At 40.9% G+C, this 135,732-nt stretch overlaps 14 protein-coding genes, 1 long non-coding RNA gene, 1 other non-coding gene and 1 pseudogene across 30 annotated transcripts; 6 read left to right on the top strand and 11 right to left on the bottom strand.

Annotated features, from left to right (window-relative positions):
* Nucleotides 1-21,099: 21,099 nt before the first annotated feature.
* On the bottom strand, nt 21,100-22,035 carry LOC125312973 (uncharacterized protein At4g02000-like). Its single transcript, XM_048273082.1, has one exon. It carries the CDS (start codon nt 22,033-22,035, stop codon nt 21,100-21,102), a length of 936 nt encoding a protein of 311 aa, XP_048129039.1.
* Nucleotides 22,036-27,797: 5,762 nt separating this feature from the next.
* On the bottom strand, nt 27,798-33,042 carry LOC115751155 (3-oxoacyl-[acyl-carrier-protein] synthase 3 A, chloroplastic-like). Its single transcript, XM_048272427.1, has 8 exons — nt 32,180-33,042; nt 30,814-30,962; nt 30,285-30,421; nt 29,851-29,956; nt 29,621-29,739; nt 28,877-28,941; nt 28,567-28,789; nt 27,798-28,300 (listed from the first exon to the last, which is right to left on the bottom strand). The coding sequence occupies exons 1-8, from the start codon at nt 32,362-32,364 to the stop codon at nt 28,079-28,081; spliced, it is 1,206 nt and encodes a 401-aa protein (XP_048128384.1). The 5' UTR covers nt 32,365-33,042; the 3' UTR covers nt 27,798-28,078.
* A 10,017-nt stretch (nt 33,043-43,059) lies between these two features.
* Nucleotides 43,060-45,127, top strand: LOC115751150 (annotated as a pseudogene).
* A 3,279-nt stretch (nt 45,128-48,406) lies between these two features.
* Nucleotides 48,407-50,095, bottom strand: LOC115751178 (probable xyloglucan galactosyltransferase GT19). The gene has a single exon (XM_030688935.2). The coding sequence runs from the start codon at nt 49,886-49,888 to the stop codon at nt 48,569-48,571; it is 1,320 nt and encodes a 439-aa protein (XP_030544795.1). The 5' UTR covers nt 49,889-50,095; the 3' UTR covers nt 48,407-48,568.
* Nucleotides 50,096-50,683: 588 nt separating this feature from the next.
* Nucleotides 50,684-64,498, top strand: LOC115751104. Of its 2 annotated transcripts, XM_030688824.2 has the most exons (3): nt 61,600-62,035; nt 62,137-62,148; nt 63,950-64,498. In XM_030688824.2, the coding sequence occupies exons 1-3, from the start codon at nt 61,839-61,841 to the stop codon at nt 64,167-64,169; spliced, it is 429 nt and encodes a 142-aa protein (XP_030544684.1). In that variant the 5' UTR covers nt 61,600-61,838; the 3' UTR covers nt 64,170-64,498. The 2 variants fall into 2 exon arrangements, with proteins under 2 accessions (XP_030544683.1, XP_030544684.1); XM_030688823.2 differs by lacking the exon at nt 63,950-64,498 and adding an exon at nt 50,684-50,719 and having other exon boundaries at nt 61,829-62,256.
* LOC115751102 (50S ribosomal protein L27, chloroplastic) lies at nt 54,786-57,443 on the top strand. The gene is made up of 4 exons (XM_030688820.2): nt 54,786-54,828; nt 54,925-55,261; nt 56,969-57,070; nt 57,159-57,443. The coding sequence occupies exons 2-4, from the start codon at nt 54,962-54,964 to the stop codon at nt 57,336-57,338; spliced, it is 582 nt and encodes a 193-aa protein (XP_030544680.1). The 5' UTR covers nt 54,786-54,828; nt 54,925-54,961; the 3' UTR covers nt 57,339-57,443.
* Nucleotides 56,293-56,614, bottom strand: LOC115751106. Its single transcript, XR_004016576.1, has 2 exons — nt 56,498-56,614; nt 56,293-56,365 (listed from the first exon to the last, which is right to left on the bottom strand). It is a non-coding gene; the product is annotated as an uncharacterized LOC115751106 (long non-coding RNA).
* LOC115751101 (zinc finger protein 511) lies at nt 58,133-61,266 on the bottom strand. Its single transcript, XM_030688819.2, has 4 exons — nt 60,985-61,266; nt 59,957-60,021; nt 59,295-59,493; nt 58,133-58,730 (listed from the first exon to the last, which is right to left on the bottom strand). Exons 1-4 carry the CDS (start codon nt 61,108-61,110, stop codon nt 58,392-58,394), a joined length of 729 nt encoding a protein of 242 aa, XP_030544679.1. The 5' UTR covers nt 61,111-61,266; the 3' UTR covers nt 58,133-58,391.
* TRNAS-UGA lies at nt 61,315-61,396 on the top strand. Its single transcript has one exon. It is a non-coding gene; the product is annotated as a tRNA-Ser (tRNA).
* Nucleotides 62,659-63,018, bottom strand: LOC115751105. Its single transcript, XM_030688825.2, has one exon. It carries the CDS (start codon nt 62,925-62,927, stop codon nt 62,721-62,723), a length of 207 nt encoding a protein of 68 aa, XP_030544685.1. The 5' UTR covers nt 62,928-63,018; the 3' UTR covers nt 62,659-62,720.
* Nucleotides 64,499-65,079: 581 nt separating the features above from the next.
* LOC115751103 lies at nt 65,080-74,936 on the bottom strand. 3 transcript variants are annotated; one of them, XR_004016575.2, is made up of 2 exons: nt 65,209-66,001; nt 65,080-65,110 (listed from the first exon to the last, which is right to left on the bottom strand). XR_004016575.2 is itself a non-coding variant. In XM_048272172.1 (2 exons), exon 2 carries the CDS (start codon nt 65,541-65,543, stop codon nt 65,331-65,333), a length of 213 nt encoding a protein of 70 aa, XP_048128129.1. In that variant the 5' UTR covers nt 65,544-65,563; nt 74,903-74,936; the 3' UTR covers nt 65,080-65,330. The 3 variants fall into 3 exon arrangements, 2 of the variants coding, with proteins under 2 accessions (XP_048128129.1, XP_048128130.1); XM_048272172.1 differs by adding an exon at nt 74,903-74,936 and having other exon boundaries at nt 65,080-65,563; XM_048272173.1 differs by adding an exon at nt 74,899-74,921 and having other exon boundaries at nt 65,080-65,563.
* Nucleotides 66,547-67,671, bottom strand: LOC115751161. 3 transcript variants are annotated; one of them, XM_048272170.1, is made up of 2 exons: nt 67,040-67,671; nt 66,547-66,802 (listed from the first exon to the last, which is right to left on the bottom strand). In XM_048272170.1, exons 1-2 carry the CDS (start codon nt 67,428-67,430, stop codon nt 66,699-66,701), a joined length of 495 nt encoding a protein of 164 aa, XP_048128127.1. In that variant the 5' UTR covers nt 67,431-67,671; the 3' UTR covers nt 66,547-66,698. The 3 variants fall into 3 exon arrangements, with proteins under 3 accessions (XP_048128127.1, XP_048128126.1, XP_030544776.1); XM_048272169.1 differs by having other exon boundaries at nt 66,547-66,805; nt 67,043-67,671; XM_030688916.2 differs by having other exon boundaries at nt 66,547-66,804; nt 67,062-67,671.
* Nucleotides 74,937-79,425: 4,489 nt separating the features above from the next.
* Nucleotides 79,426-81,859, bottom strand: LOC115751151 (probable WRKY transcription factor 75). The gene is made up of 2 exons (XM_030688897.2): nt 81,392-81,859; nt 79,426-79,953 (listed from the first exon to the last, which is right to left on the bottom strand). The coding sequence occupies exons 1-2, from the start codon at nt 81,778-81,780 to the stop codon at nt 79,776-79,778; spliced, it is 567 nt and encodes a 188-aa protein (XP_030544757.1). The 5' UTR covers nt 81,781-81,859; the 3' UTR covers nt 79,426-79,775.
* A 13,726-nt stretch (nt 81,860-95,585) lies between these two features.
* LOC115729252 (3-oxoacyl-[acyl-carrier-protein] reductase FabG) lies at nt 95,586-97,921 on the bottom strand. The gene is made up of 4 exons (XM_030659757.2): nt 97,755-97,921; nt 97,283-97,482; nt 96,166-96,395; nt 95,586-96,061 (listed from the first exon to the last, which is right to left on the bottom strand). The coding sequence occupies exons 1-4, from the start codon at nt 97,844-97,846 to the stop codon at nt 95,783-95,785; spliced, it is 801 nt and encodes a 266-aa protein (XP_030515617.2). The 5' UTR covers nt 97,847-97,921; the 3' UTR covers nt 95,586-95,782.
* Nucleotides 97,922-99,846: 1,925 nt separating this feature from the next.
* LOC115729251 (ABC transporter I family member 11, chloroplastic) lies at nt 99,847-115,000 on the top strand. Of its 10 annotated transcripts, none has more exons than XR_007196860.1 (13): nt 103,856-103,999; nt 104,141-104,198; nt 105,520-105,599; nt 105,718-105,769; nt 105,848-105,981; nt 106,495-106,609; nt 106,766-106,852; nt 107,003-107,051; nt 107,780-107,864; nt 108,256-108,367; nt 110,901-110,943; nt 111,112-111,177; nt 114,505-115,000. XR_007196860.1 is itself a non-coding variant. In XM_030659463.2 (11 exons), exons 2-11 carry the CDS (start codon nt 103,908-103,910, stop codon nt 108,335-108,337), a joined length of 834 nt encoding a protein of 277 aa, XP_030515323.1. In that variant the 5' UTR covers nt 99,847-99,872; nt 103,891-103,907; the 3' UTR covers nt 108,338-108,639. The 10 variants fall into 10 exon arrangements, 2 of the variants coding, with proteins under 2 accessions (XP_030515323.1, XP_048128238.1); XR_007196861.1 differs by having other exon boundaries at nt 110,901-110,981; XR_007196859.1 differs by having other exon boundaries at nt 108,256-108,597.
* LOC115729031 (protein LAZY 1-like) lies at nt 110,204-113,149 on the bottom strand. The gene is made up of 5 exons (XM_048272280.1): nt 113,026-113,149; nt 112,881-112,947; nt 111,630-112,405; nt 110,878-111,151; nt 110,204-110,376 (listed from the first exon to the last, which is right to left on the bottom strand). The coding sequence occupies exons 1-5, from the start codon at nt 113,029-113,031 to the stop codon at nt 110,357-110,359; spliced, it is 1,143 nt and encodes a 380-aa protein (XP_048128237.1). The 5' UTR covers nt 113,032-113,149; the 3' UTR covers nt 110,204-110,356.
* Nucleotides 115,001-124,158: 9,158 nt separating the features above from the next.
* LOC115732461 (probable metal-nicotianamine transporter YSL6) lies at nt 124,159-129,003 on the top strand. Its single transcript, XM_048273081.1, has 8 exons — nt 124,159-124,207; nt 124,387-124,899; nt 125,517-125,689; nt 125,880-125,977; nt 126,233-126,370; nt 126,509-126,698; nt 126,912-127,044; nt 127,658-129,003. The coding sequence occupies exons 1-8, from the start codon at nt 124,159-124,161 to the stop codon at nt 128,590-128,592; spliced, it is 2,229 nt and encodes a 742-aa protein (XP_048129038.1). The 3' UTR covers nt 128,593-129,003.
* The last annotated feature ends 6,729 nt before the right edge of the window (nt 129,004-135,732 follow it).

Below are 135,732 nucleotides of genomic sequence, written 5' to 3'. Positions count from 1 at the left end.
CAGTGCCAAAACTTTCTAGAAGGTCCGAAGGAAGATGAGGCGTGTTTAGAGCCCCGCTCGTTGTCCTTGCTGCGGATAGTATTGTAGGCACTTTTCACGGAGAAAATTCCTGATTTCGTAGCGATCCAGACAAGTTTATCTTCGGAGGCTAGAGAGCTCAATGGAATTGCTAAGATCTCCTCAACTAGTTTATCATCAAAGAGCTCCCTTATAGTTTTCTCGTCCCAAAGGGGGGTCCTCTTGAGATATCGGTTCAGCCACTTGTGTAGGATCATTCCGATTAGCTGGTCCTCCAATAATTCCTTGTTTCAGCCATTTATCTTCCCCGATATTAATATTTGTTCCGGAGCCAACCGACCACCTCACATCCTCACCGATCGTATCTCTCGCTTGTTAGAATGCTCTGCCATCCCCAGGAGGGGCGAGACCCCTTTCGGCCCGCCCGAAATTCCTATTTGGAAAATAAAGACCTTTTAACACATTTCTCCACGAGAGATTCTGGTTAAGAGCTAGCCGCCACGCTTGCTTTCCCAACATAGCTCTATTACAAGATGCAAGGTCTCTAAAACCCATCCCTCCTTCATCTTTTCTTCTTTTTAAGACCTCCCAACTTTTCCAAGGAAGTCCCTTACGTGTATCGCAATTTTTCCACCAAAAATTAGCTATCCTTCTCTCAATAGCTCAGCAGATAGATAGTGGTACCTTAAAGATAGACATAGCATACTGGGGGAGGGCTTGGACTACCGATTTAATCAAGATTTCCTTTCCCGCCTTCGATATAAGATTTTCCTTCCACCCCTCTAGTTTCGAGTTAACTCTTGCTAGCAGCCAGGAGAACATATCCTTCTTCGACTTTCCCCATTCGGAAGGGATTCCCAAGTACTTACTGGTTTTTTCCATAACGGGGACCCTTAATGCCGCAGCCATATTCCTCTTTAAATCCGGGGGACAATCTGCACTAAATAAAACTCCCGATTTGTTCAAGTTTATAGCCTGTCCCGAGGCGTAGCAATATTGATTCAGTATCATCATCGGGTTTTGACATTCAATAAGTCTCCCATCTAGGAAAAAGATGGAGTCGTCCGCAAAAAGGAGGTGTGAGAGCTTTGGACAATACCTGTTAAGTTTTATCCCCGTAATGGTACTCTCATCTACCGCCTTTTTCATCAAAGCCGAAAGGGAGTTTGCCATGATAATGAAGAGATATGGAGAGATAGGATCCCCTTGCCGAATACCCCTCATTGGTTTAAAATAGGGAAGAGGTTCCCCATTGAGTTTAATACTCAACGTTGCTGAAGTAACACATGCCATCACTCTATCAACCCACCAATCACGTAACCCCATTTTCCTCATACAAGCTTCCAAGAAATCCCATTCGACCCTATCGTATGCTTTTTTCATGTCGAGCTTAAGGACAGCTTGGAATTTCTTCTTTCTTTTACGCACCCTTAGCCGATGAAGGACTTCTTGAACAACCAGTATATTATCCTGTATCCGTCTGTCTCCCACGAAGGCACTCTGTTCCTCTTCTATTATATCCTTCAGCCATGGTTTCAGTCTATTTGCAAGGACCTTCGATATAATTTTATAGGCGAAATTGCAGAGACTAATGGGTCGAAATTGATCCAATTTTTCCGGGCATTTGACTTTGGGGACGAGGGTGATATGAGTCTTATTTAGCTCAGGGTTCAAGATCCCGGTATTAAAAAAGCCCCGCACCTCCTCATATACTTCTGTTTTAATATCCTCCCGGTTCCGATGAAAAAAGAGCCCATTCAACCCATCGGGTCCAGGAGCTTTTAACGAACCCATCTGAAAAACAGCAGCCTGGATTTCCAAACGGGAAGATATTTGCGGATAAAGCTTCGTTCATCTCATTTGTAACCGGCGTAGGGCGTTGTTGTAATACAAGGTCGATGTTTCGAGGTCCTACCGAGGTATAAAGGCCCTCAAAAAACTTGGAAGTCATCTCCTTCAAGTTCCCGGGATCTCGAATCCAAATCTCATTATCGTCTTTCAACATAGATATTCTATTTCGTTGCCTCCTCTGTATTGTCGTAGCGTGGAAAAACTTCGTGTTTTTATCACCCCATCTAAGCCAAGTAATCCTTGACCTCAAACCCCAATACATTTCTTCTCTTCTCCATAAAGTCTCAATACCCTCTATGACTTCTTTTTGTTTACCTCTCCCTTGGATTCCATACTGAGTGTTAGTACTATGCTGAAGTTCTTCTAGCAGGCCATTAATAACTCTTTGGTTGTTTGAGAAAGTAGTTTTACTCCGTAAGGCTAAGGATTTAGTGATTGCTTTAATCCTCCCGACTAGGTCTGCCGCTTTCAGATTCGGAGAATTCCAGGTTTCTTTAATTGTCCTCCCACATTCTTCATGTTCCCGCCAAAATGCCTCAAATCCGAACAACTTCTTTCTCTTCACAGGATCTCTGGACAAGGATATCAATAATGGGCTGTGATCCGAACCAATTGCAGGCAAAGCAAACACTTCAGCTGCCGGGAACTCCACTCTCCACTCAATATTGCAAGTAGCTCGATCTAGTCTCTGTTGACACCCGATTTTGATCGGTTTTTCTTTTGAAAAAATCTTTAAAAAATCCATAAAAATTCATAAAATCGAAAAATCAATTTTGGAAGCCTTGGCCAAGCTTAAGGATCCATTTTTGAACAAAAAAAATATTTTTCGATATTTTTCACAATTTTTGATATTTTTGGTATATTAGAAAAATACCCAAAATTCACAAAAAATAGCATTTTCGGCCTAAAAAATATGGGAAAATATCCAATATTTTTCCTTTAATTCCCTCTTCATTTTGGCCATTTAAAAATTGAAAAATTCAACTTCGGGTCACATGAGTCTTTACAAATGTGGACCTAAATTAAGCAAAAAAAATCATTTGAGGTCTTTCTATTGTTTTTCTTACTTTGAGTCAGTTATGACATTTGATTCCTACACCTTTAATTGCATTTTAGTCCAATCAATTTCAATTTTTGAGCAGATTGCAAATTGTGCTTCTTTGCATTTTCGATTTAGTCCCCAATTTTTAATCATGGTCAAATTAAAAATTTTAAAAGAGAACCCATGCACATGTGAACCTTGACCCATAGGTTTTTCAACATTCTAAACACATTGGTGAGGTTAGATTGACAAAACCCGATCAATTAGGGCCCTAATTGAGCAGATTTTATGTTCGGGTCGAATTTGAAATTTGGGGCTTTTGCATGAAATTGTACCAATTTGTTTCGAAATTGACATTCATAAATGGTATCCATGTTGTAAGATTCAATTTTGACATTAATTTCATGTGAATTGATTAAATGGACAGTTAATTGGATAAAAAAAAATTGAAATCGGATCGGGTTGACTAGTCCGGTCAACCCATTGATTTTGTTGACCAAGAGCCACAGAACCCATTTTACAGCTCCTTCTTTGTACGCCCAGTGGTGGCAGAGGGGAGACCGAACAAAGGAGGAAGACCCATTTTGCATTCAAGAGAAGGCGTTGATGAGGGAGTGCTCGCACGGGAGGGGATTCGGTTAGGATCTCCAACAAAAAAAAATGAGAGAGGAGATCAGAGGGGGATTCGGGGGAGCAACAAAAGGCTCGCAACGGAATTAAGGAGGGGGGAGTGAACGAGAGAACAGGGAGAGATTGGAGGAGGGGCGCACGGTTTCGCGAGGCTTAATAGATCGAGAATAGAGAGTACGAATTCTTGAGAGAGAGAGAGAGATCCAGGAGGTCGAGCTCATCACCGACGCAATACCCCGTGCCGCCGTCATCGCCGGCAAAATCGAGTCGATCCGCAATATCCCCCGTACACCTGCTCTGTTCTTGCTCTTGGTTCACTATGCGTTATGAGCCGATTCAATCTTTGATCGAATCGGACCAAAACCAATAGTTCCCGATCATGAAAGTGATGCATATAGTATGATTTGATCGTCGGTTTTGCTGGATATCTCTCATTAATCTTCGACGAAATGATTTTAGCGAGTTTTCGAATCCGCACCGTACGTTTTCGATAAAAGGTTTTGGTCTTGGTTTCAACTCTCAAACTTCGATCGTGCGATGCCGAGTGTGCTATTCGTATTTTTATTACTTTAATCGCACCTATGACTGCATCTAAGCCTAGCTTTGCCAATTTTTGTGCATCGATCGCTGAGTTTTCCATGACCGAATCTCTCCCGAAATTTGCCGGACTCGCAAACTGGAACTCACCAATGGACGGTTTTTCAAACGCTCGGGATATACAGGTAAGTTCTTGAAACACCTGTTAATGTTCTTCCTATGCCTAAAGTAGAAAACGAATGGCCGAGAACTCGAGTTCTAGAGCTCGCCGGAATCTGCAAATCTGGCCTGAGCTGGTAAGGGCTTTTAGAGGCGACGGACGGGATTTTAAGGCACATATTTGGTTTTAGAGCGTCGTTTTGTATAGGGTAGGTCAATTTGGCGTCGCAATAAGCTTGTTTAGTCGCTGTTTTGGGTTTTCGGTGATGTTCGGCGGTCTCGCCGGAGTCGCGACACTGTTCATCGTCTTCTCCGGCGAGTTGTTGACTCGATCAATGATTGCTGACCAAGTCAACGGCGACGTGGCGGCCACGTGGCAGCCACGTCAGCAATTCGGTTATAACAGAAAATAAAAAATAACAAACTTGATCCGACGGTTAGCGTGGTGCCACGTGTCGTGATCCGGGGATTTTTGGAAAATAAAAAATGATTTTTCAAAATATTCTGATTTTTCAAAAATAAAAAAATATTTTGTGATCGCGCGGCCCAGGTTTGGCCGCGTGTCACAATTGTGATCGTTGGATCATTCTTAAAAAAAAAAATGAATAAAGGAAAAATCATTTTTGGAATAAAAAATACATTTGATCGGACGGTTGTGGACTAGCCACGTCATCCGATCCCGACCGTAGATATGATCTAACGATCAAACGACCGTGGATTAGCCGCGTGTCTTCATCCCGACCGTCGGTTTGCTATCGATCGGAGAGTTGTGATTTCGCCACGTGGCGAATCCTGAGCCGTAGATTTTAACCTCTGATCGGAGGGTCCAGGAGATCGCCACGTGGCACAATCTGAGACACACATTTCATTTTAGGCGGGAATTATTGAAAATTCGAATGAAAATCTTGGGAACGACGCCGTTTTGGAGGAAGCCGGTCCGGGCGTGGGTTCGGACCGGGCTGACCAGTCCGTGGACCGGGTTGACCCGGTCCAATTATTAATTAAAAAAATAAAAAAATAAAAAAATTTCGAAAAAATCATAGAAAAATCCAAAAAAATTAGGAAAAATCGTAGAAAATTCCTAAAAAATTCCAGAAATTCTCAAAAATTGAGGAATGGCCACAATCAACTGGCCAATCCTATTTTTTGAGATTTCTTTTCCCGATCTTTCCAAATGACATTTTTACCCTTTATGGGTAATTTGTTTCCAAAAAAATCTCGAAATTTGCAAAAATTGCCGAATTATGAGATGAGTCGGTTAGGTGGCTACTCATTCTGTTTGGGATTTTCATATTTCATTCCTTTGAGAAAATGACGATTTTACCCCTCAAGGGAAAATTGTCCCCAAAAATTTCATAAAAAAAAATTCAGAAAATTCCAAAAAATGTCGGAAATTAGGAAATTGGTTAGTTTAGGTGGCCAATCCTATTTTCAACATTTCTCACTCCGAATCTCTTCCGAAATGACGGTTTTACCCTTTTTGGCAAATCGTCCTCAAATTTTCTCAAAATTACGATTTTGCCCCCTCATGGGCGAATCACTTCCAAATCACTCTCGATCTCTTCTTATGCTTTGAATGTCTCTTTCCTAAGCTAATAGAGCTATACTAGGAATGACATGCCGATTTGATGTGATTTATCCGCACGTTATGGATTCCTTGATTTGCGCATTTACTTTAATTGATTGTGATTGCTAGGATAGTCACTCCCATCCGCATGAATTCTTAGATTAGGATCCATACCCCACTCGCCCGCATGAAATCCGAGGTTAGAAAATTCAGTAAAATTAGGTACCGAAAGGGCGTCAACTCTGATAGTTGGCGTAACTAAGTCCCCGATCCCACTTCTCTGGTTTTCGCAGAATCGAATAGAAACTCCCGACTATTCGATAGGGTTTCCAATCGTACCTTCCACGAAACGATTGGTGGCGACTCCGTTGGCATGCACACGTAACACATGTCACTAGACCGCACCGAAAGGTCGATCCGATTTTATCCTCCGTTGCGATTTGGGTAATGGGCCTTGGGAGGGGCCCGCGTCCGAAGGTCCACACGCAACCGGACCCGAAGGGCGACCCATTAGCCCACGATCTCCGCCCGTCGAGATCGAGGGTCGCGACAGACCGGCGACTCCGCTGGGGGGCGGTTACGAAGCCATTAGAGGACTTGAGCCGATTAAAAAGTTGATTGGTTTTCCTAACCCGATTTTATGCAGATGCGCTTGAAGGTGAGGTACGTACGCTAACACATGTGTTAGATGTTTTTGCAGATGGGAGAAATAAGGGGTGGAGTGATTGTTGACATTGTTTCTTGTAGGTTGGAGTAAGGAATGTATGTTTGTGGATGTGATTATAGAAGCGGTGTTTTGATATAAACTACTGTACATGAAAATGCATTTTGGCGATCACGACACATCTCACACACCGGCGGTCAAACCCCGACCGCAACCACCCATAGGTTACCTTAGATAGGGAAAGGGTACAAAAGGATCTTGTGTTCGATGGCACTTGAGACTTTTGTATTCGTTCCCACTCATGATCCCGATTGGCGATTTCTAACCCTCTCGGGTAGGTACCCTTGAGGGCGGGTCAGCCACATTTGGATCGTGGGAGCCGTTAGCCATAGGTTCCATACCCGATCTTCCGACTTTTAGAGTATACCCCTCACTTGTCTCATGCGCATGTCTGTGGATGGTTGGTATACCTAAAACCACAAAAAAAAATCGGCAAGTTCGGTTGGTAAGATCTTTCTATCCCTCAAACTTGTTACAATTTTTATCATGTTCAACTCATTGCACATTTTAAATGTGATCATTATATCTATTGCATTTGAATAGTTCTCGTGATTGGATTAAATGCCATTTAGAGGGTAGATAGAGATTTTCCCTCTCGGTATTCTAGATTTGAAGGCGAAAATAGCATCATTGTACAAGGAGGTCAAGAAGAGTCCCTATGGAGGCCGGTGAAGTTTCATCCGATAAAGATAGCAATTGGGAATAGCCGATCCGGAAGATGTCTCTTGAAGACCAGAATTGGGGGCATCTTTAAGTGTTTATGGTCACATTCCATTGATTTGTCTTTCATTCCTAGTTCACTTGTATATGATTTATTTTCCGAGATCCCTTCCATCTCATCATTTAGACTAATTGTATTAGGGATCTATTTTGATTGTACTCATTTGGTTGGAATCTTGCTGTATTTCTTTTGATTTATCATTGGAATGTGATAGTGGCATTTCTTTCAATCACTCGAACATTTCCAATCAATTATATAATTCCCTTTGGAGGAAATTGGAATTAGAATCCTTGTTTGACCTTTTGGCTATATAGGGGAGTCTAATCCTAATTTCGCCAGAAGGAACTATAAAATTGAATTGGTTCATGCATGTTGCATATCATTTTCATTATTTGTAATTCACGATAATTGACCAAGATTTTTCGTGTTTCCAAATTTAATGAAAGATAGATATTTAAATTACTCTCGTTCTTAGCAAACGGTTTTAATTTGGATATCATATCTTCAATTGAATTTAAAACACATTAAAATTGTGTTTTACACTTTTTGAACATTGCATTGATTTTTTCTTGGAATTGATCAAAAGCAATTATCGTGGATTACACTCTTTTCAATGGTATGCTTTCTTTGGAAAAATATTGATAAGAGTTTTTCACACAAGGTTAAAGCTCGTGTAAAGATTCTTATCCTTATTAATCACGAGCAAGCATAAAATTGAAAGGATTTACGCTTTCCTTTTTATTTTTCTCTTCTCATATCGCCTTTTTCATTTGAAACAGGTGATAAAAACTGGTAGTGGAAACATCCATTCGTGGATAGACATGGAGGATGATGACACCAATGCATGACCGACTAAACTGGAGAGTCAAGTAGCCCAGATTATTACCATGCTTTCGAAACTCTCAAAGGAAGATGATACTTTCACTCCATTGTCTACTATGGAGTGCCCCGTGATCACACCCACCGGATTGTTCGTTACTAATACTAATAAGGAGGAGGTGACCGAAGAAATCCTTTTGGTCCCGCGCTCCATTGTGAGAAAGGAATCTAGTCGCTTGATGAAGGGAGAAGACCCTACGTATTCGATCGTAGCTGGAATTCATCCAGATATTCCTCAAAAGGATAACACATTGTCTCCTCATTCTAAAGAGAAAACTCCTGAAGTTTTTCAAAGGCCAGAATTCACAAAGAAATATGATGGCATTGGATGTCCGCAAACTCATATCAATCACTTTTTAGGAGAGATGACTAATTATGTTCATGATGATTTACTCCTTATCTGGAATTTTCAGTATAGCTTGATTGGTCCCGCTTTATCTTGGTTTATGTCACTTGAAACCGGGAGTATCCAAGAATGGAAAGATCTTGCCGACCGGTTTCTGCAACAGTATAGATACAACATAAAGGCTAGGCCTACCAAAATGGATTTGAAGGATATAAACATGAGAAGAAATGAGACTTTTAGAGAATTCGCACCGAGGTGGAAAGCGAAAGCTACTCAAGTTCAACCCGCATTAAACGAGGATGAGTTGATAGAATACTTTCTGAAAGCTCTTCCATACAAGTTCTTTGATCGATTGTATACATCTGATCGTCAATCATTTTCACATCTAGTAGACGTTGGTGAAAAGGTGGAATGGGACATGCGGAATGACAAGTGCAGAAATAAGCAAGGTTATGGAGGATACTCTCAAGCAAATGAAGGATTACCTAACGAGATGAAGATCATATATCGAGGAAAGGCAACCATAACTCAAACTTCTGAACCAAACAAATCCTCTAAAAAGGTATCAAAATCTGTTGGGCATAAGAAAAAGCCACCCCCAAAGCAATTCACTCCACTTTCATGTTCACTCTCGGAGCTTTTACCCGTACTTCTTGAGAAACGAATGGTTGCCAAGGTGCCATCAAGGAATAATCCTCCTAAATTTGCTGGATATAATGAAGCCAAATCATGCACCTACCATATGGGAGAAAATGGACACAATGTCAATAATTGTCGAGCTCTCCAACACAAAGTTCAAGCCCTTATAGACGGTGAGATCTTGAAGTTTGATGAGATGAGGCCAAGTGTGCAGGAGAATTTCTTATTTGATTAGCAAAGACTAAACTTCATATGGATGACAAAGAGGAAGGGAGATTGTATTTCTTAGTTCGCATCAACAAATTACAAGGTCCGGATGTAAAGCCATCAAGTCTTGGAGGGATCGTGAAGGAGGTGACCAATTGATATGAGGAAGATATCGTATTGGAGCGCGAAGAAGCTGGGTCATCCGAAGTTGTCATAGACTTTTCAGAATAAAGCGGTTTATGCTAGTTGTTTGCTTTGTGATTATTTTCATTCAGTCTTTCAAATTCTTTCAGTAAGAAAGACTCTTTGACACCTTGGATCTTGAGCCGTTGGTCCAAGGTGATCTGTTTTGTAAAACGGCCTTATCATTTGAATTTTGATAAATGCATGTGCACATTTTATTAAGGACGTACGAGAATATTCCAAACCAGCCCGATGATGATAATTGTCTTCGATTTTCAAAGACTTGAGGCCTGGATTCCCGTACGCTTCCTAATTTCCAAACGAATTTAAGAGGAATAAGGATATCCGATGACATGAGGATTAGTTCCTACTTCTTGATTTACTTTTGGAAAATTACTTTTTATGTTTAGATTAGTGGAACGAGGATATCCGATGACATGAGGATTAGTTCCTACTTCTTGATTTGTTTTTAGAAAATTACTTTTCATGATCAGAGGAATGAAAATGTCCGGTGATAAGAGGATCGCTTTCCTTTTCCTTCATTTTTTCATTAAAAACATCTTTCAAAACGATTTTTCAAAATTGTATGCATAAACTTTGATGTTACTTACATGATGATTTGTGCAGGAGCTATAGAGGAACAGTTCTTCAAGATGGTAAACATGATCGTTCCAATAAAAGTACTCCCTATACGATTTAACTTGCCAACTTATTCCTTTTGACTAAGGTTGAAGATGGTCAATCGTTCGAGCTACTAGAAGAGATGCTTGAAGATCGACAAAGAAAATTCATTGAGGCAAATCATTCCTATTATACCAAAGGAGCATATGTGGAAAATGTGTGGGGCAAGTTGCCCAAGCGCGACTACGCTCCCAACCAAGAAAGGGAGCGAAACCGGATCATCTATTTTGGTAAAAAAGGACGTATCGTTCCGAAATAATTTTCAATCAGATGTGTAAATAATGTTTCCTATCTTTTTTCTCTCAGGCGATAAATAGGGGCAAGGCACCCAAGAAACGATGCATTCAAATGACAAAACAGGAGTACCCCTCTTCATGGCATCTCGACCATGCATTTAGGATAAAATGATTTTAAGAACATTTTCATGGCTCATTTGTGAACAAAATCCTCAAGGAAACCCGAAAGAGTTTTCTTTGTCAATTAGAAGCCTCTTTGAAAAGAGCATTTGAGAAGAAAGAATTCAAACTTTGTAGATTAGCGTGTTTGATAAAGAGATGCTTTTTATGAATAGAGGGAAGGTTACAAAGCTACACTTTCATTGTAAATACTAATCAGATCACTTGCATCATGCATACCATGCATGCGTCATTTTTATCCATATTCTTTTTTGAAAGATGTCAGCAAGTCAATGCAGAAGAATCCAAAAAGAAGGAAAATGCCTAGACTCAAAGGACAATTATGAAGGGTAAATTGTATCGATTCCTATGGTCCGCTTTATGTGCCATTTAAACATGAAGTTTCTTTTCTTTGACAGGGAAACGTCAAACACTCCAAGGGCAACTACGAATTTGAGAGTTACCAAGTTGCCATACGATAATTGCCAAAGTTGTCAAACTACCAAGATGAAAATAATCAGTGATTCAAATGGCCGAGATAGATGACCATAATCAATAAAGAAGATTCATTGGGAGCAAATTCTTCCCTTCCTATCAAGAGACCAAGCTCGGGGCAAAATTCTCATATGTCACCAAGGGAGTATATTGGAGCAAAGCTATCAAGTCCAAAAGGAGACAAACATCAAGATACGCCCTACCGGGGCAAAAAATGACCGAAAGGACAATTTCCTCAATCTCAGAAATGCAACACCTCAAAGGGGGTATCATGTTCCTAAAATAGTTCAAATGAAATCGGATATGCGCTGACATTTGTTCTTTCATGTGTAGGTACAAAGACATCCTTAAGTTGGATAGGAAATTGCGAAAGAATATGAAAAGGACTAGGCCATTTGGTCGAGACAGACATCGCCCAACCGGGGCAAATGGATCGTCAATGCACACGAAGGGAAAAAGTCACAAAGGAGATGACAAGCGACAAAACACCTGTAGAGGACAATTTTCTCAAACATTGAAGATACAATACCCCAAAGGGAGGTAAACAAGAAGAAAGAAATCAAAACTCCAAACAAGGGGTATTTCAAATTGGACAGAAAATGTGGAAAAGAATTAAACCCTTCACCTGGGGCAAGTGTTGCCTAGCTCAGGCAAGTGTCGACTAGCCGTAGCAAGTGAATCGTTTGAGCAATCGGATATGAAAGAGAGACATTTCGTTTCTATCAAGTCAATGGATGCGAGAGAAATACATATCCATCAAGCAAACCTGATATAAGTCTTCTCGTATGTAACACCTCTAAAAAGTAGAATGGCTGGATTCAACGTAGGTCGTACACATCAGAGCAAAATCTCAAAATTGTCAACATATTGACTCAAGTGAAGGGTAACTTCGTATCGTTCTAATTTGATCTTCGATTATCCTATTCCTAATGTGAGTTTGTCCTCATTGCAATAGGATATTATTGGCACTCAAGACAACTCAAAAGAAAGGAACTCGTTGACATGGGCTCAAGGCAAAAGAAATACTAGTTTCAAAAATCAAGCATTCAAGAAACGATCTTTGATTATAAGATTGAGTGGAGGAACTCCGAAGAATGGCATGGAACATGTTCAAAGGGATTCACAACCATCGAGCGAGATATAGAACATGCCAAAGGAGCTGCTAAGATGAAAAGCGACATGCGATTGCCTAACACAACCCGATGGGATCTTTTCCAAATTCATGAGAAAGATTCATTGCCAAACTAAGCGAGCAATCATCGCCATAGCGGTAAAATAGCGTAAAACCCGCCATCATGGTGGACGATTTCCACAACTCATGCGTTCTCCTTTAAATTGGAGCACATAATCAAGAGTAAGACCGTATCGTTCCAACTTGTTTGAATTTGGGAACACGAATTGACACTTAATGTTCGAACTTGACAGGGGACTCGCCATTACAAAGGGTCGATTTTCACAATCCATGCATTCTCCTTTAAATTGGAGCGCATAACCGAGGGTAAGTTGTATCGTTCCAATTTTTTCAAAAATTCGAAAACATACACTGACATGTTCCTTTTATATCCCTAGGGATGTTCAGCCACGACGGACAGGTAAGTATTCATTTCCCCAATCTCTTAGGGTTTAAAGCTTTCAGAATCTTTTCATCCTAGAATGTTAAGACTTCTAGGAATCTAGGATGTATTCAATTCTCATGTTTAGAAAAGGCGCAGAATTCTCACAATCACTTTGTTGGCATTCATGTTTAAAAATTGGAGGTTATTTGAACATGACTGGAACATGCATGGTGCATCACAAATCCCAATGGGATGTAAAATTTTGGAGAAAACAAAATGAACTTTTCCAACGAGAGTTGTTTAAACCATTCATTGGATGTTTTCTCATAAGACAAGAGGCAAACCTTATCCAAATACGTCCCATACACACTTGAGAGATGAGTAGAGTGGAAGGGATAGCGAAAACTTGACCTGGGGACGTAGGGGTTATTCGCAGGGATTACATGGATTGAGATGACGGAGGCATTCATTTCTCTATCATAAACACTACGGGTGACCATTGATAACTCATTTGAACGGTGGTTTCATTCTTTATCCCTGTCAAGAACCACCCCACATTGAGGTCAAATGGAGGTAAATCTGGCAAGATCGGGAGGAAAATGGTTAGAAATTTTCTTGCTTGGACTAACATCAATCTTTGTGTGTTGCTTATACGATAATTCAAGTGCTTTAGGACGACGAAAAGCGTTCATTTCTCTATCCTATACACTTTTGTCCTTTGCACAGCCCAATTGAGCTCGCATATTCATTTCATGAACCCCGTTGGTGATCATTGCATATTCCAATGTGGAAGCGACGTCACTCTAGGAACGGAAGAGTTCAAGAAATAGGATTTACGAGAAATTCCTAAATCAATATTGGAGCATGCTAGAACTCTCAATTGAATGTCTAGCATAATCATTGAAAATCCTATTCCCAAAAGAAAGGAAAAGGCAGGATTTTGACGAAACAAAAAAAAAAAAAAAAGAGAAAGAAAAAGCCGATCCCGGGCATCAAGAAAAAGCAAAGTGCCTGGTAAAAGCAAGGCCCATGCTCATTCAAATACTCATACACTTGTAAATCATGTGTTTGATCTTATAAGCATCAAGAGATTCCATAATCTCCAATGAGATCTGGTTGTAAAAGAAAATCCACAGGGGAGCTAAATCACTCCATAGTTATGTCATACTCAGATGACGAAAACACGTACAAAAGTTTGCACCATCCCGACGAGATTGAGGTGCTCTCTCAAGACAAATATGCACTTTGAGGACCGATGATATTCTCCGAAGAATCTTGGTATACCTCAAAGATTGAAGACGTTTTTCAAAGAATCATCCATAAGGGTCGGGATCGATGATAAATCTGCAATGATCACCGACGTCACACCCATTTATATACTCTGGGCCCAAAAATAAGCCTTTTTCGGTCCCCAATCCTTACCTACGTTACAACCCCGAAAAGTCTTTTCCGATTAAGGCACTTGGATTAACGTAGAAGCTTAGCTCGAAGAAGTACGAGCAAGATCATTTCTCTCTCATTTTGCGAGTTTCTTGACTTGTAAACCCGGAGCGGATGTTGAAGATTTTCGTTCAAATAGCCTTGACTCACTTATGAGTCCCACTTGGAAACCATTGTCCAAGCCCAACATTATGGTCCTTCGGAAGACCTCCCGATCGATCAAGATGTATGCGCTGCGAATGGTCCCGAATCCTAGGCATAGGTTCGATAGGAAATTTGAGTGCTTTCAAAATGAAAAACCATTATCTCAAATTGGTGAGAAGCTCTCTTTGATGAGAATACTCCAATGGGTATTTTAACCAAACTCTGTTGGTAGTTTTAGATCGTTGGATTCAAACTTTCCACACAAGGAATTTTTGATCACTTTAGCATGTTGCAAGATGTTTTGGATAACCTCCGACATCATAATGCATCCATTCAGACTTTTTCATGACTTCAGTCTAAGTCATAAAAATTTTTGTCGGTTCGATAACGTATACCCCATAAAAGATTGATAATCTTCTCTTGTGGAGAAAAATTTTCAGGTGTGAACTTCTGCAGGACTCATGGAAACCCCATATCCCAGAAGAATACCTCTCTTGGTAAGACAGAGTTTGCGGGTTTAAGCCTCTGCAGGATTCCCGGTATCCCTAGATCTCAGAACGCTACCTCTCGTGGACTCATGGTAACCCCAAATCCCGTAAGGACATCTCTCTTGATGAGAAAGAGTTCTCGTGTTTGAACTTCCGCGGACTCATGGTAACCCCGGATCCCGAAGGACATCTCTCTTGATGAGAAAGAGTTTTCATGTTTAAACTTCGGAGACTCATGGTAACCCCGCATCCCGTAAGGACGCCTCTCTTGATAAGAAAGAATTTTCAAGTTTAAATTTCTAGCGGACTCGGGTATCCCCTAAATCCCAGAATAGTCATCATTTAGGTAAACCTTTTAGTAGGTAAGCCTTTTCTAAAGTTTTTCGGCGAGTCCCGAAAGTGGGATAAGTCATCGTTTAGGTAAACCTTTTAGTAGGTGAGCCTTTTCTAAAGATTTTTGGCGAGTCCCGAAAGTGGGATAAGTCATCGTTTAGGTAAACCTTTTAGTAGGTAAGTCTTTTCTAAAGTTTTTCGGCGAGTCCCAAAAGTAGGATAAGCCATCGTTTAGGTAAACCTTTTAGTAGGTGAGCCTTTTCTAAAGATTTTTGGCGAGTCCCGAAAGTGGGATAAGTCATCGTTTAGGTAAACCTTTTAGTAGGTAAGCCTTTTCTAAAGTGTTTCGACGAGTCTCGAAAGTGGGATAAATCATCTTACGGGTAAAACCTTTTAGTAGGTGAGCCTTTTTCGGATCGATCCACCAGACGGATCGGATCCTCCGACGAATCCCACGGGCGGGATAGGTCGTCTTTAGAATCCCTTTAAGTAGGAATTCTTTTTCTGGGCTGATCCACCATACGGATCAAATCTCCCGACGAATCCTATAGGCGGGATAGGTCGTCTTTAGAATCCCTTTAAGTAGGAATTCTTTTTCTGGGTTGATCCACCATACGGATCAAATCATCGGACGAATCTCATAGGCGGGATAGGTCGTCTCTAGAATCCCTTTAAGTAGGAATTCTTTTTCTAGGCCGATCCACCATACGGATCAAATCTCTCGACGAATCCCACAGGCGGGATAGGTCGTCTTTAGAATCCCTTTGAATAGGAATTCTTTTTATGGGCTGATCCACCATACGGATCAAATCTTCTGATGAATCCCACAAAGGGGATATGTCGTCTCTAGAATCCCTTTAAGTGGGAATTCTTTTTCCGGGATGATCCACCATATGGATCAAATCTTCTGACAAATCCCACAGACGAGATAGGTCGTCTTTAGAATCCCTTTAAGTAGGAATTCTTTTTCCGGGCTGATCCACCATACGGATCAAATCCTCCGACGGATCCCACAGACGGGATAAGTCACCTTCACATTCCTCTAGTTAGGAATTCCATCATGGTTAGACCTACCATACGGGTCAGAGCTTAGCCTCCCTAGGACATTCCGATGATGAATCCCTAGGTATCTTCTAGAATCCATCCATTTTCGGCATCCCGAAGTGTCATACACATCATACATCGAGCAGGTAAGTATCGGGTGAAGCTCTTCCTCCGATCTCTCTCATATCCTTAATAGCCTGGAAACTATTTTTTGGACTTGCATTGAAACGTAGAGGTGTGGATCAAATGTCATGACTCTTTCTTTTTTTTTTTCCAATCAAGTCGATTAAATTTTAGTTGTCACATTGTCTTTGGAAGTAACCTCTAACGAGATAACTTCCAAAGAGGGCAAATTGCTGACACCGATTTTGATCGCTTTTTCTTTTGAAAAAATCTTTAAAAAATCCATAAAAATTCATAAAATCGAAAAATCAATTTTGGAAGCCTTGGCCAAGCTTAAGGATCCATTTTTGAACAAAAAAAATATTTTTCGATATTTTTCACAATTTTTGATATTTTTGGTATATTAGAAAAATACCCAAAATTCACAAAAAATAGCATTTTCGGCCTAAAAAATATGGGAAAATATCCAATATTTTTCCTTTAATTCCCTCTTCATTTTGGCCATTTAAAAATTGAAAAATTCAACTTCGGGTCACATGAGTCTTTACAAATGTGGACCTAAATTAAGCAAAAAAATCATTTGAGGTCTTTCTATTGTTTTTCTTACTTTGAGTCAGTTATGACATTTGATTCCTACACCTTTAATTGCATTTTAGTCCAATCAATTTCAATTTTTGAGCAGATTGCAAATTGTGCTTCTTTGCATTTTCGATTTAGTCCCCAATTTTTAATCATGGTCAAATTAAAAATTTTAAAAGAGAACCCATGCACATGTGAACCTTGACCCATAGGTTTTTCAACATTCTAAACACATTGGTGAGGTTAGATTGACAAAACCTGATCAATTAGGGCCCTAATTGAGCAGATTTTATGTTCGGGTCGAATTTGAAATTTGGGGCTTTTGCATGAAATTGTACCAATTTGTTTCGAAATTGACATTCATAAATGGTATCCATGTTGTAAGATTCAATTTTGACATTAATTTCATGTGAATTGATTAAATGGACAGTTAATTGGATAAAAAAAAAATTGAAATCGGATCGGGTTGACTAGTCCGGTCAACCCATTGATTTTGTTGACCAAGAGCCACAGAACCCATTTTACAGCTCCTTCTTTGTACGCCCAGTGGTGGCAGAGGGGAGACCGAACAAAGGAGGAAGACCCATTTTGCATTCAAGAGAAGGCGTTGATGAGGGAGTGCTCGCACAGGAGGGGATTCGGTTAGGATCTCCAACAAAAAAAAATGAGAGAGGAGATCAGAGGGGGATTCGGGGGAGCAACAAAAGGCTCGCAATAGAATTAAGGAGGGGGGAGTGAACGAGAGAACAGGGAGAGATTGGAGGAGGGGCGCACGGTTTCGCGAGGCTTAATAGATCGAGAATAGAGAGTACGAATTCTTGAGAGAGAGAGAGAGATCCAGGAGGTCGAGCTCATCACCGACGCAATACCCCGTGCCGCCGTCATCGCCGGCAAAATCAGGTCGATCCGCAATATCCCCCGTACACCTGCTCTGTTCTTGCTCTTGGTTCACTATGCGTTATGAGCCGATTCAATCTTTGATCGAATCAGACCAAAACCAATAGTTCCCGATCATGAAAGTGATGCATATAGTATGATTTGATCGTCGGTTTTGCTTGGATATCTCTCATTAATCTTCGACGAAATGATTTTAGCGAGTTTTCGAATCCGCACCGTACGTTTTCGATAAAAGGTTTTGGTCTTGGTTTCAACTCTCAAACTTCGATCGTGCGATGCCGAGTGTGCTATTCGTATTTTTATTACTTTAATCGCACCTATGACTGCATCTAAGCCTAGCTTTGCCAATTTTTGTGCATCGATCGCTGAGTTTTCCATGACCGAATCTCTCCCGAAATTTGCCGGACTCGCAAACCGGAACTCACCAATGGACGGTTTTTCAAACGCTCAGGATATACAGGTAAGTTCTTGAAACACCTGTTAATGTTCTTCCTATGCCTAAAGTAGAAAACGAATGGCCGAGAACTCGAGTTCTAGAGCTCGCCGAATCGCAAATCTGGTCGGAGCTGGTAAGGGCTTTTAGAGGCGACGGACGGGATTTTAAGGCACATATTTGGTTTTAGAGCGTCGTTTTGTATAGGGTAGGTCAATTTGGCGTCGCAATAAGCTTGTTTAGTCGCTGTTTTGGGTTTTCGGTGATGTTCCGGCGGTCTCGCCGGAGTCGCGACACTGTTCATCGTCTTCTCCGGCGAGTTGTTGACTCGATCAATGATTGCTGACCAAGTCAACGCCGACGTGGCGGCCACGTGGCAGCCACGTCGCAATTCGGTTATAACAGAAAATAAAAAATAACAAACTTGATCCGACGGTTAGCGTGGTGCCACGTGTCGTGATCCGGGATTTTTGGAAAATAAAAAATGATTTTTCAAAATATTCTGATTTTTCAAAAATAAAAAAATATTTTGTGATCGCGCGGCCCAGGTTTGGCCGCGTGTCACAATTGTGATCGTTGGATCATTCTTAAAAAAAAAAATGAATAAAGGAAAAATCATTTTTGGAATAAAAAATACATTTGATCGGACGGTTGTGGACTAGCCACGTCATCCGATCCTGACCGTAGATATGATCTAACGATCAAACGACCGTGGATTAGCCGCGTGTCTTCATCCTGACCGTCGGTTTGCTATCAGATCAGAGAGTTGTGATTTCGCCACGTGGCGAATCCTGAGCCGTAGATTTTAACCTCTGATCGGAGGGTCCAGAGATCGCCACGTGGCACAATCTGAGACACACATTTCATTTTAGGCGGGAATTATTGAAAATTCGAATGAAAATCTTGGGAACGACGCCGTTTTGGAGGAAGCCGGTCCGGGCGTGGGTTCGGACCGGGCTGACCAGTCCGTGGACCGGGTTGACCCGGTCCAATTATTAATTAAAAAAATAAAAAAATAAAAAAAATTCGAAAAAATCATAGAAAAATCCAAAAAAATTAGGAAAAATCGTAGAAAATTCCTAAAAAATTCCAGAAATTCTCAAAAATTGAGGAATGGCCACAATCAACTGGCCAATCCTATTTTTGAGATTTCTTTTCCCGATCTTTCCAAAATGACATTTTTACCCTTTATGGGTAATTTGTTTCCAGAAAATCTCCGAAATTTGCAAAAATTGCCAGAATTATGAGATGAGTCAGTTAGGTGGCTACTCATTCTGTTTGGGATTTTCATATTTCATTCCTTTGAGAAAATGACGATTTTACCCCTCAAGGGAAAATTGTCCCCAAAAATTTCATAAAAAAAAATTCAGAAAATTCCAAAAAATGTCGGAAATTAGGAAATTGGTTAGTTTAGGTGGCCAATCCTATTTTCAACATTTCTCACTCCGAATCTCTTCCGAAATGACGGTTTTACCCTTTTTGGCAAATCGTCCTCAAATTTTCTCAAAATTACGATTTTGCCCCCTCATGGGCGAATCACTTCCAAATCACTCTCGATCTCTTCTTATGCTTTGAATGTCTCTTTCCTAAGCTAATAGAGCTATACTAGGAATGACATGCCGATTTGATGTGATTTATCCGCACGTTATGGATTCCTTGATTTGCGCATTTACTTTAATTGATTGTGATTGCTAGGATAGTCACTCCCATCCGCATGAATTCTTAGATTAGGATCCATACCCCACTCGTCCGCATGAAATCCGAGGTTAGAAAATTCAGTAAAATTAGGTACCGAAAGGGCGTCAACTCTGATAGTTGGCGTAACTAAGTCCCCGATCCCACTTCTCTGGTTTTCGCAGAATCGAATAGAAACTCCCGACTATTCGATAGGGTTTCCAATCGTACCTTCCACGAAACGATTGGTGGCGACTCCGTTGGCATGCACACGTAACACATGTCACTAGACCGCACCGAAAGGTCGATCCGATTTTATCCTCCGTTGCGATTTGGGTAATGGGCCTTGGGAGGGGCCCGCGTCCGAAGGTCCACACGCAACTGGACCCGAAGGGCGACCCATTAGCCCACGATCTTCCATCTAACGAGATCGAGGGTCGCGACAGTCTCTTCTTCACGAACTCTACCCCTTCTCGGTTATTAGCCCATGTGAACGCACACCCCTTGCTTTCTATATCCATTAAACCACAGTTGTTTAGGAACTCCTGAAAAGCTTGCATGCGGTAGTGCTCTGAGTCTCTCTTTCCCACTTTCTCCCAATAATACAAAGTTTCATTGAAATCCCCTACACAAACCCACGGTAGGTTGTTCTGTGCTTTGAGCTGCTGTAGCTGTCCCCAGGTTTGGAGTCTCTGCTGGAAGGTCGCCGGGGCATGGACAAAGGTAACTCTGAATGAGGTCTTATGTGTTGTATCCTCATACCTAATATCGATCCACTCTTCGGTTGCAGAAAGGACAGTCACCGAGGCCTCCTCCTTCCATAATATAGCTAGACCACCCCCAACCCCAATCGGATTCACGGTAAAATGATACTGGAACTTCAGTCTTTTGCGTATGCGAACAATGAGTCCCTCTTGGTTCTTCGTCTCACTAAGGAAAACCACATTGGGCTTATCACGAGCCACGATGGCCCTTAAGGCTTGAACTGTCAAGGGAGTGCCCAACCCTTGACAGTTCCAACATAATAGTGTCATTTGTAACCCGGTGGCTTATTAGGGCCAGCCACCATAGCCCGTAAGGTTGCGTCACCCACTTCCAACACTTGGGTCTCTAACAGTTTCAACTCGTCTAAAATCTGACTACTGGAGCCTTGTTTTTCATAGGGACTATATCTTCTCACTTTTTTCACTTCTCTGCCCTTGCTAATAGTTTTGGTTTTCTGCAGGGATTTAAGACCTTGCTGAGTTGAAGGGAGCTCTAAATACAGAGGGGAAGATTGATCAAACATCACTACTTCCTTGTCCGACAGGGGGTTCAGCGCATTCCTATTATGTCTGTCATTTTCCTTTTTCCTCTTTCTTCTAGAGGGTCATTGGCAACAATTTCGAGGGTTTCATGTTGTTCAAGGATTTCGGGATTTTCAGGAGCACTCTCAACATCAGTCTGCACCTCCAAAGGTGGTTCATAGAAAGACTTCCAGAAAGGACTAAAAGTGTTGAACTCCGCCTTGAGCCAAGAGCCATAGAGTAAGTTGTCATCATTTGAGAGGAACTCCTCATCGTAAGGTATCTCTTTGCATTTTTGGGCATAATGACCTAGTCGTCCACATGAAAAACAATACACAGGAAGTCTTTCATAACGAAAATCCAGCCAGTGTTCCTTACCCTTGAAACTGTAGATCATTCCAGACTCAAGGGGACAAGATAAGTCTAATATAACTTTTGCTTTTCCCACAGTCAGAGCAGAAAAACCCCTTGCTTCAACCTTCACATCGAGAACTTCTCCTAATTTCCCTGCAATGTTTCTAATTACTTCTTCCGTTCTCCCCTCCACGGGAAGCCCATGAATATGCATCCAGAAGGCGTAGGAATCAAACTTAATACATTGCGGTAGAACACCAGGTTCCCAAGGCCTAAGAACAAGCACATGGCGGGTGAAAGACCATGGCCCGGACTCCAGGATTCTCAACTTTTCCTCTATCGTTGGAAACTCGAATTGGAAGAGGCCAGGAAGAAACTGCGTACAGGTCACATTCTCACATTTCCAAGCTTTCTTCATAGTTGTCTGAAAAGCTTGGAAATTCACATCCTGACTTCCATGTAATCTGCCGAAAGCAATTTTTTCCCCATTCCGCAAATTTTCCTCTGTGATATAATCATCTACAACTGCAGTTTTTCTTTTTGGCCAGAGGTGTCTTAATCTTCTGCTCAGAGCAGCCATACGCAGTTCATGTTCATAATCCGCTTCCATTGTTCATTAACAGAAACAAGAGTTACAAGAGAGGGAGACTTACACAGTGGACTAGAGCTCGCTCGAAAAGGAAGGGCTTGGCTATGTTAAAGACAGCAAAAATCCAACATTTTGGAGGCAAGACATCCGCGTTCTTGTTCAGACAACATTATTAATTGGGAATTAATTTCATCTTTTAGTTAACTATTATTTTTGCCCGTTGCGGTTACTATTATTGATCCTTGGCCCGCTCTTGGGAAACCCATAATTATTAAAATTTGGGCTACAATGTTTGCCGCCAAGCAAAAAGCTAAAAAGACTAACCGAGTCAATGCTGTCTCGCGAATTGATTAACAAAGCCTAAATGTATATTTACCTTTTTCTCCATTTTCCCAAGTATTTTCCAGTGAAGCCATTAGAAGGAAGTATCGCCACGTGTAACGCAATCGATCACCGCGATCATTTCATAACTATTTGTTGCAGCCGAACACACTTCGCAAACATGCAAGGATGAAGTAGCAAGTGAGAAAAAGGAGAATGCAAGATGATTGAGGAAAATATTGGTATCAATTCAATCATAAATATTTTAATTGGATCAATTTAGTTCTAAATCTTTTCATATTAATATAAATGGAGTCCATTCGGTCAATTTATGCCGAAAATTACTGACGTGGACACCGACCGTTCTACGTAATAAAATTGACGCTAACGTGGACATTTTTATTTATTTATTATTTTCTGTTAATTTTTTCTCTTCTCTTTTCTTTCATTTATCTTTTTTCTTTATTTCCCTTTGACAGCCTCCGTGACGGTCGGCAGAGGTTGCCGACCGCCGGTGAGGGATGCTCGAGGGTCACCCCTAGCCATTGCCATAGGCCAGCGAGCCAGATCTGACGAGGGGTGGCCTCATCCAACCGTCGCCCTTATTCGCGGCTATCTATTGGCGGAGAGAAATAAGGAAAAAATAAAGAAAGAGAGACAAAAATATACTAAAAAAGGAAAATAAAATATTATGGAAATTTTTAAAAAAATTCTCGTCAGCGCCGATGTCGTGCAATGTAGGACGATTAGCTTCCACGTTAGTAATTTCCGAGCTAAATTGACCGGATAGACTCGGTTGGTATCAACATGAAAAAGTTTAAAAATAAATCAATCGAATTGAAAGTTTCAGGACTAATTTGATACCGGGCCTTTTTAGCACTTTTCCTCGAGATAATACATGGGAATGTGTTTTTCTTCGAAATCAATCTCCGAGTTTTATCTAAAATATTTATAAAAAAAAAACTTTTTTGGGGGTGAATTATGAGTCACAATCGAAACTATAACAAAATAGAAGCACCAAAAAATGAATGTCATCTTGGAAAATGGCAAATCTTTTTTCTTTCTCGGGAAAATTCTGGTGGAGCAATTTCCGATTTCGGCTTTGCCATTTTCTCTGCCTCGGACCCCACCGCCCCCCACAGAAAGTGGCCGTCATGTCGTCACTTCCTTTTTCCATTCTCCTTCCAAAGTAAAATCTCCGAACAAGTCTCACCGTTCAAACTTGAAAAAATTTATTTTCGATACTTTAATTTATTCAATATTGTCTCGAAATTTTAATCTAATATTTATATGATCCATGAATTATTAATATATTTATTTTATATTTTAAATTTTTTTATACATGTTTAATTTAATCTATAATTATTGCCGTGACTAACTATTCCATTAAATTTTGAAGAGTTTTTCCTTTGGGGGGGGTCAAATTTAAAAATTTAAGAGTTAATATCACGAAAAAACTCAAATTGGTACACGTGGATAATTTGCCCCAAATTATTTTTTTGACCATAAAAAACTCCAAACTAGTACACTTGTGACAAATTTACCATACACCGATATATATGTGATAAATTTACCCTCCCTTATTTTCGTTAAATCTAAATGTCAAATTTCTAAGTTGGATGGCATGTGACAGTTCACGGGTGTACCGGTTTGAGATTTCTACCCTTTTTTTGTCACAGGTTTATCAATTTGGGGTTTTTCATAGTATTAATCCAATTTAACGGATGGCAAATTTGTCAAAGGTATACCAACTTGGGATTTTTCTTGATAAAAAATTATTTTATGATAAATTTGTCACAAAATATCATTTTATGATTTTTAGTGGTCAAAAAATAGTTTGGGATAAATTTATCATATGTGTACTAGTTTGGGGCTTTTCGAGATCAAAAAGATAATTTGGAGTAAATTTATTATAAATGCATTAGTATGAGGTTTTCTATGATATTAACTCCAACTTTAAAGAGTAGGTTACCTAAAAATATAACAAATTGAAGGAGGGTTAAAAAGCCAAGGGGTCTATCGATCACTCCCGACAGTAAAAAACAGAGAAAAACTGAAAAGCTGAAGACCGAATCAAGCAATTAGCAGGTGTTAATACCTAACCAACGCTTTTCCTAATTGCCAATTTTTTTTTTGAATTATTTTATTCTTCCAAGAAAGAAAAAGAAACTGAAAAAAAAAAAACAGGCTTTAATTAATAATGATGTCTGGTCGGCAGAGTTAATTTAAGAAGGTAAATCAGAAAAAAAAAAATCAAGACTTGAGATTGAGGACTCAACGAGTTGGTGGTGCGACCAATTTCCTGAGATTTCATCTCTTTTTGAACTGGCGATAAGCTCTCACACATCATACTTTCTCTTTCTTGAGAAAGTTCATATATTACTCTGTTTTTCTCTATCTCTTTCTCTCTTCCACGGCATGCACAGTCATGCTCCGCAACGCATGAACGACGAGTGGTGACCGACAAGAAAAGAGCTTGGGATTAGAATCCGATCCTCCTCGTCTCTCTCTCTCTCCCCCATTGATGAATTCCGCATTGTTTGTGACTAGCCCGTTAAGCTAAGAACGTACATACATCTTAGAAAGGAAGTTTTCTAGCAAACATATCGTGATTAATTCTCGCTACCAATCCATGAAAAGATTCAAGGGTATTATTGGTCCCCGCAATTATTTCTTTCTTTTTGCTTTTTTTGTTGTTGTTGCAGACTGTCCCCGGAGCTAATGAGATTATTAAGCCCACAAGGGCAGCAGATAAAGTAAAAAAGAGCCGTTTCCGCTCGCACACGCCCGCATACAGAGGCTGCTTTGTCTCCCCTTTTTAGCTTTTGCTCTACCAGATAATGCAAAGCCCATAAAAGCTCGGGAAAGTTCGCCCCTAATTTTCGACGCGAACACGCTGAGAGGAAAGAGAAGTAAAGGAGCTTTGTAAAATGGGCTTTGAATGGCCTCACCACCGCAGCATCGCTGTTGCTCGTCCACATTGGCCAGCTCTTGGGCTCCTGTTACGCTGATGATCCATTCGTCTTCTTCCATTTCAAAGTCTTCTACATCACTGCCTCTCCGCTCGGTGTTCCTCAAACATGTCTGTGCTCAGATCTCCTGCTCTGTTTTCCCCGAATCTTTCTCTTTCGGTTCGGGCTCCATCTTTCAGTGTTGGAGCCTACCTTTTTTTCCTGCTTATAGATAATGGGCTTGTGCTAATTCCTCAAAAGTTTCCATTTTTGGTACGGATCTGAGTGAAATGAGCTTTCAGTAGTTGCTTTGAGCTGATTCGTTTTGGTTAGAGGTCGAAACAGACAATGCAGTGAAAACAGAGTGAATGCTCCACGGGGCTTATCGTTTGGGTTTCGATTGTGCTTTGCAGGTTATTGGTATTAATGACAAGTTTCCAGGACCTACTGTCAATGTCACTACTAACGACCATGTCGTCGTCAATGTTCGCAACAAGCTGGACGAGAGTCTTCTTATGCATTGGCATGATTTGCTTGACATTGTGAGACAATAGGGGGCAAAAAGAAAGATTTGATTTTGCTGCTCTTTTGATCATGTGGCGTGTGTGAATTGTTACTTACGAGTAGGTCCGGAATACAGCAGCGGCGGACTTCGTGGCAAGACAGACGGTGGTCTGGGGACTAATTGCCCCATTCCTCCAAAGTGGAACTGGACTTACCAGTTTCAGGTCAAGGATCAAATTGGGAGCTTCTTTTACTTCCCCTCCACTAATTTCTAGAGAGCATCAGGCGGATTCGGTGGCTTTATTATCAATAACCGGCCAACATTCCCTTCATGACTCCTGATGATGTTATTGTTGTTCTGATTGGCGATTGGTATACCAGGAAAGGAATCATACGGTTGGTGACTGTTAGATGATTTGGGATTGTGGCATATGGTCAAAAGCTTATTTTTAAGATAGATTTTGCTTTTTGTTGTAGGCCTTGAGGAAGTCCCTCAAATGGTGGAAAAGACCTCGGGATGCCTGATGGTGTTCTTATTAATGGGAAAGGACCTTACCAATATAACAAAACTCTGGTCCCGGATGGTATTGATTATGAAACCATTACAGTTCACCCAGGTAATATTAATTAAGGTTCTATTATTAAACAAATTAGCTGCAATTATTTAAACAAACCAGATAAGCTCTACTTCCAATTGATAATGTTATGCTGGAGTTTCACTTGTCATTGTGGAGTTTTCCCAAGATTCTCAGTTGTGTGCTAGAAAAAGAATTTGGCTGGCTAAGATAGGTGCCAAATTAATCTGGTAACTTTTGCACTGAGTATGATCTAGGCGTCGCAGCCATGGGTACTTCTTATATTTTCATGCTCTTTTCTGTTATTCTCTTCTTGTGATAGCAGTTATTTGATTGTTTCATAATACTGCTTGCTCTTATTAAAGTGAGCACATACAATTATTTATCCTGTGACTAGTTCACGGGTTGCGGTGGATGTGGCTTGAGCCGCAAAAGTTTACAAAATTCTCTGCGTCATTTGCATAATGTTATGAAAGCTGATCTTGTTTCCTAAAGTTGAACCCTTCTGTTTTCTTTCTTTTTTATCTGTTTTTTTTTCTTTTTGGGTGGGGGGGTTTGGTTTAGGAAGACCTGCTCAATAGAGTAGAAGTTAACAGTACCATAATTACTTCCTGTTTTAAATAACTGATTTGAAGGTGGGGTAAATCACGAGACTTACTGATGCCAATGATTAACAGGGAAAACATATCGCATCCGTGTGCACAATGTGGGAATATCGACAAGCTTGAATTTCAGGATTCAAAACCATAACCAGCGGCCGATGCTGAAGGCCGCATTCTACTTGCAACCCCCTGGGGACACACCGACGCGGAGGTCGACCTTCGATTCACTCCTCGCTGGGCGCATTCTGGTGTTCTTTGAGGACCAATCGGCTAGGTCCCAGTACCTGTGGCATTGCCGGAGGAAGAGTTTGAGGAGTTCTCAGTGTCGATGTCGAAGGAGGAGGTGGTGTTCACAAGGCTGAGGATAGTCGACGGGCTGATGAGGATACCAACAGAGAGAGTGAGGAAGATGAGTAAGTAGTGGAAATGATACCGAGGATCATGTACAGAAGACATGGGGGCTCACCTGCTTTGAGGTCTAAGATGGATGCAGTCGATATTGCAGTGGAGGGTACTCTGAAGAGGATCAAAGCAAGACCCCAAGAGGTTTCAGCTTGAGCTTCACTAACTTGAGAGTGAAGTTAGTACATTCTTGTGCTTCTATGTAATTTTCTTGTTTGTCTGTTGTTGTCCCTCATTTTTTTGTCCCGTTTATTTATTCAATGCAAAAATTGCACAAAGAACTACATTTCATGTATCTGATTAGCAATAAAGATTCAGACATATTTCCTCTCTTGCAGAATTGCCAGTTGTGCAATGCGCCCTTCTTCTGTTCAAACATTGATAAACTCACAATAACAGCAGTGGGAATAGAGAACTAATACTGGGAGTGCAAAAACGAAAGATCTTTTCTTCAACTGCATAATTTAGATTGTCACTAGCTTGCTGTGTTGGAAGACCAACAGCAACAAATCCATACAAGAGTCGCTCAAGAGTTGAAGGACAAAAATACAATTTTTATTTGAATCTTTGGAGTTCAAAAGGAACAAAATTGCCACCTCAATAAGAGAATTTTGTGAAAATTGGAAGCACGAATTCGGCGATTACCTTGTGCTACATCTGGACTCTTAGGCTTAGTAGTCATTGATAGATAACTGGAAGTCATAAAGCTTTATCCCCATCTAACAATGGCAGAACCCCAAGTTAGGCCGGCTCCGAAACCTGCAACCGCAATCTTGTGGCCCGACTTCACCTTTCCGCCACGAACAGCTTCATCCAAGGCCAAGGGTATCGAAGCAGCGCTTGTGTTACCGTAATTTGCCAGATTTGATAGGACACGCTCCTGAGGGACTTCCAAACGTGTTGCTACAGCGTCGATGATCCTCTGGTTTGCCTGCATCATCTCTGTCAGTTTCTACAGTGCTTCTCACATTCTTCTTTGGATAAGTAATCCGTAAAATCTGACTATATCGTTTTTCACACATTTACGTGTCTATGTACTAAGAATTCAAAGTTAACTATCACCATAGTTTTGGTTCAAGAGAATGCATGGACACATGCGGTCACATAATTGATCAAAGAAAGAGAAGGAAGACATAACTAGAGTGCAAAATTTTCAATCCCAATCTTCTATGGCTAAGTTAGGAAATTGAAGAATACCTGGTGAAGCAACAGCCAATCGATGCCAGATCCAGTAAGGCCGGCCTTCTCGAGGGAAGATTCGATTGACTGTGGCACACAGCGCACGGCAAAACGGAAAACCTCTTTGCCGTTCATCTGGATGCAGGAATAAGAGGATTGCCTTGGAGGGAAATCTCTTACTGAACCATTAGTACCCAAGGCATGATCGTTCTCGTTTTCCTTGACAGAAGCATTTAGATGCCTGCAAAATGAAATTTAAGGTTCTAAAAACTGGTATTCCTAGCAGAAGGTGATGAAAGAGAAGAAGAAGACCATGGAAGATAAGTACCTTTGACCATCTCCATCACTATGCAAGTCAAAAGCGAATAAACCATCCTCCTCAGCTTCACAGGCCTGCAGAGAAGTATGGAATCAAATAATTTTAGTTACTCCTGATGTTTAATTGGCTAAAGGCATGAACAAGGCTAAGCTGAATTAGATTTTGTACAGGAGACCCTCACACAACAGACAGCAGACCGACAGGCAATCTGGATAAGGTAAAAGGAGGTTGGCTGCTAAGATATATGCCATTAGTGTGTTCTACAACAAATGTTAGTGAAGGCTTTCACCAGAAAGCTACGAAGACAAACAAAAACATTATACTCGAGAAGACTGAGTGCAGTGCATACAAGTACATTCCATTAATTAAACGGTATCCATTATCATTGTCCTCGAATAGTCAGTCCTCTTAAGTTCTTTGGACAAAAAATACTCAGAGAAGCAAGATTCGAGGAACCTGGATTATTTCTCTTGGATCATACATACAGGCTAGCAGAGAAATGAAGCGTCATAAGATAAAACAAATTACCAAATCCTTCCAAAGAATTATGACATAGCAATGGAGACAGGTAATAAACCTAATATGTATGTCAAACATAAGTATCAAAATGCCATACAATGATGATGACGACAACGACATTAATGAACCTTTATAATGTGAGAGTACAATATTTCAATGCCAGAAGAAAGAATATTTAAAGAGCTGCATAAGCTTCACATGGATAACCCTCATGCAGTCTAACACAGAAATCACCTGCATCACTACAGCACCAGCAGCGTCCCCGAATAAAATGCAGGTCCCTCTATCAGTCCAATCAACATAACGTGAAAGAGAGTCCGCGCCAACAATTAGGACATTGTTAAACCCACCTCCTGTAGTTTCAGGCACATTTTAACCAAGATTAATGGTAATGGTAACTAGCTAAAAAAAGATTTTAATCATACTGAAGACTATTCGAAAAAAGCAAATGTATTTTACAGTACCCCTGATGTGACAAGCAGCTGAGACCAGACCTAGCACAAACCCACTGCATGCAGCTGTTATGTCGTAAGCCAAAGGATTCTGCTTGCATCCAAGTTCTTTTTGAATCTGAAATAGACACAATGCAAAAGAATGTACTATGAGATGGTTTAGATAAACATCTGAGATGGAAAAGACTTCTTGAAGGAGGTATCTTGTGGAGGGAATGTTTTGGACTCTAGTGATGTTTATTTAGTAAGGAACCAAGAACTGTCAAGGCTTGTGCCAACTACGACCGTTCTAGGGTTACACCAAGACATAAGATCTCCCCCCATTGAATTTGTAATCCTCTATATGACTTAGCAGGAAGGATGATGGAATCATACTCAACCAAGGACAGGTGCAAATGTGAAAGACCAAAGTGCACACAACCAGAATAGATGCAATCGTAGAGTACCTGAGGAGCGCTACCAAAAAGATCCTCTGGCGTAGACGTGCACATTAAGACTAGGTCAATATCCTCAGGATCAACCTGTGCCATCTCTAGAGCTTTCCTCGCTGCCTCCACAGCCAAACCTGTTAAGCTATCTTTGCCTGCATTGACAAAATCGTGAGACTGCAGCTATCAACCTTAGAGCCACCACATACATAAGATAGTAAGATTCTGACCATGGGAACAAAACGGTGAAAGTGATTACTTAAATCCAAAGTTAAGAATAATGAAGGAAACAAAAGTGACATAAGTGGATAAATTCGCAGATGATAGATGGATCTTCATTCATAATCTTGCAAAATCATGTCTACATCTGATTGTACACATCAAAACGACAAAAATAAATAAAACCAACAATCCGATCTTTCTTGATTAGGTATGTGGAGAAAGCAAGATTAGACCAGTTCAGCCAAAATCAACAAGAAGACCAACTTTTCTTCATTAGCTTAGAACTTAAGCAGTAGAAATGGCAGCATCATCTACAATAACCAACCTGACAGAACACGTCGATTGCGGATCCCAGTACGAACTGATATCCATTCATCAGAGGTGTCGACAATTGTTGCAAGATCATCATTTGAAACCTGAAGAGTTGGAATGCCCGAGCCGCATCCAATTAACTTGCAGCCTTTACCAATGACCCTTCAAATATTTAGTTCACACATATAGGTTAACAAAATAAAGAACCGCTTCCTCAAAGTTCAAGCTATAAATTCCAATTTTGCACTACTTGATAAAACTGCCCTCGATGAGGATGCATACTCGGCCACTTGGACACAATAAATCCTCCATCTATCTTCAACTGATCTTGACAGCTGAAAATTGACAAGGCCACATATGTCGTTCCAGGTTTGTGTCCATCTACAGATGGGATGTGGCCAAGGCAGGACTAAACATTTTAGGGTTGACTAGGTTTAAATGCAGACCTTATCCTTTAGCATAGAGGTATGTGAAGCATAGAAGCCAACTTCCGCAGAGCAAAGTTCATGCAAAATCTTGGTAGAATGATTCGAGATGCTTAATCAGGAAACTTAACAACATAACAAGCACTTGTATCAGCTGTATGGATTGAAGTCTCTTTTTCGCTCATCTATCATAATCTACGGTCCGTTACCATCTTAATAGTAAACAACAGAAACTCAAACAATTGGAACAAAAGTTTATCATTGATCTCCATTTTAAAGAAGCTGCATTCAGATTGAGTGAAAAGAAGAATCGAGAAACATGTATCCCACCAAACTGCTTTCAGAACCTAACTTTCTCTTGATGTCTCCTGTACAATCTATACAACCCTCATAAATCATAGAAAAGATCAAGCTGTTTCGAGAACTTTTTCGTCTCAAAAATTCTCTAAGCTCTTCTCATAGCAATTCGAACAAATTCAAATAGACTAAAACGCCATCCACCGACCAAAATAAACTCAACATAGTCATTGAACAATACGCTCCGGTCACAATTGCCATGATGCGAGACCACTCGGTCCCATAACGAATTTAGTATCTATCTACTTGCTCAAATGTTTCTCCCTCTTCTCCAAATATACATGCATCAACCACAAACAAATCAAATAGGAAAGGCAATCCTTTAGACCATACCCATGAGCTAATCTAGCCAACATCATCGTTCTCTTTCCAATTCTACCAGGCTTTGACAGAAATTAAAAGATTAAAAATGAAAAGCTAGGTCAAACAAGGAAACCGAAATAACAACAGATACAGCTAAACATATTTCCACTTTTCACCAATCAACTCTACCATAACATCACCAAAAACATTATTCGATGCAACTGATACAACTCCTCGCTACTGCAATTGCATCAAGAAGCATTGTGAACGCAGACAGCCCCAATCAGTACTCACCTAGGCACTCGAGATTCAGAAGATACAACGCCCGAAGCATGTTTCTCGTTGGCGCTGCTGCACAGTATCTGCCTCAGCACGATCTTATTCGGGCAAGACCCAGATCGAAAAACTCCCATCGCAGGCTGAATCTTGATTCTCGGGGTGGGTGCGGAAGGAGAAAACAGCCCAGACACGCTGGCCATCCAAAAATCACTTGGGACTCTCTCCGTCTCTCTCTCAAACAAACACAATGTCTCTAATGCAACATACACCACACTATGTGTGCTGTGGCAAGATAAAGTTCGGATTTTTCCTTTCCTTTTCAGCTTATTGCGAGAGAATGGGCATGCTCAAACAACCTATTACAGAGAGAGATCGACGGATGGGGAAGTGACGGAGAAATTTAGGTCTTATAGTTCAAATCATTGGGGAGTCCAAAGAAATAAAATAAATAAGAAAGGGGCGATTATGCCAACCCAAACCTGAGCAAACTCGGACGGTGGATGTAGGCCAACGGCTTGTCGGACTTGAACTTACCTGGCGAGGATGGCACATTGTCCAGGTGGGAGAGTCAGATCGTCTTCAACTGTGAAATTGATGGATGATTGCTCCCACCCAGAAAAATCAAAATCACCCAAATGAACCGATCTCCGTGGGGGAGAATCAACGGTTAGGGTTCGCGGGAGGGGATCGATCTTGACGGCGGAAGAAACCCACCACCGTGAAAAGCTTGGATTTTTCCGGTCGCTCCAATGGTTCCTGGGAAATGGAAAATGAGGCGGAGCTTACAGTTGCAGTTGCAGTTGCAGTTTCAGGTCCAGTGATGACGAGAAGGCGACGGAGGGAGAGAGCGCACGTCAGCTGTTACCGTCGCCAAAAGAGATTCTTAATGGGGATAGGCTTATTCTAAAATCTTTTCTTCGGCAGCCCTTTTACTTCGCGGTATTTACTTTTTGGGACCCTGGATTTTACTCATTTCCTGTTTCTGCTTCTGTCAATTCTTCTTCCAAAAGCTAAGGGCCGCATAAAATCACTTCAGAAATTTCATTTTTCTCATAAGCCCATCTAGCAGAGAAATGTGTTTGATAAAAACCCGATCGAAGTAGAAATCCGTTTAGTAAAAACAATTGACTTATGGTAGGATTTTTCACTCCCGATAAAATTTTTCACTTATGATAAGATTTTAGGCCAATTTTAAGAAGTAAAAAATTTTAACTTCTCGACTCCAGAATCACTTATTGAACCACACTTACCTCCACCGACCACCGTTGCTGCAACCGTCGGCCGCCGACCACGGCCGCTGCGGCCGCCGCCCACGTATCGCCACCGCCGGCCGCCGACCACCGCCGATCACAACCGCCACCACCGGCCGCCGCCCACCGACCATCGCGCTTGCCGCCGACCGCCGACTACCATCGCTGCCGTCAACCATTGTTGCCGAAAAATTTATTAATAATGTTTCAAAAGTAGAAATTTTCAACCGTTTCCAAACGAATTTTTCTGATCAAAAGTCGATCTAGAGCGAAAGTAGAAAAATCAACTTCTACTTTTGAGAAGAAATAGAAAAATTAACTTCTTATCAAAAGTTTATTTCTCGAAGAGAAGTGTTTTCATGCGCACCTTGAGGCACGAGCATGAACCCCATATCCTTTTCTCTTTCTCGTATCTTTTTAAATTGATTAAATCAATACATCAGTGGAAAATTTTAAAAAAAATATGGAAAGAGAAGATACAAACTTTTCCCATATGTTGCAAGAATCATCGCATTATTGATAAGTTTTCGTAACTCATACCCGATCTTTTAATATCAGTGTGAAGTTATAAATGAACTCTTCTCTTAATTTTTACCCTTTTTCTTTCAAGAGAAAAGTGAATATATTACCTTCTTTTATTAAAAAAAAAATGTAGGCTCCAAGATGATTTTATTAACAAAAGAGACGGGTATGGAGGCATAAGTCAATATCCCTCTATTGAATTTGCTAATGCCTGAATTTGCAATCAAAATTAGAATATTGCAGATTATACAATCGAAGAGATCGGATATAAGATGATTTTAACTTTGCCATTCATTTCAATGATCGAGCGCCTCCGGTTCCTTTTAAGAGATTGGATATTTGTGGATTGTATAGTCAAATCATTCAAGATGTTGTATGTGAATATCATGCATTCAAGCAGTAAGCCATTGCGGCATCATTAAAATTTTTGAATACATGCACTAAAAGTCCTAAAACTTATCGTGAAAGTTCAATTACATCTTATAATGTTCATCACTAGTCTCGTTATTCTACATTAGAAACAAATGTCCAAAATGGAGACACAACATCTTTATTACCACATTGGCACTAGGAACAAGCAAGACGGATTGATAGTTCAGTACCTATTTCCGGTTCCATAAAATTGAAACCGATTATTTTTAGTTAGGTTGAATAGGGGAACTAAATTGATTATTTTTTATTTTTCTATTTCTTAAATGTAAATGTAATGACTTACACATTACTATTTTTATTTCTTAAATGTAAATTTAATTTTTAATTGATATATTAGAATTACGTCCGTGTTGCTCATCCTTATTAGTAATTCGCCGATTTCATTGGACTACCCGAAAACCGGTCATTTTGGTCCGATTTCCGATTCCTAAGCGGAACCAAAAAGGAAATTGATCACTCCTAGTTGGGTTTATAGCATCTATTAAAATAGTTGAAGGGAGAGTAGGTAGAATAACAATAAAGCCAGTAAGAACTTGCCAAAACATAAATTATAACAAATTTAATTTATTAGAAATGTCAATTCACACGCTATTTCCTTTGGTCAATTTATTAGAAATGCTTTGACCCAAAAAAAAAAAGTTATTAGAAATGCCACCAACAAAAACGATTTTTATGTCAATATTCCTCGAGACTGCGTTTGGTAATCGGGATAAAATTCAGGATATGATAAAATTTATTATATCCTATGTTTGGTGTCCGCCTAGGTCGGGATATAGTGAGATATAAGAGGAATATAGCCTAGATAAAATTATCAACATGGGGGAGGTGAGATAAAAGTGGATAGGATTTCTAATAGCCCTAATGCATGAGTTATTTTTTTCTAATAACAATTTTCTCAAACTAATTAAATTAAAATAGTATTATAATATAAATAATACTTGATTTCTATGATAAAAAATAAAAAAAATCATTATTATTTATTCCCATTTTTATTTATGTATTCTAATTTATTTCTATCTTATAGCATAAATTCGGTATATATATAAATTTTTATATTAATTACGTATTTTAGGTATTTTAGTAATTTATGAATACTAGTATAGTTTATTATTTAGTAAAATGTTATTAGAGAATGATGGAAGGGGTAAATAAATTAAAAATAAAGGAATTAAAAAAAAGAAAATGAACAACAAAAAAAAAATATTAGCAATAAAAATGAAGTAGGCAAAAGTGTCACGAAGGTTTCTTATCGTTTTTGTTTGTACAACTTTTAGGTTCATTTATAACAATATGTCATTTATACCAAACAATAGACAAAATACGATGTGAAATTATCTTACTTTATTATTGTCGGTTACCAAATGATGGATGGGATATAGCAAAAGTCCAAATGATGGATGGGATATAGCAAAAGTCCTAGATTTTATATCATATCATATCTAGTCATATGCTGTCTAAAAATCCCAACGACCAAACGTAGGGGTTTTCCCCACAATATCACATGAAGACAACATCCGATGTTCATCTATCAACCAACTAATTTGGCAGAAGAAGACATCACTCCACGAGATCACTTTTTTTGGTCAATATTTTCTCCTTAAGATGTGTGGTTTTTAATTCTTTTTTCGTACATTTTTTAGTACTCAAAACGTATGATTTTTAAATTTTTTTCCGTACATTTTTTAGTACTCAAAACGTATGATTTTTAATTTTATCGTACTTTAGGAATAAGTAAGAAGCATAGAAATTGTTGAGATAATAGCGTGAAAACGCTGATGGATCTTGCAAATAAGTCAATACAAAATTATTAGAAAAATTATGAGAAATAATAAAGGACACCACATATTTACGTGGTTCGATCCGAATATCGATACCTACGTCCACAAGGAGAGCTGGCAATATAATCTACTATAATCGGAGAATCAGAATTACAATCGTTCACGCACTCGAGTGTTTTCACATCCTATTTTAATAAAAGGAATCACGGTTGTCGTTCTTTTTCTTTCTTGGCGTTCGTCCTTCGGCGAGTCTATCGTGCGGCACAGAATGCGTCCCCTGTTCGTGCGGCAGCCAAGCCTTGCACACGAGAACAAAAGCAAACCCCTTTTATTTACTTTTAATATTTGCCACCGCTTCAAAGAAAATAGATAAAGTAAAGTAACAACCCTTATCTAGGTTGAACTCCAACAGCATGACTCCGATAAGTATTCAGTCGAGAATTCCGATCCACATCATCCAATTTTTGTTGGGTCTCGTATCCAATTCCGATCCATGTCATCCGTGTCAAACTCGAGACATTAATTTAACAGAAATGCATAATCACCCTGAGCGAAAAAAAAGAAAGAAAAAAAGGCAAGAATCATAACTCCCAAGACAAAGTTAATTATGGAGTTATGCCCGAGCCAGAGCCCTGCAGAAATCGTGAGTACCTCCGCTAGTTTAACACTTGTCTTCAAGCCCTGAACACGGTGGCAGCGATTCATGAAAGAGAAGTGCGAACAATTTTATTGTGATGCACCCGAGAAATGACCTCCATCAACGTCTCGAGGTCAAGATCCTCGATGAGTCGAGCACACAATAATCAGGGCATAAAATAGAGTGAAATAGCTAGCTAGACCCGCCACCGCAACGAAATTGAATTCACCATATCGAGAAAGCCGAAAGCAACTGAAACGACCAAAATCTCAAAAAACGCCGGGATTCACCTCTCTGATAACCATAACAATCCGTGTCAAGCATCTCCCCACCGATCGGATGTGTGCAATATAACCCACGGACCTCAATAAAACATCATCGATGCCAAAATGAGGAATGAGCTTGAGATAGCGCTCCAAGTTATTCTGCTAGCACTGTTGTCGCCTCCAGGGGTTGCTGTATCATTTATTCACCATTCTGTTTTTAGGGATTTTCTGAAATTTATTTATTTAGAATTTTTCCAATTTTTTTTCGATTTTTTTATTTATATTTTATTATCTTGTACTTTTTTCTTTAAAAACGAGATCTCGTTCTGTTTTAGGTCGAGAAAAAATTGACAAGAGAGCCGAAAAGGAAAACTGAGAAATGTGGGATTTATTTCTGTTTTGTGATTCTCAAGAGTGATTTTGTTTTCCAAAATTAACTTGTTTTTATTCTAAAACTATTTTCGGGAACAGAATCAGAATTATTTACGTTACAAAATGAAATCTTCATATTTTTTATTTTATTTTGAGAAACAGAATCAGGAAATTAGAATGGTTGCGTAAATGTCCCAAATGAACAGCTTCTAATAACTGGCTGGTTTATTTATATTGCTCTTAGGCAAGTGCTAGCTGCCAGGTGACTTCCTGACACATGAAAGGAGATTGAATCGATGGGTTGGTATCGTGCAATTGGCTGTGGCCGCTGGTCTTCTGCGGTTATTGGGAAGCGGGGAACGTGGACTTGTGATTTTCTCATTACTGTGTTTGTACACACGAATCGCACACAATCTGTGATGGTAGTTGCACGAAATCGAGTGACTAGAAAGAAAGCGTCCAGAAAGAAGAGAAGTAGAACCATCCTGGTAGCGGTAGACTTGTGCTCAGCTGGATGGTGTCGCCAGTCCATTCATAAGTTTATTGTAAGGAAAATGTCCAAAGAGTCTTGAATTTATTGCGTTTTTCAGCCAATTTAATTATGAACCTTTTAATTTTACCAATTGAATTGTAAACCTTTTTGTGTTTTGTCAATTAAGCTTGTCCAGCCAATTTTGGCTAGAAAATTGCTGCCATGGATGCCGGTACTATGCGAGGGTGGCCAGACTTAGGGTGAGGCCCCGTGAACCCCATGCAAGCGCCGCCGTGTTGCCCAGATTTGGGTGCCCTCCCCCGGGGCCGGCGGAGGTCGCTAGCTTCTTTGGCAATGAGCGGCGATAGCGGTAGCACTCCATCGACAAACTGTTCATTCTCTTACTTTTTTCTAAATTTTTTTTCTAAATAAAATTTCTGAATAAGTGTATTGGAAGTCCTTAAACTTATCACGAAAATGCAATTGAGTCCTAAAATTTACAAAAAGTGCAATCAAGTCCTAAATTTTGTCAAATTGATGCAACAGAGTTATTTTCTCTATCCTATGTACGTTGATGTGGATAAAACGAAGTCGTTTCAGTTCAAATTAAAATTTTCAATTTTATTAAAAAAATAAGCAATTTTTTTTTGTAAAAAATAAATACAAAACAAAAAGAATGAAGAAGATGCAAGTAGCCACCGCCATCGCCCCACCATTGTTGAGAAGGACTGATGAGGGTGGGGAATGGTTGGCGACCATTAAAAAAATTAGTCAACAAAAAATATTTTCTTTATCAATTGCGATATGTTAATGTTTAAAAAGCCTCAATTATATGTATCATTTTGCATACCTAGCCGATTATGGGCACGCATGGTAACACTTCTCTACGAGAAATCAACTTCTGATTAGAAGTTGATTTCTCTACTTCTCCTCAAAAGTAAAAGTTGATTTTTCTACTTCTACTCCGGATTAACTTCTGATCAGAAAAATTTGTTTGGTAACAATTGAAAATTTTTACTTTTGAAACATTATTAACAAAATCTTCGGCGGCGATAGTCGACGGGCGGCGATAGTCGGCGGTTAGCGGTGGTCAGTGGCGGCCGCGGTCGGCGGGCAACGGAGACGGCAATCGAGTGCCTGGGGTGTGGTCGGTAGCGGGGCGGCTACGGTAGGCAGCAACGGTGGTCGGCGATTGCGGTAGGCGACGGAGGTGGTCGGCGGCCGGCGGTGGTGGGTGGGCGGTGGTCGGTGGCCGGCGGTCGCAGCGGCGGTGGTAGGTGGCCGATGGCCGGCGGTCGTTGCGGTTGTGGTTAGTCATTGGCGGTCACAACAACGGTGGTCGACGGAGGTGGGTGTGATCCAAAAAGTGATTCCGAAGTCGAGAAGTTAAAATTTTTTATTTCTCAAAATTAACCAAAAATCATATTAGAAGTGAAAAATCCTACCATAAGTCAATTTTTTTACCAAACGGATTTCTATTTCGATCAGCTTTTTATCAAACACATTTCTCTACCGGATGAGCTTCTGGCAGAGAAATGAAAATTTTGAAGTATTTTCATGTGAGCCCTATAATGTCTATGCTTGAGGTCATGACCAAGCTAAAATTCTGAGAAACCATGCTACTATTTTGGCATTCGTCTCTATTACCCTTCTTTCTTTCTTTTCTCTCTCGTTTGGTGTGAAATTGGAACTAAACCTTGAAAGTATGTCCTTGCTTAGATGTATAGTCAAATCCAATTTTTGCATTTAGGGCATTAATTTCTCCACCGACATTAGACTGTTGCGCCATTTGTTTTTGAAGTTCATTAATGTTCCGTCAGACGGAGATCGCCCACTGACGGATTTTGCGGCGATCATAAAACAATAAGGACGCTGGCTTTGCCAACCCCTAGCGATGTTACGCCAGTTTATCAACTGTTTATGCTTCGCTTTCTATTTATTAAACCTTCAGAACCTAACTTTGGAACAAAAAGGTTTTAAACCTATTGTAATTTGCCACTCCAATCATAACCTTTATTTTTGGCCAATTAAGTCATAAAACTTTTACAATTATGATAATTCAGTCTATTTGGCTGGTATGTGATGGTGGGGCGTTACCGAAATTGATATGGATAATTTTTAATTATTTTTTTATAATTTTTTCTATCTCTTTTTTCTTTCTTTTTTTTGTTAGGGCTGGTAGGAGACTGACGGCAAGGCTTATTCTCGCATAGGTACGGTGAGGCAAGCCTTGCCTAGCGACGGCGAGGCTTGCCCTTGCTAGTGGTCGGCGGGGACGAGCTTCACCTAAGGCCTTCAAAGTCTACCTCGCCAGCCGTTGCCTTTGGCCGGTTATCGAGGTCTAGCTATCGACTAGAGGAAGAAGAGGGAAGAAAAGATTCAAAAAACAAAAAAGGTACAATAAAAAAGGAAAAATAAAATGAAAATTTCAAAGAAAGTAATAAAATATTACGTGGCCGGTTAATCAAAATTGATTGGATGGACTGAATCAACACAATTGTTTAGGATTGAATCAACAAAAGAAAAATTTTAACACTGAATCGACACAATTGCAATAAATTTAGGGTTTTTTTTTAGTAATTTTCTCCGCTCTCTCTTTAAGGAAGAACACTACCTTGAAACCCTAATGGCAACTTGGCTATGTGTGGGCCCGCTCAGGCCCACTAAGCTGAGGATGGTATTGGGCCCAGGCCCATCCATTCAGTATGGTTACGCTCTAGGCTGTCCACAAACCCTACCACTCTCTCTCTCTCCCCTTTTAAATTTGGAAAAATTCCAAATAAATGTTCAAAGTGCTCTTTTTTTTTTTTTTTTGAATAAAGGCTCAAAGTGGATATTATTTCAAATAAATGCATAAAATGCCTTGTTTGTTTCGAAGGGCCTGACAAGGGAATTTTTGTTACATGCCTTTTTCTAATTTTTCTTTCTACTTTATCTTTTTTTTTTCCCTTGGTCCTCTTCATCCTAGCCGGTGGCCAGAGAGCTCAGTAGCTTCGCCCTACCCACACTTGGCCTGAGGCCGTTGAGGCGCTTCCCCATATGGCTTGCTCACCTTGTTGGCCGCGAGGGATGGCCTCGCCCGGGTTCTCGCAAATCGTTGCAAGGCAACCCTTGCCCAAATTTGGCAAGGGCTGGCCTCGCCTCGCCCAGTCTAGCTTGGTTATATTTCATCACATAGACGTTTGGGGTGTTGGTTGACATATGTGTTCTTTCCTTCTGTCAAAGAATTGGCTTTGGTGCTTGAAGAAATAAATACGTTGTTGAAGATTGACGAGCATACGAGGAAGAATCTGTCGCTTATTTCCTAATGTAAATTCATTTCGGTAGTTCCCTTGGTTTATTCTTCAATGGAAATCTTGTCTAGGCGAAGCGAGCCCTTGCCAGCCACAAGCGAGGCCGGCCCTTGCCAAATGTGGGTGAGGGTCGCCTAGCGGCGGTTGGTAAGGGCCTGAGCGAGTCCGTCCCTCGCGGCCGACAAGGCAAGAAGGCGATGCGATTACTCAACGCACAAATTGTGTGAATTTTCTCTGTTTCTTCCGCCCAGTTTTTTAGTGTTGTTTTCTCTGTGGGAGTTGTGAAGTTCAATTTTGGAAACTCGAATAATGAGTTCAAGCTCGTGGATGAATCTCACTGGGACGACGAGTTTGATCACCAAGTTGAAGCCTTGTGGGCAACTCGACAGCGATGAGGACGAACATGCCTTGGAGAGGGAGCAGCCATGGCTTAGAGGAAACACCCACGGTGCCTTGCTAACGGGAACGAACTGCTCCGCTCCTATGGCACCACCGTGGCATGGGCTCGAGGCTATGCACGTCAGAGCACTGCTGATCGGGCGGCATGGGTTGGTGAGGAAGGAATCGGAAACAAGAAGAAGGTAGAACTTAGAAGAAGATAAAAGGAAGATAAAGAGAAAGCAAATGGAGTGGAGGCGCCTCGACTGCCTAGCTCTCGCCGGAGGCCGCCACAGGTGAGGACGAAGAGGATGAAGGGGTAAATTTAAGGAAAAATAGAAAGAAAAAAGGAAAAAAAGAAAAAGAGAAAAAAATTTAAAAAAGGCCCATGACAAAAACACTATTGGTCATACCCTTCTTTGAAATAAATAAAGTATTTCAAGTTCTTATTTGTAATAATGTCCACTTCGAACCATCATTTGAGAAAATGAAGGCACTTGGAGCCCTTATTTGAAATTTTCCGTTTAAACATTAATGTATTTTTGATCCCAACAAAAAAAAAAAAAGAATTTGGTTTTCAATTTTTGCCTTCTTTTGTAAAAAAAATCAAATCTTACTTAGAATAAGAAGCTGCTATTCACGAGTTCTCTTTTAACATAAAATTACTAAAAGTGCTTTTCACCTAATATTCTTTTTCACAACAAAGAAGGGCAACTCGTTTATGAGGTAAAAAAAAAATCACAGTGGAGATTAATTAACATTTTACAGACACAAAAAGATTAATTAACGTTTTCTTCCATGGTGAGAGATTTAATTTTACAGCGAATTGATCTCGGGCTTTTTCCTTTTTTACGGACTATCAATTATATTTAGGGATGACAATATTAAACACGACCATGTTTAGCCTAAGTAGCACCGACACGGACACACGACACGCGACACACGACACGTTGATAAGTCATTTATCAAAAAATAAAGAATTTCGATTTGTTGGGATACATACATGATAAATTATCATATATATATATATATATATAAATTTCAGTTATGAGTTTCTTATTCTTTTTTTTCTAGGTATTCATGATTAGTTCTTATTTTTTTTTTTTGGTCCAAAGATTAGTTCTTATTTTAGCTATCCGGATATATGATTTAAGTATATATTTTTGATATATTTATATTTGCCCCCTAATTTATATAAAATGTTTAAAATCGATCACATACTTGTTCGAATGGTATGTCGGGATACTGGACTCGCATGTTCCTAGCGTATCCGGAGCACCGACCACGTATCTATCGCTTATCGAAAAGTGTCGAACACGTATCGAGCTCTCGAAGAGTGTCGATGCTTCCCACGTGTATTGGGAAAAATTAACACAATTTCCTTGCAATTCAATTAGTACACTTTGGGAAAAAAAAAGAAAAAGAAATTAGTACACTTTGGCGTAACGGTGGTTTCCCCTTCACCCCGAGTCCCCGACCAAAAGAAAAGACATCCCAAGTCTCCAAACTCCGTCAGAGTCGAGAGCAAAAACGAAAAATCCAGTAGATCTTTGGTGCTGTAGTAACTCCGCCCGACTTCCGAGGGAACCGTCCGCAATCCGCAGCCTTTCGCCTCCCCTTCGCCTCCCTCCCTCCGCCGCCCTCGCACGCACCAACCCACCTCTCTCGCCGGAGATCCCCACGCGTGTGTCCACGTGCCGAAGAGCTCGCCCACTCTCCGCGACACCACACCCACTTCAAGCTCGCTACGCATTCCCTCGGTCTCTTACCCAATTCGCCTCTTGGTATTTACCTGGAATCACCTTTCGCCGCCAACCATTGCTTCTGACGATTGGGTAAGATCCGAAAGTCGTATTCGCATCAACTTATTTTGGATTCGACCGTTGGAAATTGCATTGGGGGTCACCTGTTTGACGAAATGCCTCTGCGATCTCGTGCTTAAGCGAGATCATGTCTGTTTTTTCTGACTCAATACTTTTCATGCCAGTGCGTTTCCATCTACTAAAGAGGGAGACATGTTAAGCCTCGTAAACATTGCCAAATGGTTTTTGCTTTTTTAGCGACTGCATTTGTCCGAACCGTTGGTGCTGTGTCCTGTTGCGAATTTACACGTACCAAAATGAACTGGCATCGGTGAAAACAATTTGGTAGAACACATAGCAGCGTTGGGTGATCAATACTTGTGTGTTAAAAGGTCTGCAACAACTGGGCCAATTGATGTATGCGCCTGTGCCCCTGTATCTCCTGGGCCATATGAGAAAAAATTTAACTCGACCAGAAAAGAGCAAAATATCTGGCTTAACTTTGATTAAGGACTATCAAAGAAGTTCTAGTGATGCACAAAGTTTAGTATGATATTCCTTATCCATCTCACTCGATGACCTGGCCTTATGTTTATGGAAAGATGTCGGGACTATCAATTTGCATAGATATAGAGGTTTGCATTGACTAAGAGAAGAGGAAGCATAAATGCATATGTGAAAGCCAAAATTTTCAGTTGAGAGACTACCCAGAGACTTGAACGATGCTGAAATTTCTTCCTTTCTTTTCCAGAGATTACCTGTTCTCATGTGAGTTCTGTGTATCTGCAGGGTGGTTTTTCTGACGTTGAACTGATGAGCGGCTCCGGTGCATCTGCTAATTTACGTGCTGCTTTTTGCCATTGCGTGCAGCAGGTTCGGACTTATGATTACCATCACTACGTTTGCCTCATTGAGCTTCTGCATTTGCCCTCCGCGCTTTCAATGTGGAAACATCCAGAGCCATGGACATTGCTTCTGATCCAAGAATTGGTCTGATGCGCCTTGTCTGGTGGCAGGAATCTATAGATAAAGTTTTTGCCAATAAACTAATCGAACACCCAACAGCACGGGCCTTATCTGCAGTTGTATCTGAGTTCAAAATTAGGAAGGCATGGTTGAAACGATCTGTTGAAGCTCGTATCAATGATGCCAGCAGAGAGTTGACTATAGGAAAAGTATGCCAAGGACATTGCATCGACCATTCTGTACATGACGCTTCAATCTGGTGGAATCAGGTCCACTGTGGCTGATCACGCGGCATCTCATATTGGAAAGGCCAGTGGCCTTTTTTTGCTGCTTAAATCGCTGCCATATCATGCTAGCAAGAGCCGCCACTCTTTATACATACCTAGAAAAGTGGCGGCCAAGCATGGAATGCTGGTCAAAATGAGAGGTCAATCGGAAGTTCGATTAGACTCCCACAAGAAGCTTTGTGATGCAGTATTCGAGATGGCATCTGTGGCTAACATCCATTTGCAAAAGGCTCGTGAATTATCCGGAACAGTGCCTGCTGAGGCGATCCAAGGTGCTGCTTCCAGCTGTGCCTGTGCAGGTACTGCTAGATACCCTCAGTCAGGTTCATTTTGATGTGTTTGATCCTGGGCTAGCATGAGTTCTATGCATCTCTCCTCTTTGGTACCAACTGAAACTCAAACGGAGTTCCTGGAGGGGTGGATACTAGAGAATAGCCATTCATAGTGAGTTGAATAATTACAAGAAAATTGATTGTACAACCAGCAAATAAAAGTTTGAATTTCTGGTCATGTGAGGTATTTTTTTTCCCTTGAATAACATCTTCTCACTTTAATTTCACCATGCTCAAAGGAGCTGGACTATGACTGGTGCTTTTTTGCATTTTAAGGAGGGGCGATGGTGAATTTCTTGATCCTGCAGCAGCATTGGTTATTGAGCGAGCTTGGGTTGAGCAGTATTCATAAATGGCTCGGCTGTGGACACAGTTAGACTTCCTTATTGCATGTCTTCCTCATGTACTTTTGTTGGTCCTATAACAATCTGAGACTGAGAGTAGTGCAGCTTCTTTGTTGATATTTTTTCTTCTTGCAATCCTCATTCTTTGAAGGAGAATCACCTTGATTGTAGGCAGTAGGTCCTTGAGCAGATCCCACGTTAGCCCCAAGACGTTGGTCTCTAACTAGAAAAGTAAATGCTTGAGCTTGAGAAGCTTCGGCCCAAGTAGGCCCGTAAAATTCACTAGCGGGAAAGCTTTGATGCTGTGATTTTAATTGGTTTCACTATGCACAATCTTGCGTGGTTCATTATTTGCATTCTTTGGAGACGATCTGCGCCACCCATGACAAGGAAAAATCAGGGATGAGTTCCATAATTTGCAGAACTTTTGAAATTAATTTGCGGTTTGCGTCAAATAATCAAAATCAATGACAACTAAGAAACTGAAGAACAGAGGGTCTGCAACTTGTGGAACACCAGTCATGGATTTTGATTAACACCAGATTTAAGATCACCATTACCTGCAGTCACTCATTCTATCATCTGTAAATTTAGAGATAAATCATTTGGAATTTCAGTGACATTAGCAATGCCGCTACCAGCCTGGCCTTGGCTGTTGCCGACGCTTAGGGGTGAGCGATTCCAAGTTCCTTACGGGTTCCACCCGGAACTTGGAACCTACCCGTCGAAACAGGTTCCTCATTTTTTGGAACTTGAAACCTACCCATCATATCTTGGAGCCTGGAACCTACCCCGTCACAGGTTCTAGGGTCGGTTCCAGGGTATCCGAGAACCTATTAATTTATTTTATTTTCTTTTATTTTTTCATTTTTAGTTAAGCAAAATGAGAGTGAACGTTACAACATCTAAGAGAAAGTAGAGGTGAGTGATTTTAGACTCAGTACAAGTTACATTTAGAACCCGAAACCAATCCATTGGAACACGTTTTATCATTTTTTGGAACATGAAACCTAAAAATTTATTTGGCTCCAAATTATACACTCATCATCGGATGCCATAGAACATTGTATGATCGTGCAAAAATATATACCAAGAAAAATATAAAAATTTATTTCAGAATCTAGGGTCTATGTTCCGGGTTCTAGGGAGTGGAACCCGGAACCTACTCGTTGGAACATGTTTCTCAATTTTTAGAACCTGGAACCTACCCCGCATACCTTGGAACCCGGAACCGGACCGGATCTTACGGGTTCCGGTTCCAGTTCCTCGGTTCTACCCTAGAACCATGCTCATCCCTACCGACGCTGATCCGGGGTAGCAATCCTCATCTTCACCTTCTCGAACTCCTAAATCTTGGAAGGTATGTCGATCCCACCGGGATGATTATACACATGAACCCTGTGAGCTTGCTCTAGCATCTCGCTGAACAGTGGGTGATTGAAGTACATCGCAGGCACTGCGACTCTCCTTGTGGCAGCTCCCGGCTCGCCCACTAGACAGCCAGTGGCTTGTTTGGTAACATTTCTAATTCTCTGTTTTTCTTTCCTCGAGAACAAAAACAGAAGAAAATTCATTTGTGTACAAAATCTAATTCAGCTTAGCCTTGTTCATGCGTTTAGCCAATTGAACATCAGGAGCAACTAAAATTATTTGATTCCATACTTCTCTGCAGGCCTGTGAAGCTGAGGAGGACAGTTTATTCGCTTTTGACTTGCCTTGTGATTGAGATGGTCAAAGGTACTTCTTTTCCATGATCTTCTTCTTCTCTTTCACCACTTCCTGCTAGGATTATCAATTTTTAGAACCCTAAATTCCATTTTGTAGGGACCTAAATGCTTCTGTCAAGGAAAACGAGACTGATCATGCCTTGGGTACTAATGGTTCGGTAAGAGATTTCCCTCCAAGGCTGTCCTCTTATTCCTGCATCCAGATGAACGGCAAAGAGGTTTTCCGTTTTTCCGTGCACTGCGTGCCACTGCAATCGAATCTTCCCTCGAGAACGCCGGCCTTACTGGATCTAGCATCAATTGGCTGTTGCTTCACCAGGTATTCTTCAAATTCCTAATTTAGCCATAGAAGATTGGGATTTCATGTGAAAATTATTGCATTCTCTTGAACCAAAACTATAGCAATAGATAACTTTGTATTCTTAGTACGTAGATACATAAACATGTAAAAAAGGATGTAGTCAGATTCTATAGATTACTTATCCAAAGAAGAATGTGAGAAGCACTGTAGAAACTGACAGAGATGATGCAGGCAAACCAGAGGATCATTGACGCTGTACCAACACGTTTGGAAGGCCCTCAGGAGTGTGTCCTATTGAATCTGGCAAATTATGGTAACACAAGTGCTGCATCGATTCCCTTGGCCTTGGATGAAGTTGTTCGTGCGGAAAGGTGAAGTCGGGCCACAAAATTGTGGTTGCAGGTTTCAGAGCCGGCCTAACTTGGGGTTCTGGCATTGTTAGAGGGGGATAAAGCTTTACAACTTCCAGCTATCTATCAATGACTACTGAGCATAGGAGTCCAGATATTGGCACAAGGCAATCGCTGAATTCTTGCTTCCAAATTTCACAAAATTCTCTTAGGGAGGTAGCAATTTTTTTCCTTTGAACTCCAAAGATTCAAATAAAAATTGTATTTTTGTCCTTCAACTCTTGAGCAACTCTTGTATGGATTTGCTGCTGTTGGTCTTCCAACACAGCAGGCTAGTGACAATCTAAATTATGCAGTTAAAGAAGAGCTCTTTGGTTTTTGCATTCCCAGTATCAGTTCTCCGTTCCCACTGCTGTTACTGTGAGTTTATCAATGTTTGAACAGAAGAAGGGCACATTGCGCAACGAGCAATTCTGCAAGAATGGAAATGTGTCTGAATCTTTATTGCTAATCAGATACATAAAATGTAGTTCTTTCTGCAATTTTTGCAGACAATAATTAAGTGGGACAAAAAAATGAGTTCGTTTTTGCATTCCCAGTATCAGTTCTCCGTTCCCACTGCTGTTACTGTGAGTTTATCAATGTTTGAACAGAAGAAGTTGCGCGATGAATGTTTGAACAGAAGAAGGGCGCATTGCGCAACGAGCAATTCTGCAAGAATGGAAATGTGTCCGAATCTTTATTGCTAATCAGATACATAAAATGTAGTTCTTTCTGCAATTTTTGCAGACAATACTTAAGTGGGACAAAAAAATGAGGGAACACAACAGACAAACAAGAAAATTACAAAAAGGAGCACAAGAATGTAGTAACTTCACTCTCGAGTTAGTGAAGCTCAAGCTGAAACCTCTTGGAGTCTTGCTTTGATCCTTTTCAGAGTTCCCTCCACTGCAATATCGACTGCATCCATCTTAGACCTCAGACCAGGTGAGGCTCCATGTCTTCTGTACATGATCCTCGGTATCATTTCCACTACTTTCTCTCTCATCTTCCTCACTCTCTCTGTCGGTATCCTCATCAGCACGTCGACTATCCTCAGCCCTTTGAACACCACCTCCTCCTTCGATATTGACACCGAGAACTCCTCGAATTCTTCCTCTGGCAGATGCCACCGGTACTGGGACCTCGCCGATTGGTCCTCGAAGAACACCGGGATGCACCCAGCAAGGAGCGAATCGAAGGTCGACCTCCGCGTCGGTGTGTCCGCGGGGGGTTGCAAGCAGAATGCGGCCTTCAGCATCGGCCGCATGTAGCGGATAGGGTTATGCTCGCAAATGCCGTTTGAGCAATCCACGAAATCACAAGTCTTCGTGTAGTACCGACTGTCTGACCTGGGAGCTTCTGTCCCATTTTCGCACTCGATCCTGATGCTCCTCCTGATGTTGGGGGTCGATGAGATTCCGCCACCGCCAGCAAACAGCATCAGCGCGGTGCGGCGAGACTGGCGGACACGTGCCATCCACGATTCGAGGAAGGTGGAGTCCGGTGGGTGGAACGAGGTCGGGTAAGGGATGGCTTGCTCCTGCCAGGGCCAAGCTCTGGCCTCGAACGTCAATGCGGTGACGTTGAAGAACTCGGGCAATTCAAGAAAAGAAGTGCCCCAAATGGGAGGGTCGTTGGACAACGGCTGCGAGAAGTCCCAGGCGGGTCGGGCCATGACCAGGAAGTGGTCGTGACCCGAACGCTTCTCCCAGATGCCCGGATCGTGCGCCCTCAAGAAGCGGTAGAGATCGAGGCCGTGTTCGGCGCTGGAGTTGACGTCGCGGCCGTAGAGGTAGCGGAGGGCGTCGAGGCCGGCGTAGTAGGGAAGGAAGATGGCGTCGGCGAGATCCGGGTCGGGGGTCAGGCAGGGGAGCTCGAGGACGCGGCGGTGGAAGACGAGCTCGAGCATGAGGGGGTCGGTGCGGAACCAGCTACGAGAGCGGTTATGGGTGGGCTGGCCGAGGCCGTGGTTGGCCAGGTACGGGCAGAGGTCGTCAAGGAGGGGGTAGTCGGCGCAGGTGGCAAGGAGGCCCAGGTTGAACCGCGGCGGAAGGCGGCGGACGTGGATCCGGCGGCCCGAGCAGCTGTCGGGGACGGCGGTGGTGGGGTCTGAACGGGCCAGACTGAGAATGGAAATGAAAAGGGCGAGGAAGAAGGAGATGGTGGTGGCCATGTCTCCAGAGAGAGAGATATTTGTTAGTCGTCCATTAATATTGAAGGGAGAAGAGCAGATTTGATCCGGTCGGATTCTTCACCGCTGCGCACACACTCCCCCTATCATGGGTCAGTTCGATCGAACTCAAAGTTACCACCTCTCTCTCCGCTCTCCGCTCTCTCTCTCTACTGGGGATTTGTTGCTTCTTTAACTGTCGGTGGAGGAACTTAAGGAAGATGATGTCTGTTCTCTAAATGTAGAACAGGAACCTATATGTAAAAGAGAAATAAATTGAAATGTTTGGTGGCCCCATTTCGCCTTACCAACCCCGGGGATGTTGATAGTGGGGCTCTTTTACATGGAAAATCATAGAGTTGCCCATGAGGAGTTAACCGCACCCACAAATGATAGAGCGGGGGCAGTTAAAAAGAAGAAGAAGAAGAAGGGGGGGAAAGGTGGGTGGGTTTGGGCGGGTGAGTAAATACTCGACTATAAAAATTGAGGTGATCGGTTTTTAATCTGGTCCGATTCCTCTCAAAAATCGAAAATTGGATTGGTGGTATCGGTTTTCAATTTTCAAAATCGGTGACCATCCTAGTTCGGTTCTGGGACAGTCCAATAGAACCGGTAAAGTGTCTAATGTCTCGTGATATCCAAAAACAACACAAAGCATAACCAAAAAGCAAAACTGTCCAAGACTCTCGCCAAGCATCACCACTGAAGACACACACTCTCTCTCTTAATCAGGCAACCTAAGTATAAATATGGAGGAAACCTTAATAGAGGGAATCGACCTCATCAAATGTCAGAGAGAGAGAGAGAGAGAGAGAGAGAGAGAGAGAGAGAGATGTGTTTGTGCGCTCAGAACTTTTGCGATGTGTGCGAGAGAAAAATCATGAAAGAAGAGAGACCCTCCACTATGATGCTCTGTAAATGAAGGGACGGCAAGCTTCGTCAAGGGAAATGGTGGCGCTGCGCAAGAGCTAGCGTTGAGCGGTTGCCAAGGGTTGAGAAAGGTTTTGGTCTCAGGGTCTGTTCTTAAAAGGTGTGATCAGTAACATAGTGTCCATCTTTGAATGGTAGGACTCAACCTCATTAACCTAAAGAATTAAAATCTTTCAGTCCGAGCGGTCCGGTTTGGTCCTATACCCCTTGGAACCAGGAATCGGACCGCCGCCCTCTGAATCGGGAACTGGACCACCTGTCCGGTGTGGTCCGATCGGGATGGTTTCCGGTTCGGTTGGTCTAACTTGCTCACCCCTACTGTAAATTGCTTATGAATCGCTCATCTTAAGCTGGTGATGATGGCGATTCGATTGTCATTAATTAGAAGAACATTCAGATGATTAGAGTAGTAATGACACATGAGACTCGCTTCATTCAAATTGAACTTATTATTCATAGTGGACCTTAGAGGTGAAGCATGCATCCACGGAATGAACGAATTTAAACCCTCTCATTTGCTCAAAAAAGTCTTAAATATTTTGCATTTACGTCAATTCGGTCTTAAATTTTTTAATTATACCAATTAAGTCTTGAACTTTTTGACAATTTCCTATATAATCCATTCAGTCAATTTTAGCCTGAAATCGCTAATATTAATGTTGTCCGTCCTACGCGGTTGGCCGGCACTAACGTGCACAAAATTTAATTTGTTTTACTATTTTTTCACTTTCTTTTTGTTTTTACTTTTCTTTTATTTTTTTTTCCCAACCGTGGGTGACGTCGGGCATCGCGCCACTCGCCACCCACAAGCAAGGGGGTGAAGCCCTCGCTCGGATCTAGGCAAGGCCGGTGGGGCCTCTCGGCCACAATGCCTAGAGTTGTGCAAAAAAAAAAAAAAACAAAGTAGGAAAATTCAAAAATATGTTAAAAAATTACCCGATCTTCTAATTTTAACGGTCCTTTCCAACTAGGAGAGAAGTAGGACTACCACTAAAAAGCCTCCTCCTCATCATTTACTGCTATTTCTCGCTTCCCCAGCACACTCTTAATATGAAAGAATCTGTCCACATTAGTACCGATTATACCACGTAGGACGGATGTCGCCAATGTCGGCGTGTTCGGGCTAAACTTGGCCGGGTTAACTACATTGACAAATTATCAAAAAATTAAGGACTCAATTTGTACAATTGAAAATTTTAGACATCAATGTAATAAGTTTAAAACTTTTTTGGTACTTTTCCCTTTTGCTAAAGAGTAGCTTCGTGTCCTCCAGGAGGAGGAAGAAGACATACCTGAATCAGTACAAACCTCCCGAATAAAACCGCCCTATCTTCGCTGATCTAGTTGGCCCGAAGCGGAAAGTCCGGGTGCAATCAATTTGATGTAAAGAGGTAAGCATGGTCATTACAAAGGTCCATGATGTTTGAGGTCATTGTGAAGGGCCCACTAAGGATTTGGGCCCATTCTAATTCAATTCAAGCCCCTCTCAGTCGAATGCAGTCTTGTTAGTAGGGCCTTCATCTAAAACTTTGTCTATCTTTATGTATAGGCTGACACTAATGCTCCATTTTGCTTCCTAAAAAAGATGGATTGTATCGCTTGAAGTAATTAGTCGGCGAAATGTTTTTTGATTTACAACGACAATTAATTTATGAAAAAGACGGCAGTAAAAAACTCGTTATTCCACTAATCGGCTTGCACCGTTTCGAGATCTTGGTGATTGATCTATCGCTCCGGCGGTCAACAACGCGAGATCAAGTAGAATCTTGATTTAATTACCTCTCCAGGCTCTCTCACCAAACCCCCAAGAACGACAAGATTTAGGTCCACTGGTCATATGTTTGGCCACGTGCTTTCCGAACTTTGCTTATTTAACCCGAGCGATTCCGACCTGAATCGATCACAAAACATAATAGACGACGCATCATCTGCTATCTTTATCTGCGAGGAACTCGTGCCAGGTTATATTGTAATCCGGCCACTTTGATGTGCGTGGGAGAGGATGTCCTAAAGCGGAAGTGGAATAGCAATAAACAAGTCCCACTAGACATCACAGATCTTCTTTTCCGGTTCTTCTTATCCACAACAGGGGTGGATTTTAAGAATATAGAATGGATGTAGTAGAAATAATATTTTTTTAGAAATATCTATTTCCACGAGCAATGTCAGGCGATACCGAGTAATATCGCTTGTCAAGAAAAGATTTGGAGTCTCGTCATGAGAAGTTTAGGGTTTGTCAAGAGCGTTTAGCTTGACGAAGAAAAACCCGATAGACCCAATTCGAGAAACCCTTTAGATCTTCCCCAATTCATGTCAATCCGATGCTTTAGGAAGAGCGAAACACATGTATATTATACGCAAAAATTAGATTGATAGACCACACTTTAGAGCAATTATGATTCCCTAGCAAAGGAGAGGGTTTAAATTTGTTTGTAAACATCGGTTATCTCGTGCATAATTGATTACGATACCGTGCTAGAAAATTTTAACCTTAGAAAGAGAGTTTAAACTGGCCAGATGCGCACACGAAATGGATGGGGTGGAACCCCACACCGGTGCCGTGTCGAAATGTCTGACTTAAAAAGCTCAATGTAACTAGCGAAAAGAGACTGTAAAGCATATGAACCCCGTGGTTCGGCGACGCTGACATATTTCAACAAAAACTTAATCCATCATTCGGTGTTTTAAAGTTTACGGCCCAATAGTTTGTCACGGCAACTCCGTGGGCCTCCAAAACTTATTAGATTGGTCATAGGTTCATTAGCTTAGATGGTCACGGAACACTTTGACTTTATGTCAATAGGGAGGTCTACCGGTCGACTTCAATCTCTAGAAGGGCCTCCCAATTCGCGACACGCATAAACATAACAACGGACGATGCTTGTGTTTCTAATGTATAAGACGAGGATCCTCTTTGATGCAGAACATAACGAATGAGATGCAACGCGCGACTTCTTCCACGTTCGGGGCTGATGTCGGATTTGCGGTTTCGATCTTCCAAACATGGTGCATGAGCTGAGTAACATAGAAGTTCTTACGAAACAATGTATCGAGTCAAAGACTCGTCCACGCTAGTCTATTGGGATGTGTTTCATATTCTCCAATGACGGAAAAGCACGTGGTTTTTGTTCATGAATAGCTACCGCTATATATATACTATTTTTCACTTGTAATTGAGTAATGTAAATGAGATGTGTAATGTGCTAATTATAGTGGAATTCTCTGCTGGACGTAGCCCTAGTTTAAGAGTGAACTAGAATAAAATCTCATATTTCGATTTCTCTTTCTCGCTTTACGTTTTATTTCGATTTGATTATGCGTTGAATCATAACATAGTCAATTTCTGGATATCCCTTTGGTAAAACTTCTTGTTCTTAGGATGCGCTTGTTTTATTGAAAAATTCGTGATAAAGGAAAATAGTTTTCATAGAAAATATTTTTTTAAAAAATTGTTAGGTTTTCATTTGTTTGGTAGTATAGCGAAAATGATTTCTTTCTTGTCAAAATAAGAAGTCATCCGCCCCCCCTCCAATCCAAATTTATTGTTTTTAGTTCATATAAAATGTTTTTTTGTGGATCAATTAGCTATTCTTCATCCAAACATTGAACATTCGAAAAATAGTTTTCCGTAAACCAATTTGTTTTTTTTCCCCTTATCTAGACAAACGGAGCCTTATTGTGTTGGGTAAATAGCACAAATGATCCCTAAACTTTTCCTAACGACATTGCACATTGACTTACAGTTCATGGACACATTGAACAAATTTAAAGTTCAGAAATCACACTGTACATTAGACCAAAAATTTGAGAGGCCATTTGTGTCGTATTGTATTTAGCACCATATATAGGATTACCCATATTTTTCTATCGCGTCACCGGATCGTCATCGACGGCCCATATTGTGGGCCCAATTGTATGCACTTGCAGCCCAATCCAAATAAAACAAACCACTTCTGTGATGCTCTCATCTCTCTCTCTCTCCATTGAAGAGGAAGCAGCACTCGAAGGATAAGGTGTGCCACAACGAACTCCACCTCTGCACATAGCGACACGCGAGGCTACTCATTCAAACAGAGTCCAATGCGTCTTTGCCATTGACTTGCGCACAGAAGCTTACTCGATTTTGTTGCAGATTCGGAGAAGAGCATGGCCACCGCAACCTCGCTCAGTGCTCTGAACCTGGTAGGGTCGTTCCGGGGACTCTCCTTGTGCTCGAGCTCTTCCACCTCCTTCGCCGGAGGCGACTTCGGGCCCGTGGCCGCCGCCTCGAGGCTCTCCGTCCCTTGCCCGGTGAAGTTCCCGCTGACCATCGAGTGCGCGCACAAGAAAGGGGCCGGCAGCACCAAGAACGGCCGCGACTCCAGAGGCCAGAGGCTCGGCGTCAAGATCTTCGGCGACCAAGCCGCGAAGCCTGGGGCTATTATCGTACGCCAACGTGGTACTAAGGTAAATTGATTTGCTTGTTTGTGTTCATTAACGATTCGGGTTGGAAATTATCGTGTGAATTGCTTACGTAGCGAGACGGCGAGTTCGTAGCTGATTGTGTTCGTTGAATTTTTGTTATCTGCAGTATTTTTCTGTTCAATTGTTTCTGGTTTTTACTTTTTCCTTTGGGAGAGTCGTCGCGTATTGAATTTTACGAGGTCAGAAATGCTTCTTATTGTGAATGTTAAGGGAATAGCTAAAGCCGTCGGTGTGCTTGAGTAGAATGGTGTTTAGTGGTCGGAGCTGAGATTTCGCGGGCTTCGAAGGATGTGTAGCTCTCAATTCTACAGAATGAGAAGATAGTCTTATCCTCATTTATCCTACTTTTGTGCTGGATAATGAAGATGAAGGCCATTTGGACGAAACTAAGAGATTGACATGAGCGGAACCATATAAATGTGTGGACATATTCCCATGAAAGCAAGTAGTAGGTGATCTTGCCTGGGAGGAGAGTTAGAGCTTGAGTGAGTATAGGTCCTGCCTTTGTTTCGACGGATGGCCTGAGGACCTACGAATCATTTGATAATTCTGGGTTATGTGTGTGATCCATATTATGGGAACTGATGATTTTGTTGGTAAGAAATCCTCTGTTATGCAAGAGGATCATTGGGAGTTGATTTCACAGGATGTATTCACTTTTATGAGGTACATTTGATGAGGATATCTGGGCGGTTCAATGTCAAACCTCGTGTCCCATAATTGTTTCCCTAACAAATTGGCCTTGAAAGTATCTAAACTGCCAATATCTATCTCTATACTTTCCTAAATAATGTAAATCCCTTATGGGAAAACTGATTGAATGAGTGATTCAACAAGAGATTAGGGTCGAATTGAAAAGAAACCCATGACTTAAGTGAGAAGCATGAGCTGCAAACAGATTTGTCACTTATTTCTCTTAATTAAAGCCGCAGGTGAAGCAATCATTTCGATGACATTTTCATTTTTCACGGTTTCCAGGTTGAGCTAAACAATAAACCCTTTTTCCTTTTTGATTTGGCAGTTTCAAGATTTAGAGCGAGTTATCTTTGTGGAAATAATTTAACCAAATGTCCTGAACTTCTCTGCCTTTTATTTTTATATAATTATTTATTTTCTCTCAATCGGTCTTGCTTTCATTTTATTTATTTTTGGGTTCATTGACTGCCGACCCCAAGTAGTTTGGGATAAAGGCAATGTTGATGTCCTCAACTTCTCTACTGGTGGTAATAGATTAGTCATGAACAATGTGCAAATCAAATAATTGTCTCTGCCCTAAGGACAAATCATGGAGGAAAGATAGCAGATAAGCATAGAAAGCATAGTGGAGTTGGCATGCTACTCGTAACATGCACTGGCCCTTTAGATTTCCATAGTTAGGTACTAGTGCGGGATGATGATGTGCAGATGTGTCTTTGGGTCGTTCCCGCAGAGCTGAGCAAACAGTCTGGTGGGAGGGTAACAAGTGGCCTGTGTGTAAAACTAAAATCTGTTATGGGAGTTGTTGAGTGGTAGCCAGTTTTCTCCTCATTTATGGATTCATTTCTTCAGTCTGATTTTTACATCATTACTTGTTTTTTTAACATTTTAGTCATACAAATGTCCTGTTTTGGATTGGTGTTTGGGAGTTGCTGTTTATACCCTTCGATTTGATAATTATCCACTCTAAAGTTCTCTCCGAAACTCTTTCAGTTCCATCCTGGAAATAATGTGGGACTTGGCAAGGACCACACCATCTTCTCTCTGATTGACGGACTAGTCAAATTTGAGAAGTTCGGGCCCGACAAGAAGAAGGTCAAGTCAAGGACAAACTTTACGTTATGCACTTGAGAGATGGTACGTCTATACGACTGATGTGTCCTTGCTTTTGTCTGAGTTACAGATAAGTGTATATCCAAGAGAAGTTCAGCCCGAGAACCCAAATAGCTACAGAGCACGAAAGAGAGAGTACTTCAGGTTGCAGCGTGAACGTAAAAAGGCAAGAAAGGAAGGCATTGTAGCTGAACTCCAGCTAGTGTTAGCTTCAGCTGATGATACTGCAGAAAGCAATCCAAATTGTTGATATTGCGGCACTTTTCCCCTTCTTTGCAATCAACGCTTTCTTTGAGATGTACAATGATCAAAAGTTTTACTACATCAAATTCCTTCATTTATGATTTGTCTTCCCTTGCTGATGAACCTTTAGCTCTGCTCTAACTATTAGGGTTGGCATTATCCTCCAAATCAAGAAAATGATTCAAGTACTTTATGCACATATAACGAATCTGGGTATTTGGAATTACGGTGTGGCCGGTGCACATATTGCTTTTCTGGTGCTTCTTGGAAGCCATCTGACATTAGGTATATTTGGATTTAGAAATATTTTGTGCTGAGCATACAGGAAAACCTTCTTTGGCGTTCCAAAACCTTGGAAATCCAACTACAAGAAGATAAGCAGTCTGATACAAGATTTCTCTCTTTATCTCTTTCCTTTATTTTTGTCTTGCGGAAAATTTATGAAGAATATCGTGATCTAATAATCACAAATTCAAAACCTAATGATACAAAAATGAGCGGCCGAACAAAACGCAAAAATTATCTTTATGAGACACATTTATCTACCACGTTAGAGTTCATGACCACACGTCTTTGTTTCAATCGACACGTAAAAGCCCAGGCGGCCTCATCTCTTGATTATGAATGATAGTGTCCTTTGTTCTTCCTTGGGTTTCCTCTTGCACCCTTGACGAGAGAGAGGAGTCTCCATCAACATCCATAACCAACATTGTAGGAACCTCTTATACCAGGATGCATTTCGAACATGGCCCGTCACAAAACTCGTGGAAAGCTTGAAAATTCGACTGATAGATCGCAAAAACAACATGACAACTTTGAGAAGCTTGATGCAACGCTCCCACGAGTGCAATCAAAATCGTAGATCATGACTAATATACAACCAGGAAGCTCTTCCACGAGCTTTCAAAACTTGAATTACTGTTCTTCAGTTAAATAGGTCATGCTATACAGAACCGAAATTGGAAAAACTCATCAAAACAAATTATAGAGTGCATCCCCTGAAACTCAATTTAGCGCAATGACTACTGCTTCAGTGCTTTCCATTAGAATCCGGGGATTCTTATGTTCTCTCACGCTGAATGGCTCGAGGTACAAACGGCAAGCCTCGTGTGTGGCGACGACCAAAGCTGATAGACGTAGGAGGATCTGAAGTGCTTAATTTGGAGACTGCGGAAACAAGTTCATCCATGGCTTCATTTTCCACTTCCATAGCACTTGGAGCTACCTCTTTCTTATGAGTGACCTGCTTACGATGGTTCTTCTGCCTTTGCTTCTTAGATGGATGAGCCTTTTTGTAAAACTCAAAGGAAGTGGGGAACTTATGCTTGTCGATTAGGTGCCGTTGTCGAGCTTTGTAGGTTTTGAACTTCAATCCACAGCCTTCCACCAAGCATTCATACTGTTTCCACAGAAATAATAGATCTATCAAATATGGACAAGAAAATATCTGTAAGATCTCACATGATAGGAAAAGACATATGATGCTCGGTTCCACACTTCGATCATTCTTGACATGTTTCTATAGAAATGTGAGTCCCCAAAAGGTAAGAGCACTATGCTTCAATTGTTGGAGGGTGGTTATGTTATGACCTCACCAATGAGCCAGGTCATGTCACCTAGAAATGACAGTTGTCACAAGTTCACCACTGTTCTACAATCAAATTGCAATATGGTCTTGTTGTAAACTCCAAGCTACAGATGACATTAAGAAGGGAAGAAGGCCGACAAACAGGGGGATAAGTCAAAGTTGGCCAGTTTCGGGGCTTAGCTCATGCCTCATCAACAAAAGTACCCAACCCCTCGATAGTCATGAGAAAAACATAAGTAGCTTGCTTGGAGCAAAGCTTCGGCTAAAAACTATATAATGCCAATAAGGGAACATCATACAAGTTTAAAACACCCTAACTAATCAAACATAGAAACACCAAGCCAGAATATGTCTGAGCTAATGAGCAAAACATACCATAGCAAAACCACGAGCAACCTTTGCTTGAAAGAAAGAATCATGTGCTTCTGATACATGTATGCTGAGGAGTCTGGATGTTGGGTAAACTCTGGAGCAAACCGAACAAGAAGCTGTATGCCGTGCATTGTAATGATCTTCAAAGTTCTCTAAAGATGTTAAGTGTGCACCACAGCCAACAATTGGACAGAAAACTCCCCTGAAAGGTATATGTCGAGATGTTCACACAGAGAGTTTAAGAACTCAGTGACAATGTCCTAGAATATTGTGCATAGCCAAAAATAAAAGATACCGGCTAAACAAAATATCACATTCTTAATATAAGAAATAAGCGACCACTGTCCTAGAATATTACACAAGTCACTGGAATCAGAGCCCTAATGAATGGACACGAAGCCTGGGAATTCTGGACAATTTTCTTTTTATTTCTTTAATTGCTTCAACGAACAAAATGAATAGCATCATAAAATTGTTGGATGCTGCTGAATATTTGTGACAAATGGTCTACAAAAAGGAGATCAACGATGTAGCAACTGTTGAGACAATCATTGAACAAATTAATGTTTGCAAGATACCTATCCCAAGCAAGCCCATAGAAACAGATGTGACCATCACTAAAAGAAACTAAGCAAAAAGATTGACATGCTTGAAATTCTTAGCACCTGCTTTCCTCATCCATCAAGTTCTGAAGTTGATGCCTCTCATCTTCAGTTATATCTAGTGCAACCTGAATATACGTAGGAAGTGAAAGGCAACATTTGACATATAACATGTAATTCCAAATCAGAAGTAATTGCAAAACATACTCATACAGTAAAAAGAAAGGTAACGACCAATAAATGAGTGGCACACCAGAAGAAGCATATCATATGGCAGAAAACATACAAGTAATGAAATACAACCTCAAGTCGTATTTCTAATTCGTCTAGTTACTCAGTCTATCTACATTGAGAAGTATGATATGACTCAATTTCAACCCCTAGAACAAAGAAGTTGGCACTTAGCTAGCAAATTGGCGAATATAAGCAGGTTGATTCAACTTCAGTAATTATTCAGTGGGAGCAAGAATGATCGAAACTTGAGAAGTCTGATTTCCACACAGTGAATTCCACTCTGAACAACATCATTAACCTTCCTGTGTCCTACTCATTGGTGAATCCACGTACAATGATTTTCCGCTAAATCTATGAACAAATCTGATGAATGATATTCAACATTCTCCTAACCACGTCTGATGTCTCTCGATCGACCTTGAAAACTTACAGTCCTCCATCGTTTGCAACTGCATGAAGAAATCTTGAAACATTTCAAAGTCTCCATTGTCGGGGAAAAAAACGCGCGTGCACGACTCAGTTTCAACACCCACAACAAAATGAAGTGGTTGGCAGCTGACACTCAGAAATCGAAACTGACGAACATAAGCAGCTCGCTTCAAACTCGAGACATCCAATTCTCGATAAGCCAGATTCGAAAGGCCAAATCCATCGCGCAATCATTCATTACGACCTCCCCGTGTCATCTTTCGCCGATTAATTCAGGTACTCTAATCATTCAACTCGTTCCATATTTCTGTTCCGATTTTTCCAGGAAAACCGCGAATCGATGAAACGAAAGAGCACTCGAGGTTCTAGACAGAAAATCCTGGAGCTACTACCAAGCAACGAAAGCGGAAAGGAAGAAGGAGAGAGACCTGCTTAGCGAGGAGCTCGCGCTCGACGTTGCCGGAAGAGAAGAAGGCAGAATCGGGATCGAACCTCCGGCGAACCGACGTCCAGTACGGGAAACCCCCGTCTCCTCTCTCCTCCATCGCTGCCATCCCCCTCCTGCTTCCACTAACGTCGCGGTGAAGCTGCAACGGCAAAGAGAGAGTGGGAGAACGTGCCTGGAAAGATGGGAAAATCCTTTCGCTCGTCAGCCTTTCAAATCAGAGAAGGGCAAAAGTGAGAAAGTCTAGGCGTTGTGGGGACGACTTAGAATCTATTCAGTTAATAAAAATTACATTGTCTAGAATGATCAAATCGTCGATATGTCCGAGTGGTTAAGGAGACAGACTTGAAATCTGTTGGGCTTCGCCCGCGCAGGTTCGAACCCTGCTGTCGACGTCTTTTTTTTTTAATCTCTCATTCATTGAGATCACACCTTTTTTTTTTTTTGTGGTTTGAATGAAAAAGGCAAATTTGAACTGTCCTCCACTCCACTCCACTCCACTCCACATTTCGAGTCGAGATGGCAAAAAAAAATTTGTCGTTTTGGGGGAAATTATCTTTTTGCAGAGTCGAAGTTTCCTTCCAAGGTACACACACGCGGATCACACGGCAGCATGTGAAAGCCCAGCTCGGAAAGGAATTTTTGAAACTCGATTAATTAGTTTTGGAACAGAGCATAGCTTCATCCCCTAAACTTGCTCCTTTACCATTCTGCCCCAGACGATAATACCTTGTCTCCTCCTCAAACAAAGCATCCCCTCCTCGTCTTTTGCTCTCTCTGGAAGTGGAAACTAAACATCACACTCGCTCGGCACGGGAGGGAGGGAGAGAGAGAGAGATGTCGGACTGGGGGCCGGTGTTCGTGGCGGTGGTGCTGTTCGTGCTGCTCACGCCGGGGCTGCTCATCCAGATCCCGGGCCGGTCCAGATTCATCGAGTTCGGCAACTTCCAGACCAGCGGGGCTTCCATACTCGTCCACTCCATCCTCTACTTCGCTCTCGTCTGCATCTTCTTGTTAGCCGTCGGCGTCCACATGTACATCGGCTCTTAGCCTTCCCTGTTCTCCTCCTGTCTTTTTCTATCTGCTGCTGCTTGGAAAGACCTGGATGATTTCTCTGCCGGATTTACTGCTAAAGCTTCAATCTTTTGTTTCTCTCTTTTGATGGAGTTTTGGGATTCTGACGAATGTTTACATGGATTGGGAAATTGGATTCTATTTTGCCTAACGAAACATTACCATCATATTTCTGGATCTACCCTTTATTTGTATCCGCCTAACAATTACAGACTCTGTTTTGGATTGTCATGTAGTCACTTACTTCAGTGTATTAAACTGTGACACCGAGACTTGTGAATGCTTACATACTAGTAACTCTCCACCTTTGCTGAGCAATGACTCTGGTATGCTCAGAATTTCGAACTGTAGAAAAGGGGGAAAAAGCATAATTTTAAGTTCTCGGGTTTGCGTCGGTTTCATCGCATCATATGACATGGCTGATGTTGCTAGAGCTCAAGAACAACACAGAGGGTTGGTTGCAAATACCTACAATCTAGTATCAATTAACAACCTAAACTCTGAGAGAAAGCCAAGCAATTTCTACTCAGTTTCACGTTACGAAAAAATTGAAACCAAGTGAATCAGAGGCTACGAGCAGAGAGAGAGAGAATCCACAACAGTACCTATATTTAGGATTATTTAGCAGCGTACTCGGGTCTCTACCTATACATACAAGTGGATGTGAAGAACAACAAAGAACAGTATCAGAAGCAGACCGTACAGAACAGCATGCACAAATATGGAGGGTAAGCTAGTCTTCATGTTCAAGAAGTCCACCGGATGATTCTTCCCCGGCATCTGGACCACCATCCCCGGCGAGAGGAACGCAAACAGGGCCGAAGCGATCAGAGGAGCAGCCCAATCATTCATCCTCTTGCTTCTGAAAGTTTCCTCTTTTCCCTTCAAATTCAGGCCTCAGCTAACCCCAACAAAACAAAAAGGGGGTAGTGCAAAAACAACAAAAGCATCAAAATATAAGGCGTATGAAAAGGGCATCGGATGCCACATGGCCCATAAAAGAAGGAACTGGAATTTCATAAAGGTGAAAAAGATCAAATTTTTTAGCTTCTTTTTAACCCTTTTCTGCGATTTTCTTATTACCCTGCTTGGATAACGCAAAGGGTATCAATTTCCACTCGATGAGCTGATGGAGATAGCTGTCCTCCAAAAGCAAAGAGTAATCGATGGCAGGGCATATATCAGCTAGAGACTCAATTAGAGTCCAACTTTGGTGTTACTTAGTGGCTGATTACATCACATGCTGTGAAAGCCATTGAAGGATCCAGTCAAAATAACATAATAAAAGCACAGATGGACATGAAGATAGACACACTCGAAGCTGTTTGATTTGGTCTGGTGGGCCCACGAGGGAGACCAAAGGTTCAAAATTTTGGTAACCGGTATCATGTGAACCATTTTAAAATCAAACCTTTGGAGCTTCTATGTTAACAGCAGTTGGTGACAGAGGTATAGCACCAAATGGTGCCGCCATTTGATGGGGCTCTTGTCGGCTCTGTTCAACGAAAAAGGAGATTAATTGAACTTTGAAGCACATTTCGAGGTAATTATTAAAAAAAAAAAGAGAGAGATAGAAACACATCATTATCATCATCTTCTTCATGGGCAGCCCAAGATCCCACAAGCAAGTCCAGCCCAATCAACTCTCATCGTCTTCTTCCTCTTCTTTGCTCTTCCCAAAGTTTGCCAGCTACCCAAAGCACCAGTTGGTAAGAGGGGACATCCCCATCAAGTAGATCACCTCAAAACTCTATTTTCCACTCATCGTCGACATCCTGATCATCCTGCATAAGAAATCGCCAGACATTACCTTTCTTTTCTTCACATTCAGACGCCCCAAACACAGTAAACAAGCAAATCAGAAGATAGGAGAGATCTTCAAAAATGGCGGATTGGGCACCGGTGCTGATAGGAGTGGTGCTGTTCGTGCTGCTCCAGCCGGGCCTCCTGTTCGAGATACCGGGGGAGGGCAAGCGGGTGGAGTTCGGGAACATGAAGACCAACGGCAAAGCCATCGCCTTCCACACCCTCATCTTCTTCGCTTGCTACTCCATCCTCATCTTGGCGCTCCACATCCACATCTACACGGGCTAATACTAAAGGCCGCACCTTTGGTCTCCGAGATCTGCGTCCCTCTGAAGCCTTATCTTCAGCAAAAGGGAAAAAAGATCTGGTCTTGGTCCTAGATTTTGTTAGATCTTTTGTCCCTTTTGGGTCTTTGGAATATGCCGCTTTGCATCTGGATATTTGCGAATGAAGTTTTGCTTAGCTCATCGTCAGGTCCATTTCGAAATAGTTCTCTTAGTTTTTTTCCTGTTCCTCTTTCCTATATCATTCGCAGGAGTGTCAACTTGATTCTTGATCAGGGAAAGCGGATGTACCGTTACTTCGGATTATCAGTTCAGACACTAAATTTGGTTTCATGGCACAATAAATCTTGACGTTTAGAAAAAAATGATCAACTTTGGCGATTGTTTCGCGAATGGGGGCTGAGTGGCCTGCCCTGCCCAACGTTGGAACAAATGGATGACTTTGCTCTTCAATTTCACAATCTTTACTTAATCAGGCAGTTTTTCCTGGCAAAGGCCGTGCCTCTGTTTTTTTTTTTTTTTTTAATCCCTTTTCTTGTTTCCTCGTTGCATCTTAAAAAAGAGGGTCCTCGTCTTTCTTCATGTCAATCTGATCAATCCCTCAATCATAAGAAACATTCTTACGAAATTTGAGTATTTTCCATAAAGAATTTGACTCCGGGGAGTAAACAAACGAACTTAAGTGCCTCAGTTTGGGAAATGCCGTAGATTTTTCATTTATTGCCGTAGCTACACGTTTTTTGTGCCAAGTTCTTGCCTCTCTGTTTCTGCCCCTGCTCTTCGGTCGAAGCGTGAAATGAAATGATACAAGTCACGAGGCAGAATGGAAATGCAGGAAGCATGTCAAATTGATTAGCAATATAAAGCTCGTCTTATCTTACACGACCTTTATGAAATCAAAGGTTTCATAACAGTTGAGAAAAGAAAAAGACAGCCTCATCCAATGGATTACAAGTATGACCTAGGCAGGGGAACTCTGTTTCTGTGTTAGAGCTTCCTTGTATGGCCTAGCTGAATATTTGCCTTGAAGAAAACAGTAAAAGGGAATCTTATATGAAGAAATAACAAGAGAAAATAAACAGCACTAAAAGATATCCATGATTGAAGGCAGCGCTCCGGAGAAATCAGCTTTCGGTGTTGAGCCGCCGCCACCGCCTAGCGAGGATCAACTGACATGGATGTGAATGCCGATTGCCACGATCAGGATGGTGAGTATGCAAAAATACAAGATAGCATGAACCAGGATGGAGATACCACTTGTTGCCATGTTCCCGAACTCCACCACCCTCGCTCTCGCCGGTAACTGGAACAGCAATCCCGGTGACAACAGTATGAACAAAACCACCGCTACAACAACCGGCCCCCAATCAGCAGACATATCTCTCTCTCTCTCTCTCTGTACCCCCACAAAATCAGCAACTGTGTAATCAGTTGTTTGCTCTTGAATTTGGGTTATAAGAAATGCAGCTTCCCAATAAGTAGAGAGGAATGAAATTTCTTAGCAGAGAAGCACATGGAGGATGCCAAACTTGGTGTCAGAGGACACTCCCGGTTTAATAGCGAAGCAAAGTATGCCATGACAGTAGTGGGGTTTGCTTTAAGAGATCAAAGAAGCATCTTTTATTTATTTCCACAACTCCCCATTATTGATACATCAAAAAAGCTGCTTTTGCTAGCCTTGCAGATTGGGGGAGGTCTGAACTTTCCTTAAAGAAGTCACAGAAAAATCAGCAGGGTTTACGTCTCAGGGTAACATGGTGGAGTCGAGACTCCGACCGACTTTGACTACATGGTAACCTTGTTCTGGCTGCATCAGTTTCGGGTCTAGACATTTCTACGACCATAAATCCAACAAAACAACCAAAACCAATGCCGTTCTAAAAGCATATATTTAAGGCCAGCGACTGATTACATCACACTGGCGCTCTCCAAAAGCAGACTCAAGTAGATTGGCAACTAGTGCAGGATGTTCCAAGGCCTCCAAACGATCAACCCACAACCTCTTCCTACGTTCCTGCCCAAGACCAGGAACTCACCCAAGAATACAACCATCCAAGTTCCAGCTGAGTTTCCTGCATTCAGAGCTCTACTGAACAATCTTCGCTCCATTTCCTGCCATTAATCAGATGAACAAACCCACCGAAGAAGTCGTGCGTCGCAGACCAAACTCTTTCCTGAGATTCGCTAAAGTAGTTCGACCTTTCATTTTGGTAATTCACAAAGAACTGGAGGTGCAGAGTGGCATTGGCAATTAGTACAATAAAAAAGGCAAAAAAATTCTCTCATTTTTCTGTGTTACGGGGCTCTTTATGTTGTTTTGGCTTTAAACATGGAGATTTGCCCCTACCATGGCTTAGGTGATAAGCAACACGAGAAGCACACACCAGGACCCTAACCGCCTTTCCACAAAATGGGGACAGAATCAGTCAAATGAGAATGCTATGCGACAATGGAGAAAGCACACAAGATTGGCCGCCTTCCCTTTGAAACTTGCAAGCCAAGTCATACAGCATGCATCATCCGCTAAAACTTGTCACGAGCAAACCGATCGAGCTGACCTCGAACAAGAGTTCAACGTTCCGCCTCTCAATCCATCATCTGGCTGGCTGCACGTCTCGGCTCGATGGAAATTTCCCGATCGGCAGAACAGTTGCCGACAAAGACAGAGCAAATTACGTGGCCCTCTTCTTTTCAGCATTATACACAACCGATCAAAAAACTAGTTTCCAAGAGTTCAAAAGGTCCTCTATAACTCCGTCTAATAGATTTTTTATCCAGCAAAACAGGAGCACCCACCAAGCTAAATAATTAAAAATCCCAGCGAATGATAGAGTAATCAAAAAGATACTTTTCACTTCTTAAATTGAGAAAGCAATCTGGTCGAAAGAGAAGCTACCTTATAGGCCACGCCGCGCAGCGAAGAGGCGGAGCACGGTATAGCCCGAGCCAACACAGACAGAGCGGACACCATTCCCGCCACGTAAAAGAACAAAACCAGAAGGACGACCCATGGCATCAAAATGAGCCCGATCACAAACGTGACCGACCCGAAGAGCATTAGAGCCAGAGAAATCCCCACGAAGAGCGAGGCGGAAGCGGCCGGAGAGACCTGCGCCATCGACGCAATGGCGAGACGCGGCTGCCCCGAAGTGGAGGCGGCCACCGGGAGCGCATTCGGGGGAGGGAACTTCATGATGTGGGCGATCATCGAGCAGAGCTCGTGCAACGCCCTTGACCGATCGTCTTGCGCATTTGAGCTTCTCATTGTTCGTGCTTCGATTTACCGGCCCTCGTGAAGAGAGGTCACGCAATCGGAAGAGAAGTTCAGAGATTCGAGACGATGGCCTGAGCTGAACTTGTCGATCCCTCCGACTCTGAGAGAGAGAGAGAGAGAGCGAGAGAGCTCGCCGGAGATGACGACGTTGGTTGGTCGGTGATGCTCGGGATGTGTGCCCACCCACCGCATGATCTTGCGCCGTGCGGGGCCGGGCCTGGAATGCGGGCCGACACGGATAACTGGCCATGCCTGGCCTGGAACAAAAAGGGCCGGGCCTGAGTTACTGGGCCGTGCCTCGCCCGGCATGCACTGCTCACTGGCCATTACCGAGCTTTCTCATTTTTTTTTTGGTCACAGAGCTTTCTCATTGACTTGCACTTTTCGTTTTCACTTAATTTAAACTTAAATGTTTTGACCCAAAAAAAAAAAAAATTTCTAAACTTTGTTGAACATGTGCACTGTGATTATTTTTAATCCTAAACACACGAAATTTTCACAGTATATAATTGTTGACATTTATATATCCAGCAAAGGATTTCCGTACTTTCCCGTTGATGGGGAATATGAACCGACATCTCAACATTTTATACATAATGACCCACTTCATTTCTATAAATAATTACCTAATTATAAGCACATTTTGTCATGGAAGTGGCTTGCTGCGTTATATAAATTTCAAGAATGACATGATATGATGTTGAGTGAATACTTTTGGAGGAAGCACAGTTCTGGGATGACACTTCTTCTGTATCTTTTCCTCCCAATGCAGCATTTGCAATGCATAAGCTTTCGTCTAACAGGACAAATACAGAGGTCTATGTCCGCCTCTGTCAGCTGTCTTGGTTGAGAACTTGCGACTTGAGATGACAAAAAGGCAAAATCCTGGGAGCTACTTATGATTGTCACACCCTAGATCGAAGAGATAAAAATAAAAAGGGAAGGATTCAGTGGAACTGATCTTTTCTAGCATCAGTTGGTCTTCGTGTATCATCAAGCGGTTATTCTACCTGTGCGAGCTCCGTGATAGCCAATTCATCTGACTTCCCTCTAGACCTAGCTGCTGTCGGTCCTGTGTTCGAGGTGCCTGGGACAAAGCATGAATGAATCGATCAGTGTGCTGTGGCCCAGCTTGGGCAGGTCACCGAAATACATCGATTCAGTTGCCGGTGCCGCCGAACCATGTTAAGAAACTCATCAGAGCCCTCCTGAGCTCTTTGTTGCTCCTGACAAATTAAAAGAAGGCTTCGATAAACGCTTCGACTTGATACAAAGTTCATTCAACCGGGCGCGAGGTAGTGTGCATTTCATATTGCAGTTCACTGAGGGAACTTTAATCTTCCTGATTGCCCATAACGTCATTGTCTATCGTCACATGTAATTTTCTGTTTGTAACTTCTGCTCCATGTTTAACAACAATGGACTTTTACCTCGACTTCTATGATGATCCTGCACTCAACCCTTTTTTTATTCGTGTGGATCTGTTTGGTGCTCGAGGATTCTCTTTAAACTGCGGGAAGAGTAGATGTACAAACACCGACGGATTCCACTTATTTAATCGATCACGATCCTTCATTAGTAACGACGATAGTCATTCCCTATCGGGAATGGTAGCATACATCAAATGCTAATTCAGTCACATGAAAAAGTAAGTTAATAGTGAATCTCTATCTTGAACTCAGCACCCACGTAACCTATGGTAGTACGGTTACCCGTTGACGCTACGGTATTCATACAGCTTGCCTTTGCCGGAGAAGAAGAGGAGAGGGACCTGAAAGTGGCAAGAGGACCACGAGCTCCTGGGCTTTCTTGAAGAGCCCTTTGCTTCTCCTGGAGAAGATCAGCTCCCAGTTGTTCTTGTCCTCGATCTGCTTCAACTGCACCTTCCTTTTCCTCATTCCTCTTCAACTCAACCCAACACAGCACAGCCCGAGTTCAAGGGACAAGAAAACAATCTATTTGAGCCTTATGTCTTACTCATCCGTACATTATTGGATCAACTTCCGAGAGTATTGTTCTTTTTTACAGAGAGGGAGGTTTTTTTTGCTTGTCGGCTTGCATCATTGCCCAGCATGCATCAGAAGAACTGATCGAATCGCGTTTTTCATGTCATTCACTTTGATTCTTACTTTTCCACGAAAGCCCTGAAGATGCAACGTCCCTGCAAGTAACGAAAGTAAGGTGTTCCTTACCCATGACACATCTTTTAGCAACAAAAAGGTTTTGTTGGGACCTACTGGAATGAGAAATATTAGAGGTTGTTTGTTGTTTGGTATTGTTGTAGTAGAGCAACTACGGCTGTTAACTTGAAGAACACTTGTAATTTTTAGTAAGGGTGTTTTGTGGACACATGACAGTTGCAGGACCGGCGTAGCTGTTCTCTTCTTGCTGGCAGAATGGGTTATAGGCTCGGCAGGGTCTGACCATTGGCTTCGCCAGGGCCCTCCATGCTTGAACTTGAAATGAAGATGGAGGAGACCCTAGCACGAGCGAAGCTGTTTTGATTCTCAGGCTTTGGAGTCATGTTTCCGAAAAAACTCGGATTTAGCATGAGTCCATTCGAGAGGAGTTTCGCAGAGCCAGGAAGTAAGATGGAACCGTTACTTTTTTTGCCAGAGCCCTGCTCAGCCCTCCCAAGCACAGTGTTTGCAAAGAACCTTGGAAAGGAAGGATGAGATTCTTCTTTTCTCCTTCCCTGATGGTAGCTTCTTGTGCACGGAAGTGGGAGTGATGAGTAAAAGGTAACTCTGGCGAATTCTAAATGCTAAAGAACGAGCAAGCAGTTCAGGGGAAAATGATTTACCCCCATCCCCTGGTTTGGACCACTAACACCTCGAAGGAACATCTTAAAATCCATTTAAAATTTGAACCCACTGGACTAATAACGCCCCTGAAGTGATTCCTGGAAGAAGAGCTGTCTGTCTACCATGCAGCACATAGGAAGTGCACATCAATTGCTGCAATAATGTTACTTAGTACAAACACTTAGCTCGCTGTCCAATTAGTGCAGTTCATTTATATGTCCTGCACTTGATCAGATGGGTTATAAAAATTGCGCGGTTCACAACATCATGTGTTCATGTAATTCTTAGGTCTCGTTCATTTCAAAGCTAACCAATCACCAGAACTGGAAGGTTTGGCTTTTTCCCCCATCCACTTCGCCATCTAGTTTTAATCCCGGTTTAGACTCATAATATAATGACCTACTTTGATGCGCTAGCACAACCAGTGTGGCCGGGTTCAAGTTAAGCGACTATCGAATGCTGGGAAGCAAATTTTACTGGGATCTGATTCTGATATGTTCTTCAGACTTGCAATAGTAGCAACACCAATGGCCGAGGAAATGAACAATAGTTAGAACTAGCAGATCCTTGAAGGTCACCAGTCAATGCAAAGACTTAACAAATTTTCGAACAGCTATTCCACCAGACAAAAGTATTCATACAATAGTAACTTGGGACTCTAGTCGGAATTGCAGATCACAATGACCATGCGACTCTACAAAGTAAACTTAGAATTAGCATTGTTCACTTGTTCAGGACTAGTAATAATGAATGACATTGGCGGCCACTAGGAGACGACCTCGGTTTTCTTTTTCTCGGAGTTGACTCGCTCGAGCTTGAAGCGCTCCTGCACAGAAGCAATGTAATTTGCGGCCTTCAGATCAACGCTCTCGTCGCCAGGCATGCTGAACACCGTATCGAACTGGCCTATCGAGTCGTAGCCCTTGTCAGGTACCATGTAGGAAACCCTCTGCGCCTTCGGCTGGGAAATCACGTCCTGGCGGACCACGAAAGCCACCGTGGTCGTGGCAGCCGACGGAGACGACTGCCTCGAAGTGACTTTACTGCTGTACTGCACCCCCGAGGCCGGCAGTTTGGCCGCCTTATAGAATGGCAGCCCCAGTTTCGCCTTGATGAAGCCCCGACACTTGCTGCCCGAGTCCATGCTGATCAAAATCTGTGTAGTTTTAGGTCTTGAGATGAGAGATGGTGCGGATTTAGCTAGTGAGTACAAGCTGTGGTACCAGAAGTGGATATATATAGTGGATGCTTGGGCCGACTTCTTTAGTTAACGGGGTTTTCGGATAGACACTGAGAATGATAAATTTGCTAGTTGCTGTTGTGGTCCCTCCATTGAGATATCTTGAATCAGATTTATCTTAAAATCAAAGTTAACAAGAGCCTGATGATTGATTTGGGGTCTTTAAACAACTTTCTGAGATTATGCTTTTGATATTTTTAAGTGGATACGACTGTTCAGATATGAATGGATTGGGGGAGGGGAATCAGGAATCAATCCTAGACCGAGGATTCGTTCATGGTTCGATGTTTTGGTGTCTTAGGAGACTTCGCTAATAGCATAAGGTTGCAAGATATGCTTTTTCATGAACAGTTTGCGCTCTAGTTGTCCGCAGGAGAGCCTCACGAAGCTGTCCTCATGTTAGCTACTTTTTCAGAAGCACGAGAGTCGCGCGCCTGCGAGGACTAACATTTTTTTTTGTTCCCTTTTCTGAGATTGATCTTATCTCATGTTGTTGAAGTATCTGTGCACTACTTTCACAGATAGTGAATGCCAGACATGCCGTGGTCCATGTACCGAGAGCGAACGAGCAAGTGCTTTGATTAGACAAGACAAACCTAACTGGAACGATTAATGGTTTGTTCTCCGTCAGCCGCTCGAACAGTTCAGTGTCAGGAATGAGAATCTCAGGAATTTATCATAGATTAGACGAGAAACAAAACCTAGGTAGAACGATCTAGTGCTGGTTTTCCTTGGGCTTCAGGGACGGTTCAGCGTCAGGAATGAGAATCTCAGGAATGGATCATCCCACCGGTCCATCAATTTCACAGAATATGGACTGGAATAAGGAACCTAAGACTCCTGGCCTATGATCGCACTGCTCTAGCAGTGTTCAAACTCGGAAGCATATTCCAGTGGCTCAAACCAGTCATTCGTTCCGCTTAGTCGAGCAGCAAAAACCAAAGATGTCATCAGCTAATAATACACAAGCAAAGATAGGAAACGCCCCGAGCTTTCAGGTTCGTGTATTGGGTTTTGGGATGTGAATGATGTCTCTGTCGAGTATCGGAGCCCTTCGCACTTTCCTGTGAAAGCACAGGCTGCGGTCGGTTAAGGATCCTCTCCAAGTTGCGGTGTTTGCTTTACTCGGACACGCACTGGACAGCGATAAAAAGCCGCCCAGCGTTCCAGGATAAGATATTCCCCGGAAACCTGCTCGATCCGTCGCGGTCCAACCCGGTTCAAGTGGGCACGAAAGTGGAGGAAAAGAGAGATGCCCAAATCTCCCAGGGGGCTTCTCCCCAACGCCATATCAGATCACAGCCTCTCTTCATTTTCCCTTTTGGTTCTTTAGGATGAACCGTATCACCATTCGTTTCTTTTACAGATGAAAATTGAACATTGATTTCGTCGAATAAGATTGCCAATTGCCATTTGCCAAATGGGGCCTTGCCATTAAAGCAAAATATTGGAAAAGGTTACCGTCGTACTTTGACTGGTGCACGGCTGAATACCTTTAGAAGGGATCATCTCCTTTTTCCTTTTTTTTTTCTTTTCTTTTTATTTTTTTTTCTATAAAGTTGAGAATATATTTGTGGTCCGACAAGTGACGACGCTTTTCCACACGATCTACTTGGATTAGGATTAGCAATGGAATTAGGATGCGATGTTGGAACAAGGAAGGGAACGTTTATCGTTGCTACAACATTGAATCGCTCGTTAAGAAAACACCCTTAATCCAATATCATTGTTGTGAGTCGAAAGAAAATGCATATTGTGGTGTGGATAAGGTGAAAGTGAATGGATAAATACAAAAACAGCGCATGTGGATGAGGTCAAAGTGAATAGACTATACGATCACCTCGTTTTAGGCGATCGGGAAGAATCGGCTAAGATATTCGCCTCTAGGATCGGTGAAGATTATATCGAGTCCAATTCGCTGCATCGAGGCATCGATCGAGAGTTAAGGTGGTCAGAGAGGCCCCTAAGTCGGTAGATGGTGCTCATTGTTTTATCGATGGAATTCCACGCAAGAATTAAGTATGATTGGTGCATTATGTCAATGTCAAAAGTTCATTTTTGACTCGAAAACAAGAAAGAAAAAGAGGGACAATGGTATGATTTGCATGTCCCGCGAAGCCATTAAATGAGATTTTGTAGGACTATTGTTAATTGTTATGAAAATATTGGATAAATGCATGGTTTAATACTTAATTATTCTATCATATTACAAATAAATTTAGGAGCGACCAATCTGTTTCGATATGTAATGCCACGATAAATAAATTTTAAAAAAAAGTGGGGTAAAAAAATAAAGATAATTTGACATTGTTGTCCCTATTGTATCTTTGCAAAATGTGACCTCATTCTCATTCCAAAAGCCCACAAAATCAGACCTTCGGGATCAGACACACTGAAAATGGGCCTAGGCCCAAATAATCTCAAATGGTTTCATTCTTCCCAGGCCTATCGTCCAGCGACAAGATCGACCCGACCCGTCCAAATCGATCGGCCAAACTAAGGCACCCTCCGTTGACCGAGATCAATGTGCTAAGCTCGGAAACGTCGTGACACTTTGAAAGATCCAACAGGCTTAACCTATGCCTTCTCTCTTTGTTTGTCTGAATGAGAGATTATGCGTTAGTCACATAACACATTCTCACACTTGATAAGCCCAATTTTTTTTCCCCAAATCAATAATTCGCAACGAATTGATAAAGTTTCCAACAACTTTTTCCAAAAAGAAACTCTCGCGCAATTGCAATATCATAGTTGCCTTGTGCGAAATCAACCGTGCCCGCAAATGATGTAGACACTACATTACATCGATTTGTTTTTACCGTGGCTACGCACACCATCAAATAATTGTCGCGTCGCTACGCTTGCTGCTTTCTCGTGGACCTACATTGCTCATTCACATTGTAGGCGAATTGCCCTATATTAAGGTTTCGTTTGTTTCGCGGAGATGAATGATTTTGGAAAATATTTTCCTAAAGATGATCGCTTGTATCGCTAGAAATGAAGAGTCGACAAAAAATGTTTGCACTATCAACGACAATTTATGTCTGGACATTTTCGTGGGTGATAGAAATATTTTTAGTCCATTCGTTTTTGCAAACGATACAAGCATTCATTTTTAGAAAAACGTTTTCACGATCATTCATTTTTCGCATGACAAATGCAGCCTAAGAATTCGAATCCAAGAAAGGAAATTATACGAAGATACATGGACGATGCTACGACGACACCGACGGCGACTCAATAATTCAATGGATTGGAAACAACGAAAGAAGGAAGAGAGAGAGTGTGTGATTGGCCGTTTAGGTTGGCGAAATTAGATGCAGAGTTAACGACGTTAGGTGCGAGAGAAAGAAAACGAAAAGCTGTCCTTTCACCCGCTTTAGCAAAAGAACCGAGATTGATTAAAGAAGCGATTCTATCTCTCTCTCTCTCTCTCTCTCTCTCTATGAACAGCACACTTCTCTTGATCTATATATGAAGCCAAGATATCCCAACTCTCTATTCCTTCCTTTCTCTCCCTCGGATTGCTTCTCTCCATCTCAAACATCATCTTGATCCTCCTCTCGTCATCTCCTGAGCTTGCTCACCTAGCCCGACGATCGTGCATTGCGCTCCGACGGTCTGAACTTTTTTGGATGCGTCGATAACGGTCCCGATGGGGTTAATCTCTGCTGATTGATCTCGGCATTTTCTTGTTGTGCGATGATTAATATGTTGGCACGGTTCAATCAAATCAAAAGCTCTCGACATTTTGGGTTGAATTCTTTCGTTTGATTGAGCCGTGCCAATATAGGAATCGATCTTTTTTTCCTAGGTTCGAACTCGATTCTCATTTACTTAATGCCAAATGTGGGATTGAGGGAGGCGAGCGGGGACCGGTGCAACCTTTACCCACCGGCATCAGCTGCTCAGGCTTAGTAAAATCTCTACTTAACGTGTATAATTATCTATGGAATACATTACAAAGATGATTGACTTAGTAAAATCTCTTCATCGATTTTTATTTTTATTTTTATTTTTGTCTGTCTTCCGAGCAGGCCTACGTGAATGTGGAGGTGATCAAAGGGTGGGCGGTTTAGTTGGTCACCCAAGCCCGAGAGATAAACGGGCGAACTTGCCCAATATCCTCACATATGCAAGCCCAGCCGGCTCATCTTTGATCTTACTTAACCTGAAAATTGTTATGTAAGTTTTATGTGAGGAACGGGCTTGAGCAACGCATAAGGAAAATGATACAAATAGTTTCTAAACTTTGATCAAATATATAATATGGTCTTTGAATTTTAGGTCAATATGAAATGACATCCATGAAATTTTCATTTGTTTCATACGATCTCTGAATTTCTTGTGTTAAATGTGATCCTTGAACTTACGTTACATGTTCAATCACATTTAACAAAATAAAACTGCATAGACGATATTGGGCACTAGGCTAAAGTTTAGGAATCACATTGAAGAAATTAAAAATTCAGGGACAACATTGCACTTGGTATCAAAATTCAGGGACCATTGTGTAGCTATCCCAAACACATAAGGTAACTAACATATGAGTTGGTAAAGTAACATAAATAAGAATAGGTAACTAATAGATAAGTTGGTAAAGTTTTACAGAAAGGAATAAAGGTTAGTAACTAATTCAAATGAAAATTGGTAAATTAATAGTAACCAAATGAAAGAAAGTTTTAAGTCACACACACACAACCACACACATATATGTTGAGGTCTATATAATCGTTGATAAGTTTAAGCCGTTTGTGAGAAAGATAAACAGGAGTTAGTAAATGATTTCAAAAGTTGTAAATTAAATAATAAATAGGTGTTGGCAAACAATTCAAATGAGAGTTAATAATTCAAAATTAGTTAGTAATTTAATCTGGAAAAAAATTGTAATTTTATATAAGAGCTGATAAATTTACGGTATTGGTAAAAAAATAAAACTTAGTAACTTGCAAATTGTCAAAAAAGTATGTAACTTTATAAGAATGGCGGCAAGTTACCAGCAATCATGTTACTAGCTATTTATCTTTCTATCAACAGCTTCTTCTTCTTCTTCTTTTTTGTTATGGCTATCAATTCTTTGAGGGGTGAATACGTGTGCGGCCCTGCTGGTAATGAATTGGAGGGTGAGAATACTAGTATCATATATAGAAGTGTCAAATGGATAGCTCGGATCGGGTCGAATATGATCCGACTCATATTAACCCATTTAACCCGTTTTTTTTACTCATTTGTATACCATACAAATTTAACGTCTCATACCCAATAAATATCCGACTCGATCCGTATTACTTAAATACTTTTATATTTAAATAAATCATGAAATATTTATTTATTATAATTAATTAAGAAAAATGATTTTGTAAAAACACGCAATTGAATTTTTTTAAAATTTTTCTAAGAAAGTTTAAACTTCTGTTTGTGTTTTTGTAAACATAATTTATTACTATTACCCACCACCGCCCGCTCGTCATGCCCACCACCTCCTCCCGCTACCAACCGCCGCCTGCGCGCCACCGCCGCTGCCGGGACCTCCAATTTGCCGATAAGACATCAAGCAATCTGCCGATAAGACGGCGGTGTTTCCCCTCCAGCGGCCGAGTGGCTCCCTGAGTCAATCACGAAGAAGTTGGTGATGGAGGATTATGACCTCGGATTGTCGCCTCCGGAGGTACAGGGTCTACATAACTAATGTAACTCTTCCGCTGAATTTTGCTAGTCTGCTGTTCTTTGTCATGGGTGACTGGCTTCGCGGATGGTTTAATCTATCCAGTATCTACCAAAATGGAAACGATTGCGTTGTGCAGCTGTATCAATTTATGAGTCTTTTTTATTTTTATTTTTATTTTTATCTTTCGAAGTTAGTTATTTGAAGATTTTTCAGATTCAATTTCCATTGTAAGCTGTGAATTTATAATAATCCTTTACTACCGGTACGTGTTTTGCTGCCCTTCCTGTGGGTTCGAGTTCAAGTGATTATTTTCTCCCTCAATACACACACATAAACGGGGCGGCGAGCAGCGGTGGCTGGCGGGCCGATGGCGATGGCGGGCAGCGTTCCAAAACATTTTTTACATTTTTTAGTTTTGTTTTTCTCTTTCTTTTACTCATAACAAAATATAGAATATAAAAGATAAACTAATATAATTGAGGCCTATTTACAAGTAATACTTGAGAAGTTAACAATCATGAGTCGAAAATGGATTGCGTCAAGACCCATATTTTAATAAGCTTTATAAGCCTAAACCCATATACTGAACTCATATGTGATCCAAATGAATAAAAGTAGGTCAAATACTCATACTGACACCTCTAATCATATGTGTGGGTTCGACTCCCGAGCTCTGCAAGGAGGTAGACCAAAAATCAGACAGAGAAGAGTTAGAGATTGGACGGACCAATTTTTTGAGGGTATGACTTAAAACAAATCTTTGAAAGACAATTTAGTATATGTACGTTTCTTTGTTAGCGGGCCGCATTTGGCGACCACAGGCAGGGGTTCATCTCAAAGGCTTCACAATTGTGAAGTGCGTTTTTTCCCCATAAAGAAGGAATTCATACAACTAGACTAGCTAGATTTTTGGTTGTTCTGTTTCTCGGGTATGTAAATAATGATTTTTATTTTTATTTTTGCTCATTGAGAATGAAACCGAGCACAAATTAATCAGATCTTGATCAAGAAAACTTTTTTTCTGCGCAACTGTAGATATATATTCAAGAAAACACATCATATATTAAGATAGCGTCGGGACACCGACACACTAAGTTTATGCGAAAAAAAACGCACGCCAAATTTAGAGAAAACATGGAATTAATTTAGTCGAAGCATGAAAAATCAAGATCCAAGTCGAGTTGGAGTGGCTCGACTCCTACCCTTTCCAAACTCAATTGACAAAAAAAGTAGAAACACATGATGTGGATTCCGGTTTCCAGCCCGGTCAATCCCACGGGCAATCGGTCCAGCTGACCACTAGCACGGTGAACTTGGACGGGGTTTTATCTTTGCAATTGGGTTTGAACGGTGAACGAGGAATCAATCAACAAAAGAGACACGTGGGCGTCTGAGCGGAGAAAGGGATTAAGCTGTTCCATGGATATTAGCCCCAAACGAATCAATCACTTATTAGGACATTGAGTCCTGTAGAATAAAAGCATCGTCTCATCAGTTTCTCTCGGAAATTAAGGAAACGTTATCAAAAAAGTCATAAACATATTATAATTAAGTCAATTGAGTCCTAAAATTTTCGTATTTGTTCCAATTCAATTCATTTGACCAATTTTGATCGGAAATTGCTAGCGTGACGCGACCGATACTGATGTGAATAATTTTTAATAATATTTGAACATACAAATTTTTAAATTTTTTACTTTTTTATTTTTAATAATTTGTTTCCTATCTTTTTTCTGTCTTTTTTTGTTAGAGAAAAAAGGTAGGAAACAAGTTGTTAAAAAATAAAAAAATAATAAGGAAATAATTGAAAAAAATATTAAGATATTATTTTAAAAATTTCACGTCAATGCCGGGCGACAAGCCAAAATTGGTCAAGTGGATTGCATTGGCACAAACACAAAAGATTTTGGATTGAATTGGGGAAAAAAAAAGTTTAGAACTGAATTTGCACAATTGCAATAGGTTTAGGACTTTTTTGATAATTTTTCCCAAATATTAACCATCTGATAAAATTCAAAAAGTTCATTAAGAAATGTAAGAATTGTCCACTTTAGTGTCGGCAGTATCGCGTGGGACGGTTGGTGTCCACGCCGATGATTTTCAGCCAAAATTAACTGATGCCACATGGGGATCATACCTACTAAAATAGGAAAGAGTTGTTTCTTATCCACACCTTCAACTAAATGGACATTGTCCCAAGAAATGTAGGCTTGATTGAAGAAAATAGAACTTCACTGTCTAGCATAGTACACAAGCTCCAAGAACACAACTCCAATGTGCCCTCAATTAAGTTCTCCTTACAAAGCCAATCACAAGCCCATGGTGAAGGGAAGAAATAAATATTTTCTGAGTAATCTACCCTAGAAATCCCTTCTGTATGGTATGTAAATTACAAGAAAAGGAGGCAGTTTATAATGATGAGCAACAATTCATCATTCATGCTCACAAATCCAGATCGGTGAATGCAAAACCCCAACACATGAACGTGAGATTTCTACGGCCCCTCGAACCATTCATCGATCTACGAAGACTTTATTTCATGGAAGGTCGTTATCTTTTTACAATGTGCACGCCGGAAAGACATGTCAAGTTGGCTTAAGATTGAGCAGGTTCTTGAAAGAAAGTTAAAAGTGAGGGTAGATCTGCATCTGGCTCAAGATGTTTTCGAAGTTCTCTGTCGATTTTTGGATCGGATGGGTGTGAGTACCTTCGTAGGTGGTCACCACCACGCCGTCGTCCTTGGTTAGCCTCTGGACTTGCTTCTTCACGTTGCATCCCGGGTGCGTGCAGCGATAATAGCTTCTGCCAAAAAAAAAGAATTAGAACATAATATCAAACGCTTGGATTTTGCTGGTTTTGCTTGATGTAGTAGACATGCATGTACTGGGTAGTTCTTTTAGCCCAATGTTACGTAAATATAATTTGAATGTCCATGCAAGTGGAGGTGTTTTTAGATGTTTTACTTGCATAGAAGAGAGGTTTCATAAGCAAGGAAGGGTTAGAATTATCTTTGGCATGAAGGAGAGGATTTTCACTATAAATGTTGGGATGTGGTTCGCACCTCCCATCGACAGGAAGGTACAGGGGATGATATTATAACTTGAGCACATATTTTATTGGTAGTTTGAACTTGGGGCATGAATATTATAATTGAGAATTGTCACAAAGAGGCTTTGGGTGCTAACTATAGTCGAACCTTTGCTGGATGTAGCTCTAGTTTAATGATGAACTGAGATAAATCTCATGTCTCGATTTATCTTTCTCGCATTTACTATTTATTTTGTTGTGTTTGTGCTTCTAATTCTAACAAGAAGCACATACCGATAATGAGCAATGACGATAGAATGATCAACCGAATGATGATTGCACGCAAGTACAATCAATTTGAACATACAGTAAAAACATCAAGGGATGACACGATTGGAATGCACTCTTAAGAACTTGGTTCATAGCTTCAAATTTGGTAATGTAACTTGTAGGAACGATCCATCATTCGTTAATGGTCACTACCAAATGTACGTGCATTCTTTTGCAATAATATCACCAAAAAAAAAAAAAAAACTTAGATATAATCACCTTGAGAACATCATGGCTTATTTGTATGCAGTTTGTGTTGTGTCTGTGTGTACTAGTTGGTGTGGCTATTGTATAACTTCGGCATACGATAAACTTCCCAATTGTCGTAAAAAGAAAAGCAAGGAGACAAGGAATCAATTCACAAGCGATCTCTCTTTCTGTCTCTCGGGATAATTTCACTCGATGATCATGCAACTACGTGCATCTTCTTAATTACTGAACATATCATAATTTTCTCCAGGATTATGCCTTAATTCGATAACCTAAGAAGGCTAAGATGTTCCCCTCCGGAGACCTTTTAGGGATATGGTTATTCATTAAAAACATCCAACTACGAACATACAATGGGTTCTGTTGAGGAATTTCTGATTTCTACTCACTTTGCATGCATTAATTTGTTTCCCGTAACACTCAAAACCCTAGAAAAGCCAGGTGTCGACATTAGGGCTCGAGCTATTTTCCCTTCCTCTTTTTTTTTTTTTTTTTGCTTGAATTATCTTCCTTTCCTTTTTCATCTTTCAGCAACCAAAATCGTTTCGCTTCTCTAATGTCTAAGGAAGTATAATTTAAGAAGAAAGGAAAAGATAAATCGTGGGAAGAAGAGATCTGAAACATTTGTGAGAGGGACGGACTGTGTAAACATAGAAGATAGAATGTAACAGACCTGGGAAATCTGTTGTTCTTCACTGCCTTTTGCCCATACTTCCTCCATCGATAACCATCGTCGAGTATATCCACTTGACTCCGGGTCTGGAAAGCGATTCTCGGCCGTCGGATCTTCTTCTCGCCCTTCCTCTTCCCCGTTTTCTCAGCGCTCTCGCACGCCGAGCTCCCAGGAGCAACATCATGCTCAGCGTTTGATCTCGGAACCATCCCGGCTTCGGCGCCTTTCAATCCCAAGAACCCATGTAAGGACGAGCCCATCAGATCGCCGCCGAAGCCGGCGTTATGGACACGATCACCACCACCCGCTTCAAACACAAACGGGAAGGCCATCGACGGCGGCGTCATGGCACCTGTCGAGCGTGGAAACAGCAGTTGATGTCTTTCCATCAAGCGTGAACAGTTGGTCGTAGGAGGGGACGAAAGAAGCGGAGAAGAAGAATCTGGTCTTGAAAATGTTCTTGGCGTGTTGATATTAGAAGGAAAGGCAGCTCGTGAGCCCCAAAAAAGAGCATGAAAATAAGATAAAATGAATAAAATAAAGGAGCTACCAACCCTAATTCTGCCTCTACTGCGAAGGTAAGGGGAAGCAGGAAAAAGTTTGAAAGGTATAAGACGCAACATAACTGGTGGGTAGCGTCAATGGCACGAGGATTTTCCAAGATTTGGAAAAAAACTAGGGCTTCATTAGCGGATTTGATGAGGGATTAAAAAAAAAAAAAAAGGTTACAGCGAGTTTGAAAAATGGTGGCGGCTTTCATCATTAGGAGGACGAAAATTAGTTTGGCAGATTATGATCTTCTTATCTGTGAGGTTTGGCCAAAGAGGAAAAGACAGTACTAACCCCCGAACTCGCTCGTGATTGGTGACCGACACGTACCGAAAGATAATGTTGATCGCTCGACGGTATTCGAGTACAGGTGTCCCATTCCAATCGAGAATTGATGCGTAAGATTATTCCCTTCGAATTCGATTGGGTAGAAGTCTTGACTCTACATGAGAAAAAAAGGGAACCTTATTACATTACAAAGCACCGCACGTCACCTGTCGAATCTGATGTTTTATATGTTCAAACGGTCAATTCATCGCATCAGACAAAGATCGCGCCTATACGAATTGCTTCCTTATACACATGGAAGAGTATCTCGCGAGACGTGAGGCTGGAGATATCCGAGTCTAAATTTTTGCAGAATTTTTGGAGCTGGACCTTGCTGGTGCATGCATGTTTGGGAGGAAGGTACGTGCCAATGAGCTTCCTCGGCCACCTTGGACTGCAACTTTTATCCTTTGGTACGTGCCAATGAGCTTCAAGAAATCACCTCCCGAATGAAACTAATTACGCTCGTGGTTCATGTATCTGCCGCCGATTCGCCCTACTTTCCGTCTTTCTCTGTAGAGGGCAACTGCTGCAACGTGAGCGCACACGCAAATATTCTCTCGTTTTCTCCCCAAAAAATCTTTCTCCCGAAGCTCATGCCAAGACGAGTTTTAAGAAGATAGCTAGACATTCGGGCACGGTATAACGTGACTCGAACTTGTGAGCTCATGGGTCACGTCGTGACTCGTTTTCCTCGGGCTATCGTGGCTAGCGGTAACGGAAAATACATAATCGTTCCGTTACGAGCTCGACTCTTTTTTTTTTTTTCTCTTGCCTTTGGCTAAATAGTTTAGCCTGATTAACTCCCCCGTAGAATTGTTCATCATCTATCACTTGTGATTTAGGTTTTGCGTCATATCACGTATTGTCATAAATTTAATCACTTTAAGTGAACAAATGTTCAACACCCTTATCATAAATTTGATCATTCGCTGCCACCGACGGCGCGGACGGCCAGAACCTCCATTGCTAATTTGGCCACTGTAATCTCCCCGTGACAGGAAAGTAGATCGGTTCCTTGCGTAATTCTTGTTATCTGTCCACGCAACTAGGTTATATAAGTTAATTATGCATGTTGATCACAAAGGAACCGAATTTCGGATTCTTGATCTCCGGCATATCCCTCGCATTGCTGTGGAACTTAGATCTATCGCACGCTTCATGAATCGCAATTCAAGGAATTGATTAAGAAGGAGACAAATATGCATTCAGAACACGAGGCAAGTCCAGATTTATGAGCGTACAATTTACATTGAACAAGTCAAGAGCGTCAAGCATGTGGGTTTGAACTTGTAAAGGCAGGCTGCTGCTCTGTTTTCTATTTCTTCCCTTTATGGTCTTCGATTAGGTGAACCCCATGCGGCAGCCTACTTGTTTGGTATTCTTTTCGAATCACCGGGTTCAAACCTCTTTTGATTCGGGGAATATTCAATTTTGAAAACTCGATTTTCAGTTGCAGAAATGTCGTTGATACCACTTCTTACTGTTCTAGGGACCCATAACTCCAACAGTTAATGTCAAATGATAGAGTTATTCCCTACCTAGAACTATCAAAATGAGTTATAAACCCATTTCTTTACCCATGTTCGATGGATTGAGTTGTTATATGAGCTAGTTATATTCGGTAAATGGGTCACAACCGAGTTTATAATAGTAAAGTCCGAAATAATATGAATGTTAAATGGGTTCACAATTTGCTTAAACCCAAACCATCTTTGTGACTAACTCTTCACTCTCTCTCACCCTCACTAGATCTCACGTCTGCTACTCCCCTCTCTCATATTGGGTATAAGTTTTCCTAAAATGAATTGGATATGTATTGGATTGGGTATGGTTACTAAATTTGTATTGCATGAAAACTTGTCAAAGTGGGTAAAATAGGTCAATTTGTATAGGAGGATGTTCAACCAAACCCAATATGGACCCGATCCACCTGTTAGACGGGTTTAACCCTACTTAAGTAGAGCCGTGGAAACGAAGTATGAAAGGAGGCCTTTGAAAGAGCTCATCAGCATCGATGATCCACGCTGTCGTACTTTCGATTCCACTCATCTAATTTGCATAATTCCGGGATCATCCAATCATTCGTTCATTCAATGCTATTCATTCAGTTGAGCATTACAATTTGTTAAACATTGGCACAAACTAGGTTCACGTCAACCGATGGATGAGATGTTTTGTCCCTCGTTGTTGCCACCCAAAAATAACCTAGTCCTTTTAATCGACATGATAATATTATAGAGCTCGGTGTTAGTCGGTTTAATTATTGACAAGAGGTCCCGGGAAGAAAGTCTATCGACAAACACAAGTGTTAACAATCGACATGGCACCGTTATACGGTTAGAAGTCGAACTATCGATAAGATATTAAGGGCCAAAGAGCTTGCCGGTGATTATCAATACCGATGACTAAATGCCGTTATCATTGGTTGCCAATTGACACATAGTGAATTTAACTAAGTGCTAAAGGTAGAAAACCGAGAGCAATGAGGGTATCGATTGAAGAGTTATCAAAACAATTCGTAGGGAAGATGGACGTGCGATCACAAAGAGCAATCGTGAACACAACTACGTACTTTTCAACCTATCGATTTATCAATTTTTAGTGCTCGTACTTACATCTTTTATGGATTCGGTTAGTGTGGATCCTTATCGCTTTTTCACATTCATGTCTAAATCGTTAGAAATCGAAGATTGACATTCGGTGAAAGATATTTCGTCGGTTGAGACAATTCTCGGGAAAGCACTCGAAAAACGATAACGGGGATGTAATGTGTGTGTTCTTCGCACTCCGGCCATATGTCAAGAGCATAAAGGAGTACTCGCAGTATTACTTACTGCTGGGGAAAGAGCCTTGAGAAGCTTGGCTCGTGTGTAAAAATTCATGCCCGCGCCCTGGACAATTACAGCTGCACACGAAACTTCTAGGAGTCCACAACCAACCTTTGTGGCCCAATCGAAGTCCGAGATCAAATTCAACTCCACGTGAGCCGTTGAAGACCGCTCATTTCCACGTGGACCCGATGGTGGTCGGGTCGCTTTCCTTTCTAGAGATATTTAGGAAGAAAATATGGGGCACAACCGTATTTAAGATATTTTTCATCCGGAGCACGACACGTGTCCCGGCGGCCCACCTTGCATAAATTTTTGTGATTTTCTCTCTATTTTCAGGCGTCGCGTGCGCAAATAATGAGTTGTTGTCCTGCCTTTATTAGGTATTGAATTCGAGAATAATCACGTAATCATTAGACGAACAACAAAAATCAGATACATAAATCTTTTTCTATGCAAATTCGACCGCCACGTTGTGCATTTTGGGGGCACGAATGGGAAATTCCCTGCTTGGTTCATCAATTAAATTGTAAGTTTTCTCATTTCATCTCCATTTGAATTTGGATGATCCTTCCGAAGAGTGCATTGACCAACTCTTTGAAATAGTTCTATAACCTAAAAAGCAGTGGAATTACAGTCACGGCCGAAAAAATGCCATTTGATGTTTTTAGCGTTCTCCTTCCAACAAAATGAGGGAGAGCAAAAAAATCACAAACCTTGTGATTGATGCAAACGAGACTAATTAGTTTGGTTTATTATCGGTTTTCGTTCGATCTCAAACTGTTACCACCAAGCCGATTTACAAGTAAGAAGTTTTAGTACGTATTTATGCTCCGTTTAATTCTTGAAAAATGAAAGGTTTGAAAAATATTTTGCTCAAAAAATAATCGTTTATATCGCTTGAAATATTTAGTCAACAAAAAATGTTTTGGATGATGAAAATATGTGTCGTTCATTTATTTATGTAAGCGACACAAACGATCGATTTTAGGAAGATATTCTTCAAATCATTCATTTTTATCAAGGAAATGAAGTTTTAGATTATTTTACTTCAACACGCAATAGTGGAAATTAACAACAACAAAAACAACAATTTCTATTCACCTATTGGAAAAAGGATGTAATCGCATTGAAACATTACATGACATTATTCAACTAAACAGAAGAACACAAAAGATCATTAAAATTCTCCCGTGATTATTATTCGATATAAAAAAAATTCACTAATAATGGTCCACTCGAGAAGTAAAAATCTCTCACTCAATAGTGTAGAGGAATCTTGGATAGGAAGAATTGCTTGGTTAGACTAAATTACAAATTGGTTGGTTCGATTTTATAGGTTTTCCAAAAATACAAACCAAAACCGGACAAAGAAAACAATAACAAAAAAAAGAAAAATCAAAACCGAAACTAAACCATGCCAATAAATCGATGAACCGAACTTATCGGTTTGGTTCGATCTAATTTGGCTCGATTTATCCGCTTTCGACTTTTCATGGAAGTTGTAACTCATCGGAGACCAGACGGATCGCTATAAATGAGAGTAGTGGACATTTGTGATTCGATACGTGTTAATTGCCCGGGAGGGGATAAGCCTTCTCTTTTATAGGAAGGCAGGCCACACAGTGAAAGAGGCCCGTAAGCCGCGATGGGTGATTTCCAACATCGTATCGCAAATTGAATTCGGGCTGAGATTTGCGTGTAGCTTAAATAGAAATGATCAAATCAGACCAACACGGAAGTCCACGGCTCCGTGCCATATTTCTATTGACTATTCAACAAATTACAACTATTGAAAAACATGGTTTGATGAGAACTCTCTATCGGTCGGACCCAATTCACTCCAACAAGCAAGACCTAAGTAGCACGGACATCTATACCGACACTCAATACGACACGACACAACACGGCCACACATCATTTATCAAAAATAGAAAATTTTGACGCGTTGGGATATGTTGTACATTAAATAGGTATTTTTACCCACATGATAAATAAATAGAGGATGTAGAAACTTCATGCCGTGGCCACTCCCGTAATTCGACCCCAAAAGTCATCTTCCTAATAAAAATCAATATAAATAATAAAGTAAAAAGAATGATGTCTTGTCATAATTCATTACGATTTTGAAAAACAAATATAGGTGGGCCCAACAAGAACGCGGATGATCTCACGAAATATTTCCTGCTCCCGGTACAGCCCTCCCCGCTCTGTTTCGTCTTCTTCCTCCTCCATAGTGCTCTCTTTCTCTATCCGTCACGTCACATCGAATGCTTCCCTCGCTTGCACCACGACACCAGGAACGAGGAAAGAGAACTTCATTCAACCTTAACCAACCCCTAAAAAAGCAAACTTTAGTTTTCCCTCTTGAAGAAAAACAAGATCTTCTCATGGCTCGATCACGTGCCGACGACTTATATGGACGACAAGTAGAAGCAGTCGAGGAACGAGGCACCTTCGTGGAGCAGTAAGTAGCCGTTGCTGCCCCTGAATTTGCCTCGCCTCTGTCGATTCTTCGAGTCTAGGTTATGTTTTCCCCTTCCCCTTCTTCCTTTTCTTCGTCTTCTCTCGGTCTCTCTCCCTCATCTCTCCCCGAGACGCACGCGCCCTCTTCCCCCTCGTCCACGCTTTCCCCGGCGAGATATCGCATGCTCCATCATAGCAGCGGTCGGGACCTCACAGACTCGCGAGTCGCCGGCGTTAGCCACGTGTCGAATGACAGACACGCGTTGCAGACGCGTACCGACGGGGCGACCTCTCCGGCATGTGCGTGCTTCTTGGACCATGCTCGCTCATACATAAAAAAGAGACTGTCACCGTCACGTGAAAAGCCATTGAGAAACTCCAAAGTCTTGGGCCTCCATCGTGAACCATAACGCGAACCTGTTGGATGACGTGAAACTCCAATAGAATTCACCAGATCGGACACTAGACCAGGGAATTGGATAGCCTAACATTAGAGTTTTCGTAGTATATTTATCATTGAAAATGGACGACCAAGAATGAACCATGTCATTTATTGAGGGGGGGAGAAAAAATTTGGACGGAAATTTTTTTGAAATTTGAAAAATTTTGAACCCTTACCCTCTCTCAAATCAACTTGTCCATTTTCATTTGGACGGTTTGATTTGAGTAATAGTAAGTATGTCACGGAAACCTCAATATTAGGCGATCCGGATCCGGATCCAGGGAGGTACGAAGGCAAGGGCTACAAAACCGTCTCACGTTATTCTTTTTGGGCCTTTTGGTAGAATCGTCGCACATTATTCATTGCGAGAGAGTGTTAAGAGTGCACATGATAACACTTTTAAAAGTGGATTTTTGCTTCGAAAGTACTTTTAGAGTAGAAATCTGTTTGGTAATGTAACTTCTAAAGCAGAAATTCATTTGGTAAAAATTTTTACTTTTGAAAGAAATTTTTATTTTTTAAGTGAATTTTCACTTTTGAAATTATTTTTCCCTCAATTTGAAAAGTTAAAAAAAGTAGCTTCTCAACTCAAGAAATATTTTTTGGACAAAAAAAAAAAACACCTAACAAAGTACTTATCGCCTCATTTTATTTTCATTACGCCCTTACCCTCTTTTCGATCGGGCCCGCCTTCGCCGACTTCCGTTGCCACCCACCGCCGACCACCGACATCCACCCCCGCCGCCGACAACCGCCGGTCACTACCATCGCCAACCACCACTAGCTATCGCCCATCACCGGCCACGATCATCGCCAACCACCGACCATCGTCTGTTGTTGGCCGTGACCGCCGACCATCGCCCGTCGCCGCCTTCCGCAAGCTATGATCACAGACCACCGCCCTTCGCCGGCCGCCGCCGCCAAGTCGCTATCTCCGGCCACAGGAGTAAATAATAATAAAAAATTTAAAGAAATTTAGAAAGTTTAAAAATGAAGTCGAAATTTTTTGACCGCCAACAATAATTCTTCATAGAAGATTTTTTGTTAATAATGTTTTAGAAGTAGAAATTTTCAACCGTTACCAAATGAATTTCTATTATCAGAAACCAACTTCTATAGTAGAAGTAGAAAAATCAACTTCTGACCAAAAATTGATTTTTGAAGCAGAAGTGTTATCATGTGCATCCTAAACTTCTAGGGAGAAAATGGTTCTTGAAATGACCATTTTGCACCCCCGGATATTTTCAAACAAGTAGACCCTCGGGATATTAAAGTCAGTTCACCCACCCCCCTCTCTCTTCCCGTTTCACTGTTTTATTATTTTTTTTTCTTATCTTAATTGCGCGATATCTGAAACCTTATAAGTGCTGATTGACTTCTAAAATTGTTACATTGAATCACCCATTATATAATTATTTTCTTGCAAATCCATAGAATTGTTACGGTAGCGCTTTTTCCACTTCCAATTTGGCTTAGACACTCCATTCCACAATGTATTGACCATATTACCCCTTGTTTTTTCCTCCTTTAGAATTTTATATTTGCAAAGACTCACATTTGGGGCCCATTAAGGATTTATTTAATTTGAATCTGGTAAATGCATTCAAGCGTTTTTCTTCAAGTGTTACTCTTGAAAAGAAATTTATTGAATCCTACTCAAAAGGTTACTTAGTGGATATTATCAAAGCAACAGTATGGATATCGGGTGAACTTATAAGTGGACATCCTCGAGGGATTTATTTAATATCCTCATACTCTATGCGAAAGTTGAATATCGTCAGATTACAAAGTCTATTTATGGATTTGTATTCAAACATAAACCCATTACTTATATCATCACAATTAATAATTTCGCTCGGATTTTATAGTATAAAAAAAATGATTGATCTTAAATCTTAAAGATTGTTGACATCTTGATTGATTGGCAATTATTCACAAGTCAAGCTACCACCTTAAACGAAGAATTCTACTAATGGAAATCAAAATTTGTTTGTATGGGTGATCAAATTGACAAAGATTCTAATTTTATCCCTCGACGGTTAGTCAATCTTCCTTTAGCAAACTCGTCCAACGGTTGATTGGAGAGTGATCTTTTGAAAATTATCCAACAGGGTAAATTGAAAGTGGAGTATAAAAGGAGACCAATGTGCCAAAGAGAAAAGAGAGATCAAGAATCATAAATTTGAAAAGTTGAAGAGAGCTTCATACATGTCTTTTGTGAGCTACAAATTGTGACCTTTGAGAGGTGTTGACAGGGTGATCACAGTGAGATAGTGAGACCTATCAAACTTGAGTGTCATCACTCAATTCCGTAAAATCTGTGAGTTACAAATTGAGATACTTAAGGCATTAGCGTTGGAGAGTGACCATAGGATTGTAATAAGCTGAATCACCATAAAATATGTGTGCATTGGAGAACATCATCATACCACTGAAAAAATTCAGACTCTATTCTCAATCGATTTCGACAATACTCAACTTAATAGTCATATATTTGTATTAATTAATGACTTTTTGCTAAAATCAAATATTCACCCCCATCGAGGTGATATTCTAGCGTGCAACGCAATTTTCATGATAGACAAGGAATCCGTTGAATTGATAAAATGATCGAGATTTCACTTTTTTCGGGAAGTGTGAGATTTCGGGTGTGGTTCCTATTAGGCGCAATCTCAATCTAGCTTACCATTGGGATAAGGTTAAAAAATTTCTTGGAAAGTCTAACCTAAAAGTTTGAGATACATGGCGCGTAGAATTTGATTAACAGAGTTGGACACATGTGCATGCGAGATAGCACCCGCCTCAACCTCGGCCTCGGCCTCCGATACCATTTAAGCGATCCAATCCAAAAGCTTCATTAATAGGTAGAGGGAGATTATATGTGTATAAAAAGAACGTGTTTGACATATCGGGTAGTATTGTCATCTCGTGTCCATAAATTGTTTGCCCCCGATTCAATATAAGAACATCGACAATGAAAAATGATCACATCTTTTTAATCGATGCGACGCTAATACTGAGCTCGGTGTGAAGTCAATTTTATACGATCGACAGGATATTAAGGGCGGAGGAGCGCGTTGATGGCCACGAATATCGATAGCCAAGTGTTGTTATCGATGTACGATGACGATTGGTTGGCAATTGACACTTAGTCGATCTAAGGTGAGCGGTGAAGGCATAAAATCGAAAACGATAAAGATGCCAATCGAGGAGTTATTTACGATTTGATAGAGAAGAGAGCGACGTGATAGATAAAGTGCAACCGCTTATAGACATGATGGAATACGAGTTATGAAAGGCGATCATGAAACCAAATATCACAATATGCGGCTATAATTTCTACTTTGAGCATTAACATTGAAGAGCCATTACGTTGTGTAATAATAGGCTATATAAACTGAATTGAATCGTCGTACAGACCTCGATCATCAACACAAATAATATATCGTACTTACTTCTCCGATGATTCGTGGAGCTCGATTCCAACAGAGAAGGTTGATGATCCAATCTTTTAAAGAAAGGTATTTCGTCGCGTCGGACCATTTCCGAAGGAACGAAGAGAGGACTGAAAGTTTAATCGGTGGGGAATCCAATACGTCAAATCCACTTCCTAATAAATATAAATATAAATATAAATATAAATATAAATAATAAAGTAAAAAGAATGATGTCTTGTCATAATTCATTACGATTTTGAAAAACAAATATAGATGGGCCCAACAAGAACCCGGATGATCTCACGAAATATTTCCTGCTCCCGGTACAGCCCTCCCCGCTCTGTTTCGTCTTCTTCCTCCTCCATAGTGCTCTCTTTCTCTATCCGTCACGTCACATCGAATGCTTCCCTCACTTGCACCACGACACCAGGAACGAGGAAAGAGAACTTCATTCAACCTAACCAACCCCTAAAAAAGCAAACTTTAGTTTTCCCTCTTGAAGAAAAACAAGATCTTCTCATGGCTCGATCACGTGCCGACGACTTATATGGACGACAAGTAGAAGCAGTCGAGGAACGAGGCACCTTCGTGGAGCAGTAAGTAGCCGTTGCTGCCCCTGAATTTGCCCCGCCTCTGTCGATTCTTCGAGTCTCGGTTCTGTTTTCCCCTTCCCCTTCTTCCTTTTCTTCGTCTTCTCTCGGTCTCTCTCCCTCATCTCTCCCCGAGACGCACACGCCCTCTTCCCCCTCATCCACGCTTTCCCCGGCGGGATATCGCATGCTCCATCATAGCAGCGGTCGGGACCTCACCGACTCGCGAGTCGCCCGCGTTGGCCACGTGTCGAATGACCGACACGCGTTGCAGACACGTACCGACGGGGCAACCTCTCCGGCATGTGCGTGCTTCTTGGACCATGCTCGCTCGTACATAAAAAAGAGATCCACCGTGAACCGTAACGCGAACCTGTTGGATGACATGAAACTCCAATAGAATTCACCAAATCGGACACTGGACCAGGGATTTGGATCGCTTAACATTGGAGTTTTCGTAGTATATTTATCATTGAAAATGGACGGCCAAGAATGAGCCATGTCATTTATTGAGGGGGAGGAAAAAAAATTGGATAGAAATTTTTTTGGAATTTGAAAAATTTTGAATCATTACCCTCTCTCAAATCAACTTGTCCATTTTCATTTGGACGGTCTAATTTGAGTAATAGTAAATATGTCACGGAAACTTCAATGTTAGGTGATCCGAATCCGGATCCAGGGAGGTACGGAGGCGGGGGCTACAAAACCGTCGCACGTTATTCTTTTTGGGTCTTTTGGCGGAATCGTCGCACATTATTCATTGCGAGAGAGTGTTAAGAGTGCACATGATAACACTTTTAAAAGTGGATTTTTGCTTCAGAAGTACTTTTAGAGTAAAAATCCGTTTGGTAATGTAACTTCTAAAGCAGAAATTCATTTGGTAAAAATTTTTACTTTTGAAAGAAATTTTTATTTTTGAAGTGAATTTTCACTTTTGAAATTATTTTTCTCTCAATTTGAAAAATTAAAAAAAGTAGCTTCTCAACTCAAGAAATATTTTTTGGACAAAAAAAAAAAACCTAACAAAGTACTTATCGCCTTATTTTATTTTCATTACGCCCTTACCCTCTTTTCGATTAGGCTTGCCTTCGCCGACTTCCGTTGCCGCCCACCACCGACCATTGACATCCACCCCGCCGCCGACAACCGCCGGCCACCGCCATCGCCAACCACCGCCGGCTATCACCCATTGCCGCCCACGACCATCACCAACCACCAACCATCGTCCGTTGTTGGCCGGACCACCGACCATCGCTCGTTGTCGCCTTCCGCAAGCTATGATCACAGACCACCGCCCTTCGCTGGCCGCCGCCGCCAAGTCGCTATCTCCAACCACGGGAGTAAATAATAATAAAAAATTTAAAGAAATTTAGAAAGTTTAAAAATGAAGTCGAACTTTTTTGACCACCGACAATAATTCTTCATAGAAGATTTTTTGTTAATAATGTTTTATAAGTAGAAATTTTCAACCGTTACAAAATGAATTTCTATTATCAGAAACCAATTTCTAGAGCAGAAGTTAGAAAAATCAACTTCTAACCGGAAATTGATTTTTGAAGCAGAAGTGTTATTATGTGCATCCTAAACTTGTAGGGAGAAAATGGTGACCGAAATGACCATTTTGCACCCCCGGATATATTCAAACAAGTAGACCCTCGGGATATTAAAGTCAATTCACCCACCCCTCCTCTCTCTCTCTCTCTCTCTCTCTCTTCCCGTTTCACTGTTTTATTATTTTTTTTTCTTATCTTAATTGCGCGATATCCGAAACCTTACAAGTGCTGATTGACTTCTAAAATTGTTACATTGAATTACCCATTATATAATTATTTTCTTGCAAATCCATAGAATTGTTACGATAGTGCTTTTTTCACTTCCAATTTGGCTTAGACGCTCCATTCCACAATGTATTGACCATATTACCCCTTGCTTTTTCTTCCTTTAGAATTTTATATCTGCAAAGACTCAAATGTGGGCCCATTAAGGATTTATTTAATTTGTTTCTTCTTTTTCTTTCACTTCCCTTGGTGGTTTTGTTGATTAGGAACTACGGGATTTGAGGATGTCATTGCCCCTGCGATATGAGGATCAACGACAAGAAAAAAATCAACCAATGCGGTTAAAGAATTATATCGGCTCCAAAACATATTGCTTTTGAATTATTCAATGATTACCGGAGATGAGAAGTCGTGTTCTTAATGTGAACGAGACTATTCCTATAATGATTCTATTGATTTAGTCCGTGATGCTTTCGTGATATGGTTGTTCTTTTATCTATATGAGTAATTTCAAAGAGCTAATCAACGAAATCAAATTCTCTTTGTCCGTACCATCTACTACGGATGTTAATTTCTGGCAATTTCGAGCAATGAGATAGTTAACTCAATTAATAAACATTCGTAGAAAAAGCGACTTCTCATTTGCAGTTTAAAGATCATGAGTAGATTTCTCATATCACTTGAATCAAGTAATTATGAAAGTCATCAAGGTATTCTAATTTCAAAGGAGTTCCGACTTTCATCCAATTCTTGATTGTTCAATATGAAATGAGTAGAACTGCTTCAGCAACTACTCCACAAATTCTCTTCCTTCATGGACTTGACTGTACATGTACCTAATCTATGCACTCCTGAAATTCTTCCTCCATTGTCTTTGGAAATCGAATGACTTCAACAATTTCCCATCTTGATCACAACAAATATACTACAAAAAAACAAAAACGAAAAAAGAGAAAGAAGAAGAAGAAGAAAACATGATGGACAAAAAGTAGGGCGGAGCGGTTCTAGGATCGATGCGGGTTCCACCTAGAACTTATCTGTTGGTGTGCATAGAAGTCTCAGAGGATGAAAATGAAGAAGTCTGCGGTATGCTTCAAACACAAGTGAGAAAAAGAAGAAGGAAAGTGGAAGAAAAAGAAGGGAAAAAAAAAACAAAATGGGCGTCATATCGAGGAGTAATGTAGTCAATACACTGTAAAAGAGAGTGTTTAAGCCATTCAATGAGTGGAGATAGCGCCGTCCTATTATTTAGTCGAAACTTGGGTCTCTCCCCATTTTATATCCTCATAATACTCTAATCAGTAGATTCTCTACACTACACAATAACGCCTTTTTTTCTTTCGTATCTTTCCCTTCACTACCCGCAAATTTTTTGTTTGTTTCCAATTTCATCATCCGTTCGTGCGTATATAAAATTCAGGGTGAATCTAATAAGCGAAGCTTGATTTCAAAAATCGAACTCAACAATGGAACAAACAATGGAATTTGCCCTTTGGTGGAAACCTCTCATTACCAGTGCAGAAAACCAAAAGAGTCGTTGTCCTAAGTTCCAGGTAAATGTACAGAAGAATCTTTGCTTGTAGTGTATCTGTGATTCGATTCCCGGAACTAGCCAAGACAAACAGAGGACCCAATTACCCCATGGCTGCTTATTAAAAATTGTCGCGTTCCTTTCATTGTCGAAACCTTTAGTGAGCGGGAAGAGCGGCCATGTGCCAATGCCCAGCCCCCGGCATCTCTTCGCAGTGCAGCTACGTCCTTGTCGAGAGCCATCTTGATTCCGAAACAGAAATGAATTGGCGGGCCTAATCTGAACTATACTCGGACAAAATGGACAATAATCGAAAAAAACATAAACATGTGCTCGTGACCGTCTCCCCACCGGAAATGATGTCTGAACTGATGTCTGAACGAACACGGCTGTACAGGTTGCACAGTTTGCACTGCACAGAAAAAGGGCGATTCGCAAAACTACATGTAGGATCGCATCCGAGGTCTGACCAGAGATTGGCCTCCATCGACAAAGATGGTTGTCCCCGTCATGTAACACGAGCCATCGCTGATTAGATAGATGACAGTCGAAGCCAGATCGTTTTTTGCATTGAGCCATCTGTGAAGCGGCGCCGCATCCTTGACCAGGGTCTTCGCCCGATCCGTGCCCATGGATTTTGGATACTCGTCTTCTAAGTGCAAGCCACGGGCAATGGCGTTCACCCTAATCTTATGCTTTCCCATATCCATAGCGCAAGTCTGCAGAACAATCACAAAGTCAAATGGGTTCACTTAAGAGATTGGCCAAAAAGAGAGTCAAGTAAGAAACGCAGAAGATTGCCAAAACATAATTCCTCGCTTACTCTGACTAGCTGCTGCACTCCAGCCAGACACGATCCATATGCAGCAGCTCCTGGATAGAGCCCTCTTTCCGAGCCAATCATCGACGTCAAGAACACGATGGAGCCTCCTCTACGGCCGTCTCGCAATTTTACGCCAACGGTCTTCAACAAAAACCATGCGGACAGGAAGTTTGTACGTATTATCTTCTTGAACTCTTCTTCTGCTAACTGTAAAGGGTCTTGCATCTTTCCTGTTCGAGAAAAGTCAGTCGTAAGCTGGCTTGCTTTCTGTTCCCACTAGACAAGCAAGATAAACAGACAGCCATTAACAGTGGGATGAATCTATCCTTAATCGAAACGTGGCCAAGTGGAGAGCACACATAAGAATGCGTCGCAAAAGAACTTTTTAGAGTTTCTCACACTTCAGTCCTGCTGTATCTACAAACTAAAACAACCCTCCAATGAGCAATCGAAGAAAGATTCAAAAGGCATGCCTTGGAGACTAGAGTTAGTTGGTTTTTTTTTTCACTAGATGCACCCCATGATTTTCCCCACACGGGCAAAGAAATTTGACAGTCCTTTACTTTTCCTTCAGTACAGAACCAAGACGAGTAGTCCCAAGCATTCGCATGGAGTTAAGCCCGCCTACAAGACAAAGAGGGCATCTAGAGGGGCCTGAAATGCAACCAAGACAACTCTACTTACTGTAGATGTAGACCACACATTTCGCAAAACATCGATTTTGTCTCCTCACATCAGGGGATTAGATTAATGTTGATGAACAGAGCATTGATGAACAGAGCAGTTTCGGCTAACTCTGTCTTTTACTCCCTGGTTTTATATATTAGAAGATTTTCAGTTCAGGAACTGTGACCAAACATACAAAAACAAAGATTCCATCCATACCAATAGCAGGTTAAGCCATCTAAAGTCGAAAGCAACACCATTATATCCAAGAAGCAATTGGGTTCACCCTCTATCAACCAATAAGAATCTTAACTTTTGATTTGAATATATTATAATATCCGCACACTTATCGTGCACGCCGTACCGAGTACAATCTCAGGGTTCACATGGCAAACACTGGACGCTACAGGTGTGATTTTCCAACTCGGACGCATGGCAAAGGGTAAAATACCTTCGTAAGTGTAACAGTGCACGAAAGCATCCAGACCCCCCAAAACATTGCATGCTTTGTCCACGGCCTCCTCGAAAGCTCCCTCCCTCTCTTCCTCCATGTCCAATCCGACAACCTCGACCGCCGCCGCACCGTCAAGAGAACCGACAATTCTCTCGCGGACGCTCCTCAGGCCCTTTTCATCTCCCATCAAGACCAACCTATTCAATAGAACATGCACATGGTTAAGCAGTAAGCACCAAATACGGTGCCAATTTTGTGAGCCACATGTCAGTTAACAAATAATCAGTGATCTCCATCATCTTCAATCGAGACGATGATTACACGGGCCCTCTGCATTCTTCATGCGGCAGAACCAAGAACTATTTCATCCAAAATCATTCCAGGGCCCCCCCCGCAAACACTAACAAAGCTAATTTCAAAGGTGGGAGGTTTTACGACGTTCGGTGAGCGATTTAGGGACGAGCATAACCTGCAACCACGCTTGGCCAAATGCAAAGCCACATTCACCGATATCTCGTCGCCATTGGAGGTGAGCAAAACTCTCTTGGCAGCACTCGCCATCGGAATTCCCTCTCCCTGTCGCTCTGTATTCTGACCGCAACCGAAGAACTTACGACAAGAAAAGAGCGAGGAAAGCTATGAGGACGAGGACGAGGACGACGAGGACGACGAAGGAAGCGATAAACACAGAATCGAAGGTGGGATAAGATAAACGCCCGCCGATCGAGTGACGGACAAAGAGACGGTTCGTGGGACTTATATATACGAGGACGTGTGCGCAGGTTGCCGCAAAAGGAATTCTCGGAAAAACCTAGAATTAATGAGTAATTTCCGAGGTGGAGGCAGTTGAATGTGAAGAGCCAAGATGGAGCGAAATTGAGTGCGAATACGCGGTGTGGTTTCTGCGATAGGGTCCGCGTACTTGCGTTCAGTGGGGGCCACGCGAATATGCTTAAAAAGCGAGATTAAGTGGGAGGGACGATCCACTGCGGGATGGAACAGCGTGGGGGCTGCTCTCGGAGACGGCGCAGCTGGCGGGAGAGAGTGCCGTCACCGCGACGTGGCGTTATCTTACTGGCGGACAAGTTGGATCGGGGCTCGGCGGAAGGCTTCACAACCGTCGATTTCGTGGATTTTTTTTTTTTGGTAAAGACCATTTTGTGGATTTCATCCCTTTGAAATCACATATAAATGTATACGGTTGCGATGAACTTGGTAAACTGGATCAGAATTCTTATCAAGAAGTATTTGAAGCGATGCTCATATGTAATGCTTGCTGACATTGCGTATCCTAAAGAGCAGGGCTAATATTCCATGTGAAAAATGTTAAAGGACCGTCGTCAACACAGTGCAAGGAAAATAAAATAATTCCACCAGTACTCCGTTTGTTTCGCAAGAAATGTGATGATTTCGGAAAATATTTTCCAAAAAGACACTTTTCAGGAAAATGACCATATTTTTTTTATATTTGGCTGAGACTTAAATATGAATTGGAAAACAATTTCTGTCGTTTGGCAAGGAATTGATTTTCCTAGAAGTTTTTTTAATTTTTTTAATTTATAATAACTTTCTTTAATTTTTTCCTCCTTTTTTTATTTAATTTTTTGTTTAGCTAATTGCCGGCCATAGGCGAGGCTCGGCCTCGCTCGAGGCCGGCGACGCCGAGGCTTCACTTGAGCGGGTGAGGCTCAATCTCGGCGTCACCGGCCCCCGGTGAGGGGCGGGAGAGGCCGAGCCTCGACCTTTGCCGTGGCCGGCAACCTACTAAACAAGAAATTAAACAAGAAAAAAAAAGGAAGAGAAAAAAAAAATCAAAGAAAACAATTAAAAACCAAAAAGCAATTTTTATTCAAAAAAATGAAATTTTGGAATTTGAAAAAAATTCACGAAATAAATAAAGACTGGTGACGTCTCGGGGAGTGATGGCATAGCCAACCCCAGGTAGACATTAAAATAAACCAGTGCGCGAGTCCTACGCGTGTTTGTTTGTTCACTTGTAACTGCCCGAAATTATTTTAGCACATGCAGCGGGATTCATTAAATAAGCGCTTCTTGTAGGGACAGCTTCATTGGACACGGTTGGTAAAAGTCAGTGTGGCGTTGAAGAATGGTGGGGCCCTCGAGGGAACAGAGAGTCTGGGAAACGGAAAGCACTGACCGCTGTGCCCAGACCTGCCTTGTCCAGCGTGGAGTGTCTGTGGTCCTTCTACCTTTTCTCGTACAATTGATTAATTGGAAGAATCTTTTGGTCTTATGCTGTGCGTTGACACTGATGCAGCAACGAGGGCGAGGCGAAGCGTTTGCCATTTTCGCTTACTGTGGGAGTCAATCTTGTTCTTCTTTTACTGCTAAAAAGCACACGAAATCTTTAATTTGGACTGCCACGCTCGTGGACGCATAAACATCCATAAAGATGGACATGATTTCATGATAGAACTGAGCCGACGAAAAACAGGATATATTTTGGATTTCAAAAGATAAAGGGTAGATTTGACATTTCAAATTTCAAATTGAGAAAATTGATTTCGACGGATACTTGAGCGGGCTCACAGCTTAGAGAGAGAGAGAGAGAGAGAGAGAGAGAGAGAGAGGTGGGGGGGAGTTGTAGTAGTGGAAGGACTGATCAATTGCCCCGCGATCATCTCCAACCGAATTGATTTTGTGGAAGACATTGATTGATTGCAGTTGGGGACGGATGAAATCACGCGGCCAAAGTGGACAGGTTCGAACATCGTTTCCATCCTTTTCCCATCGACGATGCGAAAGAAAGTGAACCCCGGTCGGCCTAATAATGGAGGAGCCCGTCCATTTGCACGAGATCGTTAGTTCGGTTCGTATTATGGACGAACCTCGAAACGTCCTGTGGCTGCATTTCGTGGCTGCGTCCGTATCTCGTAGCACCTGCATCTCGACATGCTGTGGGGATGGATTTGCTAGACTTGCGAGTCGCGAGTGGTGTGAAATAATTGTGACTCAATTTAAGCGTGCCGTAACGGAGAGTCGGATTTTATGGTAAGTGCTGAAAGGAAGGTGACTTTCCTCATTGGCTTTTTAGCTTATAATGAAGAGCTAGTGCATTAGATACATCTTACATATCTTAAGCACAAAGCAAAACTCAAAACCCCAACTAACCCCCCCCCCCCCCTAACTTCCTTCAGGTTGAAGACCATCATTGATCCCACTGATCCGAACCAACCTGCTCCTCTTACCTATTGGTTGGGAAATGGGACCACCGACTAATCCCCGACTTTTGAGGAAACCGAACCAACCTGCTCCGTGCTCATCCCTAATTTGTTACCTTCGTGGTGGACATGATTTTACGAAAGATAATGGGAACGTGAACTCACAACCATTTATGCATTCGATTCCTACAACGGGGAACTCAAATTTAAGTGAGGCTAATAGTAGGGTTACCGTGTGCTCTTTGCCCTCTAATTAATTCGTTGTGTTGCATTTAGTTTAAGAATTCAAGTTCAACTGAGGGTTGATGGTGTTGGGTTGCCGTGCTCGTTTCCCTCTAGGAAACTAGCTAATTAAGACCGCATAAATTTAAGATGAGAGCACGGTAGAGGAGTTAAATCATTTGTAACATCCCGAAGAGCCGCATTTTAGTATAGTGGTTCATTGAGTGATTCATAATTTCATATAATGTAAACACTCACCTGCAAATAATTTACACAAACCGTTCTTTTTGTGCCTTGGCCCTTATGGTATTAAGTTGATTCATTACAAATGGCATCGTAATATAATCCATTCTGAATATGTGTATGATTAGCGGTTCGGACTAGACGCACACCCAACTTGCAAGGACGGGGAATGATCGTGGTGGCAAGAGGGCTCACATGATTGGCGGCTTTTAATAGGTGTCTAAGATAGCGAAGGGAAGAAAAGGGATACGGCCACGTATCGATTAAGGGGGGGGCAATACATGGCCAACATGATTGGAACGCCAATTCGTCGACCGGAAGGATTTGTAGCATCCCAAACTTTCAGATTGAACGGAAGATCACGTCGAGGGATTCATAAAGTAAAGGACGCACCCCGAAATGGCCACCAACTTGTATGCAAAAGCGAATCAAGTTGTTACAACATCGAAAAGTACAAATGAAACCAAGCCCAAACACCCCCCACACGGGGTCCCCTCTTCCCAAAAAAAAAAAAAAAAACAATCTAAATTCGATATCGAACCTCCTCCGACAGAGAGTCCAATTGGGAGAATGTATATCTCGACTAATCAATAGCAACTCACGAATGGGAAGTAAGCTTTGTTCGATGAAACATGGCTATCAATGTGCATTACAAGTGGCGAGCTATTGTTAATATAAAGGGTTAATATCACGAAAAATCTCAAATCGGTACACATATGATAAATTTACTCTAAATTATTTTTTTTTTACCACAAAAAATTTCAGACCGGCACACTTAAGATAAATTTACCCCAAACCGATACAATGTGATAAATTTACCGTCCGTTAGTTTTTGTTAAATTTAACTATCAAATTCTTGAGTTGGTGACACGTGAAAGTTGACAAGCATATTAATTTGGGGTTTTTACCCTATGTTTGTCACAATTTTATCAAATTGGGATTTTTCGTGATATTAACTCAATTTAACGAAGGGTAAATTTGTCACGGGTGTACCGATTTTGGGTATTTCGAGGTCAAAAGAATTAGTTTAGGGTAAATCATGTTACATATGCATTGGTTTATGATTTCTTGTGGTCAAAAAAATAATTTGGGATAAATTTGTTATGGGTGTACCGGTTTGGGTATTTCGAGATCAAAAGAATTAGTTTAGGATAAATCAGTCACATGTCCACCGGTTTAGGATTTTTTACTATGAAAAAAATAGTTTAGGGTAAATTTGTCATAGGTGTACTAGGTTTGAAGTTTTTCGTGATAAAAAAAATAAATTTTATCACAGGTGTACTAATTTAATATTTTTCATAATATTAATCCCAATATAAAAACGTGACTTAAAAGGTCGAGCAGTTTGGAAGTTATTCGTGTGAACGCACGTTCCCGAGCCGCGTAATCCCCCCCACGTTCCGCACGGGTCGATGAGCTTTGGAGCCATTCGTTTTCGTGACTCACGAACCGCGGGACTCAACCGCCCGTCCTCAGATATGGTCATTAGAAACCGGTCGCGTCGGGACAAGGACATCTCCTCCGCTGGACGCGTGACCCCGTTTCGAAGTCTTTGGGGCTCGAACTTGGACTGTTTTTTATTCGCTTCTTCTCCTGATCCTGTGCCGGCTCGCGTCAACCCGTAAGTATGACCGTTGACCGTTGACCGTCCTCGTCTTTCTAAAGCCAACCTGGTAGTTTCGCGAATCCTTACGGGGCAAAAGAGATGGAAGATGCCCCGGCGAAGCACGGACCTGGGCTGCGTTTGACGGTGGCTCGAAGGCCCAGGTCTTTGGACAGCCCAAATTTGAGGCCCGGATCTGGCGCGCCACCGGCTAATCCCGAGAGCGCTGATCCAAATGGGTCGGGTCTGCCCCAGATTTCTTCAAACGACGCCTCGGCGTGACCCACGGTGCCGTTTGGTTTGTAAGACTTTTTCGAGCCTATATGAAACCAGCCACACACATACGGCTCCGTGAAAAAGATGGAAGCAAGCAAAACTAAATCGAAGTAGTTTGTAACAATAATCAAACCAAAGTATTCACTTTTCTGTTAATTTTTTTCCTCTTTTTTTTTTGTTGAACTTCATGAACTTAAATCATCAACTAGTCTAGAAAGAGTATGGATTTTGTGAAAATACCCAAGGCCATAACAGTAAAATGCGTCATAGATCCACGTAAAATAACCGTCGAAACTATTTCGAGTTCAGAAAAATAGGCTACCATTCACACGTAAATGAAAAATTATTTAAAAGCTAACAAATAAAACGGTCCGTCTCGATCCATTTTGATTTTTAAAAATCGAGATCGAATCGGACTGTTAAAGACGTTCTAGTTTAGTTAGGAATCCTTTTGTCAGAATAGTTCTCTTGATTGATAGTTATCAATAACTTATACATTTTTGTAAAATGTTGAGTGTAATTATATTTTACCTTTTAAATTTTACTTGATTTGAAAATTCCGACTTCCACATTTTGAATTTTTTTAAAATCAAAATTCTCGTAACTTTTCACAAGTCTTAAATGTTGGGGCGTAAAAATCGCATGTAGCTTTTTATTATAGTTTTTTTAAAGTCAAATATATGTTTTAAGCTGCAAAAGAAACACCTTTTCTTTTCCTTAAGTTGCTTAAGTTAAGCATAAATAAACAGGCCGGCATTTTGTCTAAGTGTTTTTTTTTACTTAAAATCGAAAAATACTGAGCGAACCATTTTCTCTCTGTCTTCTGAAAATTTAGGCATAAACATTAGGAGTTAGGGCGAGTTTATGATCCCTTATCATGCGTTCGGGCTTGTTGACCGGTGGATCAAAAAGTGAAAAATCAACACCGTTGGCGTTCAGATCCGTTGAACGGCTGAGATCTATTTTCAGGGGTGAAGTTTGTCGAGGCATGGTGTCGGACAAATAGAATCACCCCCAAAATTGACACTGCCTTTTTCTGGTAAAGTTCATTTCGACAGAAAATTCTCAAGTGCGAGAGAGAGAGAGAAGATCGGTTATGGCGAGCTCCGCGTTTGCGTCTTCTTGGTCGCTCAGTTTGCTGAAGCTCCAAGACCAGGCGTCGCCGGCGACAGCAAAGTCAAGCACCAGGCATGCACTTCTCTGTTCATTTCTCGGTGAACCAATACTTGTCCCCCATTCGCTTAGTGACGGAGTTCCCAACGGCCGACGTCAATGGCCGGAGCTCGTAATTTATGACGGACTTTTCATTGCATCGATGTCTGTCGGCAGATTACGATTCCGTGAAGGTGGATTAGGCAGAATTTGCTGCGATCATTCCTGCTTCGAAGTAAGCATCTCTCCATCAATTAGCTTTGGTTTTGTTGTATGCTCTGCGTGGTGAACTGTGCTCATGTCCTGTACCTTCAGTGCTCGGGTTGTCGCAAAAGATGGTCGCCGACTTGTTCACGCAACTGTTTGATTTCCTCCGATCGTTTCTTCGCTGAAGTATCTTCGGGCAACTTCTTTAGTCAGTTTCCATTTGGTTGTGCTTTTATTTATTCTGTGAGTTTTGGTATTGCGAAACTACTGAGGGTTGTAGCGTTTGATTGTTTGGTGGCTCTATTGGGCCTCTATTAAAATAAAAAAGTTTGGTGGTGCTAACATACTCGCAGATGAACTAACAAGTATTCCATCACAGGACGGCAAAGTGTTGAACATGTAATCAGTGATTGAAATGGCGGTACTTTCCCAGTGATAAACTCCAAAATTGAATGATTCTGAATGTTTTGGAATATGAAGGACTATCCATGCTTTCAGGATTCCTGCTCATGTTGCCGTGTCCATTCAAAATGGAAGGGGATTTGTGAAACGTACAAGACTGTCTAAGATTATCGCTCCTGGTCGTGAAGTGCTTTGTGCTTCTCCCGATTGGCCTGTTTGATTGATTTGAAGAAGGAGAGACCAGGAACTTTCTATTAACCATGATGACTGGCAAAGGGATAAACAATAAGTTGACTTACAAATCACTTATAGGAATGTATGTTTAGGCATCAACCATATCTCATGAAGAATTTCTCCTAGTAGGTCCAAGAGTACAATTTGATGCCCTTTGATGCTGTTCTAGGTGCTATTGATGCATTGACACGCCTGGATTCTAACCTAAGTGTTCCTACACCTCATTGGGTTAGGAGTTATCATCGATTGTAGTTGCTTAATATGATCCAGGAAAGTAGCGCAATAGTTGCTTTATTTTCTAAAAAATTTGGGAAGGTTTTAGAGACACTTTTAGTTTTACCATTCAGATGATTCCTAGCTCAATACGGTTTGCCATCCATGCAGTGTGTCCATATACATCATTTTTAGATTGCTTAATCTATTGTTCCTTTAAAAAAAAAAAGGAAGTGAAAGAGTCTTTGTTATAATGTGGTACTGTGATTTACTAATTTGTAGCTAGTATGAGAGTTTTTGTCTGTAATGCATCCATATTAAGCTTTCATATATCCAAGATATGTTGCAAATAGACTTTGTTTGATCTACATTGTTCAACTGTTGCTTCATATGGTCTGGCATTTTTTTCTGGGATTGATTGAATTAGTAGTCTCTTTCTAGAATTAAACACATAGAACTGCAGAGGAATGAACTCTAAGGCTTTATCTTTGTATTTGAAGGCTAAAAGTGTTGGCTACCGTCCACCGGGGACCCAGTTCAACCTTCTCAAAGATGTTAGTTTTTCCCTCCCTGAGAAAAGGTGTGTCTGCTCTCATCTCCAGGTCTACTTGCAGCATCTCAAACTTTCTGAGCATGTTTGTTGTACTTTGAACCATCTAGGCTTTTATCTATGGTATGACTTAATTTTTTTCATGCAGTTTTGGCTTGATTTTTGGTCAGAGTGGAAGTGGAAAAACTACTCTATTGCAGGTCAGCATCATCAGTTAGGAAGCTTATGCAGTCTTGTCAATCATCAAATATGTCAATTTTCTTGTGCCTCTTTCTCAGCTTCTTGCAGGACTCAACAAACCAACTTCAGGTTCTATCTGCATTCAAAGATATGGCGACAGTGGTGAACATAAAGGACCTCCTGAACATTTGTCTCCGGAGAAAGTTGGCATTGTCTTTCAGTTTCCTGAGAGGTACTGAGTATCATTTGACACGGGAAATTGCCGAAACCTAAAGAAAAGTTGATTTCCGAGTCTACTGTGATATGCTTACTGAAGCCAGATTTTTGGCCCTTGAAATGCTAGAAGATAGAAATTTCCAGCTTGGCCCCTTTCTTCCTTTCCTTTTTGTAATCACGCTAGTCGAATTCAGTAAGAATTTGTTGGAGCATTGTGATTTATGCATTTAGATAAATTCGCGCTTACTTTGTCATGACCAACAACATTCACCCTATTTTTCTTTTTTCCTTTTCTCTCAGCTATTTGTCTCATTCTGTATCAAAAGATTTGCTGTACCCCCCCATCTTTTGGGAAGATCATAAATTCTAGTAACCAAAAGTTTGATTTGTTGCGCATTAGTAATGTGCGTAATTATTCAATTTCTAGGCACATGACCTACCAGAACAAGTTCGTGCTGACTGAACAATTTGAGTTGTCATTACTGCAGCTTGCTTTTCGTAGTCATCAATATGTTAATCTGCGATATAGGTATTTCATTGCTGACAATGTGCTGGATGAAATTACATTTGGATGGCCAAGGCAAAAAGTTAGCATTCAGTTGAAGGAGCAACTTGCTTTCAAACTTCAAAGAGCTTTCAATTGGGTATTTCTTCTTTGACATGTGCATAGTCTTCTTTTGCTGTCCCAGGTTCTTGGTGCCTATTTCTTTTTGCAATATGTTTTTACATCAGTTCATCTGGAGTTATACATTTTGCTCTTTACGATGGACCTTAGTCTCTACTAATGTCATAAAATCTAGGTTGGATTGGACAGAATTTCCTTAGACAAGGATCCTCACTCCCTAAGTGGTGGCTACAAACGTCGACTTGCTCTGGCAATCCAATTGGTAACTACATTTATGATTATGCTTTAGAAACTCAGGATGCTACCAGCACGGCAATTCATGCTAATGCAATAAATTTACAAAATTTGTTCTTTTGTTTCATGGACTACATCTATCCTTCGGCTGAGAGCACCCATTGGTATCTATTCACAGGTTGAAGTTCCAGATTTGTTGATATTGGATGAACCTCTGGCTGGTCTTGGTATGGAGATGTTTTTGCCATGTCATTTTTATATGATAAGTAGCCTCACACTTGGAGGACTGTGGTTCACATGATAAGAACACTGGCCATTGACCAGCATTTCTTAACTCATTTTGCTCGTACTTAAGTATATCTAGAAATTTTCGCTCCTATTTGGCTTGGGATGCCTATTATGTCTCATTGTAGAATCTACTTTGCATTGACTTTGTCGACACTCTACCTAGAGGAATATGAGATTGTAGTCTCAGTCTGTCGCTTTGAAGAAATATTTGGATATCCTATACTTAATGCAGATAGATTATGGTAAGTTTTTTGTTTAGGTCTGACCTCTGAATGCAAGACCTCTTGTCATCTCTTATCCCACCCTGACAGTGGGCCTCCTGTCAAATTGCAGTAAAAGGGAATTAGTGCATCCTTCTAAGAAAAAGCAAAGAAAAGGATAAACTCAGGAAAGTAAAGCCTCACATATGTTGGCTGTCTGTTTTCATTTAAAGAAGTTGCCTTTTATGCCCTATCAGGCGTGCACCATATAGGTGCTGGAGATTTTCCTCCTTTACCTTATCATGTCGATTTAGATTCTTGCGTGGGGCAATGGTGTTAATTCTCCTGTTGGTTCTTTCCTTCCTCCCCTTCTCTCCTTTCCACTGGGAAAATGCAACTAAATATCATTTCAAGTCACTTTTATCTGTTTTTCTATATTGACTGACTTGATCTATCTTGGCAATTAGATTGGAAAGCACGTGCAGATGTCGTGAAGCTTTTAAAGCATCTGAAAAGAGAAGTAACGATACTTGTTGTCAGCCATGACTTGAGGTGAGTATTTCTTTTGGTTCATATGAGTATTCATTGTTGCTTGATATGTTTTTCTGGTCATTGGTTAAAAGTTTTAGTAAGTAAATCTGAAAGACATTTGCTATAGCATTATGGCTGAAAAAGTCACGGAGGTTTCTTTGTAGAATTAGGTTTTATGGAGGAGGGAGTCTTCTTATCTTGCAAAGCTGATAAATCTTTTGTCTCCCGATGTTTTGTTGGGTGATGATTTGGGAGGAAAGGAAAGTGCCCTCTTGTAATTTATTTACTCATTCTATACATACCTTCCACCTATTTCATTAAATGTTATTGGGCTATAAATGCCATAACCATTGCATTGTCTTTGGATACATGGATAGTGCTATATTCGTGAATTTTACTGGTGTTATTTCAGGGAATTAGCTTCTTTGGTAGATCGATCTTGGAGAATGGAAATGGGAGGAACTCTGAGAGAAGATTCGCTGCCGCCTTTGTAGAGACGCCATAAATTGCCACCTAAGACACCGGTATTATTTCTGTCATGTAATTTCCAACAAATGGTTTTTTCTTTACTTTTTTTTTATCATAACCTTGACAAGGGAACATTTAATGCCCATAAAGGCATTTTCATGAATATACACATGGAGAAAGCTAATATATGTGAGGGGGATACTGAAAGAAGAGCAAGTTAGAGGACCTCATATGTCACATGAATTTGCCACCAAACTCACTTAACAGTTGATACAGATTGGAAACTGTAAGCTCAATATTTTTTGGTCCCAGTGATTGGAGTTTGGGACAAGATTTGATTGTACTTGCTTGTTGGCATTTGCGGCATCAATTTCTTTTGTCAAATGGGATTCTGATTTTCTTGCTCTTGTTTAGCACCAGTAGCGAAGCTCCTTGGACTTTGACTTACTTTTCAAAGATGCAACACGTTTAAGTGGACTTCTAGCATGTGGAGAAAGGAGTTATTGACTGCCAAACATCCATGTTACAACTCAAGAGAAGGCACTGACTGTAGGATCCACCTTGATGACTTTCATACATGAGCCACAATATAATTCACTAGTAGAAGACCTGTATCACTATCGGGTTCTTATGTTTTTGAACTTGCTTGAAGGTATTCCTAAATATATATGATCTTAAGTGTTGTCCTCTAATAATCCTCCCAGAATGAACTATTCTTTTAAATAATATTTTAGCATCCTTTTTTCAGCTTTGTATGCTCTTGTGATTAATTTGTTAACTCCCAGTTTTATCGAACTCGCCTTACTTACTATTTAGAATAATGTCTAGCTAGATGTTACAATCTACATGTGTTATTGCAATGTATTGGTTGAATATGAGTGTACTAGGTTTTTCAATTTCCCCCACTAAGGTGTGTATGATCGTTAGAGAGTAATGGAGTACCTGCCTCTATTTATTATGCATGTATTCTGGAATAGTTTGTTTAATTTATCTATTTATTTTCCTTCATGCATGTTGCTTATATTTCTGTGTGGTAATAGTCAAAGCAATAATATGCTGGAACTGTTTTCTCCCTTGGGCATTTTTTTTTTTACGGATATTACCGTATCATCCAAATGGGTATATTAAAATGCAAGAAAACTATACGAGTTTTACGAGTATTTCTTTTAAAAAAATCTTCTTGTTTGTAAATTATGTCGTGTAATTTGAAATATAACTACAATTCTTGGCACGCATTTATTTAATTTGTGTAATACTTGAGAGAATATATAGTATGCCTAATTGAGAGTACCATATGAGGACAATATGCAACTGAATATTGCTCTATTTAATTAATTAAAATACTTAATAAAAATTTTAAGAGCATATACCTTGATGTTTTTCAACTTCACTCGAAATATGTTACGTAAGTTAAGTAAATCTATGCCATAATCTGTACTAAACAATTGTTAAGTTGTATTTGTAGGTAATATTATGGTTAGAGTTACAAGGAATAAATCAAGATTCTTTCTGTTTCGAGTAATGTGATTTCGGCTTTAATTTGTGAGAATAGCAGAGCCAGCAGAGTTGAGTCTTGTGGCTGTGTGGTACATGGCTCAACCACGACAGTTGTACCGATTTTTCTATTTTCCTACTGGATATTCTTTGGACGATGGAGCTTGCTGAATTCAGGCTTATGCTACTAATTAGAAAGTTGAGCACTCCACCTTTTAGACTTTCAATATGCGGTTTATAAGTCCAGTGCTGGGTATTATATAGTTTGTAGTTTTCTTCTGTGACGAATTTGGACTTAATTTTGGAAATGGAGCATTCAGATTCCAGCTTATGCGACTACTCGAGAAAGTTCGAACACTGCGCATTACAGATAATTTCTTATCGAACACTGCCCATTACAGATAATTTCTTACATTCAGAATAATGGATAAGTTCCTTGCACTTTCTTTATTTATGATCACTGATCACTCTCACTCATAAGCTTATAAGTCGAAGACCACTTTTACACAAACAAATAGCGTTACCACAAATATCCAGTCGTGATCTCTTAGCTAGAGCTCCAACACCAGATCTGCAGCAGGAAAGTAGTTTGACAGTCAGATATATGTTAAGCAGACTAGATTACCCTACAGCCTGTCATTAAGTCGCATAAATGAGCCAAATTGCTCCGTTGGACGTGCCCTTGTTTGTGCATATGAACTTGCATGTGTGCTTGCTTGTTTGCATGTGTGATCAAGCATGTTTTGTGATCCAACTGCCCATGAGTGACTCGCAGTTTTTGGCACTTATTTGTTATTTAATGGGGGCTTTCTATCATAATCGGCCACCCTATTTGTTTGGTATTAGATTCATTGAGAATAAGTTTTTCATAATGCAGCGCTACCATGATAATTGCTTGACAGTTGGCATATTTTGCATTGGAATGGTTAGAATGGATACTTATCCAGTCTTGGTCAGATTAATGGGGATGACATAGTCTGATTAATGTTTGAAAGTAGAATGTTGCTTGAATTTAGGAATGAATGCAGCTTCATCAGTTAGTCAGTGAAGTGGTGCATATATGCAAACTCACAGTCTGCATCCGTTTTGATCCAGTGCTCCCTGCAGTCATCTGAGGTGGCCCTAGCAATCTCAGGAGGTTGGAGTTTTACACTGGCCTTCTCTCGTTCTGTTGACATTAAGCCCTGAGCAGAGCTTTTGTTGAATTTGTCCTGGTCTATCAAGTCCTTGTGGCTGCTGTTATTGTTGTTAAAGGCTTTCTTGCTTTTGTACGCCTTATACTTGTCCATTTCTTCTATATTTGTAGCATTCTCCGGATGGATCTTTCTACGGAACATTTGAAGGACCTGCATGGAACAAAGGCAAACTTCCTGTAAGTACCGTCTGCATCTTCTTCATTTACATGCAATCAGCAAACATGCAGATGGTGTACAGCATCTACACTGTCTATGCTCCGTTAGCATTCCTCAACCATTAAATACTCCTGAAAGAGAAGCTATTGCCGATGTTGCTTATCATTCCCTGGTAATTAGAGTTCGTGATTTTGTCACTCCCAACTTCAATCATATAAAAGCTGGATGCTGCCATATGCTTGACATAAGTAAGTTAGATTGCTCTGTCTCTCTAGTGTTGACTTCGATATGACTAACCCCAGTGTTTCACCAGAATCAACACATCTGGCCCACTTTGTCAAGATATATTTGATCAAGAGACTGAAAAAGGTCGTCGGACCCCTCTGACTGTCCAATTAGAATTTTGAATGAAGGGACCTGAATACTTATATGTGGATATGCTATTTTGATTGTCCAATATGACTGCGCTGACCTTATGGAATGTTTTCTTGGGTAAAGATGATGCAGTGGCATCTCCTCCAGTGGAAAGACTTGGGGGTCTTGAAGAAGTACACAGCTTTTTCAGAAACTTCTTCATAATATGTTTGGAAGATTTATGTGTTGGCTCGACCTGTGTAGCTCCCATCTCAGAATTCTTTGAACAATTTCCTCCTGTTTTCCTTGTTTCTTGAAACAGCTGCAAAAGGGATGCCTTTTGTTTCTTCATCTCTATCTTTGTTTCCGGTGATTCAACTGAAGAGCCGAAGAGATATCCCTGTAGTGGAAAAATCACTGTGTCTCCTGGTCCTTCATCTTCAACTGCCTCCATTTGCGGGCTGTCAAGTGTTATAGTGCTGACATAACTATTCCTTGATGAGCCCTTGTGCCATTCCTCTTGAGATTCAGCCTCAAGAAACTTCTCTAGTTCATTGTTTATAAGTTTCAAGTCATCCTCTGTTACTTCTACTGCTTCTTTGGTCATGTTGTCCAAAGTCACGGCAAATGTTGGCGTGGCAGGCTCACTGGGAGCTGCTTCTGAACCCAGAGTTCCTATGGCAAGAAAGCCATGGAAAAGTTCAGAAATTTCAGTGGAAGTTTCTGATTCAAGATTTTCCTCGAATCTAGAAGTGAAACAAGAGAGGGAGTTTCCATATTCCTCTGCCGGGCTCTCTGATGATTTGGGAGCATATCTGGAGCTGAAGTTCGGAATTGCGAACAAGTCTTTCTCATCGTGCGGTTGTTGTGCAGAAAGACAGGCGCAGCAGTTTCCTGAATTATTAGTTCAATGAGAAACATATACTCTAGCTGCAGCGGAGGCAAAAGATAAGGAAGAAAGGGAGATCCTTTGAGACTGATGATAATTTCACTATTAAGAAACTAATGCTTCAGTCTTGGTAGTTGTAGTCAAGAGGGCATCTTGTTTACAGTGTTGACATGGTCATGCTCTGTATAATCTAATTTTAGTATCTATTGCAGTAGTGTGGGCAACATCTAGAAGCTTCTCATATTGGAGATGCTGAGTGTAAGAACAATTGGGACCTTTTCTGTGTGAGAGAGAGAGACTTTATTTGGGGGGGTTGGGGGCGGGGGAGTCTTAGGCCACTCCGTTATCCTATACGTGCTTGCATTAGGCTGTCCATTGACCCCCAAGGAAACATTGAGTTGGTCCAGCCAACAGCATTGGTATATTGTAGTTTCTGACTTATCTATGTAAAGTAAAACAAAAATCAGGAACTGAGAATACCGATGGCAAAATCTCTGAATGTCTCGATGCTATTTTGCCGTAACTTTTGGTGCATCCAACCTAGTAACTGCCACGATGACAATGAAAACAAGATTTTAACATAGTTCACACTGAAGTATTCGAACTCGGTAGAGTGGGGACGTACCTTCATTATTATCTCTTGGGAGGACCTGATATCAGATATTTTTGGTTGTCTGCATAGACATGGATGAAGATGAATGTTGATCTCTCAAAGGGATCGAGAGCCTTTAAAGGAAAGGTCAGGAGGGGGGAGTGTCTTAAGCTAACAGGTGTAGAGTTGAAGTAGTTGCTTGGAAGGTGTGGTATATGCACGAAGAAGAGAGAAGCATATACTAAAGTACAAAATTGCGGTTGGCTTTTCTTTGTCTAGATCAAATCAACAGGACAAGCGGGTGAGCATATTGAAGAACTGTGAAGTATTCGAGTTGTGCAGACTCGGATGCTTGTACTGGGTTATACAGATCCATGAAGGTGTAAGAATTTGCTTTGATTGCCTTTATATCAACTTGTATAAACAGAACCATGTGTCTGCAGATTGACACATGATGTGCTGGATGGATATATGTACACACTGGTGCTGCCATTCTCCTCTGTACAATCTATACATATATAACCCTGCCTGCAGCACAATTTGTCTTCAAGGTTTAGGTCCTTAAGTATACTGATGGTTATATTTGTTGAAACTCCCCCCTTTACTTCACAAGATTTTGATTGAGAGGAAATATTTGTTATTACATACATTAAAGCAAAGAATAGGTTTTCTTTTGTATTTCCTGCTATATGAAAAATTATATTTTTTGGCGTATCCTTATCTACCAGTTCCATTGTGACCGCCCCCTGCTAATATGTGACAATGTAGACTCAGTTTTACTGCTTCTAGTAAAAGCTCTTTGTTTTTTTTTTCCTTGGTTTTTTGTGATACTCTTGTCTACATGGCATCTTTCTGAAATCTTTTGTTTGGTGAAGGCATCCTTGTAATTGCTTCAGTTGATAAATAAGTTTATGAATCCTGTGCAAATTCTAGGAGTCTACTATATGAACTAGATGGAGCAATATGGAGTCTGATCCAGAGACAGATTTATTTAGCTACAATTTATATTTCTTTTTCATGTCAATCTGGTGATCATAATTGGTTCGAAGTTGCTAAATATTTGAATTTCATCTCGAATAAATCATGTTCCAAAGTGACAATTAGTCCAGCAAAGAACCAGAAATCTTTTCTCTTGTACTTCCCTCAGCATTTTTGTGATGAATGGTTCCCGTGGACTTGAAGTGGAATGCTAGCTTCTGCATTGATATACATTCTCCACTATGTGGCCATTATTTTTTCAAGGCATTTGCCTTCTACTGAGTTGGTAGCCTTGATAGCATGTATCCCACTGTTTCTAAGTCTTGGTCCATATCTTTGCATCAGAAATCCTCGCAACAAATTTTAGTTGACTGTCTTTTGTATTTTGATGCAAGTTGAACACTTCCACACCGGCTCCATTGTTCATCTCTTCAACTGACATTCTGAAGTTCTAACTTTGCTTAATGATAGTGCTGCAATAATTCCTTTGGCCGTGATGTCTGACACTTCTAAGGAATTGTATGTCTATTGCAGGAATGATGTTCACGCTACTACATACTCTCTACACATTATGAACAGCGGCTTTGATTGAGTGGCCCCGAGGGTCTCCACCTTCATTCCCTGGAAGCATCTGTGGAGTAGTGATCCGAAGAGGAAGCTGTTGTTAACTTGGGGACAAAAGCCACGTAAGAATCTCTCAAGTACCCTTATTAAAAGTGGGATTATTGCGGAGACAGCCGAAGCATCAGGAAGAATGGTGGAAAGTGTCCGACAGAAACTACTGCGCTTAGTTCTATTTCATATCACCAGTTCCATTATTATGGTCTAATCGACACAAGCTAATCAGGGAAAGTGAGGCATGTCAGGCAATATCTTCGCCTTAAATGACCGCCGTACTAATGACCAGATTTTGTGTTGACTGGTCTGATTTGCTTAGCATATTCTTCATGATGGATTAATATGCTTAATGAAGAACGACAAGAATGATGCGTGCTAAAGCTATTAGACGTATGATTTTCGGTGGTAATCACTTATGCATTGCTGTTCTCTTCATTCTGCTAAGTCTGTGGGGGCTAAAGCGTGTGAAAGTTTACTAGGTGAAGAACAGGAGTTGATTCAGTCGAGCAGAGACCGAAGTCTCTGAAGAACAGGAGTTGATTAAGTTTACTAAGGCCGAGTTTTCCTTTGTTTGTTTAACCATCCGTGGAACTTGAATGGCGAAAGTGAATATTCAGCAACTTTTATGTTGCTCCAAGGTCAAAAACCATGGCCACGGAAAGATGAAAATAAAAACTCTACTTTGCCTCTAACATAGAGCATTAGGCCACCATTATGAGGAACCCCGGTCAGATTCGATACACTGATCGGCCAAATTGCGTCTCCACCATTATGAGGAACCCCAGTCAGATTCGAGACACTGATCGGCCAAATTGCGTCAACAGAGACTTATCTGTTCTTGGTATAGGAGTGGGCCTGGAGGGATCCTATTTTGGAGCTAGCCAACAAGCCGCTACGGAACGCATAGTTTCCACTTTTGGATGAGAAAGCCCACCAACTCTCACTCTCGCAACACATCCAAATCGAAGCCTGCAAAAGCGTGCGTCAATCCAGCGTGACCATGTCGGGCCCGATCTTACTCGCTTGGCCAATTGGACAGCGACCCATGTGAGAATCCACGTGCATATTTCCAAAAATGGGGTGTTCCGATGGAATCTCATTGGCACGAGGGTCAGCATCTCATGTCGAATTGGGAACATGTCCTTGGTTTGTGAATCTCGTTGATTGCTTTGCTTTGGTCTCGCGTTAGATTTCTCCATCTATGAGCACGATCTTATTCCCCCCTAAGTACATGTCCGCCATGTGCTGGGTCGACATGGGTTCTATTAGGAATTGCACACCGATTCCAAAAAATTATCCTAACAAACAATCCATACTAGCAGAACATAATAATAAAAAGAACATGAATAGAATCAGAAGAGCATATCAAAGAATTTGCTATCAAAGTTTATCTAAACCTCGAGCTACATTTTCTGCGCAGAGGCATTTTGCGAATCCACTAGTCTTCGAGAAAAGTAGGAATACAACCGATGATCATCTCACAAGATCAGAACAAAAAAAAATCGAGAACACTCAAGAATGCCGTCATGACCTCTCTTTTTCTTTTTCTCTTTGTTCGCTACTTTGCGTTTCTCTCTATTTCTTTTACCCTTATGATGGCTACTACCTGTATATCCCTAATATATGAGGTATAGCTTTTATTAACCTACAAGCAAAAAAGGACAAAAGACAAAAAAGCCCTTAATGAAATATTTTGACTTCACACGCCAACAATCTCCCACTTGAAAACAAATATATTCGATGCATCAAACAACTTTGCACCCATCCTATTAAAAAAAAAAACTAGTAATTAAAACTTGTGCCTTTGCGATACTCCTCATCAATTAACATGGAGTAATGCCAATAGTAGTAGTAGAAAAAGTATGTTTCTCTTTGTCTACTACCTTAATAAAATATCAGCTGGATTCTTTGAGCCATCAATCTTCCGTAAATTTAACCCGTTATCTTTCAATGTTGACTCGATGAAGTGATTATGATTCTTGATATGTTTAGTCCTTGAGTGATAAGTTGCATTCTTTGCTAAGTGCACTGCACTTTGACTATCACTCCATAGTATGCTCACAGTTTGCTTTCAATGTAGCTCCTTCGAGTAATCTTGTAACCATATGATTTCTTTAGAGGCTTCCATGATCATGTACTCTGCTTCTGTCATTGATAGAACTACTATTTTACGTAGTTGAGATACCCAACTTATTGCTATATCCGTAATCGTAAAGACATAACCAATGATATTCCTATCACTATCTCAATCACCCGAGTGGTTTGCATCCACATAACCTTGCAATTATAGAGATGTACCTCCATGACAAAGAGAGTAATTTGATGTACACGCTAAATATCTCAATATCCATTTTATCGCATGCCAATGCTCTTTGCCTAGGTTGTGTAAATATCGACTCACAACTCACACTACCCGTGCAATGTCTAGTCTCGTGCTTACCATGGCATACATCAAACTTCCCACTGCTGATGCGTATGGAACTACCACCATCTCATCTTCCAAAGCTTGAGTAATTGGACACATATCCTTGAAAAGTTTGAAGTGACTCGCTAAAGGAGTTGCAACCAGTTTTGCCTTATCCATGTTGAATCTCTTTAATCCCTTGTTCACATAGTCTTCCTACAACAACTATAATTTCTTATTTTTCCGGTCCCCGATGATTCTCATGCCTAAAATATTCTTGGCCTCTCTCAAGTCTTTCACAAGAAACCGTGATGCTATCATCTTCTTTACTTTCGCAATTCTCTTTATATTAGAACTAGCCACTAGCATGTCATCAACATATAAAGAGAGATATACAAAATATCATCATCGCTATACTTTCGAAAATAAACACAATGATCAGCCTCATAGTGTGCAAATCCTTTGTCTTCCATAAAACCATCAAATTTTAAGTACCAATGTCGCAAAGCTTGCTTCAAGCTATACAAGCTTTTCTTCAAGTGACACACCATGTGTTCTTTACCTCTAACCACAAAACCTACAGGTTGCGCCAAGTATAACTCTTCATTTGGATCATCATGTAAAAACGTTGTTTTTAGATATAATTGCTCGAGATGAAGATCCTCTATTGCAACTATACTTAGCAAAAATCTGATTGATGTCATCTTCACTACTGGTAAAAATATCTCGGAGTAGTCAATCCCTTCTTTTTGAGAAAAGCTCTTTACTACAAGTTTCGCCTTGTATCTAATACTACAATCCGATTCATTTTTCATCCTGTATACCCATTTGTTTCACAAAGCTTTTTTACCAGTGAGCAACTCGATTAACTCCCAAGTTTTGTTTTGAAGTAACAAGCTCATCTTATCTTTCATAGCATGCTTCCATTGTCTATGAGATGTGTCTTTCTTTGCCTCATCATACGTCTTCGGCTCTCCCGAATCTGTATATAAGACATGGCTCATAATAGTATTAGTTGATGGATCAAAAATTACCTTTGGCTTTCTCACACGTGTAGATCCTCAAAACATATATTAGGGTCATTAGTCCGTTCTAGATCACTGTATTCCTCATGAAATGCATGCTCATTGATAATATGTTCATATTGAGCCTCCCCTTTAGGTGCACTCTAACCTATTGGAATCATTTTCATAGGAATTGTGTCCAGCTCAACATATTATGGTTCTACTGCCGTCTTCATGCTCTATTTGATGATCTTTGTACATCTTTTCTTCATGGAACACCACATTCCGATTGCGAATGACTAGCAGCCCATAAGTGTAGTGGGAGACCCACATGTAGTCTCATATATCTTGCACGCTTCAAAATAGTCATGTTTATCCTTTTTACTACATCGTTTTCTTGAGGAGTTCTACAAACAGTCTTCAACCCGTGTATCCCTTCCCGGCTCAAATATTCTGCAAATTCATTATTTGTGTATTCACCACCATTATCATACTTAAGAGCTTTAATCTAAGAACTTGTCTCTTTTTCTACCATAGTCTTCCATATTTTGAAAATCTCGAATACTTCTAATTTTTCTCTAAGAGCATAGACCCGAGTCTTTCTTGTCGTATCATCAATGAAAATGACAAAATACCTCTTACCACCATAAGAGAGTTCTTGAGCTGGTCCTACACATCAATATGGATTAACTCTAACTTTTGGCCTTTATTTTGTCTCATGTCCAATTGAAAACTAGCCGCTTTTTATTTTTCGTAAACGCAACTCTCATAGAAATCTAATTCAACTTTCTACAAACCTAGAAGCAATTTTCTTGAATGTAATTACTTTACACCCTTTTCATCAAGATGTCCCAAACGATAATGCCAAAGAATAGACAAATTATCTATAACCACTATAGGTGCAACCATATCAATGATATTGTCTTCCTATAAAAGGTAAAGTGTACATGTACACTTTCTCTTTCCCTTTGCTACTACTCTTGTCCCCGAGGTTATCTTCCACTCTCCGCATTCAAAAGTTGTTACCATGCCTTCTTGGTTAAGTTTACTAGTTGAAATCAGATTTTTCTTCAACTCGGGAATATGTTTGGTTTCTCTCAAAATTAGACTTTTTCCACTTGATATATTCACAACCACAATTCCTTTTCCTACAATTGGACACATGTGGCCGTTTCCTACAACTACTTGTCCAAAATGTCCACTGCTATAATCAATAAATATATCTCTTTGCAAGTTGCAAAAAAAAAAAAAAGGAAAAAATCACTTTTTTGTTGTCAAGTCAAATGAAAAAAGCACAAATTCTCTAGCAAAGGTTCACCTAACCACATTAGCTCATTGATTCTCTTCGGTCTTTTTATAGGCTTCAAATATCCCGTGACAAAACCAACACTCATCTTTTGTAACCTCTCTCTTCTCCCTTGATTGTGACCTACCACGCCTGTCGAAATTTTCCTCTGCTTTTACTTCTCTCATGGTTCTCCACTGCTAGTGCCGTTGAAGATGTAGATACCAAAAATTTATCTCCACTTGAGACTTTTCTTTGCATCTCTTCATCCATGATATCGCTTACAACATCATCCAGAGTTAAATCATCTTTCATGGTGCTCGAAATTCTACTCGTAGCTTCATATCTAGATTTATGACTCAGAATTCTAACCGACTTGTACCCTATGTGAAACCGCTAATATGCTTTGCAATAGAACCTCTGTCAAATAATTTCACATTAACCAATTTCTTTAGCAAAAATGTCTGATTTGATGTGGACGGTTTCTCATAGATATTCGTTAGAATATCCATGGCTTCTTTTGCAATCTTCACTTTTGCGATGTGATACCCCGTCGTTTTTGTCAATCCTAAACAAACCGCACCTAATGCATTTCGATCAAGAATTTTTCATCCCGATGCTGCTGTCGGATCTACTTCTGCAAGTTCGGATTTCCAACCCTCAAGTGGTGCAAAGAGATCTTTCTAATAAAGATGGTCATTTATTTGGAGTTTCCACCATCCGAAATCCCGCCCATCGAACTTATCGATTCCGATTTTATCCTATGCCCCATCGTTTACTTTCCATCGAACATCACCGAAAAACCTCGATGTTCATGATTAGCCAACCCAGGCTCTGATACCTATTATTAGGAATCGCACACCGATTCCAAAAATAATCCTAGCAAACAATCCACACTTGCAGAAAATAATAATAAAAAGAACATAATCAAAAGAACACGCCAAAGAAATTTATTATCGAAGTGCACCCAAATCTAGACTACATCTCCGTGCGGAGGCACTTTACGAATCCACTAGTATTTAAGAAAAGTATGAATACAACCGATGATCTTTTCACAAGATCGGAGCAAAAAAAATCGAGAACACTTAAGAATGCCGTCATGGCCTCTCTTTTTCTTTTTCTCTCCGTTCGCTACTTTGTGCTTTTCTCTTTGTCTTTTGCTCTTATGACGGCTACTACCTATATATCTCTAATATATGAGGTATAGTTTTTAACCTAGAAGAAAAAAAAAAAAAGGACAAAAGACAAAAAAGCCCTTAATGAAATATTTTGGCTTCACACGCTAACAAGTTCGAGGTTTCTAGCCTTTCTAGGAAAGAGTGATCGCAGTCCTCGTGCTTATTGAGAAAAGAAAGCGAAGGGGAAAAGCGGAGGGGTATTCTTATTATGTGCATAGCAATGTAAATGATCGGAAGCTTTCTCGGTTCCCTTGAAATGTGAAAGAATGTGATAAGACCCCGTTAAGCATCATAGAGATTTTTTCAGTTTACTTAGGCTATGTTTGTTTTGCCAAAAATGACTGATTGCAAAATATTTTCTTGAAAATGATCGTTTGTATTGCTCGAAATAATTAGTAAATAAGAAATTATTCTCATTATCTATAACAATTTATGCTTAAACATTTTCGAAAAAAAATGATTTTTTTCGTTCATTTCTATAAGCGATACATGATATTATTTTTTGAAAAAATAATTTTCAAATTAATTATTTTTCAAAAAAAAATGGAGCATTAATGAGTGATTTGAAAAAATTAAACAATTCATCTTGTTTTTCTTTCCTCCGAGGTTCCGTTTGTTTCGCGAAAAAATAGTAATTTGAAATATATTTTCCTAAAATGATAGCATATATTGTTCAAATAATTAATCAATGAAAAATACTTTCATTATCAACAACAAACTATGTTTAAATATTTACGCAGATGATAAAAATATTTTTTGTTTATTTTTTTTTGTAACAATATTTGCGATCATTATTGAAAAATATATTTCAAATAACTCAATTATTTTTTTAATCTTCCTTCTTGGTCCACCGCTGCCATCTCCAACGTCGACTTTCTCTTGGACCATGATCGGCTACATCTGTCATGGAGTCCAGTCGCCGGAGGCCGTGCTCGACTTCATCTCACTCTGTCTATTTGTCTCTCGCTCTTGGATCAGCCTCCATTTGACATCACGGCCGGCCTCCGCGCGACCTCAACCTAGCATGGTGGTGCCGGCATTGTATTCTCCTTGGCGGCGGCGGCGGTGGAGGAGGTGGTGGTGCTGTTGTCAGTTCTGGCGACAGCAGTGGCAACTCAATCCGTAGCGGTGAGCAGGGGGCAATGCTCAGTCCACGGCGTTGGATGGGTGGCTGGTGGAGCTGCTGCAGAAATCTTTCAGTCAAATAAGAATTAGGGTTTGTGTGATGAAGAAGACGCGTGACATGGGTGGATCTTGACCGTTCATTGCATCCAGAGGGCACAAATTTTGTTCTTTTTCTCTTTCGGTCTTAAATCCAGAGTGTATAATTAGTGGCCGCCAAATTGCAAAGCCGTCCCCATCAAGATATCAGAGGCCAATACGGGAGACGTGCGTTGTCGTTGCGAGCGGATTCGAATTCATGACATCGTGCCGGTGGGCCAGCCACCACCAGCGGTGGCCACTGCCAGCTCCAGCTCAACTGGTGCGAGGAAAATTCGGCTTTAGTCAAAAGATAAGATAGTTCCATGACAGATGTAATTGGGCCAGAGCTGAGCCCATAAGCTTTTCCCTTGGTTAATAGAACGAAAGCTTTCTTAATTTAGCCAACAAATTTATGTCCAACCCCATTCAAAGATGGGCTCGCTGCGCAATTGGCAAACTTATCAGACCATCGAGGCCATAACACCTATGTTGTACGGACACGATACGCGACACGACACGACACGTCGACATGTGATTTTTCAAAAAATAAAGAATTCCTACATGTTGAGACACGTTGTATATTAAATATATATTTTTATATTTTTATGATTTCACAAGTAAATAAATAATAAAAAAGAGCTTAGGATGAATTTACACTACAAATAATGATCAACCATTTCATGACAAATCCCATTTCCCTTCAAAATATAAATTAATAAAAATAATAATAAATACACTAAAAGAAGCCAAAGACACCACCCATACTTTTCTTTTTTTTTTTCTCAAAAAATAAAATAAAATAACAATGAGAAAAAATCACTAGTTCGTAGTCCGAACTACGGACCCAATTCCACCAAGTTCCCAGGCACAGCATGACATCCTCAACCTCCCCCTTACCCTTCCTCTTTTTTTTTTTTTTAAGAAAAGAATAAAACAAAAATTAAAAACCTCCCAAAATCCTAATCACCCTTTACTTTTCTTTTCCGCCCCCCACCCCCACCCCTACCCTAACCCTACCCCTACCCCCTACCTCCTTACTTTTCATTCCAGCGCAACTTGCGATGGTCCTCCAGCGAGCTCCGATCGCTTGCACAACTCTTTCTTCAACCTCGCCACCAAGTAGACCGATCCCAATTGCTCACGCACTTGCTGCACAATCACCCCCACATCGAGACTTGAGCTCCACGCCATGTCCTCCATCCTCCTCGACAAGCTCCTCTCCCGAGACGGCTCTTACATCTATCCCCACCTCACCCACGTAGACCCACTCCTCCCTCAAGTCCATGATCCTCACCTCGATTCGGTGCCGAAAGGCCAAAATGATCACCAAGACGCATAAGTTTTTGCCCCTAAAAGATCGAAACTTTCCCAAATTACCTCAAGACACACGAGTCCTAGCGTGTCCTTTTCATTGGCCGCATGTTAGAATCTCGGACGCGTGGTCAACGAGTGTTTGAGAGTGTCCCGACGTGTCCGAGCTTGTCGGACACATGTTCGACACGCAAAAATCTCTCGGGAGGGCGTATCCGTGTAACATAGCATAACACAGCTCAAGAAGAATCAAGGAATTGGAGGGCGGTCCGATTATTTTGCGAAAAATAAATATTTTAAATAGATACCTATATGAAAAATCACGACTTGTCTCACTTGAAATAAATAGCTAATCAATGATATTTTTATTATAGATAATGATTTATGTCTAAATATTTTTGTTGACGATGAGAGTTAGTTTCCGTTTATCCATTTACGTAAGCAATATAAACAATCATTTTCAAGAAAATATTTTTCTAATTATTTATTTTTTGGGAAATAAAGGGAATCGAAATTCCCCACCTCTGGTCATTTTAGTTAGGGTTAATACCACGAAAAACTCCAAACTGGTAACGTATGTAATAAATTTACCCCAAATTATTTTTTTAACCACAAAAAATTTCAAACCGACACACTTATGACAATTTTACCCCAAACTAGTACATTTATGACAAATTTACTCTCCCTTAATTTTCATTAAATGTAACCATTAAAGTGCTAAGTTGTATGATACGTGGTAATTGACGGATGTACCGGTTTGGGATTTTTACTCTTTGTTTGTCACATGTGTATCATTTTAAAATTTTTCATGGTATTATCCAAATTTAACGGAGGGTGAATTTATCACGTATATATTAGTTTGGGGGTTTTTGTGGTAAAAAAAATTAATTTAAGGTAAATCTATCACATGTGTACCAGTTTAAGATTTCTTGATAGTAAAAAAAATAATTTTGGAGGGTAAATTTGTCACAATCATACCAATTTAAGGTTTTCGTGATTAAAAAAAATAATTTGAGATAAATTTGTTTTATGATTTTTCGATGGTATTAACCTTTTAGTTACTTTTCCTGTTCCGATTGCCACTGCCAGTCCAACGTACCAGACGGTGGCGGCGGCGGCGCGACGCAAGCGGCATCTCGGGAGAGGCTTAACTCCTCTAGTTTAAAAAAAAAAAAAGAACAATAAATGCGAGGCTGTAACTGTAACGGCCCTCAATCCCACGCCCTGTCGGAAAGTCAGCCCCTGGAATCCTCGGTATCTCCAATTTTCAGCTTCCCGATGCCTATCACCAGGCAAAGCCAAAATAGGGAACGCTGCTAAATATAACACTTTCTACGTGGCGTCTCCCCATTGGCCCGGCCCAGCCACCCCAACCCTCATTGGAACATTTGCCACCTAACTGCTCTTCAACAGCTCTTCAACAGCTCTTCAATTCACAGCCTCGCCGTATCTGCCCTTCCCTTCGCGCGTCAACCCCTCTCTCTCCATCGTCGTCAGATCAGTCAATTTTACCCATCGCGCTCTCGCTCGATCCTCTCTGTCTCACCCACTTGTGGGATTCTGTGCACGTTCGCCCTTCGATGGGTACCGAGATATCGGAGCCGTTGCTTCTCGATTCGGGCAAGAGCGTCGACGGGGACGGCGGGGAGGAGAGGATCCCGGATTGGAAGGACCAGATCACGGTCCGGGGGCTCGTCGTCAGCGCCGTGCTGGGGAGTTTGTTCTGCATCATCACGCACAAGCTCAACCTGACCGTCGGCATCATACCGTCCCTGAACGTTGCCGCCGGGCTGCTAGGGTTCTTCTTCGTCAAGTCATGGACGGGGCTCCTGTCGCGGCTGGGCCTCTCGGTCGCGCCGTTCACTCGCCAGGAGAATACGGTGATCCAGACCTGCGTGGTGGCGTGCTATGGGCTGGCTTTCAGCGGTCAGTTTACTTTTTCTTTCCTTTTTTTGGCATTGCCGAGATATGAATGGTGAAAGAACTCAATATAGATTGGTTCAGTGTTTTTTCTATGCTGATTGCATTGTGAGCTGTTAGGCTGAGCTGCATTAAGGAATCAAATGGTTGCTAAAAAGCTTTAATTTGTCTGTTGTAGTGGAATCGCCATGCATTTCTGTCCGTTCCAGGGGCGGTTGCTATTATCGTTGGCGACATCTTTTGGAGTGCTAATGGAATTAAAGCTTTGTTGTGTGATTAGAATTATCAAGTTTATGACCGTCCAGACTTCACGTTGACAATTTCTGGCGGCGTGTCTATTCGGGGAATTTTGCTTCAAACCAAAAAGAAAATTAGTTTCCTGCTTAGTATAGTAATAAAGAGGCACCATCATCTGATGGATGGAGATGGATGGCAGCGGGCTTACATTGTTGATTGTTGTTATGATTCTGATGTGTGGTTAGGTCATCGAGGAGATACAGATGCATAACTGGTCTGATCAACTTCCCATTCGAACATCTTCTTAGTATTTTTTTCCCCACATAAATTTCGATTATCACTTTAATATTTTCCACAGGCTTAACTTCATGTTTGATTATTGTCAGGTGGATTCGGTTCATACTTGATTGCAATGGATGAAAGGACATATCAGCTCATCGGTGCTGATTATCCTGGTAATCGGGCAGCAGATGTTATAAACCCAGGGTTGGGGTGGATGATTGGATTCTTGTTTGTTGTCAGCTTTCTTGGGCTCTTTAGCCTTGTTCCTCTTCGAAAGGTTGGTGACGGTAAATGCAACTTATCCATACTTTAAGTGGAACAGTTTATGAATGTACATACTTGATTTGTAGGTTTACTATGCTAAAATCTGAATTATTATTCTGTAAATATATATTTGCAAGTATCACTAGCACTACTGCATGTCACCCAGTCCTAATCTTCTCTTTTTCTTTGTTCGATTGTCACAGGTTATGGTCATGGATTATAAACTTACTTATCCAAGTGGCACTGCAACAGCTATGCTAATAAACAGCTTTCACACAAACAGTGGAGCTGAACTTGCTGGGTAAGCAAGGCTGAAGGGAACCATATGCTTTATATGCTCTACTTTCTGCTTGCAAGGAGCTTCAAGCTTGCAGGCAGCTATAAATTTGAGATGATTGGGATTCTATTGAAATAATGGGACTGGAAAACATTTCCCATCTGTAGTCTGCATTCGCTCAATTTAGTCTTAAAGTGTTAAAAGGTTCCTTATACAAACTGTTAAATCCCTCGTAACTAATTGTGCGTTATATGATTTTCTGCTGTGTTGATTTTCCAGCAAGCAAGTTAGTTGCCTTGGAAAGTACTTGAGCATAAGTCTATCATGGAGCTGCTTCAAGTGGTTCTTCAGTGGTATTGGCGATTCATGTGGATTTGATAATTTCCCCAGCCTTGGCTTGACTCTGTTTAAGAACACGTAACTCTCTCTCTCTCTCTCTCTCTCATCCACACATGCTTGCCTGCCTTTCAGTGTCGACTTTGCATGTTTTACTTCAGGCACTCGATAAACTGCTTGAGGTGTTTGCGCTGATCATGCATCGCACTCTTCATGCAGGTTCTATTTTGACTTTAGCCCAACTTATGTTGGATGTGGTCTAATCTGTCCCCACATAGTTAACTGCTCTGTTCTACTTGGGGCAATTATATCATGGGGTTTCCTCTGGCCTTTCATTTCAAAACACGCTGGGGATTGGTATCCGGCTGATCTTGGCAGCAATGACTTCAAAGGTCTCTATGGTTATAAGGTACTGTGCAAGAACATATATGTTAATTACTAGCTTGGATCCATATGTACTATTAGATAAGCACCGAGCACAAGTTTTGTTGCTAATGTGCTTGCTTCCAAAATGTTGTCTTGGCTGATGAGGATGAGTAGGAGATGGCACATTTTTTGTGAAATTTTCTCATTGCTTACTCGCTTAGGAGCAACTTCCCTCTCTGTTTCCTTTCTGTTTCAGGTTTTCATAGCTATTTCGCTCATTCTCGGGGATGGTCTCTACAATTTGATCAAGATAATAGGAATAACTGTTAAAGAGATGTTCAACAAAGGCAGCAAGACTAGCAACCTGCCGATCGTCATGGAGGCTCTTGGTAAGGACATTAATCGTGTTGCTTTTCTATAATTGAGGCTAGTGGATGAGAAATTGGCATACTCATTGTCATTTCATGATGGGATGGATTTCTCATCTATTGATGATTGCTTAGATAATGAATTCATAAAATCAAATGCATCTGAAACCTATTTGTGAGCTATAATTGATGTGGCCAATCTATTGCATATTCTAGTGAGCACCCTGCATCAGACCTACTGCTTCTTCGAGTCACCATTGATGTTTCAGCTGATTGCTGAATTGATCTTTAAGATCAGGTTATCTAATCAGCACCGACTAAAAAAAGAACATACATCTCGAGCTTCAATTATTGACTCTGAGGTACCTGGTCAGGACATTAGTAGACTCTGAATGCTTGTGTTGTCTTCTTCTGGTTTTTCTAAACATCTTTAGTTCCATTTTCTGAAAAAGGAGCATTTATCTTTAGTTGTAATGTACAATGAAGGTATCTTCTCTACTAGTGCGAGAGTCATTTCATTTCACTTTTATTTAGTGCCTGTGGAAGAGCATTGTCCGTGAACATCAATCCATAGGCTCTCCTTTTTCCCCTTATATAGCTCTTGTCTAGCGTTTGATTTTTATGAATTATACAGACGGTGAGAGTTCCAAGATAGTGATGGAGCAAAGGAAAAGAGATCAGATATTTTTGAAAGATCGAATACCCTCCTGGTTTGCAGCGTCTGGCTATCTGGGCCTTGCTGCAATATCCACCGTTGCAATTCCAATGCTTTTTCCACCTCTTCGGTGGTATCTGGTTCTAAGTTCTTACATTATTGCTCCTGCACTTGCCTTCTGCAACTCTTATGGTACTGGCCTAACGGATTGGAGTTTGGCGTCAACTTATGGGAAGATTGGACTCTTCATGGTTGCGTCTTTGGTCGGGTCTAATGGGGGTGTGGTAGCTGGTTTAGCAGCATGTGGGGTTATGATGTCCATTGTCTCAACAGCAGCTGATCTTATGCAAGATTTCAAGACTGGTTACCTAACTTTATCATCTGCAAAATCCATGTTTGTGAGTCAGCTGGTAGGAACGGCCATGGGTTGTATCATCGCCCCACTCACATTTTGGTTGTTTTGGACTGCTTTTGATATCGGGGCACCTGATGGACCATACAAAGCACCATATGCTGTAATATTCAGGGAAATGGCAATCTTGGGCATCGAGGGCTTCTCTGAGCTTCCCAAGAACTGTCTCCCCATGTGTCTAGGGTTTTTTGTGGCAGCTCTGGCTGTAAACCTCCTGAGGGACATGACTCCCAAGAAGGTCTCGCAGTTCATCCCCATTCCAATGGCTATGGCTGTCCCATTCTACATTGGAGCCTACTTTGCGATCGACATGTTTGTTGGGACCGTAATATTGTTCATCTGGGAGAGAATTAATAGGAAGGATGCAGAGGACTTTGCAGGGGCCGTTGCTTCAGGCCTAATATGCGGTGATGGGATTTGGACAATCCCCTCGGCAGTACTTTCTATCTTCAGGATCAACCCACCTATCTGCATGTACTTTGGGCCTTCCACGAGAAGCTGAGCGCTAAGTCTCACACACCTTCATTGTAATTATACTCTCAGCGGACTTGCAAGTCTGTCGGAATTTGTACATAGGATGCCCGTCACATGATTGGATTGTTCTTTTCATCTCGAAAGTGTCACATGAAAGTTCTAAAGTTTGTTTGTCCGATAGGATGGATCGGTGTGCCCGTGCACATGCAGGCCCCTGCATTGGTCGCACTTGGCTCACCATGACGAACAGATGTCGCAGCAATGCTTTCTTTTTTTCCCCTTCCAATTGCTCAGCCTCACTCGTTTTGCTTCTTACCAAACCACGTCAATTCAGCCTGTTGCACGACCGTCTGTTCTGTATTATTTTGCAGTGCAACTTTAACTCTTTTAGCTGGAAAAGCTATGCAGGCAAACTTTCCTTGCACGGCAGGCTTTCCTCGATTAGAGTGAATGTATTAGTTTGGTAGGTGGGCAGGAAGATTGGACCCAAGACGACTTCGAGCTTTTCGGGTAAAACTCGGGACACAGCTTCTGGAAATGAACCCACTTTCCCAAAATGCGGGAGACACATCAATTCGTTAGTATGCAGGCGTTTTCCTCACATTCTGGTTCGGCCAGTCTTTTTCTCACCAAAGCAGCGTCAATGGCGAGAGTAGCATATTGCTTTTCGGCAAAGGCAGGTTCGATTTCGATCAACTTCGATCAGGTCAGGCTTTTTCCGAACTCACTGTTTCGCGCTTCGGATCTCGGTGGAGCCCAGGCGAGCCGCCAAGTCCCCAATCAAGGACGGTCTAAACGCCAAACAAGCGTGATCTCTAACATCACTAGCTGGGGGAAAAGCTTCGACCTTATAGCACCAGCGTCCGCGGGTTTTCTGCTTTCTAAAGCAAAGGAGATGGGTTATTTTCATCTACTTTCAAATCATGTCCTCTTAATTTTTATGTGCTTTAATGATACTCCTGAATTAATTAAGCAGTTGGGTTTCCTAATTTACATTTCTTTCCTGGCAAGTGTCCGTGATGGGGATCGGACCCACTTGCTATCAATTACTGATGCCTAAATGAAAACTTTTTTAGAGATGTAGGAACCATGATGAGCCTGATCTTATTATGCTTTCGTGATGATAGGACAGAATCGACAGATCGATGGAGACAATAGAACGTATTTCTTTTATAGGAACGAGTCAACATGATCAATGCAAAGCTCGATATGGATTCGAAATCAAAGCTTACCGGTCATACCGAGAAATGCTTCTTCAGCGAATCGACTTTCCGTATTCAATAACCGATAGAAGAAAATCATTCGAAATTTAGACTTGGCTAAATCGAAGAGAGATTAGCCGTGAGTGGATAATATGTTTCATGCGGGACTTCATTTTTTTAACCCTAGGTAGAAAGATGTGAAACTTCATGGGCCATAGAAGTCGGCTATCATTGTTCCTATTTTTTTTTTTTTTTTGGTTGAAAGGATTGAAACTTTCAACCTAACGTACAAATCTGATTCTGTTGGTGAAAGAGAAATCTCCTTTTTCCCCTCCACTTTCAAGCCGATTCCACTACGAACCCTACAGAATTCTGGCAGATGGGGCACACGGCAGAGGCTTTGTGCCCCTCTCAGTAGATATGTTATGGGACCACTTCGTGCCCAATTGGAATCCATGCTTCCCAGGACTTTCAAGCTCTCTTGAATCTCAAAACTCCCACCTCAGAAGGCTGTCTATCACTAGCAGTTGATGTGCTGCAATATTAGCTAAAATTGGCTAATTAACTAGTAACAACTGGGGTAATTTATGTATTGTACTTTGAAAATGTAAAGAAAGTACTTTTACTGTTAAGTTGCAAGATTTTTATCGGAAAAATTCCAAATAAAGATTTGGAATGCTCTCATTTTCTCAAATAAGGGCATGAAGTGGGTATGTCAGTCTCAATAAAAGACCTAATCTTTAAGCTGATTAAGGGCATTTTCGTCTTTTACTTGTTTGATTTTTTCTCTTCTTTTTTTTCCTTTTACGATAACATAATAAAGATAGAAAGATCATTGACCAAATCGAAACTCTTCAAGTGGAAAGTGAGGAGAAAGGGATAGGCCTTGTTTGGATGGTGACTTGAGAGGAGGAATGGGTGAGGTCCATTCCTCTTATCAAAAAGAAAACAAAGAGGGGCCATTCAGTTAGAGATTCCTTCTCCCGTGGCTTTCTTTTATGGCAGCTCAGCAATTTTGATGAGGGGTGTGGTTGGCTCCCCCCATTAAATGTGGTGCACCTGCTTCCTCCTTTTCAAAATTTCACTCATATATATATATTGGTCGGAAAATTTCACTCATATTCTCCACATCCCCTTCATGACAAAAGGAAATTGTCCTGCCACAATCAATTTGTTGTGAAAACTTCTTAATATATTTTGAAAATGACAAAATTATTCTTAATTTATCTTGAATCTGGTAAATGCATTCAAGCGTTTTTTTTCGGGTGTTACTCTTGAAAAGAAATTTATTGAATCCTACTCAAAAGGTTACTTCGTGGATATTATCAAAGCTACAGTATGGATATCAGCTGAACTTATAAGTGGACATCCTCAAGGGATTTATTTAATATCCCCATACTCTATGCGAAAGCTGAATATCGTCAGATTACAAAGTCTATTTATGGATTTGTATTCAAACATAAACCCATTACTTATATCATCACAATTAATAATTTGGCTTGGATTTTATAGTATAAAAAAAATGATTGATCTTAAATCTTAAAGATTGTTGACATCTTGATTGATTGGCAATTATTCACAAGTCAAGCTACCACCTTAAACGAAGAATTCTACTAATGGAAATCAAAATTTGTTTGTATGGGTGATCAAATTGACAAAGATTCTAATTTTATCCCTCAACGGTTAGTCAATCTTCCTTTAGCAAACTCATCCAACGGTTGATTGGAGAGTGATCTTTTGAAAATTATCCAACGGGGTAAATTGAAAGTGGAGTATAAAAGGAGACCAATGTGCCAAAGAGAAAAGAGAGATCAAGAATCACAAATTTGAAAAGTTGAAGAGAGCTTCATACATGTCTTTTGTGAGCTACAAATTGTGACCTTTGAAAGGTGTTGAAAGGGTGATCACAGTGAGATAGTGAGACCTATGAAACTTGAGTATCATCACTCAAATCCGTAAAATCCGAGTTACAAATTGAGATCCTTAAGTTGTCAGCGTTAGAGAGTGACCATAGGCTTGTACTAAGCTGAATCACCATAAAATATGCGTGCATTGGAGAACATCATCATACCACTGAAAATATTCAAACTCTATTCTCGATCAATTTCGACAATAATCAACTTAATAGTCATATATTCGTATTAATTAATGAATTTTTGCTAAAATCAAATATTCACCCCCATCGAGGTGATATTCTAGCGTGCAACACAATTTTCATGATAGACAAGGAATCTATTGAATTGACAAAATGAGCGGGATTTCACTTTTTTCGGGAAGTGTGAGATTTCGGGTGTGGTTCCTATTAGGCGCAATCTCGATCTAGCTTACCATTGGGTTAAGGTTAAAAAATTTATTGGAAAGTCTAACCTAAAAGTTTGAGATACATGGCGCGTAGAATTTGATTAACAGAGGTGGACACATGTGCATGCGAGATAGCACCTGCCTCAACCTCGGCCTCCGATACCATTTAAACAGTCCAACCCAAAAGCTTCATTAATAGGTAGAGGGAGATTATATGTGTATAAAGAGAACGTATAAGATGCATTTATCAAGTGATGTGGGATATTTTTTTTTCAAAAAAAAAATCATCGCTGGACCTTCCTATTCCAACGTGAATGGCCTTGCTTTTAATTGCTCCATGAAAGAAAATAGCAACTGAGAATTGTTCCCGGAGGATGGAGCGAAAATTATCAAAATAGTCTTAAACCTATTGCGGTTGTGTCAATTCAATCTCAAACATTTTATTTTTGCCAATTGAGTCTTAAACCTTTTTGTATTTGTGTCAATTCAATCCATCCGAACAATTTTAATTGGCCAACATTGACCGTGAAAGTTTTTCTTCGTTTACGCCAGAAACAGAGACATCGATTTTTCAGGCAATCCGTATGGCATGTTTTGGACATGGCTTTCGGTGGAAAATTCAACAGGTGGGATGTGAAGCCCACTAAAAATGCGCCGAGATTAGTGAAAACCCCCCCATAAAGATAAAACTAAAATGGTCATTATCGTATTGTGAAAAAGGCATAACCGAAAGGGGCTCGAGTCTGCTATTTTGCACTGCGATTGAGCTTTGGCCGCGTTAGGCTGATTGATACACCAATGTCAACACCGCAATCTCTTTTCCACGACCAGAAAGACTTAAACGACCATTTTCCCCTCTAAATTACTGAGAATAAAGAAGATGGGGTTGATGGTTTTCCTGCGAGGACACACGTCGAACAACGTCGTACCCAGGTTCAACCGGGAGATCATGAGCAAACTTGACCCTCCGGTTCGAGCTGTTCATATTGCGTGTTTCAGATCTTAACCTGGCCCATTTGATTTGGGTTGCAGACGTGCTTGAGAGGGCGTCACTGATGAGGAACACTGTCGGCCTACTCTTTTGTGAAAATACCCGATCAATGTCACAGACAACAGTTCAACTATATTGATATATGAGAAAATACCCTAATCACTCCTAAACTTATGGTACGGATGCCAATTCAGTCATATTTTTTTTTTTCCAATCTAGTTTTTAATATCCGTGTGAAATTCCAATGCAATCCTTCCGAGCAATTTTTCCCCGTCGGTCTTACGTGGCAGATTGCCACGTTAGCGTTGTTCGTCGAAAATTGGCCGAAAAAAGCATATTGAAATTTTGTGCAAATGTTTAAAACCGAACTGATAAAATTGAAAAGTTTAGGGTTGAATTGACATTCGTTTAATAAGTTCAGTGCTAATTGGACAATCTTCCCATTAATATGTTGAATAATGGTGTTGATGGAAAAAATGGGGGGATTTAATTTATGACTAATGTGGTGTATGTGGCCAATCACAATTTAGAAACCATTTAAGATCTGTGCTTTAATAAGATTAGCGCGATCTATCAAAGACTAAGTAGATATTATCGGTCGGGCTAGTTTTCACATTTCAATCGAGCAGTCTAATCCATCGGAATTTTTCTATCTAGAAGTAGAGGTAATCGAGGCTCAAGCACTCGACTCGACTCGAATCACACGCTCGTCACTAGAAATCCATCTCGAGCTTGATCGAGTGTGACATGCTCTACAAGAGCTTGGCTCAGAAGGCAATTGAGAAACTAGACCTTGACTCAGCTACGCTCCATATATGTTTCGGAGGACAGCATACCATTTCCCGATATCGGGTGCTCGAGAAAGCTCGCAAGCTTATCGATCTAAGCATTAGCAAATCTCAAACTTGACTCGAGAAGTTACTCGCGTAGCTTGGGCTTAAAATATCTCGTTATGCTCGCCTCTTTTACCTCCATAAGGTCCAAAAAGTTGTGCGAATGGTACATTGCCAAGATCAAGTTCCTTGGAGTTTGTTGGTTGATGGGGAAATCTTTGGAAATCAAGCCACATCTCACGGCACTGATGGGAAGTGACTCAAACCGATGCCGCCTTGATTGAAGCTGGATTCCATGGTGCTCCCTCCATCTCCCATGATCTCCCCCAAAGGCTTTATCGCCACTCGCACCTTTTTTGAAAAGAAGTGAAAGAGAAGGAGGCGTAGAGAGAGAGAGAGGCTTATGATCATGACCAAACATGCATGCAAAGATTCAACCTTATCTCTCTCTCTCTCTCTCTCTCTCTCTCTCTCTCTCTCTCTCTCTCTCTCTCTCCCTCTCTAGGAAATAATGATTGATCCTCAAGGAAAAAACCCTAACATGAAAGCAATTATCTTCTCCCCCTTCCAATCTTTGATAAAATTTGCGGTTAGGAAAAGTATCATGAAAGTTTTGAACCTATTGCATTTGTACCGGTTCGGTCATAAACCCTTTAATTGAGCCAATTTAGTTATAAGCCTTTTGCATTTGTACCAATTGGATTCATTTGACCTATTTTGGCCAGAAATCGCTAACGAAAATATTTTTTTTATAAAATTTTTTAAAATAAATGTTTAATTTTTTATGTTTTTTGTCGGGCCCTACTGGCCTTTGTCAACCGTTGGCAAGGGTCACTACCCTCACCAGATCCGGGCGAGGGCCGCCTCTCCCGCATTGGCCTTGTCGACCACAAGTGAGGCTGCGAAGGCCCTCGCCCAAGTCCTTCATAGCCTCGCTGACTTTGGGCGAGGGTTGTCAATGACCCTCAACGACCAAAATGAAATGAAAAAATAGAAAAAAAAAATAAGAAACTCATTTTAAATAAAATATTAAAATATTCATATTAGTGATGATCGCACCATGCAAGACCGCTAACGTCCACGTCATAGGTTTTCGGTCAAAATTGATCGGATGAACTCAATTGGTTCAAATAAAAAGGGTTTAGGACTGAATTAATACCGATAAAGTAGATTTACAATTTTTTTTTATACTTTTTCCAAATCAAACATGCATGCAAATAGTCAGTCTTATCTATCTCTCTCTCTAGAAAATAATGATTGATCCTCAAGAAAAAAAAACCCTAATATGAAAGCAATTATCTTTTCTCCCTTCCAATCTTTGGAAAAAAAATTGGGGTTGTGTGTGATTGGGGGTTGTGTTGATGTAAAATTCAACAGCTAGCTTTCAAGAAAGAGGGGGTGGCCTCCCTTTGTCCCCAGGATGGGAAGCACCGGTGACCACCAATTCAATCACGTACGCACACATAGCCCCAGTCCCCATCATCACCATCATCACCATCATCATCTTCATCGAATTGGTCTTCTCAGCATCAAAGCTATAAAGCTGAGGAAGAAGACGAAAAAGGAGGAGAAAGAGCCAATCATTCCGTCCCTTGTGTGTGTGTGTGATTCATTCCCAATTCTAAAGTCGTTGCTTCTTGCTCAAGTTGAGAGACTAATGATGAAAGATAAAAGCAGATAAGTTTTGAAAATTCCAAAGGGGAGATAGTGGAATGGGGTCTGCATTATGGTGACAGAACAATTCGTAAGCTCGCCTGCATTTTTCACACTCATTTTATTCTTTGTTCGTGCCCATAATTATTTTTTTATGGAGCTAGAATGTATGAAAAGTCGGCGAGATA

The sequence above is a fragment of the Rhodamnia argentea genome, chromosome 11 (genome assembly GCF_020921035.1).
Source record: "Rhodamnia argentea isolate NSW1041297 chromosome 11, ASM2092103v1, whole genome shotgun sequence".
NCBI classification, from domain to species: domain Eukaryota; kingdom Viridiplantae; phylum Streptophyta; class Magnoliopsida; order Myrtales; family Myrtaceae; genus Rhodamnia; species Rhodamnia argentea.
This window is presented reverse-complemented; position numbering and strand designations above follow the sequence as displayed.

What these genes read in the sequence shown, in the direction of transcription:
- LOC125312973 (XM_048273082.1), bottom strand. Translation starts at nt 22,035, where the DNA reads ATGGAAGCGGATTATGAACATGAACTGCGTATGGCTGCTCTGAGCAGA.
- LOC115751155 (XM_048272427.1), bottom strand. Translation starts at nt 32,364, where the DNA reads ATGGCCAGCGTGTCTGGGCTGTTTTCTCCTTCCGCACCCACCCCGAGA. An exon ending in TCTGAATCTCGAGTGCCTAG is followed by an intron (nt 30,963 to 32,179) that starts GTGAGTACTGAT and finishes AAATATTTGAAG; the next exon opens with GGTCATTGGTAAAGGCTGCA. An exon ending in ATTGGCTGTTGCTTCACCAG is followed by an intron (nt 28,301 to 28,566) that starts GTATTCTTCAAT and finishes GAGATGATGCAG; the next exon opens with GCAAACCAGAGGATCATCGA.
- LOC115751178 (XM_030688935.2), bottom strand. Translation starts at nt 49,888, where the DNA reads ATGGCCACCACCATCTCCTTCTTCCTCGCCCTTTTCATTTCCATTCTC.
- LOC115751102 (XM_030688820.2), top strand. Translation starts at nt 54,962, where the DNA reads ATGGCCACCGCAACCTCGCTCAGTGCTCTGAACCTGGTAGGGTCGTTC. An exon ending in TACGCCAACGTGGTACTAAG is followed by an intron (nt 55,262 to 56,968) that starts GTAAATTGATTT and finishes AAACTCTTTCAG; the next exon opens with TTCCATCCTGGAAATAATGT. An exon ending in TCGGGCCCGACAAGAAGAAG is followed by an intron (nt 57,071 to 57,158) that starts GTCAAGTCAAGG and finishes TCTGAGTTACAG; the next exon opens with ATAAGTGTATATCCAAGAGA.
- LOC115751101 (XM_030688819.2), bottom strand. Translation starts at nt 61,110, where the DNA reads ATGGCAGCGATGGAGGAGAGAGGAGACGGGGGTTTCCCGTACTGGACG. An exon ending in TTGATGGATGAGGAAAGCAG is followed by an intron (nt 59,494 to 59,956) that starts GTGCTAAGAATT and finishes TATACCTTTCAG; the next exon opens with GGGAGTTTTCTGTCCAATTG. An exon ending in TTGCTCGTGGTTTTGCTATG is followed by an intron (nt 58,731 to 59,294) that starts GTATGTTTTGCT and finishes CTGTGGAAACAG; the next exon opens with TATGAATGCTTGGTGGAAGG.
- LOC115751104 (XM_030688824.2), top strand. Translation starts at nt 61,839, where the DNA reads ATGTCGGACTGGGGGCCGGTGTTCGTGGCGGTGGTGCTGTTCGTGCTG.
- LOC115751105 (XM_030688825.2), bottom strand. Translation starts at nt 62,927, where the DNA reads ATGAATGATTGGGCTGCTCCTCTGATCGCTTCGGCCCTGTTTGCGTTC.
- LOC115751103 (XM_048272172.1), bottom strand. Translation starts at nt 65,543, where the DNA reads ATGTCTGCTGATTGGGGGCCGGTTGTTGTAGCGGTGGTTTTGTTCATA.
- LOC115751161 (XM_048272170.1), bottom strand. Translation starts at nt 67,430, where the DNA reads ATGAGAAGCTCAAATGCGCAAGACGATCGGTCAAGGGCGTTGCACGAG. An exon ending in AGCTTCTCTTTCGACCAGAT is followed by an intron (nt 66,803 to 67,039) that starts TGCTTTCTCAAT and finishes TGTTCTGCCGAT; the next exon opens with CGGGAAATTTCCATCGAGCC.
- LOC115751151 (XM_030688897.2), bottom strand. Translation starts at nt 81,780, where the DNA reads ATGGAAAGACATCAACTGCTGTTTCCACGCTCGACAGGTGCCATGACG. An exon ending in AAGAACAACAGATTTCCCAG is followed by an intron (nt 79,954 to 81,391) that starts GTCTGTTACATT and finishes TTTTTTTGGCAG; the next exon opens with AAGCTATTATCGCTGCACGC.
- LOC115729252 (XM_030659757.2), bottom strand. Translation starts at nt 97,846, where the DNA reads ATGGCGAGTGCTGCCAAGAGAGTTTTGCTCACCTCCAATGGCGACGAG. An exon ending in TTGGCCAAGCGTGGTTGCAG is followed by an intron (nt 97,483 to 97,754) that starts GTTATGCTCGTC and finishes TCTATTGAATAG; the next exon opens with GTTGGTCTTGATGGGAGATG. An exon ending in GCACTGTTACACTTACGAAG is followed by an intron (nt 96,396 to 97,282) that starts GTATTTTACCCT and finishes TTTCTCGAACAG; the next exon opens with GAAAGATGCAAGACCCTTTA.
- LOC115729251 (XM_030659463.2), top strand. Translation starts at nt 103,908, where the DNA reads ATGGCGAGCTCCGCGTTTGCGTCTTCTTGGTCGCTCAGTTTGCTGAAG. An exon ending in TTGCTCTGGCAATCCAATTG is followed by an intron (nt 106,853 to 107,002) that starts GTAACTACATTT and finishes ATCTATTCACAG; the next exon opens with GTTGAAGTTCCAGATTTGTT. An exon ending in GTTGTCAGCCATGACTTGAG is followed by an intron (nt 107,865 to 108,255) that starts GTGAGTATTTCT and finishes GTGTTATTTCAG; the next exon opens with GGAATTAGCTTCTTTGGTAG.
- LOC115729031 (XM_048272280.1), bottom strand. An exon ending in ATTCAGAGATTTTGCCATCG is followed by an intron (nt 112,406 to 112,880) that starts GTATTCTCAGTT and finishes CTAATAATTCAG; the next exon opens with GAAACTGCTGCGCCTGTCTT. An exon ending in GATCAAAACGGATGCAGACT is followed by an intron (nt 110,377 to 110,877) that starts GTGAGTTTGCAT and finishes TTCCTGCTGCAG; the next exon opens with ATCTGGTGTTGGAGCTCTAG.
- LOC115732461 (XM_048273081.1), top strand. Translation starts at nt 124,159, where the DNA reads ATGCGAGGCTGTAACTGTAACGGCCCTCAATCCCACGCCCTGTCGGAA. An exon ending in ATCCCACGCCCTGTCGGAAA is followed by an intron (nt 124,208 to 124,386) that starts GTCAGCCCCTGG and finishes GCTCTTCAACAG; the next exon opens with CTCTTCAACAGCTCTTCAAT. An exon ending in CTATGGGCTGGCTTTCAGCG is followed by an intron (nt 124,900 to 125,516) that starts GTCAGTTTACTT and finishes GATTATTGTCAG; the next exon opens with GTGGATTCGGTTCATACTTG.